This window comes from Martes martes (assembly GCF_963455335.1).
Source record: "Martes martes genome assembly, chromosome: 2".
NCBI classification, from domain to species: Eukaryota; Metazoa; Chordata; class Mammalia; order Carnivora; family Mustelidae; genus Martes; species Martes martes.
Window position 1 is genome coordinate 140080633 of NC_137889.1, and position 113089 is coordinate 140193721.

A 113089-nucleotide genomic window follows, 5' to 3' on the forward strand; every position below is an offset into this window, starting at 1 on the left:
GCAGCCATCACTAAAAAGCATATCATGAGGGGCCCCTGAGGCCCCTGGGTGACTCAGTCAGTTAGGTGGTGAACTCTTAGTTTTGGCTTGGGGTACAATCTCAGAGTTGTGAGATCAAACCCCACATTGGGCTCTGTGCTCAGTGACGAGTCTGCTTGAAATTCTCCTCTCCCTCTGCCCCTCCCCCTCCTTATGCTCTCTTTCTCTCTAAATAAATAAATCTCTAAAATATATTATACGGTGTGGGGTGCCTGGGTGGCTCAGTGGGTTAAAGCCTCTGCCTTCGGCTCAGGTCATGATCTCAGGGTTCTGGGATAGAGTCCCACGTCGGGCTCTCTGCTCAGTGGGGAGCCTGCTTCCCCCGCTCTCTCTGCCTGGCTCTCTGCCTACTTGTGATCTCTGTCTGTCAAATAAATAAATGAAATCTTTAAAAGAAATATTATACAGTGAGAGGTAGCAAAAGGCCCAATACCCAAATTGAAATGGAATTCTAAAAATTATTCAATAATTCAGAGAAAAGCAGGAGAGAGGAAACAGAAGAACAAAAACGGAAAGAACTAATAGAAAACCAAAATGGCAACCCAAATCCAACACGAACAGTAATCACATTATGCTTAAATACTTTAAACACACCAATTAAAAACAGAGTTTGAGTGCAGGAATGTAAGACCCAACTATGTTGTCTATGAGAAATCCACTTTAGTAAGATTTAGATGGATTACAAGTAAATGGGTGAAAGAGGAGATGCCATGCAAATACCGATTAGGAGGAATCTGCAGCGGCTCTATTAACATAAGACAAAGCAGCATTCAAAAGGGAATTTACCATGCATACACAGGATATCACAGAATGATAAAAAGGTGAATTTACAAGGAAATGTCAATTCTAAATGTGCACACATCTAATGACAGAATTTAAAAGTATACAAAGCAAGAACTGACAGACCTGCAGTGAGAAACAGACCCACAGTTACACTTAGAGTTGTAAACACACTCCTCTCTCAGTAATATGTAGGAATGAGAGATAAAATCAGCAAGGATACAGAAGACCTGAATACTATCAACCAGCTTGACCTAATTGACATTTATAGAACACTAGATCCAGAGACAGCAGAACACACATGAAACACTGTTCAAGGTAGATGATACCATAGGTTGCAAAACAAGCAATTTTAGAAAAATTAAAATCACTCAAAGTATGTTCTCTGACCATAATGAAGGTAAACCAAGAATCAGTAACAGAAAGCTATCTGGAAAATTCACAAACAGTTGGATAGTAAACAACATAACTCTTAATTAGCCAGGAGTCAAAGTAGAAGTCTCAAGAGAACTTAGAAAATATGTTGAACAGAATGCAAAAGAAAACACATAGTATCAAAATCCATGAGATGTAGCTAAAGCAGTACTTACAGGTAAAGTTATAGCATTAAAATGTTTATATTGGAGAAAAAGAAAGGTCTCAAATCAATAATTTAAGCGTCTACCTGGAGGACCTAGAAAAAGAAGAACAAATTAAGTCTAATACAAGTAATGGAAAAATAACAAAGATCTGAAATTAATGAAATTTAAAACAGAAAAGCAATAACTGCTGACCCTTGGACAACATGGGTTTGAACTACACAGATCTACTTACACAGAGAATGTTTTTGAAAAATATGGACAGGGCGCCTGGGTGGCTCAGTGGGTTAAGACTCAGCCTTCGGCTCAGGTCCTGATCTCAGGGTCCTAGGATCAAGTCCCGCATCGGGCTGTCTGCTCAGCAGGTAGCCTGCTTCCCTCTCTCTCTGCCTGCCTCTCAGCCTGCTTGTGATCTCTCTTTCTCTGTCAAATAAATAAAAATAAAATCTTAAAAAAAAAAAAGAAAGATACAGGACAGTACTGCAGATGTATTTTCTTTTCCTTATGATTTTCTTTTTTTTTTTTTTTAAGATTTTATTTATTTATTTGACAGACAGAGATCACAAGTAGGCAGAAAGGCAGGCAGAGTGGCAGACGGTGAGGAGGGTGTAGGGAGGGAGGCGAAGCAGGCTCCCCGCTGAGCAGAGAGCCCGATGTGGGACTTGATCCCAGGACCCTGAGATCACAACCCAAGCCGAAGGCAGAGGCTTTAACCCACTGAGCCACCCAGGCGCCCCGTTCCTTATGATTTTCTTAATAACATTTCATTTTTTCTAGCTTACTATTGTAAATTAGAATTATTTTAAGAATACAGCATATAATGCATAATATATACAAAATACCCATTAGTCAACTGTTTATGTTATCAGTAAGGATTCTGGTCAACAGTAATCTATCAGTAGTTAAGTTTTTAGGGGCCCGAAAGTCATAAGTGAATTTTCTCCTGTGCAGGGGGTCAGTGCCCTAACCTTTGTGTTGTTCAAGGGTCAACTGTACAGAAGAATCAGTGAAGCCCAAATCTGGTTCTTAAAGAAGACCAATAAGATTGGTCTATGTAAACCTCTATGTAAACTGTTGAAAGAAAAAAAGGCAAAAATGATCAATTTCAAGAAATGAAAGGCAGATATCATCACAGATCACACAGACACTAGGCACAATAAAGAAACTCTATGAGCATAATATGCCTATAAATTCAACAAGATGAAGGGGGCCAGTTCCTTAAAAGACACAAACTACCAAAATTCACTCAAGAAAAGAACAGAAAATCTGGATAACCTACGTCTACTACAGAAATTGACTCTGTAGTTAAGGACCTTTCCATTAATAAAATTCCAAGTCCAGATAGTTTCAATGGTGAATTCTACTAAATATATAAGGAATAAATAATATCAATTCTACATGATCTTTACTAGAAAATAAAAGAGAAAGGAATATTTTCTCACTCATTTTATGAGGCAAGTAATACCCTAATAGCAGAACCAGACAAAGACACTTCAAGAAAACTACAGACCAATATCCCTCAAGAATATAGACAGAAACAATCCTAAACAAAATAAAAACGAATCAATCCGGCAATAGGACAATCTGTCATGACCAAGTAGAGTTAATCCTACAGATCCCAGCCTTGACTGGTTCAACATTTAAAAATCTATCAGTGTCATTCCTTACATAAATACACTGAAGAAGAAAAGTCACATGCTTTTAATAGATGCAGAAAAAGTATCTGACAAAATTAGATATCCATTCATGATTAAAAAAAACTACTCTCAGTAAACTAAGAATAGAAAATAATTCTCTAACAGGACAAAGAGAATCTGTGACAACACCTAAAATGAACATTTCCTTGGGGATCAGGAGCAGGGCAAGGATGTCTACTCCCAGGGCTCTATTCAACACAATAGAGGAAGTCTAAGCCAGCATGATAAGGCAAGAAAAAGAAATAAAACATACAGTATAAAAATAAATAAATAAGGGGCACCTGGGTGGCTCAGTGGGTTAAAGCCTCTGCCTTCAGCTCAGGTCATGATCCCAGGGTCCTGGGATCGAGCCCCACATTGGGCTCTCTGCTCCACGGGGAGCCTGCTTCCCCCTCTCTCTCTCTGCCTGCCTCTCTGTCTACTTGTGATCTCTGTCTGTGAAATAAATAAATAAAATCTTAAAAATAAATAAATAAATAAATAAAATGGCCATTATTCATGGCAGACATGATTGTCTATGTAGAGTAACCCACGGAAACTACAAAAAAGCCTGGGCCTAATAAATGAGCTGACCAAGGTACCAGGATATAAAGTCAACCTACAAAAATCAATTGCATATCTACAAATTACCAATGAACAGTTGGACATTGAAATTAAACAATGCCATTTGCAAGAGCACTGCAAAGTACCTAGGTATAAATCTGTACACTGAAAACTACTAAATCCTGATGAGAGAATTCAAAGCCCTAAATAAAAGGAAAGATATATCATGTTCTTGGATGAGAATACTCAATATCAAATGCTAATGACCCCCACATTGATCTACAAATTCAACCCAATCCCAATAGAAATTCCAGCAGGATACTTCAGAGCTTTCAATGAGCTGATTCCATAATTATAGATCATAGGTCTAAATGTAAAACATAAAACTCTAAAACTTTCAGAAGAAAACTTAAGAGAAAATCCTTGTGACCTTAAGTTACTCAGAGAGTTCTTAGACACACACCAAAAGCATGATCCATGAAAGAAAATACTTGAAAAATTTGACTCCATCAAACTTTTAAAAACCTTTGGTTTGGGAAGGATGTTGTTAAGGGAATGAAAAGCAGCCTTGTACTACGTTGAATTTTTTGCAAATCACACTGGATTCAGTATATATAATATATTAGCATAACTTGAAAAATTTGACTCCATCAAACTTTTAAAAACCTTTGGTTTGGGAAGGATGTTGTTAAGGGAATGAAAAGCAGCCTTGTACTAGGATGAATTTTTTGCAAATCACACTGGATTCAGTATATATAATATATTAGCATAATATATGTAATATTAGCATAATTAATATATAATTTTAAGTATATAATTATATATAATTAGTATAACTAGTATAATATATATAGTTCTTTATAAATATATAAAGAACTCTTAACAAAACTCAACAATGAAACATACTTCTAGTATGGCAGTATTACCATATCAGTATACCATTATCAGTATTACCCTGATACCAAAGCCAGACATTAAATAAAACACCCTCCGTAAGTAAAGATACAAAACTCTCAACCGAATATTAACAAACTGACCTAACAACATACATAAAGGATTATATACCATGACCAAGTAGGATTTATCTCAGGAATGTAAGGTTTGTTTAAAATCTAAAAATAATTAATGTAATACCTCAGATGAGTAGAATAAAGGACAAAAAAATCATCTTGACAATAAAACATTTAGAGCAACTGCCAAAATCTAACACTCATTTATATGAAAATATCTCAACTAACTAGGGGAAAAAAAAAATTTCTTGACCTAAGAGCACTTATAAAATTTACTCACTTTGAGTAATCTCAGTGTCATAGCTGTATAAAATAGGATCTGTTCTCTACCCAATGGAAAGTTAAATCAAGACCAGGTCAGACTGTAACTAATGGACCCAGCTAAATGCTCCTGGTTTCAGGGTCACCCAGCAAACAAACACGCAGTTCCTAATATCATTTCTCCCAGGACCCATGAAACATTAGCTTTAATGAAAGTCACTTTACCAAAGAGAGAGAGAAACAAGTTTCCCCTTTGTCCTGAGAAAGCAGTAATGTTAAGTTTCAATGGATTATTTTTAGATGAATATGAAAGAAACCTTTTAATAATTAAATGCCATTTTTATGTTTTACAATATAAAAAATAACAGGATAATAGAAACTTCACTAAATACCTAACTTTAAAAAAAGCCTGCTTTGTTAAATAGGTTCTTTCACAGAACAGAATCCTGAGAAGGATGTTGGCCCATGCCAAGCTCTTCATGGATACTGGCTTCCCCATTGCTGTGCTGCACTGTGTCCCAGGCAGGTCTGTGTCTGCTCATGTACATGGCTTCCTGTTCACAGCTGTGCACAGGAAATGTCACAGAGCTTCTGTGCTGGCCTCTGTAATGAAAATAACAATTGGACAGTCCTGTCCCTAAAGCCTCATGCACACATGAAAACTCACACCTTTCTGTCTGTGTGTCTGTCAAGGGGAGCCACGAATGCACACGTATGTGAGTTATCCCTAAAGACCAAGGGTGAAATAAAGTGACTGTGGGGGCTGTGTGATAGCCAGCAAGAGCCCAAGACATCTGGGAAGGAGTCAGATCCCATTCAGTGACCTTCTGAATGTGGCGAAGCCTGGTGGCAGCGCCCAGCACACCGGAATAGACAGAAGCACGACTGTGACACGCCCATGGTGGCGTCAGAGTCAGACGTGACTTAGCAAATGGATGCTGTCCAAAACCAAAACCAGATTTTACTATGAGGAGGAGCTGTGCCTTTCTGAGGAAGAAGAAAGAAATGGCAAACCATTTGCAGATACAATGCTGTCAGGTGGGGTTGGACTTCCATTAATCTCCTCAAGGGAGGGGCTGGCCCTCTCGCTGACATGAGAGGAGAACATCTAAATGTTACGGTGCGAAAGCAGTATTATTGGCATGCTTGGCTTCTTAGAGTCAGTCACTGGTATTTGACATCAGCTAGTCTCCTCATGTTGACCACTCAGTGGCCAAAAAAAAAAAAAAGTTTTTTTTTTTTTGTAATTGTATGTAATTAACATACAATGTTATATTAGTTTCAAGTGTGCAACAAAGTGATTCAACAATTCCATATATCATCCAGTGCTCGTCATGACCAATGTAGTCCCCACCTGTCACCAGACGTTATTATGATAATAATGATTATATTCCCCATGTTGTACTTTTCATCTGCATGACTTATTTTGTAACTGTGGGTTTGTACTTGCAATCCCCTTCATCTATTTCATGCATCTCCCCAACAATTTATTACCTCTATTTAAGAGTCTGGGTTTTTTGGGGCAGGTTTGTTCGGTTTTTTAGATTCCACATATAAGTGAAATCATACGGTATCTGTCTCTGTCTGACTTATTTCACTTAGCTTAATAGCCTCAAGGTCCAACCACATTGTTGCAAATGGCAGGATCTCATTCTTTTCTATGGAGGAGTGATACTCCATTGTATACACAGACCGCATCTTCTCTATCCATTCGTCTATCGATGGGTACTTGGGTTGCTTCCGTATCTTGGCTATTTTGTAAATCATGCTAAAATGAACACAGGGATGCATGTGTCTTTTCAAATTAGCATTTTCATCATCTTGGGTAAATATCCAGTAGTAGAATTACCGTATCATATGGTATTCCTAGTTTTAATTTTTTGAGGAAACTCCATGCTGTTTTCCACAGTGGCTGCACCAATTTACACTCCTACCAACAGTGCATGAAGGGTCTTTTATCTCAGCATCCTCATCAACACTTTTTTCTTATCTTTTTATCTATTCTGACAGGTGTGAGGTGGTATCTCATTGTGGTTTTGATTTGTATTTCCCCAATGATGAGGGATGTTGAGCATCTTTTCTTCTTTTTAAACTTTTTTTTTTAAAGATTTTATTTATTTATTTGACAGACAGAGATCACAAGTAGGCAGAGAGGCAGGCAGAGAAAGAGAGGAAAGCAGGCTCCCCACTGAGCAGAGAGCCCGATGTGGGGCTCAATCCCAGGACCCTGGGATCATGACCTGAGCCGAAGGCAGAGGCTTAACCCACTGAGCCACCCAGGTGCCCCTTGAGCATCTTTTCATATTGGTCATTTGTATGTCTTCTTTGGAAAAATGTCAATTTGGTTCTCTGTCCACTTTTTATTGGACTGGTTTTTTTTGGGGGGGGGCATTGAGTTGTGTAAGTTCCTTATATTTCAGCTATTATCACTTTATTAGATATATTATTTCCTCTCTCCATTCACTAAATTGCTTTTCCATTTTGTTGATGATTTCCTTTGCTGGGCAGAAGCTTTTTATTTTGGAGGAATCCCAATAGTTTAATTTTGTTTCCTTTGTCTCAGGAGACATATGTAGAAAAATGTGGCAGCAGTGGATGTCAAGGAGATTACTGCCTATGTTTTCTTCTAGGATTTTTATACTTTCAGGTCTCACGTCTGTCTTTAACCCATTTTAACTTTATTTTGTGGTCCAGTTTCAGTCTTTCACATGTAGTATCTATCTTCCCAGCACCATTTATTGAAGAGACTCCCCCCACCCCATTGGATATTCTTGCTCCCTTTGTCGCAGATTAATCAACCACGTAAGTGTGGGTTTATCTCTGGGCTCTCTATTCTCTTCCCTTGATCTATGTGCCTATTTCTGTACCAGTACCATGCTGTCTTGATTACAATAGCTTTGTAATATATCTTGAGATCTGGAATTGTGATACCTTCAGCTTTGTTCTTCTTTCTCAAGAATGCTTTGGCTATTTGGGGTCTTCTAATGCTTTGGCAATAGCTTTGGCTCTTTTGGTATCATGTGTTCTAGTTCTGTGGAAAATGTTATTGGTATTTTGTTAGGAATTGCACTGAATCTGTAGATTGCTCTGTGTAGTATGGGCATTTTAACAATATTAATTCTTCCAATCCATGAGCATAGTATATCTTTCCATTTATTTGTGTCTTCTCCAACTTCTTTCATCAATGTTATGTAGTTTTCAGAGTACAGGTCTTTCACTTTCCCGGTTAAGTTTATTCCTAGGTATTTCTTTTTTGGGGTGTGCAATTGTAAAGGAGATTGTTTTTTAAATTTCTCTTTCTGCTACTTGGTTATCAATATATAGAAATTCAACAGGTTTCTTTCTTTCTTTCTTTTTTTTTTTGCAACAGGTTTCTATATGTTAATTTTTGATCCTGCAACTTCGCTGAGTTCAGTCATCAGTCCTAATAGTTTTATGTTGGAATCCTTAGGGTTTTCTATATGTAGTACCATGTCATCTGCAAATAATGAAAGTTTTACTTCTTCCTTATCAGTTTGGTTGCTTTTTATTTTTTTTCTTGTCTGATTGCTGTAGCAGGGACTTCCAGTACTATGTTGAATAAACACACAGTGAAAATTTTAATCTCCTGGGCCCCCCTAATTTGCAGTAGTCTGGACCAGGCCCATAAGCCTTTTGAGCACTGTTGAGCAGAATGCAGAGTGAGCACAAAGCAACAGGATCATACATCAGGTGACTGCTTTAAATTTCCTAAACCATAATAAGTAAAAATAAGTTGGGACTTTATTCTCCTCTAGGTTACAAATTTTTCTTTAGTGTACAGATCACAAGTGGTATGAGAACCACTTCCAAGCCCCCTGTATAAATAAACACAGCCAGATTCTCTGGGACACTGAGACCCACTACAGGAAATACCTTGTGCTTTGTACCTGATTCTCTTTTCTCAGCTTCCATCAACAACTTTGGCCCCCATTATGGGTGCGGAGAAAAAGTGCTAGTAATAAAAACTGGGCCCACTCTTAGCATTTGTTTTCCTGGTGAACTTTGGTGTGCTTAAAAATAAAAAAATAAAAGAGCACTAATCTAGAAAAATTCAATGTTAACAGCCTTTATTTCACATTCAGCAAAAGGCAAGGTGCAGAGGTGACATTTTAAGCCTACAATTTGGCATTTGTTAAAATGTCAGTAGTCGTAAGTGAAAATGCCAAGCAAGGAACAGTTCACTGAGGGAAGGCAGTTGCACCCAAGAGGTCTGTTGTCCCATGGCCCTCCTGCTCAGGTACTATGTGGCCTGGAGATGGCCACCAGCAGTCCTCTGCAGTGTGGCCAAAGGGTCCAAACTCTAGATTCACTACAAGGAGGCAGCAGAAATATAGCAACCATGATGGCAGACCTGTCTCTAGCATACTTCCTTGGAGCCTCTAGAATGAGGCCAAATGGCAGTGATAATCACAGCGAGGGTCACAGCTGGCTTCCCTTGTCCTGATCTGTGTGTGACAGAGCAGCAGCAGCTTCCAAGCACCACATGAGTGCCTCTGATGGGCTGTCAGGAACAAAGGAACAAACCTGTGCTCCAGCAGGATGCGGCCTCCTGAGGGCAAGGCCATGTCTGTGGTATCACCCCTGGGTCCTCAGCACCTATGACCCTTCCTATTAGTTGAATGAATGAAATGAAAAGGAAATAATCTTCCCAATAATATTGCAAAGAAGACATTATTTTTATCATTTCATGGATGGGAAAATTGAAGTTTCTAGCTAGAGTCATACTGTTAGCAATTGACCTGGAATTTGAAATCAGGTCTACCCCAAACCAGTGTTCAGCTGCCTCTGGAGTTCTGTCAAACGGTGCCAGATAATTCCTGAAATCATTTTTCTTAAGAATATGAAGGAAAACAAGACAAGTAAAAGCCACGGCAGCAAAACCATATAAAGGACAATTGATGAAGAGAACAGGGTAAGGGCCACACAGACATACCCAAGAGAGCAGTTCGCACTGGGCTAATACTCCTGCACTTGGCCTGATCTGCAGCCGCAAGACCAGCATGAAGCCCGCCTTGTGTGGCACTGGGGGCTGAGTAAGGGGCTCAGCTGCACCTCCTCGCACCTCTATGGTCCCAGGTGGCCCACTCCTTCACCTGAGAGCTTTAGTTCGGTCCCCACCTCCTCCATTACTGCCTCTCTGTCTTCCCTCACGAGCATTGTCTTCCCTGTGCTTTTGATCCTTGCCCCTGCACTTTTGTGTTTTCCACAATATTTTATCATCTTTTGTATTAGGATTTATTCAGTATTTTTGCTGTCTGCTTGTTCCCTCCAGTCCCCAGACTCCCCAAGGGCAGAGATTGTGATGCATTCAGCAGAAACACCTTCAACAGCCTGGCACATAAGAAGCGCTCAGTGAACTATTGAATGAATGAATGAATGAATGGGCAGGAGGAGATTGGGAGAGGGAGGCAGGGGTCAGAACACCAGGAGCCCTGGACATAAGGTACGGAGAAGAGAATGTGGCTGGCCTGTGAGGCTGTCTGGCTGCTGGGCAGGAGAATGGGAGGGCCCGCAAAGACAACCAAGGTGAGTGGGATGTGAAGGGTAGTGAAGAGCAATGTCCAGGAGCAACACTCCACAGGACCTGGCAATGGGGCTAGAAAACCAGGGCTCCCACCTGAGCCACCAGGAAAACTGAGGCAGATCTGGCATAAAAGGATGAAATCACTACAGCTTTTTTTTTTTTTTTTTTAGATTTATTTATTTATTTTAGAGACAGCAGAGGGCAGAGGAAGAGAGTGAGAGAAACTTAAGCAGACTCTGTGCTGAGCACAGAGCCCAACGTGGGGCTCAGTCTCATGACCCTGAGATCATGACCTGAGCCAAAACTGAGAGTCAGAAGCTCAACCAACTGCACCACCCATGGGCTTCCACTGTGAAGTGATCCTTGGAGAATGAGGGGAATGCTCCTTTTATTCTACATAGAAATTGGAAAATATTTAATCTTTGAAATAACAAAGTATACAGGTAAAAACACCTCACTTGGGTTTCAAATAGTGGTGCAGAGTTAGCAATAGTTATATGACTTATGAAAATCTTGATAATAAATAATGTGATAGCACAATGATATTATGTGAGAGATCCTCATCAGGTAAGCAGCAAAATCACATGCCAACAATGTAAAGACCCTGAATAGAATTAGTTCAAATTAACTACTTTAACATGTATATAGGTAATGATGAAATACGGCTTAAATATTGTATCTGGAAAACAAGACTCTTCATTGGATGGTGCTGCCTGAGCCTGAAGGCAAATTTTCTAAGAATCTTTAAGGAGTAACAACCTAAGAATGGTGGGCACACTGGAAACAGAACAGAAAATTTCCTATTAGAACAATACTTCTCATATGCACTGATCGCTAGAAAAAACCCATAATCTTGTCACGTGTGGAGACACTGGCTACAGGGGCCACAAGTATTCTTTTCCTTCTTCCTTAGAACAAAGACACTCAAATTGTCGTTAAGGACCCCCACCTTTAAGCCAGCCAGCAGAGGCTATCTTGTGGCCACAGTGACTAGTTTAAGGGGGCTTAGGCTATTTCTGAAAGATGCAAGGAGATGCTTGCTGAGGGCATCTGCAAAAGATGCTTCCTTCTCCTTCCATGGAAGCGACATGGAGAGATGTGTTCGGAGTACAGAGTATGGAGCAAAAAAAACTAAGCAGTTTTTGCCAAGACCTGCTGGGATGCTGAGGAAGAGAAGCTGGAAATGGGGGACAGAAGTTGGACCTGCTGTATAAGTTAGGCTGCCAGATCAAATCTTGACTGAAGCTGGCCCTCCCTTGGACTTCTAAGTTAGGTAAGCTGAAGAATACCTTGATAGTTTAGATCAGTTTGGGTTTGATTTTCTGTTGTTTGCCACTGGACATATTTAGATGAATACTTGGATAAGCAGTAGCTTAATCACCCAGTGTAGACACGTGGGGAAAAGCACTCAGTTAGTGCTGACCCTCCACACATGCTCCTCCTTCTCAAGGTGGCAAGGGAGGGGAGGAGCCTGCTCTCTTGAGCCAAAGGACAGGAAGGGGACAGCCCAGCAAGACAGAAAACCTACTCCAGTCAAATAACACAGAAAAGCACTGTGGCTGAGTTTAGCAAGTGAATTAGCATTCCCCCCCACCCTTCATACCTGGACAAGTCCCTCCTAGTAATTTTCTACCCAGTGACTCTGTCCACATCCCTACTGGCCGTAAATTCCCAGGTGCCCTTGCTGTATTTGGAGTTGAATTTGATCTCTCTTCCCTATTGCAATAATCTTGAATAAGTTCTTCTTTGCCTGTTCAACTCTCTCTGGTGCAATTTTTCTTTGACAAAATACAACATGTCAACATTTGTGGGATATAGTTAGAACTGTGGGGAAGAATGAAATTTCATAGCACAAAAAAATGTACACATGAGAAAAAAGGAAAAGTCTTAAAGCAAAAATCTAAAATTGCACCTTGAGAACGTACCAAAGTAAAGCAAAATAAACCCAAATCAAGCAGAAGAAAGGAAAGAATAAAGAACAGAAATCAATAAAATTAAAAACAGAGAAAGCCCACTGAAAAAAATAGCTGTTCATTGAAAAAGATCAATAACACTGATAAAACTGTCTAGACTGACAAAGAAAAAAGAGAGAAGACACAAATTACCAGTATCAGGAATGAAATAGGGGACATCACTACAGATCCTGCAGACATCAAAAGGATAAGGGAATGCTACAAACAACTATATGCACAACGGTTTCACAAATAAGGCAAAATGGATTAATTTTTCAAAAAATACAACCAAACAAAATTTACCCAGTATGAAACAAGATAATATGAATAACTCTATATATTGGTAAAATTGAACACATGATTTTAAAACTCTCCAACAAGAAACCTCCAGGTCCAGTCAATTTTATTAGCAAATTCTACCAAATTTAAAGATCTTTTTTTAAGATTTTATTTTTAAGTAATCTCTATACCCAGTGTGGGGCTTGAAGTTACCACCCTGAGATCAAGAGACACATACTCTATGGACCGAGCCACCCAGGCATACCTATTTAAAGAATTAACACAAATTCCACATGATATCTTCCAGAAAATGCAAGAGGAGGAATATTTCCTATTTTGTGAAACTAGTGTTATCCTGGTATCCAAACCAGATAAAAAGAGATCTATATTTCTCATGAGTATATACACAAAAATCCTTTTAAAATATTAGTATATATTGACATTAAAATAGACACATAGGCCAATAGAACTGAATAGAGAGCCCAGAAATGAAGCTATGATTATATGGCCAATAAATCTACAACAAAAGAGGCAAGAATATCCAATAGGGAGATGACAGTCTCTCTGGTAAATGGTGCTGAGGAACCTGGACAGATACATTCAAAGGAACGAATCTAGACCACTATCTTACACCATGTAAAAAAATTAACACAAAATGGATTAAAGACTTGAATATAAGACCCAAAAGCATAAAAATCCTCAAAGAAAACATAGGTGGTAAGCTTCTTGACATCAGTCTTAGCATTGATCTGACCCCCAAAGCAAAAATAAACAAGTGGGAGTAGATTAAACTAAAAAAAAAAGTTCTGCAAAGGGAGAGAAAAAAGGCCACCTACTGAATGGGAAAGAATTATAAATCATATATCCTGTAAGGCATTAATATCCAAAATATATAAGGAATTCAAACAACTCAATAGCAAAAAAAAAAAAAATCTGATTAAAAAATGAGCAGAGGATCTGAATAGATGTTTTTCTGAAGAAAATATGCAGATGGTCAACAGGCACATGAAATGATGCTCAACATCACTCATTATCAAGGAAATGCAAATCAAAACCACGAAGAGATATTATCTCATACCTGTCGGGATGGCTATTATCAGAAAGACAAGAAACGACAAGTGTTGGCAAATATGTGGAGAAAAGGTGACCTTGTACACTGTTAATAGGAATGGAAACTGGTGCAACCACTGTGGAAAAAGGGTAGAGACTCCCCAAAGATATAAAAATAGAATTATCATATAATGCAGCAAGTCTACTACTGGGTATTTGCCTGAAGAAAACAAAAGCATGAACTTGAAAAGACACATGCATCCCTATGTTATTTGCAGCATTATTTACAATAGCTAAGATATGGAAGCAGCCCAAGTGTCCATTGATGGATGAATGGATTTAGAAGATATGGTATGTATATATTATGGAATGTTAGCTATAAAAAGAAGGAGCTCTTGCCATTTGTAACAACATGGATGAATCCTGAGGGCATTATGTTAAGTGAAATAAGTCAGAGAAAGACAGGGATTGCATTAAATATGTAGATTGCTTTAGGTAGAATAGACATTTTCACAATATTTGTTCTTCCAATCCATGAGCATGGAATTTTTTTCCATTTCTTTGTGTCTTCCTCAATTTCTTTCATGAGTACTTTATAGTTTTCTGAGTATAGATTCTTTGCCTCTTTGGTTAGATTTATTCCTAGGTATCTTATGGTTTTGGGTGTGATTGTAAATGGGACTGACTCCTCAATTTCTCTTTCTTCTGTCTTGTTGTTAGTGTAAAGAAATGCGAATGATTTCTGTGCATTGACTTTATATCCAAGTCAGAGAAAGACAAATACCATATGATTTCACTTATATTCGGAACCTAAAAATAAAACAAAAGAACAAACAAAACAAAATTAAACTCATAGATACAGAGAACAGGTTGATGATTATCAGAGGGGTAAGGCAACTGGGGAGTAGATGAACTAAGTTAAGGGGGTCACCCATATGGCGACAGAGGGTAATTAGACTTAGTGTGATGATCAATTTTATTCATTATTTCAAAAACATTTTGTAACCACCCATCATGCAGTAGACGCTGAGCTCATTTCTGGGATAAAATGTTGAGACAACTCGAAGAGTGTATAGTAGAGGGAAGGCAAACACTACAGCAAGGGAGTAAGTGATATTATAAGTTAAGCTGAGGATAATCTGGGGATGAACATTTCCAATGAAACTATCTAAAATTAAAATCATGTAAGAATAGACAAACGGGGGCGCCTGGGTGGCTCAGTGGGTTAAGCTTCTGCCTTCAGCTCAGGACATGATCTCAGTGTCCTGGAAACGAGCCCCACATCGGGCTCTCTGCTCAGCGGGGAGCGTGCTTCCCTCTCTCTCTCTGCCTGCCTCTCTGCCTACTTGTGATGTCTGTCAAATAAATAAATAAAATCTTAAAAAAAAAAAAAGAATAGACAAATGGACCAAGGGCACAAAACTGAGAGCCTAGAAACAGACCCAGCATCTATCAAAATTCCAGGATAGAGGCATTGCAAATTACTGTAAGTTATTCCAACAGCTTACTGTAACCATAGTTATAACAAGCAGTTATTCAGATGGGAACATAATGGGATCTCTCCCTTTCGCCTGTATAAATGCAAATTCCAGAGGGACTGCAGACCCAATGTAAAAAGCAAAGCCCAACTATATACATTATATATATAAGGAAATTTTACAAATTAATAAGGAAAGACAAACTGCTAAATTGAAAATGGGCAAAAGAAATAAACAAGCAAGTCACTGAAGAAACTGCAAAGAAACCTGAATCCTAAACCACGATAAATACTAATTCACATGCATCCAAGAGGCAAAGACTAGAACATGTGGAAACATCAACAGCAGCAGACATTGTGGAGCAGCACGGAACTTTCTCCAAAGCTGCAGGTGGGGGGGTGACTTTCCACCCCCTGGGGAAGGCCGGGTGATGTCAGGAAAGCAGCACCCAGCATGCCCTCTGGCCAGGCAACATGAGTAACCAGGAGGGGAAACCCTGGCATGTGTCCAAGAATATATATCTCAGCATTAGTTTTAATTCTTGCAGCATTGTTTCTAATAGTGAAAATCTGGAAAACATCTAGTACATTTATACAATGAAATACTATATAGTAGCCCAGATAAATGGACTAGTGCTACTTCAGCCAGTGTGGATAAATCTCAAAAACATAAAGTTGAATGAGAACAGCAAGCTATAGGGCACCAGGCTGACTCAGTCAGTTAAGCGTCTGTCTTCCACTCAGATCGTGATCCCAGGATCCTGGGATCCAGCCCTGTGCCAGGCTCCCTGTTCAGCTCTCTCCTTGCTTCTCCCTCTTCCTCTGTCCCTCCCCCCTGCTCCTGCTCTTTCTCAAATAAAATATTTGAAAAAAAAAGAGAAAAAAGAAAACAGCAACTTATATAACTACGAATTGATACCATTTATATAAAGTTTAAAAAAAGTAAAAATATATATACAATTTAGGGATATATATATACACACACACATATGTATATATACATACATCTATTTAAGTGTGTGTATGTATGTGCACGCACACATGTGTGTATTTGTAGTACAGACTGGACGGGATGACAAACACTAACTTTAAGGTAGAAAGAAACCGGGGGCGCCTGGGTGGCTCAGTGGGTTAAAGCCTCTGCCTTCGGCTCGGGTCATAATCCCAGGGTACTGGGATGGAGCCCCATATTGGGCTCTCTGCTCAGCAGGGAGCCTGCTTCCCCACCCGCTCTGTCTGCCTCTCTGCCTACTTGTGATCTCTGTCAAATGGATAAATAAAATCTTAAAAAAAAAGGGAGGGCACAGATTGCATGGAGCACTGGGTGTGGTGAAAAAACAATGAATACTGTTACGCTGAAAATAAATAAAAATTTTAATTAAAAAGAAAGAAAGAAAGAAAGAAAGAAAGAAACCGACTTGGGAAAAGAGCAGACAGGAGCTTTAAATGCACCCAAGTAACATTTAAGCTCTTAGAATGAATGACGGACACTCATGTGTTCATTATATTGGTGCCATGCCTTTTTCACAGGGAGAGGGGCCTCTTGCTGAGCTTCAGGTTGGGGGAGGTTGTCAGATGATGCTTCCTGATGGACATATTCCCTGAGCTGCTGTCAGAAGAGCAGGCAATGACCAGGCCAAGAAGGTCAGGCTGCAGGAAGATGTGTTCGGGGATCATGGGGCAGAAAAGGGACCTAAACAGAGGTAAAAAGAATAACCTTAAGGCAAGGAAAATCATGAGGGGTCAAGGAATCACAAATTACATCAAAGCATTCACCATTATATCAGAAAATCTTAACTTGTCTCCAACTCAGTTAGATACCAAAAAAGCTAATGTAAACATGCTAACAAGATAACAGACACAGAATTAGGAAAATGAAGAAACTAGGAGGGAGAGCACTCACCAAGGAGCCAAAGCTAAATCATACCTGGATCTCTAGACGTCTAAACAATATATTTTAAAGCTGTAACATTTTAAGAACTTTTAAAAGCTAACCTAGAAGAAGACTGAAGAGCCAGGATATTAAAGAATTTATAACAATACAATGGGTGAGGTCAGATATTTTGAATTATGAAACGTGGGTGAATTCAGACCCAGAACCACTCAGTGCAAGCAGCACTGTGGGGACACAAGGACAGTGACAAAAACTAGCCTGTTGACACAGAAACATTAGGAGGGGCATCTGAAGCCACGACCAACAAGAAGGTATTAGGAGATGAAGATACGGTGAGAACATGGCTCCTGGCAAGTGCGAGGGAACAGAGAGGTCCTCTGCCCTTGCTCAGAAGCAGGCCTTCGTAAAAATATGATGATGGGTCCAAGAGAGACACACAAAACAAAGATGGATAGGCATGAACCCTAAAAGATCCAAGTCAAGGGAAGAGGAGAATTGAGGTTCTTGACCAGCTCCCAGCTAGGGTGGAGAACATGACTGTCCAGCTCAAGGAAGAGGCTGGGCCTACACTGTTAACACCTGCAATCCCAATGATGATCCCATACCATGTGACTTTGAGACATAGGAGGGCAACTCAAGAGTGGCTCACTCATCAAAGTTCTCACTCAGTAAGTACTTGGTGCCTACCAGGTGGGTTCCAGGTGCAGAGCCAGGCCTGGGGGATAAGTCAACAAAAGAGGTTAAAAAGTCCCTGTTCTCATGGAACATACAATGTAGTGGGGTAAACAGAGGTCAATAGGCAGTTAAACCCATGTAGTGACCATCAGGCAAGTACAGGGAACATCTAGGACGGCACTAGACTGAGGTTTGATAAAGCAAATACTGAACAATGAAGTGCTCAATGCTAAGAGAACACATAGAATGAGGGTTTTAGGTGGATGAAAATTACCAGATGGGGGCTTCTACTTCCACTCAGGATGGACACAGTTGGAAAAAAAGTGCTCCCACTAACAAGGAAGGTAAGAAACACAACTCGTAACGTAAAGCCCTAAAAATACACATATTCTTTGACTCAGGAATTCCATCTCTAGGAATCCTATAGAAATCATTAGAAAAATGTTCCAAAAATATACATACAGGTATGTTTGTGGCATCTCTGTATAAGTACAACTGAAAACAATCTAAATGACCATCACCAGGGCCAGTCATCAAGGGGAGTATAAATCAGCTGTTAAAAATGAAGATGTGGGGGCGCCTGGGTGGCTCAGTGGGTTGAAGCCTCTGCCTTCGGCTCAGGTCATGATCTCAGGGTCCTCAGATCGAGCCCCGCGTCGGGCTCTCTGCTCAGCGGGGAGCCTGCTTCCCTTCCTCTCTCTCTCTCTCTGCCTGCCTCTCTGCCTACTTGTGATCTCTGTCAAATAAATAAAATCTTTAAAAAGAAAATGAAGATGTGGACTTCAAGTGGAAGGTAGTGGCAAAATGCACGCATTATGTTTATACCTTCTCCTTCCAAAAATTCATTTGAAATGATAGAAAATAAATAAATAAAACAAGAATGTCACTAAAAAGTGCTACCCGTAAAACAGAGGAGTGCTACCCGTAAACTGGGGCCTGCTCTCAGAAAGGGAAGGTGCACAGGCAAATCCACAGATAGGCAGAAAGTCAGCTGAGGCACCGAAGCTGGCATTTGCCAAGGAGTGCTAACTTACCGGGTGCCGGGTTGAAAGTCTTCCGGTCACAGTTCCCGTCTGATTCCACGTAGAGGAAATGGAACCCTTTGTCAGTTAGGAAGAATCAGTTTCAGTGTGGGCAATGCTGTGTGAAGTCAAGAATACACAGGCCCTGCTCACAGTCTCCCTGCTCACAGCACACAGTACTCACTGCTCTTCTGCAGACGTCCACAAGCTGCTGGCCCAAAGCCCTCAACCCTAAGAGGCCCCTGGGCATCAGCCAACTGCTGGCCAACAAGGAGGGTCCCCCAACCTGGGCAGAAGCAGCAACAGGACATGTGGGTCTTTGGGTCCCTTCAAGCCCCTGAGCATGGGGAGAGGAGGGCCATGCGCTGCAGGGACACCGCATGGACTCCAGGCGGGTGTCTGCAGCCCAGACGGGGGCCCAGACAGAACGCCTCTGGTGGCAGCCTCCTCCTCCTGCTTCCCTGCACTGGGTGCGGGCAGAGGTATGGTGACAGGTGTCATAGTGCCTGGGCAGCCCCAGGGCTCCCACGTACGTGCAGCTCCAGGCCTGAAGGCATGATGCCAACTCAGGCTATAAAGAGACCTGCTAATAACCAAATCACGGCTCACAGCTCAAGAATATTTGGTGATTTCATTGTTAACTAAAATTTCAGGAAATTGTATGTCTCTGAGGCCCCATGGAAACCACATTCCTGAACACAGGATCTCGTTTAGCTCCATTACCTTTCTCATGCAAGCTAGTAATCCATCCACAAAGGCTGACTTGGTCTTGTGAACCTAGGTAACACAGACAAAAGTAATCACTTTCTTGTTTAAACATCGAACAGGAACCAGCGTCACAGATGTGTTTCACAGAGCGCTGGGCGTGTGCCGCTCACGTGTCCGCTCTGATGACTCCAGGAGGCCCTGCAACGGCCTGGTGCAGGACCCAGAATTAAACAACAATGATGCACAGAGAAAGATGGCACCCTACCCTCTTTTCTGGAATAATTCTGGAATCATTCTTCTCACAGAAATGTTGCAGAGATAAATGGAGCGTCGTTGTGGGTACCCGTCTTCCCGTGTCCCCTAGGGTGCCTTTAGTTCTCCTCTAGTCGTTTCGTCCTTTCAAGAGAAGGCTGTTTGGTGCTATGACCAAGCCCTGTCGGCTGCCACACCTCAGGAGAGCAGCAGGTCGCAGGTTCAGGGGATGGCAGATGGCAGGTGCATGGACAGAGGAAGCGAGGGCCGCTGAGGAAGAAGGGGGCGTGCCAGCGAATGAGGGCACCACCATGCTGAGAGGAGCAGGGAACCTCGCCAAGCCCAGGGCTGGGGAGCAGGCGGAGGCCCTCAAGAGGCTTCTGAACTCTGCTGGTGGAGTCTAGCCCACAGCAAAGCCACCTGATGACAACAAACATCCCCTCCCCGCCTTCATCCATCCTCGTCCCCGTGGGACCCGGTGGCTCCAGCCGAGTGGGGTGCACGAGAGCAGTGTAAGTACCAAGTCACCTGAATGAGCTCTGTCCCCCTCGGAACACTGCCAGTGCTATTGCCATGATCACGGACTGATGGCTTTTGTCAGGGCTGGTACCAGAAGGCCCCCTCCCTCACCAACTCACTCACTCACAAAGGGAACTTACCTGTCTATATTCCAAAATTATCTTGGGTAATGGATGAAGGTCCTGCAGAGCACTCAACTGAAAAATGAGAATAAATGTCACCAATATAATTCCTTCATTTAATTTTAACATTTTGAATACTTATTTTCAGCTGGAGAAAGTCCTAGTAATGAATGGTCTGTATTGACCATGTTTTCCAAAATGAAGATTCATAATAAATGTAGTTTATCAAGTGTCTTAATCTAAATCCCTTACAAAATCACTGCCGTCCATATGGGAGCTAAAGGCCCTTGACACAGGCTTGGAATAAGATTGCTTCCGAGATTAAATTCATGGAATCCAAATCCAGGATATGCAAAATACCACACAGGAGAATAAACTAAGAAAATACCTCCAAATGTGTAACTCAAGAGTTTAGGAACATCCAACGTTTCAATCACAGTTATCTGGGCATAGGATTACGGATTTTAAGTAATTTTAAAAGGCCAAAAGATGGGGCGCCTGAGTGGCTCAGTTGGTTGAGCAGGTGCCTTCAGCTCAGGTCATGATTCCAGAGTCCTAGGATCAGCCCCGCATCGGGCTCCCTGCTCAGAGGAGAGCCTGCCTCTCCGCCTACTTGTGATCTCTCTCTATCTCTCTGTCAAAATAAATAAATAAAAATCTTTAAAAAAAAAAAAGGCCAAAATATTACATACAGGATGACTCAAGATCATAAGAACATGATTTGCTCGATTACCACAAAGTGAACATGCTGGGGTAAGGCCATGCACACAGAACACTCCAGGTGCACTGCACGTCCCGCCCCTCCCCTGTAGGTAACCACCACCCTGACCTCCACCATCAAGGCCACTTTTCCCAGCTTTCAAACTTCGTATCAAAGGAACGGGACAGACACTGTGTGTGGCTTTTGTTCAACATGGTGGTTTTAACATTCATCTGTGTTGTATGAAGCAGCATTTCATTTACTTGTACTCCTGTCTTCAACTGTGTGAATGTAGGACAACTAGATTTTATCCTTGATGGATAATAATAACTTGTTTACAGGCCATGATGACTAGTGCTGCTGTGAACACTCTGGAGCCTGGATTTTGGTTAACATAATGTCCGCGGTTCTGCTGAGTAGAAACACAGAGAGGAATGGAATCGCAGGGCCAACCGCAGCAGAGACACCACCAGCCAGTTCTCCCAAGTGAAGGCACCCGTCTGTACCCTGTCAGTATGGTGGGTGATCCAGTTGCCCCACATCTTTGCCAACACATGTCCCAGTGTTAATGTTAGCCACTCTGGTAATTGTGTTGTGATACTGCACAGTAGTTGTGTATTTCCTCAATGACGACTGTAGTCGTCGTATTCACACACTCATTGACTAAGTAGGTATCTTCCCTCATTAAACCCCTGTTCATGTCTTTTGCCCATTTAAAAAATTGGTTTGTGTGTCTCTCCCCCCCCCCCCCCGATTTGTAGGCATTTGTTATTCTGGACAGCAGTTTCTTCAGCCGATTTACTGGAAATCTCTCTGCCCTCTGTGACTTTATTTGTTTAATGGCATCTCTTCATCAACAGAGATTCTTTACTCTTGTCCAATGTATCCGTCTTTTCCTGCATGGGTAATGCATCCTGTATCCTGCTTAGGGACATTCACCCACTGCAGGGTCTTGAGGATGTTCCCTTATGGTATCTTCTATAGTCTTTGCTGTTTTTGCCTTTCATGTTTAGATGTACAGCTCATTTGGAGTTTATTTTTGCGTATGCTGTGAAATAGGGCCATTTATGGAACTAGCCGTCCTTACTCACTGCTCTGCAGAGCCACCTTCTCAGAGATCATGTCTATCATACAAGCGTGTGGACTCCCCACACTGGGTCCACTGGTCTATTTGTTCATGCTCCTGTCCACACTACACTGTGCTACTTAGTTCCTGGCAATCTCCATTGATTTAGGGTTAGTCTTGAGGTCCAATGGACTAAGTCCTCCAGTAGTGCTTTCCAAGATCACACTGGCTCTTAGTTTTTTGCATTTCTGTGGCAATTTTGGAATCAGCTTGCCAGCTTCTCCAAAAAACTGCTGCTAAGATTGTTCTGAATCTAGGGGCACCTGGGTGGCTCAGTGGGTTAAAGCCTCTGCCTTCGACTCAGGTCATGATCTCAGAGTCTTGGGATTGAGCCCTACATCGGGCTCTCTGCTCAGCGGGGAGCCTGCTTCCCCCTCTCTCTGCCTGCCTCTCTGCCTGCTTGTGATCTCTGTCAAATAAAATCTTAACAACAACAACAACAAAAAGATTGTTCTGAATCTATAGACCAGGCTGGGGTAACTGAGGCCATACACTCCTGTAACAGTGTTAAGGCATAAAATTCTATCCCGGTCTGTTTGAATAAAGACTGAGGACCCAAGGGTCTTGGCTGGCCACAGTTGTAAACCAGGGAGCCAGTGATGGTGCCGTGGGAGTAGGCACTGCCCGGGGGGCGGGGGGGCACCTGACCTCGGTGTGATCCAGAATTGCCGTTTACTTAGAAAAGTTATCCCCAGGGGCATGGAAGTACATGAAAACACTTAGCAAAGAAAATTGCTTAAGATGGACTAGCTCTCCTTATCTGGATACTTCACTCACAAAATAACTTTCCAACCACAGTCTCTCTGTATATCTCTACTTGAGCCGTCTGAGAACCCTTGAAAGATATAAGTATTTGATCTCATCCAACCGTGGAGCAAGCACTACCGGCACTGGTTTGCGATCAGAGGCGGTTCTGCAGACATAGACCACCCAGGGAGCTTTATCACATGCTCCGTGTTGGCTCCCGACAGCACATTCTTCTCGGCTCCCTTCTCCTCATGGCCACTCCGAAGTCTCTTGTGGGCGCCTCCTCTTTCCCTGACCTCTAAGTGTCAGTTTCTCAGCATTCGGTTCTGTGGTTATCAATGTTGGCTGGCTTATGAGAAACAGCCGGGAGCTTCAAAAACATGCTTGGGCCTGGGCTGTCTGACCCGCAGACACGATTCTGTGCTTCAGTCATCAGCCTGGGCGTGAGCGTTTTTCCAAAGCTCTGTCGGGGGTAGGGGACTACCATCCCAGGGCAATTTTACTAAAAACTGGCTGACCACTTCCAGTATAAGACTTCTCACGGACCCAACTGCTCCCATGACATCTCCGTGCCTGTGTCTTGTGAACACCTCTGTCTTAATATGTTTGAGAGTGAATGCCTGACCGACACCCCACCTCCCACCCATGCCCAGTAAACTGTTCCTCTCCTAGTCTTCCCTGGGTAGTGGCATTTTCTCTCTGCTCAGCTGCACAGCTAAGAAAACCAAGAGCTACCCCACAGTCTTCTGTTGACACTCACATGAACTCTCACTCAGAGTTCCTTTCTGCTCCAGAAATTCTCTGGAAATTCGTCCACTGCTCCATCTTCACACCTGTCACCTGGAGCACGGAGACTTCTGTCCCCACACTGCAGTGACAGCTTATTTTTTTAGTCATTTTCATATGTTGCGTAATTTTTCATTTTTCCTTCGATGAATTCGTATTTCTTCATTTTTTAAAAGATTTTATTTATTTATTTGTGTGTGAGAGAGAGCGCGTGTGCACAAGCAGAGGGGAGCAACAGGCAGAGGGAGAAGCAGGCTCCCCGCAGAGCAGGGAGCCCCAAAGTGGGGCTCAATCCTAGGACCCTGGGATCATGAACCGAGCTGAAGGCAGGCAGGTGCTTAACCACTGAGCCACCCAGGCATCCCCAGTGACAGCCTATTAACAAGACTCCTGCCTTCTATGTCCTGACTTTTCAGGACATAGCTCACATCTGTTAGGACAGGCAGAATCCAAAGCTCTGACAATACCACATGCTGGCAAGGGTGTGAAGCCACAGGAACTCTCATCCACCTGGTGGAAAGGCAGAAAGGTGTAGTCACTTTGGGAAGCAGTTTGTCAGTTTCTTACAAAATTCAATATACTTTTGCCATACGATCCAGCAATCATGCTCCTTGGTATTTACCCAGAAGAGCTGAGAACTTCAGTCCACACGAAAACCTGTACACAGATGTTTAGAGCAGCTTTCTTCCTCATTGCCAAAATTTGGAAGCAACCAAGATGTCCTTTAGTAGGTGAATGGGTAATAACTGGGGTCCATCCAGACAATGGATCATTGAAAAGAAATGAGCTATCAACTAGGAAAAGACATGGAGAACTTGAAATGCACAAATCTGAGGGAAAGAAGTCAGTCTGAAAAGGCTGCACACTGTATGGGGTCCATCTACAGGACACTCTAGAAAAGGCAAAACTATGGGGACAGTGAAAATATTGGGGCAGGGGTGGGGTGAAGGGGAAACATGTGGAGCACGAGGGTATTTAGGGCAGTGAAGGTACTCTGCGTGATACCATAGTGGCAGACACCCGTCATTACACATTTGTCCAAACCCATAGAATGTGTGACACAAAGGGTGACCCCGGAGATACACTATGGACTTTGGATGACGATGACTTGTCAGTGGAGGGTCACTGAATGTAACAAACGGTCCCAGTGGTGGCGGCGGGGGGGGGGGGATGCTGACAGTGGGGGAGAGGGTAGGGGAGAGGGTGTGCTGGGGGTGGGAAGAAGGCAGTATATGAAACTTCTCTGTACCTTCTCCTCAATATTGCTGTGAAAAAAAATATAAGATTTAATAAAAATAAACGCCTAATAAAACTGTATCTAAGATCATAGTTGTGCTCTTCCTTGAACTGTTCGAGGCTACACATTTCACCTGAAGTCCACATCCCTCCCCACAGGAAGGGGAACGGAAAGGATGAAGGAAAGAAGAGAGGAGTCTTCATTTTGAATTTGGAACCATGTACACGTGCTCCCTAGTAAAAGTTCATCTTTTTTTTAAATGCACAAAGTAGTATGCCTTGGTCAGTTAAATAAAAGAGGTTAATATGATTTACCTCGATCATGTCTTTGTGAAAAATCTACGAGAAAGCACACCAACACCAGAGGAGAGTTCCATCTCCTTAGTTGCCAGCTGCCTGGAAGAGCTAAGGAGCAGCAAAGGGAAGGGCAACACTGCCAGCTGGTGCCAGGATGGAGAATAAATCAGCCCAAGACCCTCAGCTCTGGGCCCCACGATGACAAGCATGTGGCTTTCCCAGCTACCGCCACTGCTCCACCTTTTAGGCGGTGGCCCTCTGCCATGCAGGTGTGAAATCCAGGCCCGAGTCTCCCTGGCAGGATGGGGCCTGCTCCGTGCGGTCCCTGAGCTCCGTGAGTGAACAGCAGACACCTATGCTGGCGCCGGCTTCTTGGCTCTGGAGAGGCGACAGACGGTCAATCTTGGGCTTGGATCTGCAGAGCCTATAGTCTCAAGTGACAAGCCCACCAGGAGCTAAGGTAACTTTAGGCACAGGAAACTAGCCTGGGGGAAGACACAGGTCGTGCCAGGGGCCTTGCTGTTGTCTGTGTGGCCAGGGAAGGCCTCCCTGAAAGCCGCACTTGAGCTGCCAATCAGAAGCCACTGCACAAACTCCAGAAGAGGCTGCAGACTGGCACAGGGCCCGCATGGAATCTGCGAAGAGCAGTGTGCTGCTCAGGGGTGCTGGGAGCGAGGGGGCACGAGAAGGCGCTATGGACACACTGGAGGTCCTGGACATGAACCTAGGGGTCACAGGAAGCCCCTGAAATGTACACCAGGGTAGGCTCTGCCTGGACTTGACGCATAAACAGCAGCGGGAGAGCAGCTGGGAGGCGGCCGAGGGGGCCGTGCCGGGCTGTGAGCAGGAGGTGACTGAGGGGGTGGCTGCAAGGACTGACAGAGCCAACTCCAGACTGATGTTTGCAGGCAGAGACGGTAAGGCTGGCTACAGGTGAGGCTGGAAGAAGATCCAGGGTGACTTGTAGGTTTCTGAATGGAGTAGCTGATAATTACAGCCAGGACTTGCTGGTTTCTGAGAGCTCATGTCAGGCATGGTCCTAAGGACTGCTTCACACACAGGCACACATACACACACTTGTTGAACACTCACAAGATTGCTGTAGGGAAAGGACTGTTATTATCCTTCTTTTACAGGTCAGGGCACTGAGGCACAGAGAAGTCAGCATGCCCTAGCCATGCAGGAGGATGTGGTGGCCAATGCCACTGTCCTTGCTCTGCCCCCTGCTGGCTCCCAAGGAGGCGGAAGGATGATGGGCCTCCACCAAGGTGGGGAAGCGGGCAAATTCAAACCCCTTTCGGGACACATCACTCTGCAGATGTCTGTGACGCACAGAAGAACTGCCCCCGGAACCCTGAGGGCCGCACATGGGGACTGTCAGAAGACAGAGGGCTCCAGCAGGGCCGACATGGGCAGAGCGTGCAGGGCTGGACTGGCCATGTGCGTAGGGAGGGAGGCTGCGGCTAAGTCTGATGCTGAATGCGGCACGCAGAGCACAAGCTGCGCCCCCAGAGCTGGCTCTCGCAGTAGCAACCCAGGTCCACTGCAGGGGCACCTGGGTCAGGATCTCCGGGTCCTGGGATCCAGCCCCGCCTCCTGTTCCCTGCTTCACCCTCTGCCACTCCTATCCCCCCTAGTCATTTTCTCTGTCCTTTCTCAAATGAATTTTAAAAAATCTTAAAAACAACAACAGCAACAACAACAACCAAGTCCACTTACTGATCCCCACTCTGCATGCTCTCATGAATCTTACTCACTGGATTCTGAACATCTATTTATACTCGTCCATTCTTTTTTTTTTTTTTTTTTTAACATATATCTTTTAAAGATTCATTGATTTATTTTTAAGGAACAAGTGAAAGAGGGAGAGGCAAAGAATCCCAAGCACATTCCTCCTGAGTGCAGAACCCGACTGGGGGCTTGATCCTACTACCCCAAGACCGCGACTTGAGCCAAAATCAAAAGTCAACCCATTAAGCCACCCAGTGCCCCATACTCAGCCATTCCGACAGAGCAGACTCTCACTCTTCCCTGTTTATCAAACAGGCTCTCTTCTCAGGGGAAAGGTAGCTCGAATTTTCTAAAATAAATCTAGGGGGACGCCTGGGTGGCTCAGTCGCTTAAGTGCCTGCCTTTGGCTCGGATCACAATCTCAGGATTCTGGATGAGTCCTGAAGCAGGCTCCCTGCTAAGCAGGGAGCCTGCTTCTCCTTCGGCCTGATGCTCCCCCTGCCTGTGCGCGCGCGCTCTCTCTCTCTCTCTCTGACAAATAAATAAATAAATAAATAATCTTTTAAAAAAAGGAAAAACCTTCCACATCTATATTTTTTTTAAAAATAAATAAATCTAGGAAAGGAGTGTCAGCCTTTAACTTCTAAGAGGCTATGACTGGATTGACAACCATTTGTTTTCAGAACAAAATTCCACCTAATTGTCCTTTGCAGATGTTGAAGTTGGTGGATTGCTTCCAGAAAACTGTACTCTTTCTCATGGTTCAAACTAGGAGGGCAGCCTTGTGGGGAGCACCTGCTCACAGCCCACTGCAGGGGGACAGGCAGGCCTGAGGGTGACTCACACATGGTGGAGGCATGCTACTGTCTCAAAAACAGAGAGGACAATTTTTGAACTTACCACGGCTTCTGACATGGATGGGAGTTTCTGCAGCCCTGTTCTAGGAAGAGTCTCCCTGGGACTCCGCAGGTGCAGTTTTAGCTTGCCGAAGAGGATCTTCAACAAAAGCAGGGACACGTGATGGACGGGTCTCAGCTTTGAGAGAAACTGAACATCACAGCCACAGAAGGCCCACCCAATAAGATGCTACAAACACTCAAATTCTGATTTCATACTGTTCTTGGATTTGCAGGCTTTGAAGGAATGAATCTCAATGTGAGAAAACATGAACTTATATACTTTCCAGATAACAAACATAAAATAATATTTATAAATTAAGACTGAATCTCTCTTTAACCCCTAAGAAGTATTTTTTTTTAAGATTTTTTTATGTATCTATTTGATAGGCAGAGACCACAAGAAGTCAGAGAGGCAGGCAGGGAGAGGGGAGGAAGTGGGCTCCCTGCTGAGCAGAGAGCCTGACGCGGGGCTCAATCCCAGGACCCTGATACCACGACCCGAGCTGAAGGCAGAGGCTTTAACCCACTGAGCCACCCAGGCACCCCAGAAGTATATTTTATAAAAAACAAAATTTCACTTTACCTCTCGAAGCTGATTATTACTTGTTAAAAGAAACCGCTCTCCTGCAACAAAATGGGCTTCTTGCTCCAGTTCCTTGAGACGAGACTGTGAATGTGATATAAAACCTTACTAATGGTTTTCACAATCTAAGATTATTTTATTTGCTCATTAAACAGTTCCCAACATAAGTTCTTATAAGAATAAAAATTTGCCAAATGTTTACCAAAATGTATATTAAAAATATATCCTTTGACTCACAGTGGAAACCTCAGGCTCACAGAATCTTCCTCTCCCAAACCTCAGGAAGCAAAATGAAAGAAGCAAAATAGGAAGTAACACACCAAAATAAGGGAAGAACGAATTCTCTAGGAATATTACTCCTAGAAAAGGGATCTAGGATCATACCAACAACTTGAAAGCATCCAAGGTATCCCACAGTAAAAGAGTTAGGACCAACGACCTTGTAGGTCCCTCCCACCCAGCGGGGAGAGCAGTCACAGGGGACACCAGGGACCATGCTCTGAACTACCACATCTGACTACACAGAACACAGCCTGGCTTGTGGTGGGGCTGAGGAGGTATGGATGGTCCAGGTGAAAAACAATCTAAGCCTGTCCTCTGCATCAGCTGACACGGTACAGGGTGGGGGGCAGAGCTGAATTTGTAAGCCCTTACCCCCTTGCCACTTTCATCTACTTTTCCGAAGAAAAGTAGCAGGCAGCCAGGTCTTAAAAACATAATTGTAAAAATGGGGCACCTGAGTGGCTCAGTGGGTTAAGCCTCTGCCTTTGGCTCAGGTCATGAGCTCAGGGTCCTGGGACTGAGCCCCACATTGGGCTCTCTGCTCAGCGGGGAGCCTGCTTCCCGCTCTCTCTCTGCCTGCCTCTCTGCCTACTTGTGATCTCTATCTGTCAAATAAATAAATAAAATCTTAAAAAAAAAACATAATTGTAAAAGAAAACAGAGCAGGGGAACTATCACTTGCATTCTCTCCTTCATCAGACGAGGGCGGCCTTGAGGCTCACATTTTGAAAGGAGTTATAAAGAGGGTCCAGAGAAGTTAGGAGCAGAATGAACCTGATACAAGAAAGGAGTATCTAGGTGAAAAGAAGAAGCCAGAAACATGTGCCTCGGTTAAAGTATGCCAGAACTTGGTTGTCAAAGAAAGAAATGAGAAAAAGAAACCAAGGAGCAGAGCATTAAAGGACAGATAATGGATCCCTTCAGGAGTAAGCCATACCTTAGGGAACAAAAACTCCGGCAACAAACTGTGTGAGATTCCAGTTAAAATGGCACAGTAAACCTGCACAATAATGCGCTCGTGTTCAGGCACAGGAAGAAACGGATAAATAAACAGAGAAAAACAAAAAGATAGTTTCTTAAAAGAAACAAAACAAAACACAAGCATCTCTTCAGAGCGGGAATAGATACACACTGCAAAGCAGCAGGCAGAACGAGGGGGAAGCCCAGTGGGACTGTGGGGCAGGAGGCTGGAGGCCCCGTCAGGCCATGAAGCGGGCACGGCAAGCCCTCCGTTCAGAGAGAAGCTGGGCCAGCTTGTATCAGTTACCTGCTGCCACATGACAGAGCACACTGGAGTGGATCAGCACCTCGGGTGGGGCTCAGCTAGGCACAGGTGCTGGCTGCGTGGCCGCATGGGTAAATTCATTTCAAATTGTCACCCATTTAAAAGTTATGTTAACTGGTTTTTTCTTATTGATAGGAGTTCTCTATTATAGTCTGCATAGGAGTCCTTTGTCATATGCATGAAAATACAATCAAAATCCCAACAGGATTTTTTAAAAAGTAGATCAAAGAATTTTATATGGCCAATGCAAAGAACTTAAAACTAGACAATACCATATAGAATAAACACAAAGATGGAAGACATACCATAGGGTATTAAGACGTATTATTACAAAGCTACCATAACTAAGAGTATTAGCACAGGATAGACCAAAAAATCCCATGAAACAAAACAGAGTCCAGAAAAAGATCCACATTACAAAATCAAACGTACACTGAGACCAGCCTTGAAAATTTCCTAAGCAGACGAAACCCGTGTTGTCCTACAAGTAATGCTCCATTTAGTCTCTTCTGGGAGATCAGCGAGGCTAACTTGATCTGGGTTGTTTCTTTCTTGTGCCTCTGAAAATCATAAGTGAATCTCAAATTGTGCTCCCCAAAATCCTACTGCAGTAGTCCACCACTGTGAAGAATAACCAGTCTTTGCCTCCACACCATATAAGGGTCTTATGACATCAGACCTCTGAGCCTCACTCCATGGCTTGTTTTGAGTGCTCCTGGTTTGTAAACTGTCTTTCTGATATGTGTACAATTAAGTTTTGCTAATTACTACTTCAGTGCTCCAGTGGTTTTACTTCTGCTTTTCTCTGAACTTTTGATAGTATTGATCTGACTTATGACACAGATGTTACTGTAATTCGGTGGGGGGAATCAATGGCACTTCTAATAAACTGAAAAAAACAGAAATCAACTTGGGGGGGAAAATCTTAATGATACCTGAATACCATATAGAAAAATTAAAGTGAAACGGATGATACACTTAAAATAATACAGTTTATAGAAGAAAACACAGAAGAACGTCTTTACTAGAAGGCATACAAAAGAGATCAGCACATAAAAATTCTTAAACATTTAAAAAAATGGTTCACTGAACTTCATTAAAATAAAGAGATTCTGTTCACCAAAAGATACCACTATTAAGAGAGTGAAAAGACAAGCCATAGACACAGACTGAGCTGGAAAGTATTTTAGGTTCTATGGGCTAAATATGGCTCCTGTCATGTATTCTTCTTTATCTTTGTTTATGTGTTTGTCTTTTAAAACTGTAACAACCACTCTTAACTTGTAGGCCATATGAAAATAGGCCACATTGGTCAATAGGCCACATAGATTTGGTCCAGACTATTGTTTGCCAAACCCTGGACTAGGAGAAAGGATTTTCAATATATATTACAAAAGACTTGCATACAGAATTTATTACAAGGACTCACATACAGAATATATAAAGAACTCTTACAAATCAATATGAAAAAATCAGTTAACATAAATTTCAGAGTGAGTGAAATCTTTGCAAAATTGATAACAAAAGAGTACATCCCAAATACCACCAAACGTATGGAAAGGTCCTCAATATGATTAATCATCAGGAAAACACAAACTAAATCCACAACGTAAATCCACACAATCTGCTGTAAATATACAATGACAGACGCATCAGATCAAGTAAAGTGAGAAAGACCAGCAGTGTGCATGGTGAGGATGTAGCAAATGGAATTGGAAAAGGTCATGACCAATTCCAAGAAGTCTTTGGAAGTACCTACTACCACCTACACACACCCTGTGTTCTAGCAATTCCACTTCCAGACATAAAATCAGGAGACAGGGGCACTCACATTTATGTACATGAATATTCACAGCCACTGTGATCACAGTGCTTACCGATGAGAAGGATGTAAGGAAGCTAAGACACGTTCTAAAATGGGTGTTACACAGCAAGTCTCATTGGAACACACAACTGCTAAACTCACCAAACAAGCAAATCCCATAGACAGAATGTGAGTAAAAAAAGACAGAACCAAAGATCCCACATTGTGTGGTTCCATTTACATGAAGCTCAAAATCAATGAACAGAGTCAGATTAATGGCTCTCTCTGGGTGTACAGATGAGGAGGGGACAGGAAGGAGGAGCCTTCTGGGTGCTGGAAATAGTCTATATCTTGCTCTGGGTAGAGTCACATGCATGTGTATATGTGTAAAAACATGTCAAGCTATGCACTTACAATTTACACCAAGGAGATTCTGGAAAGAAGGCAGAGTAGGAAGCACGTGTGAGAAACTGCATCCCCACCTGGACCACAGCTGCAGGGGCAGAAACCATCTGATGCAATAACCATCCTGGACTCAGGAGTCTGTTGACGGCTTGTAACTTCCAGGCTTGGAAGGTAAATTACAGCTACTTTTGGTCAATTTCAGCTCTTAGCATGGTAGCAGCTACCCATCCCCATCTTCCACCACCAGCCACACCGCAGGCGATCATCCACATGTTTCTGGAACAGTGTGCAGAAGCCAGGGTGGGCAAAAAGACACTGTCCTGCAAAGAGCAGGGATCTGGGCTCTGACCGCTGATTTTAATAACACATGTGCAGACAAATAGGCAGGCAGCCATGGTTGTAGCCCCTCCCCACATTGTTGTAAGACCCTCCCTCTTCAGCTGAACAGACTTCCAGGGGAATTAAAGGGCCAGCACTCTTTTGCATCTCCTTTCATTTTTTATTTTTCCTCCTTTTGAGAGCCAGAAATTAAAGACAAGGATGTTCAAACACTACTGCTTATGCAGGGAAAATTAGAAGCAGACCATGTATACCCAGGAAAAATCTTAGGAAAAAATATGAGAAGACCTTAAGCTTGCCCCTCAGGCTGATCTTCAGCACAGAGACGCCCCAAGGCAATAAAAAAAACCAAAACCAAAAACACTAACATAGAACAGCAAACCCTGTGGTGGGGGTAGAATATGATTTCCAGAGCTACCACATTATCAGATTCAAATGTCCAATGTTCAATAAAAAAGTCAGGGCATACAAAGAAAAGCACCACATTCAAAGGGAAAAACAAAATGAAAAAAACATCAACAGAAACTGTCCCTGAATAAGACCTAATGGCAGATCTACTAGACAAAGACATTAAAACAACTGTCTTAAAGATGCTCAAAGAACAGGAGGAGGATGTGAAGAAAGTCAAGAAAACAATGTGTGAGCAAAATGTAAATAATGACAAAGAGAGAAAAAAACCTAAAAGGAAATCAAAAAGAAATTCTGGAGCTGAAAAGTATATTAACTGAAATAGAAAATTCCTTTGGGTGGCTCAACAGCAGATTTGAGCAGGCAGAAGAAAGAATCAGTGAACTTGAAGACAAGATAATGGAACTTACTGAGGCTGAGGAACACACAGAAAAGAAATTGAAGAAAAGTGAACAAAGCCTAAGGGACCAGTGGAACATCGTAAAGCAGATCAGCATATGCATTGCGGGCATCCCAGAAGGAGGAGAGAAAGAAAGGGACAGCAAAAATACTTGAAGAAATAATGGCTGAAAACCTCTCAAATTGGATGAAATACATGAATATAAACATCCAAAAAGCTCCACAAACTTCAAGTAAGAGGGAACTAAGGGAGATCAACACCAAGCCACAATGTAATCAAGGTTTCAAAAGCCAAAGGTGAACAGATAATCTTGAAATTAGCAAGAGAAAAGTGTCCTCACATATAAGGCATCCTCAATAACGTCAGTGAGCAGATCTCTCATCAGAAACTTTAGAGGCCAGAAGACAGTGAGCCAATATTTTCAAAGTGCTAAAAGGAAAAACTGTCAACCAACCATCCTGCATCTGGCAAAACTGTCCTTCAAGGCTGAGGGAGACACTGAAATATTCCCAGATAAAGAAAAACTGATGGATATGTGATCACTACATGTGCCCTGGAGGAAATGCTCCAGGAGTCCTGCAGGGTGACATGAAAGGACACTAGACAGTGTCTCAAAGCCATATGGAGAAATAAAGATCTCAAGAAAGGTGACTATGTGGGCACTTATATAAGCTAGTATTATAATAACAATCTGTCACTGCACTTTTTGTTTTCTCCATACTTAAAAACAATTATGAGTTAAAAGCTAGTATTACTGTAATGTTGGTTTATAACTCCAAGTCATGTTTCCTACATAGTTTAAGAGACTAATGCACTTAAAAAATTATTAGCTTATGTTTGGGGCACACAATGTATAAAGATATAATTTTGTGGCATCAACAACTGAAAGGGGTGGGGACAGAGCTGTAAAGGAGCAGAGTTTTTGCATGTTATTTAAGCTAAGCTGTAATAAATTCAAATTAGAGTGTTATAATGTTAGGATGTTAAATGTCATCCCCACAGTAACCACAAAGAAAATAGCTATAGGATATACACAAAAGAGAATGAGAAAGGAATTTAAATGATTCACTACAAAAAAGCGACTAAACACAAAGAAGACAGTAATACAGGAAATGAGAGACAAAAAATGTATAATGCACATAGAAAACAGCACGACGACATAAGTTGAATCCCTCTTTATCAGTATTACTTACATGTAAATGGATTAAACTTTCCAATCAAAAGACAGAGATTGGCATAATAGATAAAAACATATGGTCCAACTACATGCTGTCCATAAGAGACAAACATTATTTTTTAAAAATATTTTATTTATTTATTTGAGAGAGAGAGAGACCATGAGCAGAGGGAGGGGCAGAGGGAGAGGGACGAGCAGACTCCCTGCTGAGCAGGAAGCCCAATGTGGGACTCGATCCCAGGACCCCAGGACCATGACCTAAGCCAAAGGCAGATGTTTCACCAAAGGAGCCACCCAGGTGTCCCAAAAGACAAACTTTAAATTCAAAGATACAGACAGGTTGAAAGTACAAGGACAGAAAGAGATACATAAATAGTGACCCACAGAGAGCAGGGATGGCTATATTAATATCAGAAAAAATAGACTTTAAATAAAAAATGGTTACAAGAGACAAAGGATGACAGCATACATGTATGTATAACAGCAACTGTTATACAACACTTATAAACACTTACACACCTAATGACAGACCATCAAAATATATGAAGAAAAAAAATGACAGAATTGAAGGGATAAATAGACAATTCTACAATAACAGTTCCACTCACAATAACTGGTAGAACAGCCACAGAGAAGATAAAGAAACAGAGGACTTAAACAGCACAAGAAACCAATGAGATCCAACAGACACACAGAGCACCACCCACAACAACCACATACACTTGCACATGGGACATTTTCCAGAACAGACCATATCTTAGGCCACAAATTAAGGCTCAAGAGATATCAAAAAATAGTTATTATACAAAGCATCTTCTCTGACTACAACAGGATGAAGTTAGAAATCAATAACAAAAGGAAAACTGGAAAATTCACAAAACTGTGGAAAATAAACTATTTTTAAACTATCAAAGGATCAAAGAATAAATCAAAAGAGAATTTAGAAATTATTTAGAGATGAATGAAAATGAAAACACAATATACCACAACTTATGGGATGCAGCAAAAGCTGCAATAAAGGGGAATTTAATAGCTATAAATATTATAAATATTAGGAAACAAGAAAGACCTGAAATCAATAACCTAACTTTACAACTTAAGGAACTACAAGAACAGATTAAACCCAAAGGTGAAAAAAGAAGAAGATGATAAATATCAGAACAGAGATAAATGAAATAAATAGGGAAATAGAGAAAACTGATAAAACCGAAAGTTAGTTTTTCCAAAAAAGTTTTTAAAAATTGACAAGTTTTCACTAGGTAGACTAAGAAAAAAAGAGAAAACTCAAAGTAATAAAATCAGAAATGAGAGTGGGGACATTGTTCTACAAAAATAAGAATTACAAAAGAGTACTATACACCAACAAACTGGATAACCTAGATGAAACAGATAAAAAAGTTCAATCAACAGTCACAAAACCCATCAAGATTAAATCACCAAGAAATAGAAAATCTGAATAGTCCTAAAACTAATAAGGAGATTGAATCAATAATTCTTCTCCCAACAAAGAAGAGCTCTAGATCATTAACTTCACAGGTGAATTCTACCAAACATTTAAAGAACCAACACCAATCCTTCCCAAACTTTTCCAAAAAAATGGAGAGGATGGAAGACCACTTCCTAACTCATTCTGAGGCCAGCATTACCCTGATACCAAAGCCAGACAGAGATACAAGAAAAAGATAGACCAACAACCCTTATGAATATTGATGTAAAAATCCTCAACAACATAGTAAAAATATTTTAAAAGGACTATATAACATTACCAAGTGGGATTTATTCCTGGCATGCAAGTATGGGTCCATCCATGGAAACTGATCAATGTAATATGCCACATCAACACAAGGAGGGAGGGAAAAAAAACAAAGGATCATGTCAAAAATCATTTGACAATATTTAACACCCTTTCATAATAAAAAAAAAAAAAACCAACCACTCAGCAAACTAGGAACAGATGGGAATTACCTCCACATAATAAAAACCGTATAAGAAAACCCACAGAGGGGCACCTGGGTAGCTCAGTGGGTTAAAGCCTCTGCCTTCGGCTCAGGTAGTGATCTCAGGGTCCTGGGATCAAGCCCCACGTCGGGCTCTCTGCTCAGCAGGGAGCCTGCTTCCCTTCCTCTCTCTGCCTGCCTCTCTGCCTACTTGTGATCTCTGTCTGTCAAAGGAATAAATAAAATCTTAAAAAAAAAAAAAAAAGAAAACCCACAGAAAGACTGAGAGCATTTCCTCTAAGATGAGGAACAAGGCAAGGTTGTTTGCTTTTACCACTTCTATTCAACATGGTACCAGAAGTTCTGGTCAGAGCAATTGGGCAAGAAAAAAAAAATAAAAGGCATCCACATTGGACAGAAGAAGTAAATTTATCTCTGCAGATGATATGATTTTATGTGTAGAAAACTCACCATTTATGTGTAGAGTCCACACCTAAAAAAACAAAAAAACAAAAAAACCCCCAAACAACTGTTAGAACTTTGGAACTCAGCAAAGTAGCAGGATACAACATCAACACACAAAAATTAGCCGTATTTCTACACATGAACAATCTGAAAAGGAAATTACAAAAACAATTCTATTCATAGTAGCATCAAAAAGAATAAAATACTTAGGAATTAACAAAGAAGGTGAAGGACTCATACAGTGAAAACTATAAAACACTGCTGAAATCAATTTAAAAATAAATAAAATCTCATGTTCATGGATTGGAAGACTTACCAAACTACTCAAAGAGATCTACAGAGTCAATGTAATTCCTATCAAAATCCCAAAGACCTTTTTCTCAGAAATAGAAAAATGCATCCTAAAATTCATACGAAATCTCAAGAGACCCCAAATAGCCAAAACAATCTTGAAAAAAGAACAAATGTGGAGGACCCATACTTCTTGATTTCAGAATTGACTACAAAGCTACACTAATCAAAACAGTGTGTACTAGCATACAGACATAGAGACAAAGAGAATAGAGTCGTGAACCCAGAAATAAACCCTTGTAAATATGGTCAAATTATTTTGGACAAGCATGCCAAGAACATTCAATGGAGAATGTACAGTCTATTCAACAGATAGTGCTGGGAAAACTGGGCATTCGCATGCAGAAAAATGAAGGTGGACCCCTACATTGCACCATATATAAAAATTAACTCAAAATGTATCAAGGACCTAAATGTAAGACCTACTACAATAAAACTCTTTGAAGGAGACACAGGACGAAACTTCACAATATTGGATTTGACAGCTATTTCTTGGATATGACAACAAAGGCACAGGTAACAAAAGAAAAAAATTTTACATTGGACTATGAAAACTTAGAAATTTTGTGCATCGAAAGACACTATCAACAGAGTAAAAAGGCAACCCATAAAATGAGAAAATATTTAAAAATCATATATCTGAAAAGGATTACTATCCAGAGTATATAGAGAATTCCTAAAACTCAACAAGAAAAAATTAACAACCCAATTAAAAAATGGGCAAAAGACCTGAATAGACATTTTACTAAAGATATACACAGATGGTCAGTAAGCACATGAAAAGATGATCAATATCACTAAACATTAGGGGAATGAGAATCAAAACTACAGTGAGATACCACCTCACACCCATTGGGATGGCTATTATACAAACAAAACAAAACAAAAAACTGAGAAAACAATAGGTATCAGTGAGGATGTAGAGAAAGTGTGCTTATGCACTCTTATGGGAGTGCAAAATGGTGGAATAAGTACAGTGGTTCCTCAAAAAATTAAAAATTACTGTAAGATCTAGCAATTTGCCTTGGGGTATGCACTCAAAAGAACTGAAAACAGGGCTTCACAGAGCTCTTTATACACCCGCGTTTACAGCAGCATTACTCACAATGGCTAGAACACGGAAGCAAACCCAGTCGCTTGCCTCCTCTGGCAGATGAATGGTAAGCAAAATGTGGTACATACATCTGACCTTGAAAAGGAAGAAAAGTGCAACACGCTAAAACCAGGATAAATGTTGAAGACATTATGCTAAGTGAAATAAACCAGTGACAAAAAGATAAATTCTGTGTGATTCAACTTACGTGAAGTACCCAGAGCAGTCAGATCATAGAGACAGAGAGCATAACGGTGGCTGTCGGGAGCAGTGGGGAGGGGCGAGTGCGAAGTGACTGGGATGGATGGCAGTCATGCCATACAAGCACACGAATGTATTTAATACCACTGTACTGTCTAATCGGAAATGGCTAAGATGGTAAGCTTTATGCTAAATGTTACACTTTATCACAATAATTAAAAATATTTGTACTATTAACTGTAGGCAACTTCTTTCTCAATTAAAAAAGTACATAAAAAGAAAAAATCAGGTGGATGATAAACCTAAATGCAAAGGCTAATAAAAATAGCTTTTAAACATAGCACATGAGAATACTTCATGAGTTTGATGTAAGGAAAGCTTTCTTAAACAGCACACAGAAAGCACTAACCATAAAGACAAAGATGGGTAAATTACACTACATTAAAAATTAGGAACTTCTTATTTGTCAGAAGACATCATGAAGACAGTAAAAAGGTAACACAGAGAGGGAGAAGGTCTATGTGACAGGCTTGTAACTGGAGTTTATCAAGATGTCCTATAAATTAGTAAGGGAAAGACAGAGCCCTCCGTGTGAAAATGGGTAAGAAACCTGTAAAAAGATATTTTACCAAAGAGAAACTCCTAGTAGCCAATGATCACTTGAAAAGCTATTCCTTCTCATCACTAGTCAGGAAAATAGAAACCAAAATTTTACTGAGATACCATTCCATCCCTGCCAGAATGGCTGCTCCGAAAAGCCTGGGGTCCCATGTAGGTGAGGCCATGCAATAGCAGGACCCTCCTGTGTGTGCTCCTGGCAGTGCGACTTTGAAGAGCAACTCAGTGCTGCTTCCTGAAGCTGAGGAGACCATCCTGCGCCCAGGGCCCAGCAGACGTGCTCAACGGAGCAGCGTGCAACACCCCAGATGCTGTCCACAGTGGGACGGGGGCAAAGGAAGACAAAGCCCGAGTCACACAGGACAGCGGTAGAGCTGAGACTCGGGGCGGAGGGCGCATCAGATGACCCCTAACTCACAGTTCCAAAGGAAAGCCAAGGCACTGAGGTGGAAAGGAAACCAAAGCAACAAGTAGTGACTCCAGAAGTCAGGGCAGAGGTTACTTTTGGCAGTGGGAAGGGGTTCTGATGGGGAAAGGGCACACAGCACTTGTGGAAATTTTACACTATGACTCAGGTGATGGTTATACCAGAGCTTCCTTTAAAACAACTTACATAAAACATTTTAATGCATTTTTTATGCATCTCCATGCACCCTCTGTATTTTCAATTTTTGACATTCATTTTTTAAAATTTTGTTCTTGATTTTTAAAACGATTTTATTTATTTGAGAGAGAAAGAGAGAGAGAGCATGAGTAGGGGGAGCAGCAGAGGGAGAAGCAGACTCCCCGCAGAGCAGGGAGCACGGAGCCTGATGCAGGATTCAATCCCAGGACACTGGGATCATGACCTGAGCCAAAGGCAGATGCTTCACCGACTGAGCCACCCAGGTGACCTATTCTTGCTTTTACTAAGAACCCAAGAAAGCCATGAACTCCCCTCACCAAACTACAGGTGGTGTCCCTGTGAGAAGAATCTGACCTTTGAGAAGCCGGAGGACACATGAAATCCTGTGTGCGCCATGGAGCGAGCTCCTAGCTATGTGCCCGTTTAAGGCTGGTCAGGGCCTGGTGCTCCCCTGCACGTACATCCAAGCCAGGTGTGCAAGGAACGTAGAAGAAGCGGGGGGAAGGACTTACAGGCAGGAAAGAGCTAACAGGCAGCCTGGCTCTGAAATAAAAACGCACCCCCAGAAGGGCTGAAGTCCTCTCCATCTCTCCTCTGTTCACCCGAATGCTGTGGCTCTCCATCACTGTGATTCAAACACCAAAGCAGATCAAACTTGCATCAATGAGTTATTTCCGCAAAAGCCTCTGGGACGGGGAGCAAGCCTTACTCCCTGACAAGGACAATAACGACAGTGCCTGCTGCATCCCACCTCCACCAACAATCCATGAGGGTCAGTGCTGGAGCCCAGCAGTGGCGGTGGGGGCCACGGGGACACTCCCTGAATGGCCACATAGGACGGAGTTGCCTCGGGTCAGCCAGGCTGTGGAGCACTGGGCTGGGCTCGGCTCCCCTAGTGCCCAGCAGGACCTGGGCCAAGTGGGGGCTGAGAGGCAAAGGCAGAGGAGAGCCCGCACTCCCTGTCCTAGGTGCTGTCCCAAGGGGTAGGACTAACAGTACACCACCAGGACGAACAACTGCTGTGCAGAACACATCACAGGCTCGTCCCACACTGCTGCTCTCGGGAGCGTGGGGCTGCCACTTGGCCAGGATGCAAAAGGAACCCCGTGTGACTGAGAGGTCAGAACCGTCTCATCCTTCTAGATCAACAGGTGATGCTCTCCAACCCCTCTTACTACAGAGAGGGGAATACAGGGCTTGCTGCCTCGCAGCGCTCCCATGACACACTGCCCACCCTAATAAGAGAGAAACCGCTGCTCTCAAACATTGTCAAGAATTCCCTAGAAACAGGACTGTCTGTCAACTTTATGGTACCTTACCTGCCAAAATCGGTATCAGAGGAAGCTCCAAAGTACAAAATAGTTGCCATAAACCATAAACCTGTTTTGTAGGAAGAAATGATACCAATGTTACTTTTAAATTATTTCTGTCTGCACTGGGTTGAACAGCCTACTTGATAGCACTGAGGTGGAATTCAGGCAACTCCCACCCAACAGCCACCCTCCTGCCATCCTCCCTCCTAGTAGAACCCTTACTACTTTCAAATATCCTATTTCCTTACCAAGACCTCATAGAGATATTTAGAAATATCGGGTAGGCTAAGCCCCACTCCCAATTCTCTTTATCTTTCTCATTTTAAAAAAATTTTTAAAAGATTTTATTTATTTGAGAGACAGAGAGCACACACACACAAGGGGAGCAGCAGAGGGAGAGGGAGAAGACTCCCCATAGAGCCAGAAGCCTGACAAGGGGCTCAATCTCAGGACCTGAGCCGAAGGCAGACACTTCACCAACTGAGCCACCCAGGGCCCCAAATCTTTCTCATTTTTAAGTGTGATGTAGGTATTTTAAACTTTTTTTTTTTAAGATTTTATTTATTTATTTGACAGACATAGATCACAAGTACGCAGAGAGGCAGGCAGAGAGAGAGTGGGGGAAGCAGGCTCCCCGCCAAGCAGAGAGCCTGATGCGGGCGCGGCCTGATCCCAGGACCCGGAGATCACGACTCTAGCCGAAGGCAGAGGCCCCACCCACTGAGCCACCCAGGCGCTCCGGTATTTTAAACTTTTAATCTTCCATTTAACTTCAGAATAGGTTTACTGAATTCCCAAAAGTGTAGCTAGAATTTTCATTGGTTTTTGCATTGGCTTTAGAAATTAGTGTGGGGAGAGGTGAAATCTTTATATGAGGTCACCTCCTCCCAGAGTATGAAACGTCTCTGCATTTATTCAGACTGTCTCCATGCCTCTTCTTGGGGCTTCTGTCATGTATGTCCCCTCCTGCTGCCATCCAAAAGCCCTCGGCCTCACCTACCCCTCCATGGTGCCCTCACTGGACTCCTCCCAGCCCTGAGCCCTGAACTTTGCCCTTGGGGAAGGGCTGACGTGCTCCAGGCCACCACCTGGCTCCTCAGTTCTTGGGCTGTGTCAGTAGAGAAGAGAAATGGGCTTCCTCTCTCCCTCTGGACCCTTCCCAGCAGCCCATAGTCCTGGGCCTGCGGCCACAGCGCCTGAAACCCAGCTCCTGACCAGCAGCCTCTGCAGGGCCTTGGCTCTCCCCGGAGCCTGGTGACAGCTTCCCCTCCAGGCCCAGTAGTGGAAAAGCTTCCAGGCGGTGCCTGTCCCCTGATGCTTCTCTGTCCCTTACTGGCCCTCCACTCCTGGCCTTGCATCTACACACAGTCCCTTCCTTCAACTCTTCTTGACTGTTCCTGTGAATGCCCTCTGCTTCCTAACGAGACTGAGAGCTGTGTCCATCTCACTATTAAACTAAAATAAATGCTCTACTTTTATGTCAATGGCAACATTAGAAACATTCCAGCTGAGGAGCACCTAGGTGGCTCAGTGGGTTAAACATCTGACTTTGGCTCAGGTCATGATCTCAGGGTCATGATCACAGGGTCCTGGGATGGAGCCCACTCAGTGGGGAGTCTGCTGGAGAATTTTTCTCCCTCTCCCTCTGCCCCTACCCCTACTCATGCTCTCCCTTTCTCTCTAATAAATAAATAAAAACTTAAAAAAAAAGAAATATTTCAATTCATTTGGTAGCTTTTTAAAAATGCTATAGTTGGGATGCCTGGGTGGCTCAGTTGGTTAAGCAGCTGCCTTCGGCTCAGGTCATGATCCCGGCGTCCTGGGATCGAGTCCCACATCGGGCTCCTTGCTTGGCGGGGAGTCTGCTTCTCCCTCTGCCTCTGCCTGTGCTCGCTCAATCTCTCTCCCTCTCTCTCTCTGACAAATAAATAAATAAAATCTTTAAAAAAAATAAATAGAAATGCTATAGTTATTAGCCTACAGAAAACATTTTTTAAAAACTCCAAGTCCTTGGGGCGCCTGGGTGGCTCAGTTGGTTAAGCAACTGCCTTTGGCTCAGGTCATGATCCCAATTTCCTGGGATCAAGTCCCACATCAGGCTCCTTGCTCAGCGGGAGCCTGCTTACCCCTCTCCCTCTGCTGCTGCTTCCCCTGCTTGTACTCTCTCTGTCAAATGAATAAATACAATCTTAAAAAACAATACCCCTCCAGGTCCCATCATGTGGCCTGTCCTTCTATGAGTGAGGCACAAGTTCACTTGGCCTGAGAATTCACTGCTCTGTTTTCTGCGCAGCTGTGAGCATGGATAGGAGTGAAAGATGCTCTTGGGGAACAGTGAGCAAGAGTGCCTGCCAACTGCAAGTTACAACGAGATGCCTTGCCTTCAGCTGGGAGCAAAGGCCCATCGTAAGTCTGTAGAGTGTCTTCAGGTTCACACGTACATTCTGATTCTTTAAAAGATCAAAAGAATGAAAGATTAGGCAAACTTGCAGCAATGTTCATCGAAATCCAGGGAGGGACACAACCCACAGAAATGGGCACTAGCTAGGTGGCATGAGTCTTTTCATGGCAGACATGACATGGCGGCGGCCTCACCAAATACCTTCCGTGGGCAAGCTCCCACGTTACACAACGGCCTTCTTACCAGGCAAGTGCAAGCTACCTGGAGCCTCTCCCCCAAACCCGGTTTTTTCCTCATTTTGCAGGAACTGCAGAGTGTCCACAGTGCAAAGATCACATGGTGGGAGAGACAGACGCATACCCCCCATGTGCCCCAGTAGGCTGAGGAGCCACGTGGCCACCCTCAGCATCCGTCCTCACCCAGACGTCAACAGATGATCAGGGCTGCAGCCCTTGGCACACAGCCTGACTCTCCTCCCTGGATAACTCACTCTGCCAAACAACTCCTCACACTCCACTTTTGGCCTCAAGGCCCCAAGCCAGAGAAACTCCAGGATAAGCCAGCAGTGGGCTGATGTAGCCTGGCCTTTTCACTCTCCTCATTCCCAGCCTTAGCTCTCATGCACAACTGGTCTCGGGGCAGACTGTCTACTCCTGCCCGAATGAGCTTCCCACAGGACAGACCTCACGATGAGCCTCCCACTATGAGTGGTTCTCCAGCCGGGGCTCCGCCAGGACAAGACCGAGCTCCAAGGGGGACCAGCACCTTCCTGAAAGAGCCCCTGACACAGATAACCCTCTACCCCACACCTTCCTTCGCAACCTCACCCTTCCCTCCTGCTCCCGTGCTGCTCCCTTGGCCCAGACTCCCCCTGCATTCTCCCAGATAATTCCCGTCATCTCTTCAGCCAGCACAGAGTGGGCCTGGCTCTCCCCTCCCACCCCTCACGCACTGCAGGCCTTCACAGTGGACACATCTCTAGTCAAGAGATTCAAGTGCAAGTTCGCAGAGGCTGCTGCTTTTCTTCCTGCAGTGCGCCGAGGGCCCTGGGTGAGGCAAGGGCACATGGGCAGTGGTGGGACGGGCAGGGTCCCCAGCACCTTGAGCAGCTGCTCCAGCCTGGGTGCAGGGCCCTGTCTCCTTGACAGGGAGAAAACACCTCTGTGGCTGCTGCTCTGTTCCCTGTGGCTACTCCTATCCCCAGATGCACTAGGAAGAAACTAGACTTTAGAGTCAGAAACACACACTTTGAACCACAGCCTCAACTTGACTTTGGGCAATGTGCATGCACATTGACCTTTCTGCACCTTGGTCTTCTCCTCTATAAACTGGAACTGGTAGTGCAGAGGTGGGCACATCCCTATTTCAGGGATAGTGTCTTGGCTGCTGTTTGAGGAAGCTCCCCTCCCAGTATCATACGATCAGTAGAACTCACCTTCATGTCCTACACCTCCGCCAAGGGGCACACATGTGGCACAGTGAGGGAACTCCCTGTGGGTCTTCAACAAAAGTGACAAATGGCTCAGTGCTGGGCCTGGGGCCTGAGGGCTCATGTCTTCTGCGGCCTGCTACTGCTTTCCCTCTGAGTCTGTGAGCTCCCCCATATTCCTCTGACACATGTCTTCAAATTAAGGGGGAGTAAGTTTCTGCGTTTGTACCTTCAAGTCCCCATCTGACTCAGACCCTCCCTCACAGATGGCACAGGATGAAGGGCAGGAGCGAGCAGACCTCCCAGAGGCTCAGGGCCCTCACCTCACCAGCCACTCTGCCCCCATGGTTCCCAGCCCACAGCCAGTACTTGTGCTCCTGAGCCCCTGTACACTCACCCACTCGTGCGTCTAGCATGTTGCTGTTGATTTGCACACCGGAAGCCTCAACAGAGTGGCCCAGCTGGGGGGTCCCCTCCTCAGGGACTTTGCTCCAGAGCCATGAGTACCAAGGCTTCTGCAGACGCAGTTCCTAACAACTCAGTGTGTCTCCAGGACAGGCCTCGGGAAGACCCACCTGGGCACATGGAGTGAGGTCTGGCCAGAGCCTTTGTGTGGTGGCCGGGCCACCACTACTACGAGCAGCTCACAGACCCAGAGCACATGGCTCGCTGACCCCAGAGAGTCTTTTTAGAAGAATCCCGCTGTGAACAGACTTCCCAGGGAGTTAGTTCCATGAAGGAACAGAAGTCACCTGTCCTAATTCAATGTCCTCCACCAGAAGCATCAGAGTAAAAAGCATTTGTGCAGAATAAGTGAAAATGAATGTCAGCAATGTTCTTTTTACTACAGGACTGTATGAAGTGGAAGAAGTTTCAAGGAAAAAATTCGGGTTGACTAAGTTGGTAAACCCTGATCTTAACACAACTCACCACAACATTTCTTGAGGAATTCCCATATGTGCTGTTCACGTTAACAGAGATGGAGCCTTCAAGGTATTTTGCCACTAAATCTTCAAAAGAGGGTGCAGCATCCCCAGGATCTATAAGCCAGGCAGCAATTCTGGGATCAAGCCCTACAAAATGAACAACTACAAAGAAAAAGGCCATTTAATCACTCCACAAAAACCAAAGAACCATCCTTTTCTCAAGGGTCAAAATAATAATAATAGCATTGCCATCTAGTTATGGAGCTCAGTGCCAAAATGATGCTCCACCGTCCCTGAGTAACTCAGAGCCTTTGGTACGAGCGGCCTCCACGACCTAGGTCCCACATAGGCAATCCCCGTGGGGAACTGACCCCAGACAGCCGAAGAGGGGGACTAAACTAACGTGGAACTGGGACCTCTCACAAACGTTCAGAGGTGGTGATGAGAACCATCCGGTACTCTTCTGGCCTCCTCTCCCCCAACAGCCCCCTGCCCCTGCTCCCCAGATTTCCAACCCTGCGCCTCTCACTGGGCTGTCTTCCTAGGTGCTCCTGACTCCTCTTCAGGATGTCCAGGAGCCCAAGTCTTGTGAGCTGAAGAAAGAGCATAAGCGTCCTCATTGCCGAGTTCAGGGGTGCGGAGCAGTGGGCAGTGTATGTGAGGACAGAGATGCCTGGCATTTGGGGCATTTCCCCTGACAGGAGGAAAACCTGAGAGACCCCAGATCTCTGCTGCACTGGGATGCGTAAAACAATGCCACCCCTGGAGCTTGGGCTGTCACTGTCCCTAAATACTAGGTTTCTTATCCGAAAACCCAGGGAAGAGGTTACTGTACATCTCTGCAAGACATACGGGAAGATGCTTTGTGAAAAACAAAAACAACATTTGCTAAGTAAGTTCTAGTGCCAGAGTATTTTAAACATGGACAGGCAAGCTATAAAAGGGGGGAACTAATAAACTGAGAGATGAATCTGAATTCTAAGCAACTGTGTTTTTAAGTTGCTTTACATTTTCTAGATTTATTTATTTATTTTAGAGAGAGAGAGAGCATAAGCAGGGGTAGAGGGAGAGAGAGAGAGAATCCCAAGCAGACTCTGCACTGAGCATAGAGCCCAATGTGGGGCTTGAACTCAGGACTCTGAGATCATGACCTGAGCTGAAATTAAGACTCGGATGCTCAACCAATAGAGCCACCGAGGTGCCCCAAGTTACTTAAACATTTTGAATAATGTTACATAAAAACAAGGAATTTGCTTTTAAACAAAATTGTAGTCTTAGATCACAACACACTAAATATTATATCTTCTGGCATCTTTAAATTATGCTGTCTAAGAGATTTCTATTTGCCAATGCATCCGGTATTGTGACTTTTTTATTTGATGTCTGGGAAGTCCCTGACATTGGCAGGTTTAGAACCTTGGCTGGAACAACATGGGCAGGTGCTCTGGGACCTGCACCCACACTGGCTGCCCATGGTCTGACCCAACACCATGTGGCCATGCTAACCGACCTGGCAGACTAGTTCACTCTGCTTGCCTTTTCAGAGCTCTAATGGTCCAAAATTAAGGCCCTGCTAACATTCTTGAAAACTCCTGGGGAAGGTGTGATGGCACGGAAAGGGCCTGGGGGCTGGTTCCTGTCAACTCCTCTGCCTCACATACTCAAGCCCCCAGGACAAGGCTCCACACTGAGGAGAAAATGCCAGTAGTTGAAAGAAAAAGGCCAAAAAGACAGATTTAAAAAGAGCTAAGAAAATCTGAGAAAATGATAAAAGCAATGAAAAAAAAATCAGAACTAGAAATACCTGGAAATGAGGGGACTTAGAAAAATAAGAACTGAACAAAGAAATGAAAGGGTTCAGGAAATAAAACAAAAAATTTTTCATAAATAAAAACTGAAAAAAATAAAAGTAAAAACTGAACTGGTAACACACAAAGGCAATTGATGTGACACAGATGATGGGGGAGAAGGATATAAAAAAAAGAAATGAGAGGGGCGCCTGGTGGCTCAGTGGTTTAAAACCTCTGCCTTTGGCTCAGGTCATGATCCCAGGGTCCTGGGATCGAGCCCCGCATCAAGCTCTCTGCTTAGCAGAGAGCCTGCTTCCCCTCCTTCTCTCTCTGCCTGCCTCTCTGCCTGCTTGTAATCTCTGTCAAATTAAAATAAAGAAATGAGATTGGAAATAGATTCTAGATAAAATGATAAATAGGAAAGAGCACAGAAGTAGATTCAACATATGAAATGAGTTCAAACACCACAAAAAAGGTAAACAACCAGATATCATGTATCTCCTGACAGGAGGACCCGCCACTACCTAGGGTCAGGGTCAGGATCGGGGTCACGACTTAGTTTTGCCCTCCCCCAAATCAGGCCTGAAATCTGATCAAGCCTCTGGATCCAACTGCCAATTTATAAGAAATAGAAGGGCAAAAAGAATGTGTTAAACAGCAAGAAGGAATATGTTCTGAAAAATCCAGATGCTGGGAAATCCTACTCGATAAACAAGCTGGTTCCATCCACAAGGACAAAGTAATTACAGGAAAATAAAACAGGGAGAGAGAATATATAGATTAAAAAAAAGAAACAGGGGCACCTGGGTGGCTCAGTGGGTTAAGCCTCTGCCTTCAGCTCAGGTCATGATCTCAGGGTCCTGGGATCAAGCCCCACATCAGGCTCTCTGCTCAGCAGGGAGCCTGCTTCTCCCCTCTCTCTCTGCCTGCCTCTCTGCCTACTCGTGATCTCTCTCTCTCTCTGTCAAATAAATAAAATCTTAAAAGAAAAAAAAAAGATTCTCTCTCCTACTTAAAAAAAAAAAAAAAAAAAGAACAAGAAGCATATCACACCTATCCCAGCTTCAGGGTAACCTAACCCTAACTCTTGTTTGGATCCCAAGTCACACAAACCATAAGAAAATAAAAACAAACACAAACGATATTTAAAGACAAGGGGGGCAGCACACACACTGACCAGATATCTAGTAACACTGGAAGGTTACCACTAATCTGGGGGAGATGATGACTGCATCATTTTAAAAATGAAACCCTCATGTTCCATCACATAACTGAAATATTTACAGATGAATCATAAGATGCTTGGAATCTGCTACAAACTAACTCAGGAGGCAGGGGTTTGGAATTGTGAGGAGATACAGAGGAAAGAAGACTGGACATAAGCTGGAAACTGTTGAAGCTGGACGATGGGTACCATGTTGCCTTCCAACACCACCTCTGGCGCCCAGCGAGGGCATCTGACAGTTGGCGCCCCTCTGACACTGGCTGCTGTGAGTGCAGACCCTGCAGGCTGAGGACTCAGCCTCACAAGACCACCCCTGCTTCAGATGCCTCCTTTACCTCCCATCCACTGACTATAAATCGGGGTTCCCACGACCTCCTGCTCAGGCTCGCAGAACTGCAGAAGCACCCTGTACTAACTCATGACCCATTTATCATGAAGGACACAACTCAGGATCATCCAGACAGAAGAGACACGCAGGGCAAGGTGGGAGGCAGGGGGCACAGAGCTCCCACCCACCCAGCCCCCAGACATGCTCCCCAACCTGGGAGCCCTCCAGCTCCCCCCATCCCCTGTGCAGGGGCGGTTTATGGAGGCCCCACTGCCCGGATGCAACTGATGAGATCGCTGGCCACTGAGATAGACCACCTCTCAATCCCTTCTCTGTCCCTGGGAGTGGGGGTGTGGAACCTGAAGTCCAACCGACTAAGCCTGGAGTGGTCATTCCGTAGACTGCTCCATCCCAAAGCCGGCTAGCACTCCCCAGCTCCTAGTCCTCTCATTAGCACACAAAAGACACTCTTAGCACTCTGGGGATTGCAAGGGTCTTAGAAACCATGTGCCAGGAAGCAGGGACAAAGACTAAATATACATTTCTTATTGTATCACAGGTAATTTTGTACATGTTGGAAATGTTGTACAATCAAAACAATTTTTTTTTCCTTAACCCACTGAGCCACCCAGGCACCCCTATTTCTTTTTTTTTAATTTATATATTCTCTCTCCTTTTTATCCCCCTATAAATAGCTTATAAACTCCCTACGAATTAAACTAAAGTCTAGGGGCACCTGGGTGGCTCAGTCAGTTAAGCATCTGCCTTTGGCTCAGTTTTCTGAGTGTTTGAAGAAAACTTTGTAAACAGTCTTCCACAGTTTGTTTCTTTTTCCCCTTTGTTTGTTTGTTTCTTCAATGCCACATAGGAGTGAATCATATGGTATGTGTCTTTGACTGATTTCACTTAGCATGATCCTCTCTAGCTCCATCCACATCATCGCACAAGACAAGAGGCCATTCTTTTTCATGGCTGAGTACTATTACACTGTGTGTAGCTACACCACATCTTCTCCATGGACACTTGGGCTGCTTCCGTATCCTAGCTGTTGTAAATAACGATGCTATAAGCTTAGGGCTGCATGAATTCCTTTGAATTAGTATTTTGTATTCCTTGCACAAACAGTAGTGCATCTGCTGGGTCACAGGGTAGCTCTACTTTCAACTTTTTGAGGAACCTCCGTGCTGTTTTCCAGACTGCCTGCACCAGCTGGCATTTCCACCAGTGCATGACAGTTCCTTTCTCCATATCCTCAACAACACCTGTTGTTTCTTGTGTTGTTGATTCCATCCGTTCTGACAGGTGTGAGGTGGTATCTCATTGTGGTTTCGATGATGAGTGATGTTAAGGATCTTTTCATGTGCCTGGACTTTACTTATTTTTCTTTTTTTAAAATTATTTATTTGTCAGAGACAGAGAGAGCGTGCACACAAGCCAGGGGAGCAGCAGGCAGAGGGAGAAGCAGGTTCTCTGCTGAGCAAGGAGTCTGATTCGGGACTCAATCCCAAGACCCTGAGATCATGACCTGAGCTGAAGGCAGATGCCCAACCGACTGAGCCACCCAGGTGCCCCTAGACTTTAGTTTAATTTGTAGGGAGTTTATAAGCTATTTATAGTAACACCCCATCTGACCACGTTGCATAAGTCACTTCTTTCTTATTTTAAATTTAAAAAAGCAATATATATTTGCAAAAACTCAACCTAAAACACAGAGGGAAAGTGCCCCCTCACCCTTGGGGCACAAGGCTGCACAGCTGGGGCTTTGGAGCCACATGGCCAGGCCCCCAGAGTTGTGCTGCCCCTGCCTTCCCATGTCCCATTCTCAGGAGGAATCACTGCTGGAGCGTTCAATTTAAGAGATTATAAAAACTAAAACTTACCATGCTTCCAGCTGCCATCAATACCAAAACACTGCAGCACTGTTCGCACAAAGTCCTTGGCATTAAAACAAATAACAGGACATTTACATTTCAGCATTTGAAACAGAACTTTCCTGGAAGATGAAAAGAAATTCACTGATTCAGACATTAATTTAGAATTTCTGATCTTAGAGAAAAATAGTTTTGTTGCTCTACTGACAGGTATCACTTGCTAGTACTACCGTGTAGACATTCTTCTTCTAAGATGCTCATGGAAATTAACTTGGATCCTGTGGGAAGGTGTTACTTCTCTGCACTTAGAGATGATGAAGCTGAGACAGACAGGCCGCCCAGCTGTTCAGAGCCCATCCCTGCGGAAAGTCACATCTCGCATTCCTGATTGGAGCACACACACTCTGGACCCCTGACAGGCTCCCCAGCATGGCTCTACAGCCTGTTTTCCCAGCACACGCTCCCAACACTCTGCCCTCCGCTCCCACTGAATTGTCTTTCCTCTACTAGCACACAGTGCCTCGTCCTCTCACAGTATGGGGCCACACCACATGCTGCATTCTTGCCTGCAATTCTCCTCCTGCGATTTCTGCAAACTGCCCCTTTTGCACATGGGGAGTTGCCCCTTCTCTGTTCCTTCTCTACTCCTGTTCATGTACCAGCTGCAGCCGGGACCACATCTATACGTAATTTACCTTGAAAGTAGGCTTGCCCCATTGCACTTGTGAGCTCCTCAGATATGGGATTCTTAAGAGTCATCATTTACAGCACTAACCATGATGACACCATGCAAAACACTTCAAAGGACTGCTAACACTGAAATCTCAGCACAACCCTGTTAGGCAGGCACTAGGTCCACTTTACAGACAAGGAAACTGAGGCTCAGAGTGGCTAAACAATTTTCACAGCAAGCCCCTATCTTGCTGCTGCCAGGACCCGCACTATAAATCTTCCTTTATAGGAACCCTGTATTCATACATTAATGAGGGTCTTGCATGAGGCCGAGGGAGAATGAAAGCAGGAGCCCACTCAGCTCTGCACACAGAGCCAACGAGCGTAAGAGGTTAGATTCTGTTCCGCCTGCTGCACGAGCATTGGCATTTTCTTGTGTGGTTTCACGGGGTTTCCCTGGAAGAGGGGGCCTGGCCAGTAGGGAGGACAGAGGGTCTGGCTCTACAGACTTGGAAGGGTGCAGGGAGGAGAGAGGGGAGAGGGGCTGGAAGATTTCAGGTGCGAAGAGCTGTGTTTCCACACTGATGCCTTTGTTTGCTGCAGATGAGAAGTCCCTACTCAGGTCACCTAAGAACTGCAGGATCGCCCACTAGTAAGAGATGCAGGCTGGTGGGTTTCTATCTCAAGGTAAGACAAACAACAAAAAGAGCATCCTGTAAGACAAAGTGGCTGAAACACAGTGTGATTTGCAAGTCAGTTATGGAAGTCAATTGTGTCATGTTTGCAAACAAAAAGGCAGCCAGAATATAAAAAGCTAGACTTGAGTCTAAAAGAGGAAGCCTGAGTGGAAAGCTCAAGACTGACTAACGGCTATTTCTCGAGTCTCAGTTCCATCATCTATAAAATGGAACTAACAAGACCCAACATGTACAGTTAATGTGAAGACAAAGAGACTGCAGGTGTGTACGAAGACCTTGCATGGGTTTGCAATAAATGCTATTCGATACATTTTGTGTAAAAAAATTTATTTATGTGTGTTTTCATTTAAATGTGATTTATTTAAATTCATTTTAAATCTCCAACATACTATCATGGAATTGGGATTATTACTTCCAATTTTATGGTATGTGAAGCCATGTCTTCATATAATTGTCTTGGAACTTACAAAAGTTAAATCTTAATATTCATTAATTTAGAATTAAAAATACAACTGAATAAATACTTGTGAAGCACACGCTCGGTCACATTGTCCTTGGCTTGTGGAGACACAGGAATGAGCAAGACATAAAAATCCCTGGCGACAGGGGCAGCGTTTTGCACACATGCACCATAGGGGGGATGTGCGTGGTGGGTGCGGGGCAGGGTAGGGGGGCACTACTGTGCACAGTGAGCAGGGAAGGCCCTCGGACCATGCTGTAACACCACAGGGAAGACTTGAGGGGTAAGGTGAACAAAAGTCCTCTTGAAGAGGGAAAGTTCTCTACAGAAAATTTTACCTGATACATGTGGAAGAAATGATAAACACAGAAAAAATCACCATCTTCTGGGAGTACTTAAAAAGCGATTTCAACAACCACCATGGGGACATTCACAACAGACAGAGCACGCTGACACCACTCAGCCCACGGCTCCATGAGAACATCACAGATGTGAGGACAACATGACTTCATAGCAAAAGGTAGCCAGATCGAGGGCAGGGCGCCCAGCCAAACGTGACGTTCAGAAAAATAGTAGATAAAATTTTTATCTGAAAAAATATAGAAATCTTTTTTATGAGATGTATGCCTGTAGTGTAAGAATGTTTCTTCCAACACTTGGGACATAATTATACTAAAAAATTGTTTTATCTGGAATGCAAACTTAGCATCCTGCATTTTTATTTGCTAAATCTGACCATCCAGCTGCACTGCAGATGGGGTGTGAGGTGGGCAGCACCACCCAGGGAAGTTCCCTCGAGACAAGAGCTGGAGCAGGATAATGGGGCTTGCAGGATGAAGATCTAGTCTATAGAAGTACGGAGGAAAGGGAAACAAGGCAAGGAACTCCACAATTACAAAATAGGTAAGCCCAGGACATGGGGCCTCCTGCAAGATGGGGTCAGAGGTCGGAGACAAGAAATGTCACGCGTGACTGTGTTGGTCCTGATCCCAGTAGATCGAGTGTAGGGGGACATTTAAAAACATTCAGGTAACTTGAAATGTGGACTGAATATTAAACTTGCTAAGTCTGAGAACGGCACTGTGTCCAGGTGAAGAAGAGCCCAGGTGTTTTAGAGCTGCCTCCTGAGCCCTGGGGGCTAAAACGACTGTCTGGGATTTTCCCTAATCCCTGTTCCCTACCCCTCTCCTCGAAAAGGGGCCGATGAAGGAAGCACAGAAAAACCTTTGGTAACTGTTTGGTCCCAATGGGTGTGTATACAGAGCTCATTACACTTCTGTCTCTAGCGTCAAGTTTTCATAGTTTGCTTTTTTGTGTTTTGTGGGGGGTTTTGATTTAGAGGAATGGGGCAGCACACCCTGTGGGCCCCTGGGAGCAGACTGCAGGGTTGGGGGAGAGTGGCACAAGGAAGACCGTCCGGGAGAGCAAGGAGGCTGGGGTACAGTGAGAACAGGGGAAGAGGAGCTCCCAGGCCTGGGGAGGGGCCATGGGCAGACCTGCAGGCATCGCTGGGAGCTGTCGCAGGGCTCTGAGTAGGGAGTGTGTGCCCTGACTTAGTGCGTAGACCCTCTCTGGGAGCCGGGTGGAAAACAGGCCAAGGGGCAGGTGGAGGCAGCAGGCCCTTGGGAAGCCCCTGCCTGGTTCAGTGTCGGGGGGAGCAGGGGAGGCCTGCACCACACGGCAGCAGCAGAGGGCAAGGGCAGTCAGCTGCTAGCTGTACTGTGAAGGCAGAGCCAGTGGGGTGTACTAAGAGCTTGGATGAAAATAAGAGAGAAGTTAAAGAAAATGCCAAGACTGTTAGCCTGAGCTCATGGAGAGCAAATGCTGACGTTAACCTTGACCACAAAGGCTGTCAGAGGTGGGTTTCAGGAAGACAGAAGCTCTGTTTTGCATGTGTTAAGGCTGAAGTGACTGTCAGATGTCCAAGTAAAGAGCACTGAGTGGGATATATACATCCAGAATTCAGAAAAGGCCATCCAAACATTAGGACTATTCCCACGGAGGTCTTCCACAGAATAGGTCTGCCTAATTGTTCTTTCAAAAGAGAACAGTATAAAAATAAGGCTATGGTTTCCTGCGAGCAGGCTGCTCTATTAGTCATATGTTGTCCCATTCTCACCAAAAATTATTGCAGTACAGGTGCCTGATGTTAAGTTTATGATTATTGAGGCATTCATTTCAAAAGACATCCATATTGCCTGCTGTGTAACAAGCCACTGGCAAAACACCCAAACAAGGAACAAGGCCACCCCCACCTGTGAAAATCCCCCTCCATATAGGCCAGGGGCATCTAGACACCTGACCTGTGACTGATCCTGCTTTTCCTCCTGAACCCTAACTCTCACTTTTATGACTTCTATTAGCCAATAAAAGTAAAACCTTGAAACCCCCAGACCGCAATCCTCACACTGTACTAAAGGCAAAGCCTCAGGCCTGCACCTTCTCTTTCTCTAGCTATGACTTTGCTGTGTGGCTCCTGGTATGGTGTGTATCCTCTAGGGCCTGTGAGTAATGAATCTTGTTCCTCAGAGTTCCCTGATGGTTTTTGCTGAATTGTGTCCTATGATGCTAAGAACTCTAAGAATTGGGCCAGCCACAGCACTGGCCCCCGGCACTCCTCACCGAGACAACACTGATGCAGCAACTGCCTACAACTCCCCCACGGCCCAGTGAGACTGTAGGAGGCCCACAGGGCCAGGCCCAGACCCCACCTTCCCACCCCGAGGCCCTGAGGCCCCGTGAACACCTCTTCGGGACAGCAGTTTCAAGATCTCCCGCTAGGCAGCTAAGGGGCTAGGACTTGGAGGGCTGGGCAGGCCGGAAGTGGATGTTGCCACCCAAGACAGAAACCCCTTCAGGCTGACAACTCCTGCTAAGAGCTGTGAGGAGGGCAGAGGCTGGAATCCACAACAGGGCTTTTCAGAATCACAACGTGGCAGCTCAAACATCCTGCTCATTCTAAAACTGTCCCATTTTAGGGGCTCCTGGATGGCTCAGTTGTTAAGTGTCTGCCTTCTGCTCAGGTCATGACCCCAGGGTCCTGGGATCGAGCCCCACGTTGGGCTCCCTGCTCCACAGGAAGCCTACTTCTCCCTCTCCCCCTGCTTGTGTTCCCTCTCTCACTGTCTCTCTCTGTCAAATAAATAAATAAAGTCTTAAAAAAAAATTGTCCCATTCTAAAGGGGCAGGTCCAAGTGAGCTATATCCTATTTCCACAGAAGGAAGCTTTGAAACTAGCATGAAATTAGGTAGTACTAAGGACAATTTACTTTCTAACACTGTAAGGCAGTGAGATAAGGAAAATCATTTGGGACTGTGGTCACAGCAACAGATCTTCAGGCCTCGGGACCAACCTTTTCTCACTAACTTCGCATTGAGATGTTTCAAAACCTGGAGGAGCTCCCATGGAAGGACGGACCCTTTATTCCAGAAGCTCTCTGAGGGAAAGCAGGCCAGTGTGTGCAGAGCTTTCTGTCATTTAGATCCATTTTATTTTCACGTACCCATACAAAACCTCTAAATTTTAAATAATTCGAGCTTGGGAGACTTTCAATTGGACCCAACGAAGCAGACATGTACGCAGGAAGTAAGGCAGTGGGAGATTTCTGACCTGGCAAACTGATTATATGCTTCTTGCTCTCGGCCCCCAGTGGAGGACTGCTCTGTTTCAAGGTAGATATACTGCTCACGGAGTGTGGAGCCTTCCCCCAGGACACCATCAGAGGCCGAGACCTCCAGAGGACCGCTGCCGTTTACACGGCTCTGCAGTAACACTGCAATTCCTTTAACAGAGGGAACCAGAGCCTATGAATACAAATACAGTTTCCAAATTAAACACAATGTATTTATTCAAGAAAGGTATGTCTTACAATTAAACAGAGAGAAAAGGTCTACAATTAAATTTGTAAATAAATAACTCTCTTAAGGACAGTCAAGGCCAAAAACCAAACCCATGATCTTACTCTTCAAATCTGGTCTCCTCCCTAGTCAACATCATAACAGAAGCCTTAGCCAGTGTAACACAATGGGAAAAGGAAATAAAAGGCATATAAATCAGAAATGAAGAACTACACCATCCCTATTTACACATGACACAAATGTCTGCATAGAAAACCCAAAGGAATTAACAAAAAACTCCTGGAACCAATATGAGAGTTTAGCAAGGTTGCAAGAAACAAGATTAAAACACAACATCAATTGTATTTCTACACACTCTCAGTGAACATGTAAAACTGATCTTTTTCTAAAAAAATATATTACCAGGGGTCACCTGGGTAGCTTAGTCGGTTAAGTGTCTGACTCTTGACTTCAGCTCAGGTAATGGTCTCAGTGCTGTGAGACTGAGCCCCGCATCAGGCTCCATGCTGGGTGTGGAGCCTGTTTAAGATTCTTTCTTTCTCTCTCTCTCTCTCTCTCCCCTTCTGCTCCAACCCCCACACGTGTGCACACATGTGCTCTTTTTCCCTATTCTATTCTAAGTAAGTAAAATTTAAAAATGAAAATAAAAATAAAAAGATGTGTTACCATTTATAATAACCATTCCAAAAACAGAAATGCTTTTTTTTTTTTAAGATTTTATTTATTTATTTGACAGAGAGAGAGAGTGAGAGCAGGAACACAGGCAGGGGGAGTGGGAGAGGGAAAGCAGACCTCCGCCGAGCAGGGAGCCTGACACAGGGTTTGATCCCAGGACACTGGGATCATGACCTGAGCCAAAGGCAGATGCCCAATGGCTGAGCCACCCAGGTGTCCCCCCCCCAAAAAAATACTTAAATAGAAATTAACAAAACGTGTACAGGATCTGTATGCCATGTGACATGACAAATACTGGTGAAAGAAGCCAAGGAAGACCTAACTCACAGAGAGACAGCCCGCGTGAGGATCACAGAGGCTTTAACCCACTGAGCCACCCAGGTTCCCAGCAAGTCACATTATAATCAAATGGCTTAAAACCAATGATAAAGAGAAAACCTTAAAAGAAGGTGGCAGGGGCACCTGGGTGGCTCAGTTGGGTAAGCGTCTGCCTTTGGCTCAGGACATGATCCTGGGGTCCTGGGATCGAGCCCTGCATTCTGTCAAATAAATAAATAAAAATCTTTTTAAAAAAAGAAGAAGCAGGGGCAGGGGCCAGGCAGTTGGGGTAGAGGCATCACCCAGACAGAGATAAAGCGAAGTGAGACAGCAGATCTCCGGTGGGAAACAAAGCAAGCTGGAAGACAGTGGAGCAAAGTCTTCCAACTGCTGAAAGAAAAAAAAAATACTATTGACTTATAACTCTTTAGCAAGCAAAAATATCTTTCAAAAATGACAGGTAAGGGGTGCCTGGGTGGCTCAGTGGGTTAAAGCCTCTGCCTTCGGGTCAAGTCATGATCCCAGGGTCCTGGGATCGAGCCCTGCACCGGGCTCTCTGCTCAGCAGGGAGCCTGCTTCCCCCTCTCTCTCTGCCTGCCTCTCTACCTACTTGTGATCTCTTTCTCTCTCTCTGTCAAATAAATAAATAAAATCTTTTAAAAAAAATGACAGGTAAAGCTAGATTTGTATGCTACACAGAAAACTACAAAACACTGTTAAAAGAAACTGAAGGTTTAAGTAAATGAAGGGAGCATCCCCTGTTCACAGGCCCAAAAACTCAATACTGTCAAGATGGCCAAACTCCTAAAGTTCATCTATCAACTCCACACAATCTGCATCAGAATCTCAGCTGTGTGCCTGGAGGAACTGAAAAGATGATGCTAACATTTATATGGAAACGCAAAGTGACAAGAATACCCAAAACAATCTTCAGAAACACAGAGTTGGAAGACACACTCCCAGACTGCGTGGCACTGGCATCAGGACAGACACACAGATCTATGGAAAGACAAGAGTGTCCAGAAATAAACTCCTATATTTACAGTCAAATGAGTTTCAGAAAAAGTGCCAAGAAAATTCAATGGGGAGAAAAGAGTCTTACCAACAGTGTTGGGAAAGTTGGGTATCAACACACAAGAGGTTGGTCTGTGCCCCTTATCTCACACCACACACAAAAATGAACTCAAAGTGAGCCACAGATTTTAATGGAAGAGCGAAAACCATAAATTCTTAAAAGAAAACAGAAGTAAATCTTTAAGACCTGGGATAGGGAAAGCATTCTTAAATATAAAACAAAAGTGCAAGCAATAGAAAAAATTGGTAAATTGGAATTCATCAGATTTTTAAAATTTTGTGTTTCAAAAAACATGAGTAAGAAATTGAAAAAAATAAGCCACAGATTTGGGGAACTACAAATCACAGACCTGACAAGGTACTCATATCAGAATATAGAAAGAAGGCTTACAGATCCAAAATAAGACACAAACAACCTGATTTAAAAACGGGCAAAAGATCTGAACAGACATTTCACCACAGAGCACATGAGAAGATGTTCAAGGTAATTAGTTATTAGGGAAATGCGATTTAAAACCACAGTGAAATACCACTTCACACCCACCAGAACGGCTAAAACCAGACAACAAGGATTGGCAAGAAGGTGGAGGGCTTGGAACCTTGGCATGTTGCTGCTGGAATGCTTAAAAAGGCATCCCCACTCTGGAAGACCTTTTGGCAGCTTCTTAAAAATCTGAAGAGAACTATGCACTACCAGTCACTCAGCCCTGGGCGGGTGGGGGATTCAAATCTTATTCATAGCTTGCTTATCAAAATCAGACACTAAGAAAACGGGGTTCTTTTATGGTGCCAAAGAAAGAAACAAAACCCAACACTGTTCACTAACCTGCTCAGCTCTTAGCTGGGTTGAACCGTCCTCATATATCAGCGTTATGACCACAGCCACTGCCTGTTTGAGCATCTCAACCAGCTGGCTTTTCTCCAAATCATCCAAACACCTAATGTCACAAAAATGGTCTCCACATGCCCTTGCATTCCCACAGTGTAAGTGGGCTTCAACCTCATCAGCGTCTTCTTCCAATGCCACATGTTTACTTGTTTTCCCTGAAAAATGAGATGTACTACATTTTCTTTTAAGATTCATGGGCATTTCTTTCTCTTCATTATTTTTATTTTCCTTTAGGAAATGCTTTCTTTTACACTCTGTTTTCTGTAGGACTGAAGCCTCTTGGTTACACTGTGGAATGAAACAACTGGGAGGAGCCAATGAGCTGATGTTCTTCTGGTTTTGGTCAGCTGACGACTGATCTGTGAGTCTGATACTGGAGGCGGGAAGACAGAGCTTGATGGACACGCCTGACGTCTGGCTTGTAGAGGAATTCAGATTCTGTAGAAAAACATGAAATGGGGATGCCTGGGTGGCTCAGTTGGTTAAGCAACTCCCTTCGGCTTAGGTCATGATCCTGGAGTCCCAGGATCGAGTCCCATATCAGGCTCCCTGCTCGGCAGTGAGTCTGCTCTCCCTCTGAGCTCTCCACTCTCACACTCTCTCTCTCAAATAAATAAATTAATTAATTTTAAAAAAGAAAAGAAAAACATGAAATGTTTCACTAGAATGTAGATTCTTAAGACAGATCTATAAACCAAACTAATTTCTGGTAAGCTTTGTCTAAGGTAAAGTGGGGACACAGCTTCACATTATCTATGATCAAACTTTCTAAGGAAACAATATAGTAGCTTCTAGAGCAGTAATTTTTCTCAGCCCAGGTAGAAGTGCATATCTGAACCATGGACTGGAGTAGACAGGAGTCCCAGAAGTCTCCAGCCATACCCGGAGCACATAACGACAGGTGCCATGGATGGGAGCATGTTTCAGATGCGCCCAACACTCAAGACGAGTGATTTACAACTTCCAGGTAAAGGCCACTTACAGAACAAATGAAATCACCACAACTATTTGATAATATGTTCCTCTGTTTACTAAAATTTTTAAAACTATAGCTCAACGGCAATCCTTTTCCTGTCTTGATCTAGTACTGTGCAATATTCATTCATAAATTCACCAACCGAGGGTAAAAAAAAGAATCTCTACCCATCTCATTACTGTATTCATTTAGAATAAAATGTATATTAAGAGCTTATTTTTCAGATTTGTGTTGTATTTGTTTTAAACAAATGTATATTAATAGAACCTTAAAAATAATTTCAGAGGAAAATGTTTCAGTGTTTGGCATATGGTCACAGAAAATTTAAGTTTATACTCCTGTTTTAATTACAGAAAAAATATTACATGGTTTCAAGAAAAGACTTCCAAGCATAAAGTTATATTATGTTAATAATTCTGCAGAAGAGGATACAAGAAAAGGAGTTTGAAGAGCAAAAAGGAAATACAAAAATCTAGATTGCTGAAGAATATCTTGCTCATGTTGTTTTTAAAGGGATGCTTATGGGTATTAAGCTACCAGAGTACAGTATTTAGATTCTAGTGGTTTTATTTTAATGACAATGTAATCATTTTTAAAATGTCAATGCTGTCAATACACCAGGAATTATATACTGTGAAACATTTTAAACTTGTTCTGAATATTTTAAATATCGACTTAAAAATGTCATGAGGTGGGGCACCTGGGTGGCTCATTGTTAGGCATCTGCCATTGGCTCAGGTCATGATCGCAGGATCCTGAGATAGAGCCCTGCACCAGGCTCCCTGCTCAGCTGGGAGTCTGCTACTCCCTCTTCCTCTGCCTTCCCCTCCCCTTGCTTGTGCTCTCTCAATCTCTGTCAAATAAACAAAATCTTTAAAAAATGTATGTCATGAGGTATATGGGCTTTTCAAAATTCTTTTGTGAGAAAAGCAGCAAAACACTGGTGAGCCGGTGACAGGAGGGCCACGCCAGAGCAGCGCTGAGAGAAAAATCTCGCTGGCCTCTCCCCCAGCTTCAGGGCAAACCATTATCCTGTTAACCCCAAGGTGAATCCTGCCATTCCCACTTTACCACAGGGAGTTTCAGTCAGACTGAGCTAGGCAAGGCTTTGAACACAAGCAGTTTTTGCCCCAGAACCTATTCTCTTGGCCACTGTGTCTCCCATACCAGGTCTTTGGTGAGATGACCTCTTCTTTCCCCTCCCCTCAGGCCCACAACACAGCTCACCCACGGAGAGTTGTGTCCATTTCCTTCTGAAACTTCTCTGTATTTCAGCTGTCCCACAGCCCCAGCTTTCTTCCTAACCTAAACATTTCTGCCAAGTACCCCCCCACTCTCTAAAGGTGAGGCTCCTGGTCATCCTGTAGATGTCGACTCAGGCAGAATTTTCACACTTCAGGAGAATTCCCAGACTATGACCCTCCTCCCACCCAGGAAAAAAAAAGAGCACAAAAACTGGGTGAGTGGTATCTCCTACTGTCCTTGGGACTGACCCCTACCATGGCACCCAATGCACCATCCCGTGGGGTCATGGCACTTTTGTGTCTTTTCCTCTCCCATCCAGCAAGTTCAACTGTGAGCTCCTGGAGAAGAACTCCATTCTTGATTTTCTGAAGCGTGGGAGCCACAGTGCCTAGCATACATTAGACACTTAATAAGCATGTGTTGAACGAGTGAAAGTTATTTAGAATTAATCATATTTGCAATGATTTACCCTTTTTTCCAGTGATTGATTCTCATTTTCAAGAATTACTCTATACTTATTACAGGAACTGTTTACCACTTCTGCAGCTTCTAAAAACACAAAAAGGAAACGTGCATTAAAGAAACATTGAATCTAAGTCATATAATTAGCTAAACATTGAAAGTGGCCTCGACAACCATGTCACTTACTCATTATTTACTTATGTAAAACAGTGAAATAATATTCAGACCCAAAATGCATACTACCATTGCAATAAATATTTATGTAACATATCTTCAAATTATCTGGAGACAGAGCCACGTAATCATGACACATTTATTAGAATTATTTCTTGGTATTTCCGCTGAATACTGGAGTCTGAAAACCCAAGTTCAACATTTTGTGGAAACCTTGAAAGTATTAAAGGTTTGAGGAAATTCCTATAATGAATGATATTGCAATGGAACAATTAGAGGTTCAGTAAAGTATCATTAATACAAACCTCTCTTTTAAATTTTGTTTTGATATTAATAAGCCTGGGCTGAACAGTAAGTGATGGAACCACATTCAACCCCAGGCAACATGACTCAGGTGTTCGTGCTCTTAGCACTGTGATTTATGTTCTCTCTACAGCAACAATAACAACCAAGGAATGCAAACAGCGGGAATCTTTGCAGTAGAAAGAACGTAGGATAAATTTAACAAAAAGGCATGAGGCACTCTATGATGAAAAGTTAAAATCTCACAAAGTGGCATAAAACTAGATCTCTACAAATGGAAAGACATAGCATCCAGATGGGCACAAAATGTCCAATTCTTCCAAAAACAAATTTAATGCAATTCCAGTTAGAGACACTACAGAACTCTTTCAATTGAAAAAAGTGTCAAAGTGCATATGAAATATTAAATATTTGAAAACAGACACAAAAGGTAAGTTAAAAACCGATAAAAGACTCGCCTTGCTGGATTATCAGAATATACTCTTTAGCCCCTGCAATCAAATTCACGTTATATTCAAATAGGAAGAGTCAAAAGATTTCTAGAACAGAACAGACAATGCAGAAACTGACCCAAGGGTTTATGAGACTCTACTACATAACAAAGATGGCATCTCAATTCAGTAGAAAACAACAGATTAATAAACAGGGATAGCAGTGCTGCTTCTGAAAGAGCAGAACACACTGAGAAAACCGTTTGGAAGAAACATGATAAAGGGCTGATATCTGTGTTTTACAGAGAGTCCTTAAACACTGGCAAAAAAAAAAAAAAGAATTCAATTTTAAAAATTAGCAAAAGATAGGAAGAAGCAGTACACAAATTAGCAAATCCAAGAAACAAACATGATATAATACTCAAACTCACTAGTGGTCAGGGAACCAACCAGAAATGGACGGAAGATGTAGTTTCAGGCATTGCTGGTAAAAATGTGAATAGCTAGAATCTTCGTGGAAAGCAAACTGTCAACACCTATTGAAATTAAAAACATGCATCATCCGTGAGAGTTGGCAAGAGCACTGCCCCAAAGGGGGCAAAGACGGGCTTCCAGGCTGCTACTAATGTTGTTTCTTGATCTGCGTGAAGGTTACAGGTGTGTTCGGTTTGTGAAATGTAGGGTTATAAACTTAGAATGTATGTGTTTTGTGTGTAGAATGTGTGTGTGTGTGTGTATGTGTAACCTCAATAAAAACAAAGGTATGAAGTATATAAATCATCTAACCAAACAACCTCACTATTGGCTGTTTCATAGAAACATATGCAACAGTAAATAGGTCTAAACCGAAACATCTATGGCAGTGTATTGGTTTACGGCAAATAACTGAAAGCAAAGCAGATACCAATCAAGAGAGGAGGTGATGAATAAATTATGTAACATCTACACCATGAAGCACACAGCCACTGAAAAGAATGACTTAGAGCTTTATTGGCTGCCTTGAAAATGCAGAATCTGTGAAAATATCTCATTTTTGCAACCCATGACCAAATCTCCCCATTTTTGTATGTATGTTATACACACCCAGTGGCACAGGCCTGGTCCCCAGGAGGCTGACTCTGAAGTGATTTGCATTTGGAAAAGTTATTGGGGAGTGCTCTCAGGATCAACGGGTACAAGAGCATGACAGGAGGACCGGGCATCACTTCAGAGGCCTGCTTGCGACCTGGGTGGCCTGTAGAGTTATCCCCCAGTGGGTCAAGGGGGCAGGACTTTATAAGCCAGCACCAAGCAGTCATTGTGTCAGATGCCCCTGGGAAAGGAGTGTGCAGCTGAGACAGCCACCTGGAGAGGCTGTGTTGTGAGCAGACAGACAGGCAGACCCTCCCAGCTGGTGGGGTGACAAATGGCTTAGTGCTAGTGCGGGAGCGTGGGCATCCACAGGGCTCACTGCTGTCCTCTGCTGTACCACACCACTCCCAGCCACTTGCTGCAGATACATTTCTGAAAGCAGCTCCTTCAGGATTCTGGTGGGCCTCTGGCTGGGGAAACTTTTAAAGGGAAGGTTAATGGGATGACCTGCATTCCCTGGTCACAGCAGCTAGTTTCAAAGCTATAAAGGAGATTCGTGTTCCTGCTCAAATGCACATTCTAGAATCCCCTCAACCTGGCTTAGCACCTCTGCTGGTCTAGGTGGCTTACCCGACCAATGGAGTTACCCAAACCTCTCATCCCTGAGAGGTGTAAGTTCCTGGCCACCATGGTCACTGCACTGGCCATGAGATTTGGACAGAGGACAGAGGTGACCAAGTGCATGCTCTCCTGCACCATCATGTAACAGCAACCCTGACTTCTGATGACCAGGACGCATCCCAAGCAGGGTGCAGATCACACGCCCTGCCTGACAGTCTCTTGGCCTAAAACTATTGAAAGGACAGGGCAGCAGCTGCAGCTTCAAATTAAATGGTATTCTTCCCGCAGCCCCGGAGGACTTGCCCTCTGACAGTAAAGCCTCATTCTGCAGAACCCAGAGGTATTGGGGGAGAGACAGATTTACTGACTGGAGCCCTGGAAGTGATAAGCTGGACCACTCCCACATCCCCCTTTAGGTTTGTAGGCCCCTTAATTTCACATACTGGGGACACCACCCTCTGGAGGGGACTCCTCCACGCTGCACCTGCTACAGATTCCTCCATCGGGGTGGTGTTGCTGGGTGTGTGACTGAGGGAACCCTTGGGTCCCATAGTCACGTGCCCACTGCTGCTCCCGTGCTGTATAGTGGGTGCCCACATCCAATGCAATGCTTGTGGGACTGTCAGTGGATCAAAGGCTCTGAGCCTTGGATCACAGGGCTAAGGCCCTGCACACGGGAAAGGGAAAGTCATGCCTGGAATGGGTCAATGCACCCTTAGGGGGACAAGAGATTCAGTGTCATCAACTTGCCACCAAGTGACTGTTTCCTCAAAGGATGCTATTACTATGGTGTTTGGTCTGTTGTTGGAAGGTTGGACACTCAGCAGAGGCATTAACTAGATCAGCCCTGGTGAGTGGGAGCGCAAGTGGTTGGGTCCAGGCGAGGCCTCCACCCCACCCCGTGGCCACTCGAGAGCCCCAGGTGCTTGTACTGGGACAGCAGGTGACAGGCTAGTACATGATATGCAAGTCATTCCCACTGTTCATTCCTTCAGCCCTCTACCTCAGGGAGCTGCTCTGTCTGCTTTACTGTGTTTAGTTCTTTACTCCTTGGTAGCTAATCCCCTTACTAGCTAACGTGCTGTACCTTTCCCTGTTCAAATTACCCTACAGTTTGTTCCACCTGACTGGCGCATGTCTCATGGGCTTCAACAGGCCCAGTTGGCCCTTCTTGGCTAAGCTGCTGACTTAATGGCCAGGAGAGGAGGAGGCAAAAATTTCTCCTTCTAGAACAAGCATCCCATACGGTCTTCAGCAATGGTGGGAAAATGAAACACTGCCTTAACAGAGAAGTAGACACTTCGGCATGCCCCAGAGGCATCTAGGATTCAGGATTTGAACATGCCGATCCACATGTCCCCATGCCAGATCTCAGGGTCTGGTCCCTCTTCCTGATCAAGGCCCTGACCTTGAGGTAGCACACCTGCCTGGGCTGAGAAGACAACCTTCTCTAGAGCTCTCCAAGTCTCAGGACTAAGCACTGGTCTGTAGCTGCGAGTGGTCTCTTTGCAGACTACCAGGGAAGCCCCCTGATTACCACATTTAGCCTTTAACCACTAATCACTCTCAGCCCTTGTCTTTTTCCTAAGGATTTATCATTCCTAGCCACAGCCACCAATACCATTGTCTGCCACACCATCCATCCCCAAAGTTGCAACTGCACTGCTGCCAGTCCTAGTTTGCCTACCACCTGTGATGGTCATCAGTGCCAAACACCACAACACTGCGTGTGCTCAGACCACTCCTGGCACCAACTGTAGCAGATCAGGTTCCTGGGAACCAGACTGAGCTTCGCCCAAAGGAAGCTGATGGGGGATGGAAGGACTGAGTGAAGGGGATGCTCCCGCATGGTACCATTGCAAGACCTCAGTCAACCCCACTGCAGGCGGAGAGGGGTCTGGATGGCACAGCACAGCCACATATGCAAGCTAAAATTAATCACAGAAAGAAATGGAGAAAAACATAAAAGGGACAAAATAAGTTTATTAGCTTGGGTTAGTAACAAGGGGAGGGTTCAACAAACACAGCAAAAGTCTGAACTAAGAAAACAATGTGCAGATGAACCCTTTCACTACTTGCCTGTGTGTATAAGCATTTAAGAAAATATTTATTAAATGTGGGATTATTTTGGTTATTTTGGTTTTGTTTAAAAGAATTTCCTAAGTATTACCAAAAAAAAAAAAAAAAAGAACCCTCCCAAAATATCGAGAAAAATATTTACAACATATATAAAAGAAGTCCCTCAAGGGGGCCCCGGATGGCTCAGTTGGTTAAGTGTCTGCTTTCGGCTCAGGTCGTGATCCTGGGGTCACGGGATCGAGTCCTGGATCGGGCTCCCTGCTCAGCGGGGAGACTGCTTCTCCCTCTGCCTCTGCTGCTCTTGCTGCTTATGCTTTCTCGCCATCAAATAAATAAAATCTTTTAAAAAAAAAAATCCTTCAATATGTGTTGTGTGTAGAAAGCTCTTACACATTCATGAGAGGAATCCACAGGTGAGTCCAGCTGTGGCAGCATTCAAGGAGAGAACAGCTCAGCCCGCCTCACAGCTGGAAGCACACCAGCAGTTAGAGGGCCACCCAACAAGCCGTCTAACGTCTAACTCACAGTGTGCTCACTGGAGCTGCAGGCGAACCCAGTGCAGTTCACATTAAAAAGGCGTGCTGGTGGCAGTGTTCTGAGCAACAGGCCTGGGTGACTCAGTCAGCGGGGCACCCAACTCTTGATTTAGGCTCAGGTCATGTTCTCAGGATCCTGAGATGGAGCCCCACATTCAGTTCCAACACTCAGCAGGGGATGGGAGGGTCTGCTTCCTCTCTCCCTCTGCCCTTCCCCCCACTCGTGCTTTCTCTCTCAAATAAGTCTTTAAAAAAAGTTGAGAGCAGGAACAGGGTGGGCGGGGAGAGGGAGAAGCAGGCTCTCCGCTGCGCCAGGAGCCCAACATGGCACTCCATTCCAAGACCCTGAGATCATGACCTGAGCCAAAGGCACACACTTACCTGAGCCACCCAGGTACCCCACAAAAAGTATTTTGAGCAGGACCTTGTAAAATGCTGCTCTCACCACTCAACTGAATTAAAGAGAAAGAAAAGGGTAAGTAGAGGATGATACTGGAAAATGTCACATTTGGAGGTTGCAGCCAAATATGAATGGGGTGTAAAGTAAGAGAGGGAGGTGGTGGGGCAGAAGACTGAAAAAAAAAAAAAAAAAAGATTGAACAGGGCAACCAGGGGTCTCTCGGAGTACATGGGATGTTTCTGTAGGTGAATTCTGCAGAGGGCAGGGACAAGAGCTGAGCTAGTTCTAGCAAAGGTATGAGGGCAAGATAAGGGGCAATAATGAAGGCAAATAGCAATGAGAAAGCCACTGCCAAAATCCAAGTGAGGAGGAAGGCAGGCTTGTATGAGGGCAGTATGGATTGAAATCCAACACCTGGCAGGGCTTGCCAAGTGACTAGACATAAGGATTTTATACTTATTTAATAGAAATAAAAATAATACATGTTTTTCCATTATACTCTCGACTATAATGAACATAACTGAGACAGATCTGTTTAGTCATTTAATTTTATGTTATCTGTCCTTGAAATCGCAAGGATTTCTATTGGATGGTGGGATAAAGACATCCTTCACATTAATGAACTGGATTTTCAGGAATATTTACCTTTGGGGTCTCAAACTGTATTACTTTGTAATGTCTGTAAAAATACACACACACACATATATGTACATATTATAAACACATATATATAAATACACACACACACACACACACATATATATATATGTTTTTTTTTTTTTGCTGGAAAACCAAATTCACATCTAAGCTATTAAAATAAAAAACAATTGTACCAGAAAACGTTATTTGATTTCTATAGCTACTCAGACAAAGCAGAGACATCTTCTAATAACACGTGATGACTCCTCCATATAGCGCTGGACATGGCCGCGGGTCAGCTGATAACCCTGGGCCGCCCTGCAAACTCCTCCTCCCTCATAATTACCAAAAGCTTTCAACAGCATTACTGACCCATCAAATGACAACAAAAATTTAAGTGAGATGAACCCACTTTTCAATGTAGTTTAAAGGTGCATGGATTGAAGTACAAAGCTAAGCCACAGTCACAAAAGACCCAACAAGACAATAGCTGGAAGAACAAAGTTTATTTCTCTTTCATGTTCTGAGGGGAGTATTCTCAGCTGGCTGGACATGCTTCATGCAGCCTCTCCAGGACTGGGGTGCTTCCAACACGTCGTGCAATCCTCCAGGACACGGCTTCAAGTGCAGAGTTCAAAAGGAGGGTTCCTGCTGGAGGGCAGGATACAGTCCTGCCCTGGACATGACACACACCACCTGAGCACGCATCCCACTAACAGGCACGCGGGTCACACCCGATGGCAAGGAGACAGAGCATGTAGTCTGAAGGGCAGGACAAACGCTGGCATGGAGTACAAGTAATCTCTGCCCCAGAAGTACTCTGGAGCAACACAAAATGCCCATGGTCAGGAAGTGGAAGAGACGGCCACAGGTCAGGACGATGCCTACCTTGAGCAGGGAGGGAGTTCTCACTGAGAAAGAAACTTCGAGGTTCTGGATGCAAGGACATGGAAGTCCTCTTCATCTTCATTCGTTAAACTGTAGTTTAAGTTTTTGCATATTTTGTGTTTTCACAGCAGAGAATAGGTAAGTATGTATGTATTCATAAAAGATTTTATTTATTTGACAGAGAAACAGCGGGAGAGGGAACACAAGCTGAGGGAGAGGGAGAAGCAGGCTTCCTGCCGAGCAGGGAGCCCACCATGGGGTCAGATCCCAGGACCCGGGGATCATGACCCGAGTTGAAGGCAGAGGTTTAACCCACTGAGCCACCCAGGCGCCCCTATCAGTTTTTAAAGGGAAGTACACTTCCACCTCTGTCAAGTGCACACTGCTATTTTAGAAAGTATACAGAACAAAGGAAAAAACTCTTCGACGTTTAAATATTTATCTTCTTTACTATTCACACCCCCATCCCCCAAAACATTATCAACTGCTAGGTATGTGGTCCATACCCAAAATTTCCTAGCAGTTCATTTACCAATGACTTTCTATTATGAGGCTCGTGAGCAACAGATGCCTGAATACGAACAGATCGAAATGTTCGGTGCTACTATATCTTAATCAAGAAACTACACTTACACAGCTTCTGCACTATTTGTCAACGCTCTCAATGACTTCATCACAATCACTCAATTATATCTCACGTATAACTTACTACGCAGAAAAGAAACGACAAATTATTGGCCCAGACTTAAATATTAAAACACAAGCAACAACAAACTGCTTTGCAAGTAAAACAAAGAACTGGTGTTCCGAAAGTCTCAGTCACACATAGCCACTGCTATGTGACATCACATCATAAACACACACACCTGAGAGCTCATAGCTCTCGGGCAGCGTAAGAGACACACGCCATCAAACCCCCTTCTCCCATCCGCCACACACAGCAAGGAAGTACTACGTCCACGTGCGTCCAATGACCCGAGAGCTAAGGCCGAAACAGCTGACTCAGATTCTCAGGAAATGTCTGACAGAAACGCCTGGAATAAGGCAGACAGTGTTTCCATTTTATAGCAGTAAGGGCCGAAAGAGAATGTGCACTCTAGTGAGATGCTCAGTCATCACAGAATGAGAATAAACCAAGACCCAGGCTCCATTTGTCTGTAGCAAAAACCTCCCTACACAATAGAAGGTTCCTGAGAACAATTCTGCTGTTTCCTTTTCAAACCTTAAGAAATAATTAACATTCAAGGTAACAAAAGATAGAAAGATGATTAGAAAAATTACTCACTCTTTTCATTCTCTCTCCAATTCTGAGACTCCACTAAATCACCTGAATGCATAGCAGACATGATCTTCTGTGCAACACTGGACAGTGGTATCTTACAGAGATCAAAGCCTACAAATGCTTCATAATTTTCCATTTTCATAAATCCTAAACATAAGATAAACATAACATCCACATATTAATTTTGAGACTTCAAAGTAAGCAGCACATTACAGCCAGAGGCATTCATACAAATTACTCTAATAATGACCATGGAAAATAGGTAGTAGTTGTCTCCATAATCAATGATACAAAAGTAAGAATGGAGCAAGACAGAGGCTCACCTGGAATATCCTCGTAAACAGGGAACAAAGAATACATTTTCTAGTCAAACAATTTTGAAGCAAGCAATCTATTCATGTTACTTCCTGAGGTCTGAAACCAATGGCTGTTATAATCTTCAAATATACAAATCTAATTACAGAAAAAGTATTTTAATTTTTAATCAAATTTAATTAAATAAAAATATTTAGTGGACTTGGGTAATTTATCTTATAGACACACAACCTGATATCATCTTGTGCATACTGCTCAGCTCTACTGGCCCCTGGGCTGAGCCGGTAAAGATCTGGAAGAGACAGTACAAATCATCAAGTAGCTGATCATACATCTATCCTATCTGGCACAAATCTGAACAGAATTTGCTATTTCATGAGCCAGGAAACCAGGTGACATATTTTTCCACATTATTGGAGAAAAGAAAAATTTGAAATAAATTCTCTATTCCACTGCAGAACAGGAAAAAAATTTAAAAAGGAACAAGTCACCCATGAGGAGCTAATACCAAAATCTTAAACAAAACTTGTTATAAATTTTTCATGCATATTTAGATCTATTTAATAAATATAAATTTTTAAATAATGTAAAAATACTATAATTGGCAAGACATTTTTGTTCAACAGATTATAAAAATTATCAAGACTTATCTGTCACCTAAGTGTACCCATGTTCTGATGGGTATAATTAAAGAATTCCACAAATAACACCTAAAATGCATAGCTTTTAGACTGGCATTCCATATTAAAAAGGCAATATATTCTGGAGCAGGAATGTTCTTTTTTTTTTTTAGGAATATTCTTGAAGGTAATACTCTAGCTTCTTGTTCCTCTATAAATCTTATGTAGTATGTATCATAGGCCACATACAAATCAAGCACTCAAGAAGCATTTGATGTTATAATGGATAAATAAGCTACTTCAAATTATTTCATACTACTCAAAATAATTTCTAATTGTCCAAATAATATATTTGTATCCCAACTAATACAATCTAAGACTTAAGTATTTTCACTCCAGAGAAACTGATTAAAATAGCACTATACATCCTCTGAGAAACCACTTGTATGGTATTTTCAAAATGTGTAAGTCACATGGAACTCCAAGTACCATTAAGATCTGTCCTGTAGAAATTCTGAGCCCCCAGGACCCAGCTACTAAAATGAACAATGGTCAAAGGACACCCGACATTCTTTGGGGCACAAACAGGTGCAGAGAGTCTCAAAGTCTACAGCAGGGAATTACAGGAATTACAGTTTGAGTGGCTGAGTTTTACTTTATAACCAAATACGAGGGGACTTGGCTATTCCATATATTAAGGTCCACAGGTTTAACAATGCTGATTCTAAGTTCTACAAACATTTAACAGTAGAAAATTCCTATTCCTAAAAAAATAGTTAAGGAGAGAGAGAACTAATTCTATTAAGAAAAATATACATGATATAATAATATTCTTTCCCTGTAAGTAGAAAGTTACCAGAACTCAATGCCACCAAGCAAATGTTCAATTCATAGAAAGCACTGGTACTTCGAACATACTATACATGGAAAAAAACAAACCAATGTGATACTTAAATTAAATGAAATATTCCATTGGCCTCAAATTTAAAATATTAGTAGGGTTTATTAGATCTATTTTCCTAATATATAAAACATTAAAACATAGCATATTTAGTAAAGATTCAGTTTTTAGTAATTTTCAATCTTCAAGACCAACAGCCTTAATCTTTGACTGGTTTTCTAAATTCTCCACGGTATCTTTCAAATAATCTTCATCTTTTAAGAAATATACATATAATTCTCTTTCCATTTGATGCAGTTTATTAGATGCCAAAATTTTTCTCTTTGTCTTCACATCAGCAAGAGTATCAGTAAGAAGATGATTTAGCTTATTCAATTGGGATTCAACTTGATGAAACTGCTCTGTTAACTCCTAAAAAGAAAATAAAAATGCTTTTACTACAAAAGCTCTATTTGTAATAGCAATTATAAATTTAAAATGTAATTTACATGCAAAGAATCCAAACAATAGGGGTGCCTGGATGGCTCAGTCTTTATCGGCTCAGGACACATCTCATCTCAGGGTCCTGGGAAGGAGCCCTGAGTCCAGTTCCCTGCTCAGCAGGGCATCTGCTTCTCCCATGATTTTAATGATAAATGAACTTCAATTAAAAGGGTTTCTTAAAGATTTTATTTATTTATTTGACAGAAAGAGACATAGCAAGAGAGGGAACACAAGCAGGGGGAGTGGGAGTGGGAGAAGTAGGCTCCCCACCAAGCAGGGAGCCCGATGCGGGACTCGATCCCAGGACCCTAGGATCATGACCTGAGCCAAAGGCAGGGCCTAACAACTGAGCCATCCAGGCCCCTAAAATCCACGGGTTTAATATTAATTCTATGTAAAATCAATTGCAACAGCTTTTCATAGGTAATTTTAAAGGATTCATAGCAAACTGCTCCTCCCTGAAGAGTCCTTGATACGTACACTGTAGTGCATATTCATGCATTCAGTCTATTATCAGAAGGCTACCATGTGCCAAGCACTGTTTGAGAGACTACTGATAGAAGAACACCATCTCCTTCATGGAGCTTATACTCCACTTAATTGACTGCACCTTGTTTTAGCCTAATCTTGGTCTACGGTAGATAAAAGTGGTACTGAGAAAGTCTTGAAATGAAGCAATTACCGATAAAAGAATCACCTCAACAGAAATCTCCATTTTTCTTTTTTTCACAGTGCTACAGAAGATAGAATTACATGTAACATTCAACAACCCCAACTTGCCATGTAATTCTCCTCCTTAAGAACTTAAAACACACCACTGCTTCTCCCTCTCCATCTGGCCCCACTCGTGCTTGCTGTCCTCTCTCTCTCGCTCTCTCAAATAAATAAAATCTTTAAAACAAACCAAAAAAAGGGGTGCCTGGGTAGCTCAGATGGTTAAGCATCTGCCTTCAGCTTAGGTCATAATCTCTAGGTCGTAGGCAGACTCCTGGCTCAGCAGGGAGCCTGCTTCTCCCTCTCCCTCTGCCTCTCCCCCATGCTCATGCTCTCTCTCTCTAACTCAAATGAGTAAACAAAATCTTCTATTTTTTAAAAAATATTAATTTATTTGAGAGAGAGCAAGAAAGAGCACAAGCAGGGGGCAGAGGAAGAGGGGAAAAGCAGATTCCCCACTGAGCAGGAAGCCAGATGTGGACTCAATCCCAGGACCCCAAGATCATGACCTGAGCCAAAGGCAGACAGATGCTTAACTGAATGAGCCACCCATGCACCCCTAAATCTTAAAAAAATAATAATAATAATAAAGAAAAAGAACCTAGACATGCCAGACCCTTTACATTTAACATACAGCCTCACTTCCTAATATTAAAAGCTGTTTATTAACAAGTTTCCACGGCTTTCTAATCAAGTATTCTACTTCTGTAAATTTCCAGCCACTATCACCAAAGAGAAAATCTATAGCTCTATCTCAACCTTTTGCACCTTCTCATTGCAGTCCACGAGCATGGGGATCACCTGGGGTGTTTGTTATGAATACAAATGCCTGCACCCCACGCCACACTAAATTACCCAAACTCCAACAGGCTCCCTGGTGATTTTAATGAACAAATTCAAGAATGACTGCTTTACACCAGTCATAAATGCCAGTTTTCAGAGAGCAATTACACTTTAACAAAATCAAGTAATATCTACATTAAGTGGTTCCCTTGAGGAAAAACTTGGTAAACTTGAATGAGAAACTACAGTCTCACCTTCAGTTTCAGTACTAAAGATCTTAATAGTTCCTAAAATAATATTCCTATAGATACTGAAAAATATCCCTCATTATTAACAAAAGTGAAAATTAAAATTTATACAGATGGCATTTTTATATTTTACTGGGTTAGGGAAAAACGTTAAATGATAACTCTCAATAAGATTATAGTGAAATCACCATACTTTAGTGATTCTAGGATGCAATCTTTCACATTTTAAAATATCTGAAACCCATAGCAATTTATAATAGAGAGCATCATGTAATGATTAGCCACTCGTAAGAAATGTTTTATCACCAACACTAAAAAAAAGATTAAAAAAAAAAAGTTTTATTTTGATAAAAACACTTAACATGAGATCTCTCCCTTAACAGATTTTTAACAGTACAACAGTACTGCTAACTAGAGGCACAACTTTTGAGAGCATGCATGCACCTTCCATAACCGACACTTTATATCTGTTGGTTAACAACCCATTTCTCCCTCCAATCCCATCGTTCTACCCTCTGCCTCTATTGAGTTTGACTATTTAAGATATCTCTGTAACTGAAATCATGCATTATTTGTCCTTGTGACTGGTTTATTTCATTCAGCATAATTTCCTCAAGGTTCATCCATATTGTCGCATATTATAGGATTTCTATTTATTAAGGCTGAATAGTACTTTGTGTGTATATATCACATCTTCTTTATCCATTCCTCCATTGGTAGATATTTAAGTTGTTTCCATAACCTGGCTATTAGGAATAATTACAATGAATGTAGGAGTGTTAATAATTCTTCAAGATCCTGATTTCAGTTCTTCTGTTTAAATATCCAGAAGTGCAATTTCTGGATCATAGGGATCATTAATTTTTTTGTGAAAACTCCATACTGTTTTCTACAGCGGCTGCACCATTCTGGACTCCTACCAGTAGCGTACAAGGGTTCTAATTTCTCCACATTTTCACCAACATTTTTTGATTTTGCTTTTTTTTTAAAGATTTATTTGAGAAAGACAAAGCGCATACACATGGATAAGCGGGTGAGCTAGGGAAGGGCAGAGGGAGCGAAACCTCAAGCAGACTCCTCACTGAGTGCAGAGCTGGATGCAGACCCAGGACCCATGTGATCGGACCTGAACCAAAACCAAGAGTCAGACACTTAACCGACTGAGCTACCCAGGTGCCCCAATTTTGCTTTTTCACTACTAGCCACTCTAACAGGTATAAGGTGATATCTCATTGCAGTTTTGATGTGCATCTTTCTGATGATGAGTGACACTGAGCAACTATCCAGATACCTGTTGACTATCTGTATGTCTTCTTTGGAGAAAGCTCTATTCAAGAATTTTTAAAAGAATTTTAAAATTGGATTATTAGTTTTTCTGTTAACACCAACATTCTCAATGAATAGCACAGAAAAATAAAGACAACTACTTTGAGTCCAAAAATATCATAGAAGAACTGCATGTTAAGTGTGAAGCTTTGAAATACCCTAATCATTTTAACCGTGTATATTTCATTTAATGTGTACATTGAAGAGTGATACGATAAAAACCTATCCACACCTAGAAGATATCTTCTAGTAAGTATTCAATAAAAATTCTCAATAAGAAAGTATTGTATGGGGATGCCTGGGTGCCTCAGATGGTTAAGTGACTGCCTTCAGCTCAGGTTGTGATCCCTAGGATCGATTCCTACATCTGGCTCCCTGCTCAGTGGGGAGCCTGCTCCTCCCTCTGCCCCTTCCCCTGCTTGTGCTCTCTCTAGCTCAAAAAACAGAAAGGGTTTTTTTTTTTTTTTAGCAATTCATAAAATGATGGTATACCATATGATCGATGGTATCTAGTAGACATTTAAACAGTGCTGGTAACAAGGAAAATAGGTGTGACACCTCAGAAAAGCAATATGTCAAGCATCAAAGGCCAAAAAAAAAAGTACATACCTGAGAAAATCATCCTACTTCCAAGAACTCATCCAAATGTAAGGATTTAACAACAAAAAGCTATATACACAAGATATATGTGGTAGTGTTCAAGAGCAAACAAAAAAATGAAAACTACCAAAAAATATTCAACATTGAACTGGTTATAAAATTTACTGTAACATTAATAATTAAAATTATTCAGAGTGAAAATGTTTACTTCATAATGCTAAGTAAAAAGGAAGAATAAAAAAGATGTGTAAGTAAAGATGAAGATCTTATACCTTCAAATACTAACCAAAAAAAGATGGCATAGAAATATTAATAATAAAAGAATGTTAAAACAAAAAGTGCAGTAAGAATAGAGAAGATCATTATGTAATACTAAATGGTTCAATTCACTGTAATTCAAACCACCAGGATAATAATTCACCACAATTTTATTTATTTATTTATTTATTTATTTATTTTTTAAAGATTTTATTCATTTATTTGACAGACAGAGATCACAAGTAGGCAGAGAGGCAGGCAGAGAGAGAGGAAGGGAAGCAGGCTCCCCACTGAGCAGAGAGCCCGATGCGGGGCTCGATCCCAGGACCCTGGGATCATGACCTGAGCTGAAGGCAGAGGCTTTAACCCACTGAGCCACGCAGGCGCCCCTAATTCACCACAATTTTAAACTTAGATACACAGCTGCTGGGTAAGTTAGGTAGTTCCTCACAAAATTAAATATAGAATTACCACATGATCCAGCAATTACACTCCTAGGGATATACCCAAAAGAAACAAAAAGAGGGACTCAGATACCTGTATAACCCATGTTCACAGCAGCATTATTCACAACAGCCAAAAGGTGGAAACAACCCAAGTACCATCAATAGACAAACAGATAAACAAAATGTACTATATGCAAACAATGGGGGTATTACTCAGCCATAAAAAAGGAATAAAATTCTGACACATGGATAAACGTGGATAAAACTTAATCATACAATTAAGGACCTGGAGTAGGGAAATTCACTGAGACAGAAAGTGGAATAGAAGTTATCAGGGCTGGGGAAGGAGAGAAAAGTTAACTGTTTAATGTTTCTATTTGGGATGATGAAAAAGCTCTGGAAATGTATAGTGGTCATGGTTGCACAATATGTGGATGTACTTTTGTACTTAATGCCCCCTAATTGTACACTTAAAAATGGTTAAAGCTGGGGCACCTGGGTGGTTCAGTGGGTTAAGCTTCTGCCTTCAGCTCAGGTCATGATCTCAGGGTCCTGGGATCAAGCACCGTCGGGCTCTCTGCTCGGCAGGGAGCCTGCTTCCTCCTCTCTCTCTGCCTGCCTCTCTGCCTACTTGTGATCTCTCTCTGTCAAGTGAATAAATAAAATCTTTTAAAAAAAAAAAAGGTTAAAGCTATAATTTTACATTTTCTGTATTTCACAATAAAAACATTATTTTAAAAAATTAATCACAAGCATTCCTGTTCCAAGGAAAGGCGGGCAAGTTATCCAAATCCTCCCATAAGAAAAAAGTGAAGGGGCGCCTGGGTGGCTCAGTGGGTTAAGTCTCTGCCTTCAGCTCATGATCTCAAGAGTCCTTGGATCAAGGCCCGTATCGGGCTCTCTGCTCAGTAGGGAGCCTGCTTCCCACCCCCCCCCCCCGCCTCTCTGCCTACTTATGATCTCTGTGTCTAATAAATAAATAAAAAATCTTAAAAAAAAAAAAGAAAAAATGTAAAAGGCTAAATGAAATATTTTTAAAAATTAGCAAAACAAAAGCTTCCTAAAATCAATGAAAGGTTAACAAGACAAGAAAAGGAACTGTAAGCCCATAAAACATCCCACATTGCTAAGGCAGTCTAGGAGTAGCTTCACTCTAGGGCAAATGCCACTCTTGGAAAATCAGAACCTACGATTCTTGAGACTCACAAGGTGAGTGGGAGAAAAATCAGTCCAAGGTCCACAGAACATGGGACATCAAATGGGAAACCTCCTTCATAATAAGCCAAGGACTCACAGTACACCAACAATCATAAGATCAGAAGGGTCCAGAAGCGGAAGAGCCCCTGGATAGAAATACATGCCAGACAGGAATCACCTGGGTCCTCCATACACTCTTAGACTTAACTGGTCCTGCCCATAGTGTCTAACACAAGAGACATGAAGGCAAAAAACACTTAAGGATCTTTTATTCCATAAGAAGCTCTCTTCACCAGAAAGAGAAGGATTTTATTTTTATCATACGCCTAACAAATGGTGATGGGACAATTTGCTTATACGGAAAAAAATGAGTGTGCACGTGTGCACATGTGTGCAGCTGGGAGACACCCAGGAAGGCCATCTTCAGCAATACAATCTACAACAGCAAAAACTGAAAATAACTTAGATGTCTGTCAATATAACAGATAATTAAACTATCAGATTTCATAAAATGGAATACTAACTACATAAAAGAGAAAACTACAGGGGTGCCTGGGTGGCTCAGTTGGTTAAGCATCCGACGCTGTGATCTCATGGGTTGTGAGATGGAGCCCAACCAAGCTCAGCAGGGAGTCTGCTTGAGATTCTCTCCCCCTGACCCTTTTCCGTGCACATGTGCGCTCTCTCTCAAATAAATAAATAAGTTAAAACACCACCACCAACAACAACAAACTATAAATGAGCTAGAGCTTTACATACGGCAACATGGATGAAACTCAGAATCTTAATATTAATCAACAAGCAAGTTAGTAAACAATAGCTATAAGAAACCACATACATAAACTTCAAAAACATCTAAAACTAAACAATATACAGTCTAGCAGGGGACCTGGTGGCTCAGTTAGTTAAGTGCCTGACTTCGGCACGGGTCATGATCCCCGGATCCTGGGATCACGCCCCATGTCCAGGCTCCCCGCTCAGCAGGGAGTCTGCTTGTCCCTCTGCCCCTCTCCCCACTCATGCACATGCTCATGCTCTCTCTCAAATAAATAAAATTTAAAAAAATATATACAATCTAGGAATATATATATGCAATAAAAGTATAAATAAAAGCAGGGCACCGGGGTGGCTCAGTGGGTTAAGCCTCTGCCTTCAGCTCCGGTCATGATCCCAGTGTCCTGGTATCGAGCCCCACATCGGGCTCTCCACTCAGTGGGGAGCCTTCTTCCCCCTCTCTCTCTTTGCCTGCCTCTCTGCCTTCTTGTGATCCCTGTCAGTCAAATAAACAAATAAAATCTTTAAAAAAAAAAAGTATAAACAAAAGCAAGCAAATGATATAATTAAGTGTAGTTCTCCTTAATGAAGGAAGGGAAATGCTATTAGGAAAAGCAAGCTGTCACAGAGCACTTCAAAGGTAAAGGCCCTCTATTTGCTAAGACAAGTAAATTACAGGGGTGGTTTGATTTTTTCTTTAAATTTTTAGTGTAAACATTATGTAACCTTTTATGTTTGAAATTTCTTGTAAAATTTCTTTTTTTTTTTTAAAGATTTTATTTATTTATTTGACAGACAGAGACCACAAGTAGGCAGAGAAGCAGGCAGAGAGAGGAAAGGAAGCAGGCTCCCTGCTGAGCAGAGAGCCCGATGTGGGGCTCGATCCCAGGACCCTGGGATCATGACCTGAGCCGAAGGCAGAGGCTTTAACCCACTGAGCCACCCAGGCGCCCCATAAAATTTCTTCTTAAAAATTCTATGTACAAAAAAAAAAAAAAAATTCTATGTACATTGATCAAAATAATCTGAAAAATATATTTATATGTGAACCAACAATAGGATATAAAAAAATAAATTTTATAGTAGGGCAACAGGATCTGGGGTAGTATTTTCCTCATGTTAACGTTGTCTTTAGTATCTTTTACAACAAGCATATTTTTTTTTTTTTACAGCATCTTCGGTTACTATGGTGAGTACCCACCTGATCACTAAGCAAAAGCTGATTTCCTCCTTGATATAAGGTGTCACAAAGCATGTCCACATCATTATTCAGTTTGGACAGAAAGAAACAATGTTCTTGAGTAGAAACTGCCAATTGATCTTGTACTAAAGAAACATCCTTTTTTAATTTCTCAGCCACCTCCTCCAGGTTTCCATGGGTTATAAATAATTCTTTTTTCTTATTCTCTCCTTCTAAAAGTTGATAAAGCCTAAAATTTGAAAATAAAAATTATAGGAGAAAATTCTCAAATCAGCACAATTTTCAAAATTATAATCTGTATATTGGGTATTGGGTATCTTTGTGGATATGTAACAGATTAAAAATATTAACCTGGAAAAAAATTAATCTGTCTACTGCTAAATCAAGCAACCAAAAACATTCCAGCTAAAATACTATCTCATTACAGGGCACCTGGGTGGCTCAGTCAGTTAAGCTTCTGCCTTCCACTCAGGTCATGATCCCAGGATTCAGTCCTGCATTGGGCTCCCTGCTCAGCGGGGAGTCTGCTTCTGCCTCTCCCTCTCTCCCTACCCCCCGCTCATGCTCTCTCTCTCCCTATCATGTTCTCTCTCAAATAAATAAAAATCTTTAAGAAAAATAAAATACTGGGCCCCTGGGTGGTTCAGTGGGTTAAGCCTCTGCCTTCAGCTCATGTCATGATCTCAGGGTCCTGGGATCGAGTGCTGCATTGGGAATCTCTGCTCAGCAGGGGGCCTGCTTCCCTCTCTCTCTCTCTGCGGGCCTCTCTGCCTACTTGTGATCTCTGTCGAATAATAAAATCTTTTAAAAAAAGAAAAAGAAAAAAATACTATCTCATTACAGAAATACACATTGTAATTACTGTTACCTGCTTCCCACTTTCTCATCTCCCAAATTTTAAATATATTTTTTGACTTTTAAATGCCATTACCCTATTTCAAACAAAGTATGTTTCGGAAATACTGCCCAAGAAAACACTGTTTTCACAGAACACAAGTATGATATAACAGAAATAGCAATGAAGTTGAAACAGAAGACCCAGGTCTGAGTTCTGGCTGTCTTTTGATACCTGGGTCAGGTCAACCTCTGAGACTAAATTTTTCACGTCACATACCTATCATTCTAGGATGTACCGGATTTAAAAGAAAAAAATTAAAAATAAAAGATGTGAAAAAAATGTAAGCAATAAAGAGCTACAGAAATAGTAAACTTGCTACTTCAGTCTTATCCATATTTGTTGAATTAAATTCCTAATGAACTATTAAGCCACTTTAACATTTCAAACATTAATGGCAGAAAATCCTTTGGAACAAATGGAAAAATGTGAGGCAGCATTTTCTATATATTTCTGACAAAAAAGGTTTGTTCTTTTTCTTCAATTTCAAAAAACGTATTTTTTAAATTATTTTAATTATTTTAACAAGTTGCAACAGACTTCATAAAACTGGTTCAAGTCCAAGGCTGTGGATTTTGTTTTTGTGGGATGTGACTACACAACTTCAGGGGGAACTATTCTTAACTCATGATGTCAGTGTCACCCTTTCCATGTCCCTCACCTCATTAATAAGAAAAAAAAAAAGGAGGGGCGCCTGGGTGGCTCAGTGGACTGTGTGTCTGCCTTCGGCTCAGGTCCTGACCCCAGGGTCCTGGGATTGAGCCCCACGCTGGGCTCCACATTCTGTTCCCGGCTCATCAGGGAGTCTGCTTCTCCCTCTGTCCCTCTCCCTGCTTGTGCTTGCTCTCCCCCTCTCAAACAAATAAAATCTTAGAAACAAAAGGAATAGATGATTTTCCTCTACAACTCGAAAAAAATCAGGAGTAGGATCCAGATTGTTGAGGACTTTGACTACTTTAGTCCTCTAATTTTTGTATCCCTATACCATAAACTGGTTTGACATCCAGAAGAGGCTGGGAGGAAGCATTCATTTTCAGATTCACCTGACCAAAAACAAAGTCAGTTTCTGCCTCTTCTCTCTGCTGACACCTTCTCTGAATGTAATCAGTTCTCTGCCTAGCAATACCAGTGTGTTTCTATACAACACACCAAGCTGTATTCGAATTCCCTGTAGTTAAAACTCCTGCCTCAATCTCAAATAAGGCATCTAAATAATGGTGCCTAAAGGTGAATAAGACCTTGTAAAGTCACTCCACCAACCCATCCACCTCAGCTCAAAAACAGCTACTCCCAGATTTAACATGAATGGAAAAGGGAGCAAAATATTCAAAACGAACGAGTCATATGTGAGAAAAATGAAAGAAGAGAACAGAGGGCCAAAAACTGAGAGTGAAAAATGTTTTAAACTTCCACAATATTAGTTCAAACTCTCTACAGTATTTCACAAAAACAAAAAAATTACTAAAGAAACAAAGATACACACCTGTGAGTAGAACAGTCCTTGGTATCAATGGTATTCCTTGGATTTATCTGCTGAGATACTAAGGGGTCTGTTAGCATTTCTAATCGCTTGTGGAGCATCGTATTACTTTGACTAAGTTCTTGAACCAAATTTTCAAGTTGACGATATATGTCCCAGTGCTTTCTCAATTCAATTTCATATGATAACTGTAGAAGTTCAAAAGATGCTTTTTGCTTTATTAACTGATTTAAAACTAACTCTTGTCTTGCTGTATAACAGTCTTGTTTAGCAATCTGTAGATCAAAATCTCCCTTTACAACGGGCATATTCAATAACTGGGCATTCTCTTTTACCACAGCAGGCAAACTTTTATCTTTTATATGAGAGATTTGTTCTTCGAGTTTCAGAATCTCACTCTTCAAGTTAGAAATTTTAGCATCCAAATTATCTTTGCCAAGAGCCTACACAGAAAAAGCAATTACATTTAAAACAATAAGTATAAAGTTGAAAGTTTTAACATAATTTTTACTTCCATTTTAGTTTATCAGATAATGTGCTAATAAAAACTAATTTCATGTTAACAAAAGCCAAAATCAGGGCGCCTGGGTGGCTTAGTGGGTTAAAGCATCTGCCTTCGGCTCAGGTCATGATCTCAGGGTCCTGGGTTCGAGCCCCGCATCGGGCTCTCTGCTCAGCAGGGAGCCTGCTTCCTCCTCTCTCTCTGCCTGCCTCTCTGCCTACTTGTGATCTGTCAAATAAATAAATAAATACTCTTTAAAAAAAAAAAAAAGCCAAAATCACAGCTTAAAAAAGGGAAAGCGTAGACTAAGCCAAAAGTAAACTGCTAAGTTTTAATACTATTACTACCACATATATACAGTAATGGCTACCAAAACACATTCCCTCTAGCCCAGAAATCACTGAATGCAAATGTACACTAAGTTTTTCTCAAAACAAAAATTATCGGGTGCCTGGGTGGCTCAGTGGGTTAGAGCCACTGCCTTCGGCTCAGGTCATGATCCCAGGGTCCTGGGATAGAGCCCCACATCGGGCTCTCTGCTCAGCAGGGAGCCTGCTTCCTCCTCTCTCTCTGCCTACTTGTGATCCCTGTATGTCAAATAAATAAATAAAATCTTTTTTTTTTTTAATTATCCCAGTAGCTATTCTTCTAGTCTGTCAGTTGATTTTTAGCACTTGTAAAGAGTGACAGAACTTCATACATTATTCTAAAGTCTGTGTCAGTTACATGAACTAACTTGGCGCTCATACTCAGTTTCAGCTATATTTTCACTCAGTTACTTAGGGGTTAAATTACCAAGGCAGCAAGCTTTCCAAGAGTCCACCTGGATATGTGCACTACATCTGTACATTCTCAACAAAAAAGTCAGGGTTTCAGTCCACTGAATTGGGTCCCTGACTTCAGTAGCACCAAAGAAGGAGCAAACAAGTAAGAATACCCATAACAAAGCAACAAGACTCTTTACCCAAACATCATAAAAGAGGGAATTTCAGTGTCCTCTGAGTCTGAACCAACACCAATTTCAAATTCAGAAAAAGTACTCTGTTTAAAATTAGCTACTGTGATTGGGTTATAATTACTATTTTTGCCCTCCACTGATATGAAGATCTATTTGTATGAAACACTGACACACGTCAAAACTAAGCACTGAATAAACACAAAATAAGAAAATGTAACTTATCTTACATTTCTTACATTCTGTTACAAATGTACTTGTTTCATCCCCCTTCCTAAAGTACTATAATATTAATACATCTTCCATTATGAAGAATAATTACTACAGAATCCAGTCTCATTTCTCATATTTACCTTGCTAGAGAGGCTATGAAGATTCTCCTCTGTCCACTGTATACTTGACTTCATGCTTAAATTACCAGCTTTCAAGTGAATTAACTCATGTTGAACACAAATGTGGGCTAGCTGCAACCTTGCCATCTCTAGCCGTCTCTCCTCAAGGATTTCTTGATTATCACAAATAGATGGTGCTTGTATATCTAACAGTTGAAAATTTTCTTCATTTGAACTTTCAACTACTTCATGTATACCGGGAAAGAACTGTTTTTTGGTATATAAGGTTAATGCGGCTGTGCTTTGCTCTTCCTGGCTTAGATATTTTTCCAAGGAAAACTGAGATAAAAACACCAGTGGGTTTGTCCCTTGATCCAAATTAGAATGTCTGAAGAACATCATCAATTTAGCAACTCCATCAGTAAGTGCGTGAAGTTCACTATTTATCTTAGTATTCATAGCATTCAGAATTCCTTGACTCTGCTTCAACCTTTTAGTGGCTGCTGCTTCTTTAGCATTTAACCTCAGAGATCTGTGGTTTGTTACTGAAGCCATCAACTGGCATTTATTACGTCGCTGAATTTTTAGGTTCTTTAATTTCTGCAGAGTTTGAACCTCAATCTCTAATTTATCTAGCACTTTTTCATCCAGGGCAGATGTCTTCAAATCAGAAGTCTTACAGGTTTTAAGAACTTCATCTAATGCTGCTCCTTCTAGGATAGGCTTGCCTGATTTTTGAAGAATGCTAAAAGCTTCCAATTCTTCTTCAGACAATACATTCTGTTCATTCACATTCCCACAAAACCACTTCAGAAATGATTCATCTTCAACAGTCTCAAACAACCAGTCAAAATCTTCCCCATTAAGAGTATCAGCTTTAGGATAATTGATTTTTTTTAATGTTTCCACAAACTCTTTTCCACAACTCATGGTTTAAGTACCCAATTTATTTGTGACGGATATGGATTTATGTTGATAGTTAGAAAATAAACCCCAATATTAAATTTATGTTAAGTCCATAGAGAAAGGAAAAAATATGTTTAGAATTTGACTTCTCCTGGGGGAGGAAAAACAAGTATTAGACCATAAATAAAATAACTGCATTTGTAAAAGGGCGATACTGATAAATATGACAACATCTGGGAACCATCTAACCCAGAGGGAGTTATAGCTGAAATGTTTGATGAAGATAAACAAAATAAACAACTAGGATATTACTGAGAACACTTTAAAGCAATGAAAACCTGCTTAGCAAGAAAAGTCTTTCCAAAGATAGTCATTAAAAATACGTTGTATCGGGACGCCTGGGTGGCTCAGTTGGTTGGGCGGCTGCCTTCGGCTCGGGTCATGATCCCAGCATCCTGGGATCGAGTCCCACATCGGGCTCCTTGCTCAGCGGGGAGCCTGCTTCTCCCTCTGCCTCTGCCTGCCTCTCTGTCTGCCTGTGCTCACTCTCTCTGACAAATAAATAAAAATAAAATCTTTAAAAAAAAAAAAAATACGTTGTATCTTACGGAGCAGATGAGTTCATGCATTCAGTCTTTAATTCAAAATAAATAAGTCTAAACCAGTCCAAGCCAGCCTGTGGCTCCGCAGCCTCTTCCCCCCACCCGCCGTTCCCAAATAAGAAAACAAATAGGTAATGTCCCCGAGGAAGAGTCAACAAGATGCTAACCTCCGCGACTCAGTGAGCACACGCCATTCGCACAGGAACCGATGTCCAGAGACGGTCCAGCTAGTGCAGGCAACGGCGGGCTCAAGACTGAAGAACCGCCCTCATACTGACCTTAAAACTCAACGAAAGAAGAAAACTGTCACGCTGTGCGGTGAGGGCCAGCACCCGTTTCGCAAGGTACACAAATGTCAGGTGGTTATGCCGAGCACCCAAAACTAACACAACCGTGTAGCTCAACTGTACTTCCGAACAAAAAACTAAAGCAAAATAACCCCAAACGCGAGCACCAAGTACCCGCCGGGGCACGAGCCCCGGAGAACTAAGCACCCGTGGTAGAAACACACGGGCATTTGCGGGTCTGTAGCCAACGCCCCGCCGAACCACCACGATGACCGCCCTAAGGGAGCTCCACGGACGGTGGCCGGCCGTACAGACGCACGTGCGACACGGATGCAGGTCAGCAACACAGCCCAGCGTTAAAGGTAAACCGCACAGACCCCCGCCGCGCGGGCCCCGGCGCCCGCGGCCCCGGCCCCGGCCCCGGCCCCGCCCAGGCCCCGCCCCCGCCGCGCGAGACCAGCCGCCCGCGGCCCCGCCCGCCCCAAGAGCGCGAGACCGCCCGCCCTCGACCCCCGAGCCCGCCCGAGAGGACCCGCCCACGGCCCTGCCCCGCCCCCGCCTCGACCCCCCACCGGACGGCTCCTCACTCTCCCCGGCGCCGCGCTCACCGCCGACGCCCACCTCCCGCTTGCATTCGCACTCCTCGCCCTCGCCCGTAGCTCCAACCCCTGCGGACCCCGACTGTGCCGCGCGGACAAGTACCCGCGCGCCTGGAGTCCCCAGGGTTGCCTGGAGAGAAAATCGGCGCCGCTCCCACAGCCCCAAGCCCCGGAACGAGAAGCCAGCGCCATTCACCTCTGGAAGCTCCGTTCGCGCCCCTCAGAAGCCCGCCACCGCATTCCGCGTATCGCACTGCCTCACGGGAGCACTGCCACCGCGCGCGCGCAGAGGGCAGAGGCAGGGCGTGGCTTGACCGTCTGCGCAGGCGCGGCGTCGGAAGCGGCGGGCCCGGAGGGGAGGGACTTTGGATCAGTCCCTCCCCTCCTCTTGGGGCGGAGTTGAGCAGGGCGCTGTCCCGCCCCCCGGCGTTGCGCCCGGCGGTACCCGCGAGCTGGTTGGTTCCCTGCCGCGGGGCCGGGGCCGGGACGCGGCGGCCGGGGTGAGGGTCTTGGGGAGGGTCGGGATTTGGCGCTCGGAGTCCTGCGGCGGTAGGTGTCTCAGGACCGGCACCTCAGCGCAGGCGTGTTCGCGGTCCTGCTGCCGAGTTTCCCAGACCCGCATTCTCTAAGTAGGCCGTTTTCGGGGACGGACGGCCGCAGCCCCGGGCCGCCAGGACCGGTTCCGACGAGCGCGCCCCTCGGCAGGTCCCGGGAGCGGACGCGCTGCGGGGCCCCGAGCGGGCGGATCGCGTCTGGGGCGGTTCTGGCTCGGCTGTCCTGACTAGCTTTACCGGCTTCGGCCTTGAGCGGTGTCTTGCAAAGCCCGCAATCCACGAGCCCTCGCCGGGCCTCAAAGCAAAAGCCGACTTCTCTACATCACGTTTTCAAAACACAACTTTTTAAAAAAGGTTTATTCGTTTATTTGAGAGCGAGAGCAGGAGCACGGGGAATGGGGAGCGGCAGAGAGAGAAGCGCGCTCTCCGCGGAGCAGGGAGCCTGATGCGGGCCACGATCTGGCGGCCTTGGGATCACGACCCGAGCCGAAGGCAGACGCTCCACCGGCTGCGTCGCCCGGGCGCCCCTCAAAATACAACTTAAAGTTGAAAATATAGAAACGTACGTGGTAGTGTGTGGGGGAGGTGAGTCAAGAGGGAAGCTGTTTCCAAGGACCGTCCCAGGCCGAGGACGTGGATGGTCAGTCCACGAGTGGGGAGACCCCTGCACCCCGCCTGCGCAGTCCATGCGCACCTGGCCGGTGCCCTACAGGCCGGAGCGGTCACACCTACAGCCCGGAGGGGTCACACCTGCGGGGCTGCCCTCGGCGTGCGGCCGCCGCCACTTGCATCCCTACCGCCAGTCGTTTCCCTCCCCAGTCTTCCACAGACTGACCTCCCGATGTACGTGCTTCCGGCCCTGTCCTTACCCCAGAGTCGGTTCTCTCCACCTCCAGCATCCAATGACCTGAAGGTGGCTTGTCGGAGACGAAGTAGTCTCGGGGGACAGTAGAAGGGCAGAAGTCTTTCTGAATAATTTTTCTTAATCTTTTTACGGGGAGGGAAAAAAAAAGAATGGTCTAAGGCAGAAATCATGGATGCATTTTGAGTGGAAGATACTTATTAATCCTTTTTTTTTTTTTTATTTTTCTCTTCTGAAAGGCAATAAAGCCTAAAATGATCTGAAAAGCAAAGATTACAGGGGAAAAAATTCAGATTGATATCCTGCCTGAAATAAGCTGGGACTGGACCAGGGAGGAGACTGGTGAGCTCAGAAGCAAGGTTGGAGCCCATGGACCAGGAGAACTCCCCTTGGCCACTGACCTGGGGGGCAGGGATGGGGACTCGTGCCTCCCCCCACCCACAGGAGTCCAGCCGCCTGGGAGGAAGTGGAGACTGTGCAGACAGCGCCTTAGGACATTTCGCTGAGGAGGCAAAGTTTGGGGGAGAGAGATGAGCAGAATGACCCTGGGGAGGGGGTGAGGGAAGGGTTTGGGTTTGTTTTGTTTTCAGATGAGAGGAACTTGGGGATGTTTATAGACTGTGAAGAGGAACTTAGAGGAGAAGGGGCTGCTTTTTGGAAAGATCCCGGTGGGACAGGAGGGTAAGGGACAGGAGGATAAGGCATAGGGAGCTGTTCTAGAATCCTACATTTCAGTGCAACTCCTGGGTCATTTCCTGGGCCCACATATTCTCCGTATGACTTTGAATTACTGACCATGATTATTAGTTTGAAAGATGTTTGTGGGGCCAAAAAATAAATAAATAAATCCATAAAAACATAAAGTGGAAATCGCGATGTTATTAGCTCCCAGAGTACAACAACATACAGTGGGCTTAATCATGAAGCCCCCGAAGCTGGCTTTGAAATCTCATCGGGGCATTCCTGTACTTCGGCTGCACTTGGGATTGAAGAAGCAAAACGATTACACTTACTTCCAAGATGAGGTTTCTTTGCTCCAATCAAAATTGTTCGGGGTTTTAGTGGGGTCCTTACAGTCGAAAGATGAAGGGAACCCACAGATGAGCCTTGGTGGAAGGGGCAGGCCAGGCCCTCAGCAGCGTCCACGCCCAGCTGTGAGCCATGGTGGGCTCGCAGATTGCTTTTTCTCTTCTCCTTCCTGTAGAAATCTTTCTCCTGCTGATACTAAAAAGTATTTTAGGTTCTGGACAATATGTTTTTAGATAGTTAATACTAGATAAAAGTCTGATGTTAAAGATCACTTATTTTTAGATGCAGGTTTGGGCATGGGCAGGGCTCCATTCTTCAAACAACAAGAGGAGTCGGGGGCTTTTCCAGGCAGAGGAGTGACATTCTTAGTAACAAAAGTGACAAAAAGGTGGCCAGAGACGGATGCTGGGAGGCTCCTGGGCCTGGGGGAGAGCAGGAGCAAGCTGGCTCCTGGAGGGGCTGAGAGCTGCCTTGAGGGCAGAACCTGGAGCCAGGAGGGCCAGAGAGGGGGTGACTCTCAGCATGTAGCTGAGCAAGAAAGTGGCACTTCCACTCTTCCTATTAATCCTGCCTAGTCAGAAGAAAGCAGAGGGTATCAAGGAAGAGGGTGTGAAGAAAGTGATTCTGTCTTCTATCACATTGATATTCATGTAACAAAAGTAAAAACTCAGGAACAGGTTGGGGGCAGGGGCTCACCAAGATCGTTTAACTGGGGATGGGTGGAGTTTGGGAGTAAAGGGGTTCTGAAGAAGGGGGCAGTGAGGGGCCTGATAGGGGGGGCTCAGGAGCTCATGAAGACCCTCCAGACAGGCTGAGGAGGCAGAAGGCAACAAGGAGGCAGTTGAGAGCCACTGGGAGCTAAACGGGCAAGTGGCATAATCCCATTTACGTTCTGGAAAGATCCTCATGCAGTTAGCCTGCACTAGGGGTCTGGGTAGCTAGGGACTGGGAACGGTGGAAAGGAAATGGCATGAAAAGAGCCTTGCCACCCACTTTTGGGGGCGCTAATCCTAGCAGAAGTGTGATGGGAAGACCCATAGGAGGAGGTCAGAGAGGGGACTGGGAGATGGGGGGCTGGTGAGTGCGTTGGGATGGAAGGGAGCAAGGGCCAGAGAGGGAAGCAAGCATTGAAGGTGTAGGAGCAGATGGGGAGAAAGCAGTCCCCTGGGATTCATTCTGAAGGCTTTGGGGGTGGGGACAACAAGACCACCTGAGGTCCTTCTGCCTGCCAACAAGAGCTTGGGCAGGAAGGCTGACATGGAGGCAGGCGTCCCCCTTGAGGGGCGCTGCCTATAATCCAGGCAGAATATGGAGATCGAATCTGGTGGCCAGAAGGCTTTCCCTGAGGACCAGGGTCCGTTCCTAGGCACCCCCAGACTCAAGGGATGACTTGGGGAAGGTAGGTACCTGCTCAGAGCAGCAGTTTTCAGTTTTCCGTCTTTGAGATGGGCCGAGCGTGAGGACAGCGGGCTCTGATTTCACAGAGCGCTTAGCACAGCTGCTGGAGCCCTACTGAGCTCCATAAAAGGTGGTGGTGATTTAAAGTCCTAGCAATATTTGGAATTTAAAAGTCGCTCATTTATATTCGCACCCCAAGCCCAGCTGTGTTCTCAGTAGGAATTCCCTTGTTTTCCAGAGGTGCTCCCAGGGGACTCGTCCAAGTTCAAGAGGTGAGTGCTGCTTCCTGCTGGGGGGGGGGGGTGGAGGTCGGTGCAGGTCCTCTCCCAGACACCCCAGAACCTGCTGGAGGGGATCACTGAGCCATTTCCAGTGTGCTGTCGCGCCCCAAGGGTGGGGGGAGGAAGTCTTGTTCTGGCTACCCATCTCCCCACTACCGGAGCATTTTGTCCCCTAGTTGCCTTGTGCTGGGACCACACCATTTCACACCCCCACCCTGCACAGCTGCAGGCAGAGGCCATGCCTGGGATATTCTGGGGACGCCAAGGACAGGTCCAAGGAAGGTTACTCAGGGGGTACCCCTGCCAGCCAACAGCAGCCATGTGGAAAGCGCACATGGCTAAGAACACCTGCTGTCTACTCTAAGGCTGACCACCCCATGGGCCAAGCTGTCCTCACAAGACAGTGCCCCCACCCCAGGGCCAGGAGCGAAGTCAGAAGGCTGGGAGCAAGGGCACCTGGTTGGCAGATGGTGGGGGCGGGGTGGGGTTCCACTTTCATTCAACTCCAGTTGTGACTGTCCAGGGAGGCAGCAGCGAAGGTGATGTCTCCGTGGTGGCTGGTTGGCAGTGGGGAAGGACCGCGGTCTGTTGGGCCTCCCCGAAAGCAGAAGCTGGGGACAGGGCAGTGAAGGCTGCCAAGGTCACCAGTGGGCTCAGGCTCCCCATGGAGGCTGAGGGGAGGGGAGCCAAACATGGTGATGGAAAGAACTGGAAGCCAGAGGGATGAGGTATAAAAATCTGTATTTATATTACAAAGACAGAACGGTACAGCACAGTCCCTCCCAGTAAACAGGCAGGTGGGTGACCCAATTCTCTCCGGCGAGGATCTTGTGATGCATGGACCTGGCCAGCACCAGGCCCCCCCTGGGCAGCCCCAGACTCTGGCACAGAACCTGCCCTATATGGGGTCTGGGGTCAGAGTTCTGTGTACATGGCCATGGGGAGGGAGCCCTAGGTTAACTGGCCCAGAGAGAGGCAGGGGGTGGGAGAATGGGGGAAGCCTGCCTCACTCAGCAAATGGGGATTGTCTGGGGCAGACAGGAGGGCGGGGGCCCTCAGGGCTCTAGCTGGGCGCACGGGTCCATCAGCCCTGGAGAGGAGGCTGGGGTGCTGGGCCTCCAAGACCCCAACTACAGAGGCAGGCCCAGAGCTCCAAGGAGAAGCAGCTGTCTTGAAGTCTCCCCAGCGAGCTGGGTCTGCACTGGGGCAGTGGTGGCCTGGTGTAGGGTCAACTCCCAGTGAGGGTGGGGACCCAAACCTTAGCCACTGAGGGCCACAGTAGCCGACACAGGTGTTGGAGGGCATATGGATAGAGGTCACAGACTCCCCCGCAGCCCTGTTTGGGTCCCATCTGCTTCCTATAGATTCCGCGATGCTGTTATCCAACATGGCCTCAGCTGGGCCCCCTCTGGGTCTCTGGCCACCAGCACCAGCTAACCTATGCAAAAGACAGGGAGCTGGGGGGAGCGGGGCAAAAGCATGTGTGAGCAACCCCTAGCACTGGACCCTGGCTAGGGGAGGGGCCTCCAGACCACAGTGCCCCTAGGTGGCCAGTGAGGTCAACTCCTCGGCCCACATGGGAACCATGGCCTGTAAAGCCACGGGCTGAACTGCCAGGAAGGTCAGCTGAGGGCCCCAGCTGGTCATCCAGGGAGGACTCTGCTGGCTGGGGTGGGAGCAGAGCTGCCAGCTATTGGGGGAGCTAGTGCTTTAAGATCTGAGAGTGCACACTATCTCAGAGCCCTAGACTTGTGTCTCCTGCAGCGGGATCTTCTACTCGGGCTCTCCTACCCTGCTCAGAGCCGGCTGGGTGCTCACAAGAAGCACCATGTGGCACGCTTGGCAGACGGGAGAAGCCAGTCTGGGCTCCGGACCCCCAGGGAAGCTGGAAGGAGATGCTGATAGAATCGTTTTCCTTGCAACCACCAGCAAGATATCAGGACAATCTCCCCAGTTCGTGTTCTGCCTCCCGCGGGGCTGCTCTCCACGTGTCATCCAGAGCCCCTGCAGGGCAGGTTCTGTGCCAGAGCTGCTTCCAAGGACCGCTTTCTACCTCAGGAGGCCACCCGCCCCGGGGTGTCCATCAGCGTGACCAAAAACAAACACGAACTTTCTCCACAATCCAGAAATTGGGTACAACGCACCAGAGAGGGAAGCAGACGCAGCTGCGGGCCAGCCCCACAGCACGCCACCCAAATACTGCTGTGCGGACAAAGACTTTGGGAACAAAAGGCCAGGAGAAGCTGCCTAATGCCCAAGCCCAGCTACCCAGGGGGAAGGGGTATCTCCATCAACTGCATATCTGAAATCTGGAGCCCTCGGCCCAAGCTGGGGGAGCAGGGAAGGGTCAAGCTGGGGACAGGGGAGACCATGAGGCCAGGCTGCCCGGCAGGCCCCAAACAACGGGGCCAGGTGACAGAGAGCTGTCCCCACGACCCCTGACTGGCCCGGCAGTCTCTCACCCACAGAAAGCCATGGCTGCCAGGAGGGGCTGCCGCCCGGGAGAAAGCTAGGAGGGCACCTGCGGGGTGGGCGAGGGGCACCCCTTGGGCCACAAGGGAGATGCTGGTGGTGGTGGGTGGGGCGGGGCCAGACACGGGACACAAGGCACACTTGGACAACGGTGACAGACAAGACGAGTCCCTGAGACGCTGGGTCGCTCCCACCCCTCAGCAAACAAGGACACAACAATGGCTAGGAAAATAGAGTACAAAAATCTCGTTCAGGAAACTGAGGCAGCACATGCTGATGTCACTTGGCGGGGAGTCCTTAGAGCTTTTTTCTCTTTTTAAAAACATTTCTCTTGTTTTGGGGAAAAAGCCTCTCTACTGGGAGCCCCATTCGGGGCTGCTGGGCAGTGCAGCAAAAAAAAATTTTTTAAAGGTAGATGAGAAAGCCTCCTGAGGACTCTGTAGCTTCAGGCAGCTGCCCCAGTGCACCCCAGCCCCTGGGAGTGGAGCCCCCCGCCCAGTGCAGACCGGGCAGGGGAGCCAGGCTGGGGGAGGAGCCACACACAGGCCCAGGGCCAGCATGTGCCCAAACGAGCCTTGAAGGCCGACCTCCCCAAGACGTGTGCCCTCTGGGTCCAGAGCCCATGTGTCTGCATGTGTGCGTGTGGGCATGTGTGCGTGTGTGCCTAGGCATGTGCGTGTGTACATCTGAGGGACCTACCAGAGCAGAAGTTGCCCAGCTTGGGGCGGGGTGGCCTGGCCTGCCCCCAGGAATCCAGCCCTAGCTCCTGACACCTATAGGGTGCAAAGGCCCCTCTCCACCCACTTGCCCCAGGGTGCTCACCCGAGTCCCGCCCTTCATGGGTCCCTCTGTCCAGGCCTCAGGAGCCTATGTGGACTGACAGACAGATGGACAGATGGACGGAGAGCCACGCCTTCCTTCCTTCCTTCCTCGGTCCACTCCTTTCTCCTGGGATCCAGGGTTGGGGTCTGAGCTCCCCGCAGTGGTCATTAAGCCCCTCACACGGTGCCCGCCGAGATTTGCAGCAATGATATTTAATACTTCTGGAATGATTAGGAATCTGAGAACAGACCGTGGGCAGCTACGCTGGGCTCCGGGACGTGGGAGCTGGGCCCCATCTCCCTGCAGGGGTCCCTGCCCAGCTGGGAGGGATGGGCGGCGCTGTGGGCCCTGACCGGCAGGCGGGCGGAGGCGGGCAGCCCGGGTGGCAGCTGGAGCTTCCAGAATAGCACGGCAGCGGGCCCGTGGAGAGGCTTTCGAGGACTGGAGGGCTGGCGCACTTGGCCGGGTCGGCAGGCGGGCTGAGGAGCCGAGGGCACCGGGCCTACGAAAGGCCGGGGCGGCCAGGCCGCCGGCAGGGGGGCCTGTAGCCACCGTCGCCGCAGCCGCCGCTCTGCAGGCTGTAGTGGTCGTCCGCATCACTGCTACTGCCAACACTGTCCAGCTCTCCGGGGCCAAACTCCATGCCCTCTACGTCCACTTCTGGGGAGAACAGAAGAGGCAGGATCAGCAATGGAGGTGCCAGCCGGGGCTCCCTTCAAAGCCAGGGCTGACCTCAGTGAAAACAGCAGAGGCTTCGGGGATGGGGGTGTGAGGGCTCCGGGTCCATGGCTTAGGGAGGAACAGGGAGCCCGCAGCTCAGGCCTGCTGCCCTCCATGCCTCAACCTCCTCGTCCATCCCGTAGGCAACCACACTCTGAGCGCTCGTTGCATCTGCTGTCGTCCCCAGCCTCCCCAGGGCCGCCTCCTCAGCCAAGCCCACCCCCTTCCCATCTCCCCCCAGGGCGCTCCAAGATGCCCACCTTGCTCAGAGTCGTCCGTGGAGACGGCGGAGCCCGTGCTGTCTGTGCGCACGCGTTCCAGACTCTGCATGGACAGCTGCTCCAGCCGCCGCTTCAGGAAGCGGTGTTCCCGCTGCAGCTGCTCCTTGATGCTCAGCGCCCGGCGGTCCTGCTCCTCCAGTTTCTGCGGGTGGGGGTGCTGTGAGTGGTGGGGGTGGGGGGACCACCCGCCAGACCAGGACCAGGAACTGGGGCCTAGAGACCTGGGCAGAGCAGATTCTCACCCCACCCCAGCCCCGCAGTCCGCCCCCCGACTTGCCAGGGGTTACGGAAGGCACCACTTCCCAGGTCCATGCTCTGCATCTGCTAACCAGCTCCAGAAGACCCATAGCCATGACCCAACTTGGCCAAGCCAAGTCACGTGGGGGCCCTGGGCTGGCGCGGCCTCCTGGAGGACAGCCTGCCCTCAGTGGTCTTGCCCCCGTTGCCCCCCATACTGTGGCTATCTCCCCCCACCCCCGCCTGTCCCTGAGGGCAGCACTCTGCTCGGCCAGGCCTGCTTGTGCTTCTCTCCAAGCTCCCACCACCCTGCCCCAAGGCGCCTCTGCCTGTGCTGGCTCGGAGGCTCTGAGGGGTCCTTCGAGGGACCTTCGACTCCCAAACCAGCAGGTGGTCTCGAGGCCCACCCACCCCCAACAGCAGCTCACTCCATCTACCCTCTCTGTCAGCCCGAGGAGACCAACCCCACCCTCTACCCAGAACCTCCCAACACCCCTGGGCTGCCCACTTCCCCTCCTGCCCTTCCTGCCACCATCTCTCTTCCACAGCCCAGGGTTCCAGGGGCCATTTGCACCCACCCCTTCACCTCTCCCAGCCCGGCATGGCTACCTCCTCCACCCCTCCAACACTTCTCGATAAAACCCAGCAGGTGCCTGTGCGCCCCTCCACCCTCAGCATCCCCAAGCCCCTACTACCCCAGGCGGCTCCCCGTCAGGCCTCTGGTCCCTCCCTGGGGTGTACAGGATGGGCTGGGGCCAGCTGAGGCCGTGGTAGGGGTGCCACCCTGCTCACCTTGATGTGCATCTTGGCCCGCTTCAGGAGGCTCAGCGTGGTATGGCGGGTGCTGTCGGGGCCCAGGGGCACCAGTTGCTTGAGCTGCTCCAGATAGAGCCTTAGTTTGGCTCGTCTGAAAGAGAACGCACAGAACCGTCAAGGCAGGGAGGCAGAGCCAGGGGGACAACAGCGGTGGCAGCAGCAGGCCTGAGAGGTCTGGGGACATGAGAGGCGGCCAGCCAGACTCCTGCATTGACCTGCTGAGGGTCCCTCTCCAGGGCTCCCCTCCCAGCCTGGCTGATAGCATCCCCCAAAGAGCCAGCTACCTGCCTTCTGGGTTCCCTGAGACAGAGCTGGGGCCCAGGTAGCCAGCCAGCCCAGCACAGCCCTCGGGGCACGGCCTCAGAGCCCTGGCTCGCCCTGCAGTCACCACCCACCATGGGACACCCAGGAGGCCAGGGGACGACCTGCGGCGGTGAGATTAGTGCCTTCCTCAGGCTGCTCCCAGAGGCCCAGGGGACCCCAGGCAAGACTGGCATTCCACTTTGTCAAGTTCAGGGTGGTCTCTGGTCATGTCACCACAGAAACACAAGTCTACTGGGGTCAGGGAGGGCCAAGGAGCAGCCCCCTCCCACCCTGAGTTTGGTGCCCCTGAGAGGAGGCTGCTTCCTTCCAAATTTTGTCCCTGTGACCATGCAGACAAACGCAGATCTTCACCCAACCACCCTCATAAGACCCAGTGACACTGTTCACACAGGGGCCTTGGGCAAGGGGCTCTGGCCCGGGTCCCGCCCATCAGAATCACCACCTTTCCTGGCTCATCCATGTGGGAGGGCAGGCTGGCAGAGACTCCAGGGGTGGCCACAGCTCACCCCAAAACACATTCTGTCCACCAGGATGGCTGGGGGGCCTCTGCCACATGCACATGCCAGACCCTCCCTGCCTCTGCGGGAGGCCCAGCCGCAGCTCTGAGAATCTCCTGGAGGGCAGGGGGTTATCTGCGTGAGGCCTTGACGGCCTGCTGGCCCACTCACCCCTTCCCTCACCAACTCCTGGCTATCATCCCGTCCCCGACCTGCCAGAGCCCTGCCCATCCACAGCCCCCTGCTGCTGCAGAGCCTGGGAGGACAGCGGACTGAGGGGGCACCCAAGGCCCTAGAGAAGGGGCAGCCAGGTGCGGGCAGGAGCCTGTTGGCAGAGCCGTGAAAACAGCCCCTCTCTGCAGAAGGAAGGCCCCATGTCTGTCACCCAGGCCCCTGTGGCACCCTCCCACGGACAGAGTAACTCCCCCCCAGCCCCCCAGCCCACAGCACCCTAGGACCTAGAAGTCGTCCACAAGAACCTCCAGGACATGGGACGGAGATTGCGCTCTGCCTCAAGGCTGGAGGACTTTGAGAGAAGAACTCCCACCTCCACACGAAGACAGGGCTGGGGAGGGGGCACGCCAGCAGGGCCACCTGGACTCTGGGAACCTCTGCTCCCCCAACTCCAAGGGGCTCCAGAACCCTGCCTGCTGCCCCCACTGAAAACAGGGCCAGGAACACTGGGGCAGGCTGCCAACCCTGCTCCGTGCGCAAGGAGGGGCTCACCAGCCGGGGAGCCACCCTCCCACTGTGGGCCCTGCTATCCTGCCCCCCATACCCAGTTCATGGCTTGCGGGGGGCTTGCCCATCAGCAAATGGCAATTCTAACGATCTACTGCTTACATAAGCAGTACGTGCTTATGTAAATCAAGACAAAGAAAAATAAATGAAAAGTACCCCGAGTCCCACCATCACTTTGGTGTACTCCACATTCTCGCATCACAAGTGATCAGCTTACGGAACCACCTAGGTGACAAGGGACCCAATACTGTTTAAGAAACTCAAACAGCAGACGCACACGAGAGACGCAACAGGACACAATGAAGAACAGGAGGCATGCGTCTCCGGGTGACACGGTTGGCAACGTTTATTTCTTTAGCTTTATGGTTTTTTGTTTTTGTATTTTCAGGCTTTCTATGCTAAAATAAAATACCACATATTACTTTTACAATCAGAAAGAGAATTTGTACAAGAAAGAAAAAACACAGCTAAAAGACAAATAACAGCGGAAAAATATCTGTAATACACATAAAAGACAAACGGTTAGTATTTGTGACATTTTGAGCTCATACACATCGAAAATAAAAAGAGGAGTATCTTACTGTGGAATGGGCGAAGGACACACACAGGCAAGCTGCAGAACACAGAGCACTAAGCTAACATGAAACCCAGTAGGCCGCGTAGCCCATGAGGAAACCCAAGCCCCACGGGGGAGGCCGTAATCCAGGCCCGTCTGCCAAGACCGGCTGGCTGTGGGGCTAGCCAGTGTGTGGTCGGCCACGCGTCGTGGGGTCACTGGGGGAGGGGAGCAAACAGGGACCACGCACCCAATGGCCATGGCAGAGACTTGAAACCTTGGTCAGCACCCCAGGGTGACAAGGTGTGCTGCAGGGCCGTGGGCCACGAAGCAGAGGCCACAGCTAAGAGCACGGGCAGCACAGCCGCGTGTCAGTGTCGGCACAGGGAAAGCAGCGGTGGCGAAGGCACCGACAGAGGACAGCGCTCGCGTGGTGGCAGGTGAAAGGTCAAGTTATGAAACAGCGGATAAGAAGGTCCCCTTCTTATCCACATTAGTATCCGTGGGGGGGGAGGGTGGCGCAGGTGGCCTCCCACCCACCTAGGGTGGCTCTCTCTGGGGAGGAGGGGCACCGGGGTCCCCCGAGCATCCATCATAGACGTGGACAGACTGCTTTAGAAATCCTAAAGCAGAGGCTCCTCAAGGGACAAAGACAGTCTGCAGGACCATCCCCGTGTGATGCTGAGCACTAGACAATGCGGCCGCCCGAGTCCCCGGGGCACTTGGCCAGGACTGCAGCCTCGGTGGGGCCAGGACCCAGTTCTGCCAAGTGCCGGCCGTGGGGGCCTGGGCAGGTCCCCACCCTTGTCGGCCCCGGGTGGTCTGCCCCTGTGGGGAGCGGGAGGGGGTGCTGAGGCCCTGCCGCCTGGGACTACTCTGGCTCCAGCTAAGCCCTCCTCCGAGGCTGCCACAGTGCCCCCGGCCCACTGCCAGCGCCCTGTGGCTGTCCTGGCATTCCTGGGAGCTTTGGAAATTCACCACTTCCTGAAGGAAGCCTGTGGGATTCAGGAGGCAGGACCTGCCTCTGGGAATCACTGCATTAGTGTTAACAGCAGCTCGGTCTCTGGCTGTCGGCCACAGCCCAGCTTTGGGCACAGGTCCTTCCTAGCTTCTCACCACGAGCCCCCACCCCCGCTCCCGGGATGAAGACCCAGAGCTCCTGAGCCACGTCCCCCAGTATCTGCACGTCCACGCACCAAGCCACCCCAGGCCTGGCTGCTCGGAGAAAAGGGAGACGCAGTGAACTGTGGCTCCCTTGAGGGGTGCAGCAGGCGCTGGGGTGGGGGGCAGGGGGGCAAACACAGCCCCGGTTGCCCCTTCTGCTCACCTGCACCTTCTACTTGTCAGGGGATTTATAAAGACTGTGAGCCCCTGTGCTAGGTGGTGGGGGCTCCCCATCCACCCACAAAGGCTGAAGCCTGGAGCTGGGGGCCAGGAGCCTCACCCTGCCTGGGAGCACCTGACCTCCGTGGCCGCCGGGCCTGGGGTCAGCAGCGGAGTGCCAGCCTTAGCAGACCCGCAGGAACTGCTTCCTACGAGGGGGGACAGGAGGCCTGGGAGGAGGATCAGGGCCAGGCTACACAGGCCTCAGGGTGACCAGGCTGGCTCAAAGAACAGGCAAGGGGAAACCCCACAGGCCCAATGGAGGCACACCTCCAGGGAAGGCGACGTCCAGGGCCTGCGCACCCCCCTTCCCGGAGCTGGCCGGGTGACCCAGCCAGTGCTTCTTTCCTTCCTGTGGCCAGTGGCCAGCAGCATCCTGCATCAGCGCTGGGCAGCCACAGGCACAGCCATGACCCCAGTCCCCACCAGGGGCTCCTCATGGCTGTCCACAGCTGCCTACTGGCCAGCCAGGAACAGGACCCTGCACTGGGATGGGGGAGTGGACAGAGATCTCAAGTCACCCATCTATCCAGCTTCTGTGTCTCAAAAAGACCCCAAGGCCCAGCCTATCAGGGCGAGCTTTGGTAGAAGGTGACTGAGGCCAAGGCCAGAGTCAAGGGGCAGTTGTAGGGGCCAAAGGCTAGCAACCTGTCCTTCTCTACAGGCTGCCATGCCCTTGGCACCCACCCTCCCTCGGCCTCGTCCCCTCTGTCTGCATGAGGGGCTGTCTTCCAGGCACCACCCCAGGAAGCCTTCTCCAAAACACCCCCCCATGTGCCTGTCCAGGCTCCCCAGTCCCAGTGGAGACTGGCCACCTCCTCCAGCTAGGGAGCAAGCCTGGGGCCTGCCTGGCTCTCGGGGCCCCTGCACCTGCCCCACCTCCATGGCCTCCCGGGAGTCCCTCAAACACAGGACCAGTCCAGGAAGTACGGTTCCTCCAGAGAACACTGCGTCCTGTCCCTGCCCAGCGCCCGCCCAACTAAGGGCCGAATCCCAGGGGAGCGGAAGCTGGTGCTGCCGTAGGCTTAGAGCAGGGGCAGGCAGAGGACACACAGAACTGGCCAAACTCCAAGCCTTCCCAGAGCAGGCTGCGAGTTCAGCTGTATGCAGAAGCCCCCCTCCCACGCTGACCCAAGAAGGGCGCAAAGAGCTGGCCCATTTCACAGATGGGAGCAAAGCTCAAGAAGAAGCTACCATGTGCCATCCCTTGGTCCTGGCACCACAGCTCCTGCCTTCAGGGCCTCTGTACCCACCCCCAGCTCCCACCACCCCACTGAGATCCAGGAGGGTCCCTGTCTGCAGGGCTAAACCTATCTGTGCCTTGTCCCTACTTCAGAGGAGGCCCAGGGTGACGGAGCCCCTGAGGGTAGAGCCAGGCCTGCAGCACCCAAGCCGGGGTCAGCCAGGGAGGGGCCCTGGGACCTAGCTCCGTCAACAGTGCTGCCCTGCCCTGCTTCACTCCCCAAGCCCTCCTACTCCCCAGAGGACCGAGCACAGACCCAGACACACAGCCAGTAGGTGGGCATGAAGGGGGCTCCCCTGGATCCCACCCTGAGCCAAAGCGTCCCCTCAGGCCCATGTGGCCAGAGACTGGGTACCCTTCCCAGTGGCTCCGCACAAGACCAGCGGGAGCTCCTTGGAAGGCAGGCCCCAGGGTGCAGGGGACCCCAGACTAAGAGGGCCAAACCCTCCTGGCTGGAAGCCAGCATCCTAAGGGCTCACCAGCTGCTCCCGAAGGGGCTTAGATATGGCTCTCCTCCTCCAGAGAGCGTGGCCTGACCATCACCCAGCACAGGGGTCCTGCTCCAAGGCCCTGCCCCCCACTCAGAACTTCCAAGAGCAGCGCCTGGGCCTCCATCTCCACCCCCCTGGCATAGGAGTGCCTGAGAGCAGAGCCTGACACTGTAAGACAGACCCTTCCTCAGTAAGGGCCCAGCCTGGCAGCACCATAGGCCACACCCAGGACACATCAGGAGGCATGGGGCTGTGGCCACAGCATCCCCACAGCAGAAGGGGGGAAGTGGGATGCATCAGGTGGCTCATAGGGGCGACCAGGAGTGGGGGACAGGGGATTACTTACCTGTGCTTTTCTAGTTCATTGTGTGAAGACCTGTTTAGAGAGACAGAAAGACAGAGCTCACTCTGCTGCCTGGTCACCAGAACAGGAATGACAGCATAACTTGGGGGCCTGGGGACCTGCCAACGGTGGCAGAGAGGGTCTGGGCCCCAGGATGCCTCAGGCTGGGCAGGGCCAGGGCAGGAGAGTGGCTGCCTAGTTAAGATGGGGGTGGGAGAACCTGGCACTGAGTGACAAGGACAGGAGACACAGAGGTGCAGCTGTATCCAGGGGTGCCTAGGGCCACCCGGCTTACTTCAGGAGGCCTGTGGGGGCTCTGGCCAGCAGGAGGGCCCAAGGCCCCTTCCAGAAGGTACTAGGAGTACTAGGACTAACCCACCCTGTGCTCCCCAGACTTCCCAGGCCCTGAGCCACCAGCCTTCTCTGTTCCCCCCTCCTAGAGGCCAGCGGTATCTTTGGAACTACGGGAGTTAGCACAGAGAGTCAAGGGAAGGTGAGCACAGACACGAGGTAGTCTGGCCTGAACCCAGCCAGAGCACCATTCTCACCCTGCTGGTCTCTCCCACCTGCATCGTCACAGCTCATCGTAGCACTGGGGACACCCAGGGACAGAGGAGACCCACCCCCAAAAGGATCAGCACATAAGGATGCCTCCACCACGTGGATGCTCCCCAGGCCAATGGGCAGAAGGGAGACTGAGGCTGGCCCTCACTTCCCTCTGGGGCCATGGTCTGGGTACAGGGGCCTATCTGCTGCTCAAGCTCTGCCCAGCTGGCCCATCCAGACAGGAGTACAGAGTCCTGAGCGCCCTGGCAGGCAGAGCCACAGCACATGCCTTGCAGGACAATAATACAGCAGGGCCAATCTCCCAGCTCCCCATCATCCTCGTAGTCCAGGTGGGGACCCCATGGACAGCCAGGGCTCCTAGGCCTGCCCGGCTGCCTTGCATGTGAGCAGAGGGCACTCAGGCACTCCTATGTCCACCTCAGGGGACACCCAGATTGAGTGCTCTGTCTCCTACCCCTCACTCTTTCCGGGAGCTTCTACTGACCTCTGCCTGCCTGCCTTTACTCTCCTGCTCCAGGAACAGTGTGTTGCCCATCCCCATCCCACAAGCCGGAGTGCCTGCCCATCCTTCCCGCGTCTGTGGTCTGCCATGGTCCATGGCCCCACCAAAGCCAACTGGGGCCCAAGACTTCCCCTCTGCTCAGCCCTAGCGCCTCCCTGTGCAGTGTTAGGAGAGCCTGGAGGGCCTGCTGGTCACATGAGCCAGGCAGGGAGCCTCAACTTCTGCCGGGACTGGCCAGGACCAGGAGGGAGCAGAGCCATCAGCTCCGCAAGGTCTGAACCACAGTCCCTCCATGTGGGTCTGGAGATCTGCTCACGTGTGGATGAGGTAAAGGTCAGTGAGTGTCCTTCGATACAGAGAGTTGCATCTGGCCACTCCCTCCCAGGCCAGGCTAGACCCCATCCTGGAGGGAGGGGGGTCACTCCTTGGCTAGCTGGAGGATGGAGAGAGGCCCAGAGCCCCTCTTGGGGCCCCTCCCAGGTCCAGACGCCTGTGATACCCTATGGCAGGTTTGTAACATGGGTCCCAAGAACACCCTCCTTGGGCCTGGGGAGAGGGGGGACCCCAGGCTGGGGCTCTGCTAGGTACATTCCTGGCATCCCTTGGCTCACACCCTGAGTCAGCAGCCCCAAGCAGGTATTCTCCTGGCCATGTTCTCCAAGAACCTGCACCCCAGCAGGCTGGCTCTAGTTCCCTCTTGCTGAACCACTGTCCCCCACAGCCCTTCCTGGGACTTGTGGGGCCTCCCCACACACACGTTGCCCTCCCGCTCCCTCTTCGCCCTGGTCCCAGCAGTGCCCATCCTTTTCCCTCACCATGGTGAGACGAAGAAGCCTTTCAGGGTGGCACTGCCCTGCCAGCCAAGTCAGGGCCCCAGATCCTCTAGGCCCTGCTTGGTCCTCGCCCCAGGTCTGGGCCCAGAGGAACAGCAGAGAGGAGCACTGCAGCCCAGGAGACCACCTTGGCCCTCCCCAGCGCCCTGAAGGTCTCTGCCTGGCAGAATGGAGAAGGCCAGGACCCCACCTCAGGATGGGGGTCCCAGGGATGGGATGGTGGCCCCAGGCAAGGAATTCAATTTCTCTGTTCCTGTTTCCTCAGCCTTCACATGCAGATAAAAATAACACATCTGTCCTGGGTTGGGCAAACAGTAGCAGATCCTGGCCCACTCAGCACCCCGAAGCCCCCAGAGTCTTAACTGGGATTCTGATTATCAACTCTGGGTACCTTGTGGGAGTCCAAGGTCATGTCCAGGAGTTCTCCATGGGCCCCAGGGTGTTTAGGGGCAGTGAGAGCCAACAGCGGGGCCTGGCTGGCTCATCCAGGAGGCCTGAGGCCAGGGTGCCCCCCTCACATATCTCTTCCCAAACTATCTTCAGCAGGGGGCCAGGGGCTGGCATTGGGAGGCCCGTCCAGCCAGGGCAGATGGAGACTCAACCAACTCCTTGCCAGGCCCAGGGCGCCAGGACGTCACAGGAGATGGGTCCTTGTGCCAGCCTTTCTGTTTCCCAAGAACAGGCAGGCCACAGGAATGAGCCGTACCCTCTGCCAAGGGGCCCTGAAGCCCCCTGCAAGCCCAGCTCCCCGCCTGGTGACATGATCCAGAGCCAAAGCGGGCCCCCAGGCACTGCCAGGTGTGGGGTGGTCCTCATGGCAGCGGGGAGAGTGGAACCCCACGAAGCCCTAGCTCGGGGTCCTCCCTCCTCCGCAGGGATGTGCACCCCAGCTTGCTGCTTCTCCAGCCTGGGAACAAGGCCAAAAAAAGGGAGGTGGGGGAGGGCCGCTGCACGGCGGCCTGCACCTCTTCCGGCTCCCCTTCAAAAGGGCCTCCTGTCCCAAAGAGGGGGCCCCTGCACTTGTCGCTGCGGTTCCACCAATGTCAGCAGACTGGTCAGGAGAGTGGACTCCGCGGTGGGGTGGGGGCCCAGGGCAGGGCCTCCGTGCGCTTTCATCGTCTGGGTCCCCCGGGGGTGGGCGTACTCGGCCCAGCAGCAGGAGAGACGCGGCCCACCCTCCCGCGACCAGCAGAGGCCAGGGCGGGCCATCCCACGCTGCTGTGCTCCAAGCCTCAGTTTCCCCGGACTCGCGCGGCAGCGGCCAGTGCCCCCGACAACTTTTCTCGTGGCCGGAAAAGTCCGGAACAACTTGGGAGCGGGAGCGGCTGCGGGAGAAGACCCCGAGCGGCGGGCGCTGTACGCGTGGCACTGTTTACGCGAGAGGCCGAGGAGGCGCGGCCCGCGGGAAGATGGCGACGGCGCGGGCGGGGCCGGCCGGGCGGGGCTGCGGCCGCGGCCCGGGCGCGCCTCCTCCAGGCTGGCCGCCGGGGCGCGCAGCCGGCGGCGGGGCCGCGGCGCGGGGATCGGGGCCGGCGGAGGGGGGCGCTCTGAGGGGCGCCCCGGGGACCGGGCTTGGGGGCGGCCGCGCGGGGGGCGGTACCTGTTGTTCGGGGCCTTGCGCACCAGGCCGGCTGCCTTTGTCTTCTTCCTGGCGAAGTCGCCGTCGAAGGGCAGCACCGAGGCGTAGCCGTGCTCGGCCTCTGCGGACACACGGCGCGGTCAGCGGCCCCGCCCCGGCCCGGCCCCGCCGCCGCCCGCCCGCCCGCGGCCCGGCGCACAAAGGGGCGCGGGCGCTACCTCGGTCCCTGCGCTCCAGGTACTCGGCCGCCTCCAGCAGGATCAGCAGGGAATTCAGCTCCATCGTCCGCCCGCACGAGCGCGCCCGCGCTCTCCGGGACGGCGGCGGCCGCTGCCCGGCCCTCTCCGGCCGGCTCCGCTCGCCGCCCGCCCCGCGCGCCCGGCGGCCCCACTTCCCCGGCTCCGCCGACTCCCTGCGCGCTCGGCCGCCACCCTCCGCCTCAGGCCCTCAAATTGACACATAAGGGCGAGCGGCGGCCGGCGCAGCCAATGGGGGCCGGCGCTCCGGCCCCGGGGGCGGGCGCTGGGCCGGGCCGGGGCCAATGGGAGCTGGCCGAACGCCTCGGGCCGGGCCGAGAATGTTGACAGATGCTAAGCTCGGTTCCGATAGGCCCGCCGCGGTAGTAACAATTTAGAAGCCCAAGCTTAGCAACAGCACGTGGTGGCCCGGCCCCCGCGCTCGCTGACTGGCGGCTGGCGTGCATGTTAAGTAGGCGCCATGCGCCGATTGGCCCAGAGCGGTCTATGTAAAATAGGGACCGCGGACCAATGGGCGACGGCGGGGCGCGCGGCCAATGAGGGCGCCGCGGCCGGACGCGTTGCCGAGAGGAAGCGGAGAGCCGTGGGACCGCACGCCGCGGTGCCCGCGCCCCAGGGCCCTTTAGGGTGCGGGGAGCGTCGGGTGCTCCTGGCCGGTCCGCGGGGTCTGCACGTCGTGTGCAAGAACCTGTTGGCCGGGGACAGCCGCCGCAGCTCTGGCTCCGCGGGAGCACGGGACCTCGTGGTCTCCTCGGGGGTGTCGCGTGGGCTGCGCACGACACCGCTTCCCGCCGGACGCAGAGTGACCCCAGCGAAGGGCGGAGCTCGGGGGAGGGGCGTAGAGGGTCAGCGCCCAAGAGCCTGATCTCCTTGAGCTGCATCTCAACAGGGAGAGGCCCGGGGAGGAAGGGGCCCCCAAGAGTGGAGGGTTGTGTGCTCATGTCTGGTCTGCAGAGTGGGCACATTCCAAGACATTCCGGGCGTTGGTCCCTCTGGCCAAGGAAGCGGTTTCTGGGGAAGAGCATTGCCCTCTGTGGGAGGGGAGCAAGGCCCTCATCGAGCTCCCGGCTGTTGCATGGCCCCTAGTGCCTCCTGCCCCTCAGCTGGCTCCGTGGATACGGGGTCTGGCAGCCTGGACGCAGCCCCAGACTGGCCCTGGGTCCCCTCGGTCTTCCTTCTCGCTAGTTGTTGAGACTGGTGGCCTGGGAGCCCCTGAGGAGGGGACGGACAGGTTGGAGAGTGTGAGGATAAGGTAGCTGGACCCTGACCACCCTGCCCAGAGTTCTCCATACTGGGGTACTGCTGCTGCCAACAAAACAACCAAAACTAAACATCTCGGCACTTCCTGTCCTGGGATCTGCTAGAGGTTTCATACGCATTCCCTTGGGAATTTCTGAATTCCCCAATTTACAGATAAGGTGTGGGGACTGGCCAGGGTCTCCTTGCAATCCCAGGGCCAGGTAGATGAGCGCTACCGTAAATGTGACTTGGGCCTGGTAACCCAGGAGCATGGAGACCAAGACCCTTCCTGGCCTCACATTACTTGCCGGGGGTGGGAACTATAGCTGCATGACCTGAGAAATGGGGTTAGGGATGTGTTATCTACACCCCAACCCTCCCAGCAGAGCTCGGCAGGACCCAACGGAGATCTCAGCTACTGCCATTAGACAGCCCTGCATGGACATTAAGACAACCCCTTGACAGGAACTCCAGCCCTTCTTGCTCCTGCTTCACGATCCAGGACAGAGCCCCTAAGTGCTGCACAGGGTAAAGGAGGGTGCCAGTTCTGGGGGCACAGAGGCTTGCAGAGTTCAGGGACCCCAGGCTCACCAGCTAGTGGTCAGTGTTTTGCAGATCCCCACCAGAGGAGAATCCTAAGGGACTTCTGTCCCTGCATCCCTCCCCCTCAGTGGCAGAGTCCCTTCATCCTTGCTTATACGAAGGGTAGGTTGCTGGCTCAGTCCTAGACCTGGCAGCTTGTCCATGATACCTGCCAAAGGCCCACCCTACAAACTGCCAGGAGGTGTGAGGGCTGCTGTGTGTCTCAGCCTGCAGAGCAAGCACCTAGGTGTGACCACGGGAACACATGCACACCGCACCCCGGGCCTGAGAGGAAAGAGGGCGGCCCCACCTTGCCTCCATCTGCAGCTAAGCTGTTTTGGGGTCCCCTCTCCCAGCAACACCAGGGGCCAAGCAGTGCCTGTGAGTGTCGGTGGCACTGGAGGGCAAGCAGTGTGTGGGAGCGAGGGGAGAAGTCGGCCGTGAGCTAGGGGCTGGGCAGGAGGGCCAGGGCCTGGCATGGGCAGAGGCCTCAGGACCCCAGGCCTAGGGGGCAACCAGGGAGGAACCTCGTGAGCCAGACAGCCCCCCAGGGAAGACATTAAGGTGCAAGGTTGGGGGCTGTGGGCAGGTGGGAGGACGAACAGGGGTGGGGCAGTGCTGGTCTCACTTGGGGCCAGCCAAGGCTCCACACCCACAAGTGTCAATGTGCCCTCCCTGGGTATGTTGCGGGGGCGGGGGATGGCAGGGAGCAGAGGTACAGCTGGCTGGTCCAGGGTCCAAAGCTGCAGGCCCTGTGCCACCCCCAGCCCGGCTCTGTAGGGCAGGTCTCCAATGGGGCTGTGTCACCTCCTCCAGGGAGGCTTCCCTGAGCCCAAGCTAGGCCACCTACCCCTCTCCCATGCCTGCCCAGCCCTTCCTGCCCCGCTCCGGCACAGGGCCTTGTCCCAGCGGGAACCAGCCCAAGTTCATGGCCCTGAGGAAGGACGCAGACCTCTCAGGCCCCCTCTGTCTCCATTTAGAGCCCAAGAGGGGGTATAGACCTCTCCTGCCCCCCCCAATCCAGAGGTCCCTCCAAGCACTCTGGCTGCAGGGGCCCTCCACCGTGCATCCCTCCTGCACCAGCGCACATGTCTGTCACTGTGCCATCCCCCAGATTATTTCCCCTGCCTGTCCTTTAGGGGAGCCCGGTCCACCCCAGAGCTCCAGACAGGGGCTCTAAGAGAAGGAGTGGGGCCTGAATCCAGAAGGGATGTCCCGATTTGGCTGGAAGGGCCCCTCTGCCCACCTTTCTTGGTTTCCTCCCCCACCCTCACCCTAGCCTCAGCTCCCCTGGCTATAAAAGGAGGATGGGAGTACCCACCTCTTGCAGTATTTGGGGGATGGCATGAGGATTTCTGGCCCAGGAGTTCGGTAAAGGCAGACTTACTCCCCACCCCCAGGATCCCATGAGGGGATTTAAGGCCCTAAGGACATCGGAGGGAAAGAAACCTCTAGAAAGCTGCTTCCTAGCCTCCCCCACACCTACTGGGCCCTGGCTCCCTTTCTCTGGACCCAGAGTTTCACCTCCACCTCACAGCCTTGGGAACATACCCGTGGCTCCCAGCACGGCACCTGGAAGCCCACCCCACCCCCCACCGTGCCCTCAGGACAAGGTGTTGAAGGCCCTTCTTTCTCCAAAGTCGCCTCCTCCCGCTTCCAGGATGCCCCACCCCTGGCTTCACCTTCTCCTTGCCTACTCCGTCCCTGGGGTGGACTCCTTGCTCCCACCTGGGTCCACAGCCCCAGCATTCTGGGCAGGAGGCTGGGAGTGAGGGGCTGCCCACTTGCCTGGACAGCCCACAGCCTGCCTTTTCCTGACCAGTCGCAGGGGTAGTGGGGGACAGGCCATGTTTAGTTACATCCCAGCAGGCAGGTTCTGGGACTGTGGTGTGGGGGGACACAGAGCCTGGCCTGGGGTCATCCAAGGACCAGGCCCAGCCCAGCATGACAGCCAGCCTCCCAGAAGCCTTGGCTCCCCTGCCCTGAGATGTCCGGCGTGCACCAGCACCAGAGGGGAGTCCAGGGGACTTTTGTCCCTGCATCCCTCCCCCAAAGCGTCCCTGAATTCTAGTCTGGCCACGAGACCTTGGCCAGCTCACTTTAGCCTCTCTCAGCCTGTTTCCCAGCTATAAAACAGTTGACAGTACCTGCCTTTCGGGGTGGCTTTGGGGTGTAAGAAGGATCCATAGAAAGACCCAGGCAGCAGTGGGCAGGGCACAAAGGAATGCCCCGAAAGTGGCAGGGATACGAACATCAGCCCTGATCGGCAAGTACCTCTAACCGTTGGCCCTACACACGGAGACAAGGGGCAGGGCCTGCCAGGTCACCACGGCCAGCATCAGAGTCCCCATCGAATCTGACTGGACTGGAGTGGCAGCTGCCCAAGCCAGCCAGCCACGGGCACCAGGCCCGGCCTCTGAGCGTCTGGGGCCTTCTACAAAGCTTAGCGCTCAGGAGAAAACGGTCTCCAGAATACAATAAGGGGGCAGCGATGATATCAAGATGCATGAAGACATAATTAAATGTGTGCAGAGCTAACACAACGTCAATGTCATTTTTTTTTTTAAGATTTTATTTATTTACCTGACAGAGAAACAGAGATCACAAGTAGACAGAGAGGCAGGCAGGGGCGGTGGGGGAGTGGGGCTGGGGAAGCAGGCTCCCCATTGAGCAGAGAACCCAATGCGGGGCTTGATCCCAGGACCCTGAGACCATGACCTGAGCCAAAGGCAGAGGCTTTAACCCACTGAGCCACCCAGGCGCCCCTGTCAATGTTATTTTTAAACTTAAAATAAGAAAATAGTTTATTGTATTTGTGAACAGTCTTTGGACTAGATTTTTCACTTTATCAGTTTTCCCACTATGCTTGATGACCCTAGACAACTTAGACAATTGTAAATTAAATGAAAATTTTTTTGTAACCAAGATATCCAAAAACAATAATTTTTAAAAAATGTTTATAGTGAGAAAAAAAAGGTCTGAGGGTGGGATGTGGTATAGACCCAGGCATTTGCTGTGGTGTTGAGCCAGGGGGTGAAAAACTGATGGCTCGGGGCCAGCGACCTCATCCGTTTTCGGGCCCAGGTGGGGCAGGGGTTAGCCCTGCTGCTGCTCCCAGGCCCCTGATGGCTGTGGGCCCTCTCGTCTGAGGGAGAGTACATCTGGAATAGATGGGCAGGTCTCCCTCCCACAAACAGTAGGGACCTTGAGGCTCACACCAAAAACCCCTCGCCCTGTACCACCTTCTTGGGTTCTCTGCCCTAGGCCTTTCTGACTTGTTCCCCACCTCTTCCAGGAAATCTTCCAGGCCTTCCAAACTGTACCTGGCTGCTACACATGGTCTTAGGGTGGAGATCTTCTAGTCTCAGGCTGGAGGCCCTGAGGGTCCGAGCCCAGGAAACCTACCCCCAGCCCCCATCCCTGGGCTCCGGGTCATCTAGCAGCTTCTAGACTCATAGGGTTGGGCTCTGGCAAGTGTGGCCAAAGCTGCCTCCAGAGGACACTGAGGCCTCCCAGACCTCCGCCCACACAGCCCAGCAAGGTCATGTGTGATGGGAGGTGTGTTACCACCTCTGATGGGACCCTGGCCTCTGTCCCACCCACCCATCTCCCTGTGAGGTGTCCCCACCACAATTCAGACTGTGCGCTGCCCTGCTCAGAACTCTCCCATGACTCCCCAGTGCCCTTAGGACAAAGCCGGAATTTGGTGTCTGGGGTGACCCAGTCGAGCTCCCGTGTGTGCTCCGCCCTCGCCAGGAGTACCCCCATTGCTCACACCCTCGGGGGTGTTCTGACACCCCATTCTCCACAGATACTCCCTCACCCCCAAGGCCCAGCCAGCTTCACCAGTGCACGTGTCCCTACTCCAGACCTGCAGGCCCCCAAGGGCAGGGAAGGTCTGGGGCATCTGGGTTCCCATCTTTGCCCAGCTCTGGGGCAGACTCCAGCCCTGGGGCACCCTGAGCACATCAGCAGAAGACAGAGCCGTGCTTGTGTTTTTAAGTCTTTGGGGTGACGTCCCCTTTGAGTGACTGCTTGGTGCTGGGCTCTGCCCCTCCCCTCTCTGCAGGAGAGGCCCTGGGAGTTTTGCCCTGACCACTGCAAAGAGCCCCCAGGCTGTGCTTTGAGGATGTGTGTGAGCCTGGGGGGTGGGGGTGATGCTGCTGTCTGGGAAGGCCACCTGGAGGAGTGGCCTCTGAGGAGCTAATTGCCTCCAGGACTCTGAGTCAGGGAAGCAGCATGCGGCAGGCCCTTTGGGTCCTGCTCACCTTCCCCCCAGCTCCCACTGCAGAGTCCAGGGAACCGTAAGAGCAGGGACTATCAGCCCCTAGCCCCAGCCCTTGTGGTTTGAGGTGTCCAGCTCCAAGCAGAACGCCTCCTCCCCACTCCCAGACTGATCTGAGATGGGGTTTGCCCTGTGTGTCCTACTTGCTGGCCCCCAGCCCCCTAGCCCCTGCAGGCAGCGTTCCAGTGGCCACAGTGTCCCCGACCCCCACCCCCCAGGCTAGACCTGCAGGAAGAGCAGGCTGTGGGATGGGCGCCCCCTGGTGGCCATCATGGGCTGTAGCGAGGACCCTGGAGGGAGCCCCATCCTTGGCCACACGGTCAGCCCCAGGAGAAAGGGAGCGCCCCAATCCGCTCCTGCCAGGGACCTCCTGGAGATATTGTCCCGTCACCTTCCTCAGCAGCCGGGACTCTAAATGGCCCTGTTCTTGGTGCTCCCACCCCACCCCACCCCAGGGCCGCACAGCTGGTGCCCGGGGCTGCCCACCTGTGGTCTGGGGGAGGCGGTCCAGGCCTGAGGAAGGGTGGGCTGAATCTGGGCATGTCTGTGGGGACAGATGCCACCAGTGGGGGCGGGCGCAGGGTTCTCCAGAGGCCAGGGTGTGGGTGTGGGAGTTGGGGGGGCTCTGGACAAAGCTGAGCCTATGGCGAGAGGAGGCGGGACTGGACAGGGTGTCCCCCTTCTTCCCACCCCCATGCCACCCCCCCGAGGCTGAGTATGGTGGCTCTCCCTGCTCTAGGGATTCCTGAATCCCCGTGGGTACAGAGAGCACTGGGTGCTCCCAGTTCTGACCGTCCATCCTCTGACTCGGTGACCAGCAGGCTGCATCCGGTTCCTGA

The 113089-nt window shown here is 47.0% G+C and overlaps 3 protein-coding genes across 4 annotated transcripts; all 3 read right to left on the reverse strand.

The window, feature by feature from the left end:
* Positions 1-16563: 16563 nt before the first annotated feature.
* Positions 16564-56774, reverse strand: POLN (DNA polymerase nu). The gene is made up of 12 exons (XM_080797720.1): positions 56622-56774; positions 51191-51303; positions 45972-46129; positions 43593-43661; positions 41218-41278; positions 40459-40523; positions 28509-28592; positions 27927-28022; positions 20422-20478; positions 19526-19579; positions 18815-18880; positions 16564-16904 (listed from the first exon to the last, which is right to left on the reverse strand). Exons 2-12 carry the CDS (start codon positions 51285-51287, stop codon positions 16857-16859), a joined length of 855 nt encoding a protein of 284 aa, XP_080653846.1. The 5' UTR covers positions 51288-51303; positions 56622-56774; the 3' UTR covers positions 16564-16856.
* Positions 56775-72038: 15264 nt separating this feature from the next.
* Positions 72039-87627, reverse strand: HAUS3 (HAUS augmin like complex subunit 3). Of its 2 annotated transcripts, XM_080797718.1 has the most exons (6): positions 87553-87627; positions 86638-86748; positions 84984-86019; positions 83177-83616; positions 80799-81027; positions 72039-73179 (listed from the first exon to the last, which is right to left on the reverse strand). In XM_080797718.1, the coding sequence occupies exons 3-6, from the start codon at positions 85890-85892 to the stop codon at positions 72946-72948; spliced, it is 1812 nt and encodes a 603-aa protein (XP_080653844.1). In that variant the 5' UTR covers positions 85893-86019; positions 86638-86748; positions 87553-87627; the 3' UTR covers positions 72039-72945. The 2 variants fall into 2 exon arrangements, with proteins under 2 accessions (XP_080653844.1, XP_080653845.1); XM_080797719.1 differs by lacking the exon at positions 80799-81027 and having other exon boundaries at positions 72040-73179; positions 86638-86755; positions 87553-87616.
* A 6563-nt stretch (positions 87628-94190) lies between these two features.
* On the reverse strand, positions 94191-106301 carry MXD4 (MAX dimerization protein 4). Its single transcript, XM_080796189.1, has 6 exons — positions 106106-106301; positions 105909-106008; positions 102410-102439; positions 96805-96919; positions 95755-95917; positions 94191-95434 (listed from the first exon to the last, which is right to left on the reverse strand). Exons 1-6 carry the CDS (start codon positions 106167-106169, stop codon positions 95277-95279), a joined length of 630 nt encoding a protein of 209 aa, XP_080652315.1. The 5' UTR covers positions 106170-106301; the 3' UTR covers positions 94191-95276.
* Positions 106302-113089: the final 6788 nt, after the last annotated feature.

What these genes read in the sequence shown, in the direction of transcription:
- MXD4 (XM_080796189.1), bottom strand. Translation starts at nt 106,169, where the DNA reads ATGGAGCTGAATTCCCTGCTGATCCTGCTGGAGGCGGCCGAGTACCTG. An exon ending in CCTGGAGCGCAGGGACCGAG is followed by an intron (nt 106,009 to 106,105) that starts GTAGCGCCCGCG and finishes GTGTGTCCGCAG; the next exon opens with AGGCCGAGCACGGCTACGCC. An exon ending in AATGAACTAGAAAAGCACAG is followed by an intron (nt 96,920 to 102,409) that starts GTAAGTAATCCC and finishes GTTCTCTTTCAG; the next exon opens with ACGAGCCAAACTAAGGCTCT.
- HAUS3 (XM_080797718.1), bottom strand. Translation starts at nt 85,892, where the DNA reads ATGAGTTGTGGAAAAGAGTTTGTGGAAACATTAAAAAAAATCAATTAT. An exon ending in TTCATAGCCTCTCTAGCAAG is followed by an intron (nt 83,617 to 84,983) that starts GTAAATATGAGA and finishes TTTTCTGTGTAG; the next exon opens with GCTCTTGGCAAAGATAATTT. An exon ending in AAGGACTGTTCTACTCACAG is followed by an intron (nt 81,028 to 83,176) that starts GTGTGTATCTTT and finishes TTCAAATTTTAG; the next exon opens with GCTTTATCAACTTTTAGAAG.
- POLN (XM_080797720.1), bottom strand. Translation starts at nt 51,287, where the DNA reads ATGCTGAAATGTAAATGTCCTGTTATTTGTTTTAATGCCAAGGACTTT. An exon ending in TAATTTTGGAATATAGACAG is followed by an intron (nt 19,580 to 20,421) that starts GTAAGTTCCCTT and finishes TGTGTTACCTAG; the next exon opens with GTTCACAAGACCAAGTCAGC. An exon ending in GACTTTCAACCCGGCACCCG is followed by an intron (nt 16,905 to 18,814) that starts GTAAGTTAGCAC and finishes ACCTCTGTTTAG; the next exon opens with GTCCCTTTTCTGCCCCATGA.